The sequence below is a fragment of the Phaseolus vulgaris genome, chromosome 9, assembly GCF_000499845.2.
Source record: "Phaseolus vulgaris cultivar G19833 chromosome 9, P. vulgaris v2.0, whole genome shotgun sequence".
Taxonomy (NCBI): Eukaryota; Viridiplantae; Streptophyta; class Magnoliopsida; order Fabales; family Fabaceae; genus Phaseolus; species Phaseolus vulgaris.
Genome location: NC_023751.2, coordinates 17,861,553 through 18,005,731, shown reverse-complemented (window position 1 = coordinate 18,005,731; position 144,179 = coordinate 17,861,553). Strand labels below are relative to the sequence as shown.

The 144,179-nt window shown below is 35.0% G+C and overlaps 7 protein-coding genes and 2 pseudogenes across 12 annotated transcripts; 2 read left to right on the top strand and 7 right to left on the bottom strand.

Annotated features, from left to right (window-relative positions):
* Positions 1-34,556: 34,556 nt before the first annotated feature.
* LOC137820019 (endochitinase CH5B) lies at positions 34,557-36,046 on the bottom strand. The gene has a single exon (XM_068623787.1). The coding sequence runs from the start codon at positions 35,650-35,652 to the stop codon at positions 34,669-34,671; it is 984 nt and encodes a 327-aa protein (XP_068479888.1). The 5' UTR covers positions 35,653-36,046; the 3' UTR covers positions 34,557-34,668.
* A 12,773-nt stretch (positions 36,047-48,819) lies between these two features.
* LOC137822727 (endochitinase CH5B-like) lies at positions 48,820-50,057 on the bottom strand (annotated as a pseudogene).
* A 1,465-nt stretch (positions 50,058-51,522) lies between these two features.
* On the bottom strand, positions 51,523-92,048 carry LOC137822726 (protein HIGH CHLOROPHYLL FLUORESCENCE PHENOTYPE 244, chloroplastic). 3 transcript variants are annotated; one of them, XM_068627679.1, is made up of 8 exons: positions 91,763-91,990; positions 91,397-91,680; positions 91,218-91,316; positions 90,946-91,140; positions 90,761-90,853; positions 90,577-90,672; positions 90,346-90,486; positions 51,523-51,885 (listed from the first exon to the last, which is right to left on the bottom strand). In XM_068627679.1, exons 1-8 carry the CDS (start codon positions 91,863-91,865, stop codon positions 51,709-51,711), a joined length of 1,188 nt encoding a protein of 395 aa, XP_068483780.1. In that variant the 5' UTR covers positions 91,866-91,990; the 3' UTR covers positions 51,523-51,708. The 3 variants fall into 3 exon arrangements, with proteins under 3 accessions (XP_068483780.1, XP_068483781.1, XP_068483779.1); XM_068627680.1 differs by lacking the exon at positions 51,523-51,885 and adding an exon at positions 87,402-87,780 and having other exon boundaries at positions 91,397-91,674; positions 91,763-92,048; XM_068627678.1 differs by lacking the exon at positions 51,523-51,885 and adding an exon at positions 87,402-87,780 and having other exon boundaries at positions 91,763-91,982.
* On the bottom strand, positions 65,030-66,326 carry LOC137821546 (endochitinase). The gene has a single exon (XM_068626189.1). It carries the CDS (start codon positions 66,145-66,147, stop codon positions 65,143-65,145), a length of 1,005 nt encoding a protein of 334 aa, XP_068482290.1. The 5' UTR covers positions 66,148-66,326; the 3' UTR covers positions 65,030-65,142.
* Positions 67,469-71,327, top strand: LOC137820539 (alanine--tRNA ligase, chloroplastic/mitochondrial-like; annotated as a pseudogene).
* LOC137822728 (endochitinase-like) lies at positions 82,702-83,741 on the bottom strand. Its single transcript, XM_068627682.1, has one exon. It carries the CDS (start codon positions 83,724-83,726, stop codon positions 82,827-82,829), a length of 900 nt encoding a protein of 299 aa, XP_068483783.1. The 5' UTR covers positions 83,727-83,741; the 3' UTR covers positions 82,702-82,826.
* A 3,557-nt stretch (positions 92,049-95,605) lies between the features above and the next one.
* Positions 95,606-100,430, bottom strand: LOC137823071 (protein LAZ1). 3 transcript variants are annotated; one of them, XM_068628187.1, is made up of 7 exons: positions 100,145-100,430; positions 99,758-100,051; positions 99,586-99,674; positions 98,069-98,330; positions 97,868-97,958; positions 97,106-97,314; positions 95,606-96,284 (listed from the first exon to the last, which is right to left on the bottom strand). In XM_068628187.1, the coding sequence occupies exons 1-7, from the start codon at positions 100,343-100,345 to the stop codon at positions 95,928-95,930; spliced, it is 1,503 nt and encodes a 500-aa protein (XP_068484288.1). In that variant the 5' UTR covers positions 100,346-100,430; the 3' UTR covers positions 95,606-95,927. The 3 variants fall into 3 exon arrangements, with proteins under 3 accessions (XP_068484288.1, XP_068484289.1, XP_068484286.1); XM_068628188.1 differs by lacking the exon at positions 97,868-97,958 and having other exon boundaries at positions 97,106-97,354; XM_068628185.1 differs by lacking the exon at positions 97,868-97,958 and having other exon boundaries at positions 97,106-97,354; positions 99,758-100,430.
* Positions 100,431-100,862: 432 nt separating this feature from the next.
* LOC137823073 (uncharacterized) lies at positions 100,863-104,735 on the top strand. The gene is made up of 10 exons (XM_068628189.1): positions 100,863-101,032; positions 101,104-101,162; positions 101,248-101,288; positions 101,409-101,440; positions 101,670-101,698; positions 102,165-102,201; positions 102,616-102,672; positions 102,886-102,962; positions 103,066-103,139; positions 104,480-104,735. The coding sequence occupies exons 1-10, from the start codon at positions 100,949-100,951 to the stop codon at positions 104,497-104,499; spliced, it is 510 nt and encodes a 169-aa protein (XP_068484290.1). The 5' UTR covers positions 100,863-100,948; the 3' UTR covers positions 104,500-104,735.
* A 4,248-nt stretch (positions 104,736-108,983) lies between these two features.
* Positions 108,984-111,878, bottom strand: LOC137823070 (G2/mitotic-specific cyclin-2-like). 2 transcript variants are annotated; one of them, XM_068628183.1, is made up of 11 exons: positions 111,725-111,878; positions 111,540-111,616; positions 111,327-111,429; positions 111,192-111,240; positions 110,930-111,088; positions 110,727-110,849; positions 110,305-110,394; positions 109,991-110,212; positions 109,806-109,904; positions 109,548-109,726; positions 108,984-109,448 (listed from the first exon to the last, which is right to left on the bottom strand). In XM_068628183.1, the coding sequence occupies exons 2-11, from the start codon at positions 111,601-111,603 to the stop codon at positions 109,310-109,312; spliced, it is 1,227 nt and encodes a 408-aa protein (XP_068484284.1). In that variant the 5' UTR covers positions 111,604-111,616; positions 111,725-111,878; the 3' UTR covers positions 108,984-109,309. The 2 variants fall into 2 exon arrangements, with proteins under 2 accessions (XP_068484284.1, XP_068484285.1); XM_068628184.1 differs by having other exon boundaries at positions 111,738-111,878.
* Positions 111,879-144,179: the final 32,301 nt, after the last annotated feature.

Below are 144,179 nucleotides of genomic sequence, written 5' to 3'. Positions count from 1 at the left end.
TAAAAAGGAAGCATGAAGAAATCGTCAGGAGAGACGAGGAAGAGATCTGAAGCCTCCGAAAAGAGAATGAGGAGATGAAGAAGTTCGTTGAGGGTGAACCGTCTGCTGGACCAACCAACGTGGTGGGAAGGTCCTTCACCACCACCGCCAGATCAAAAACTATCGGGGAGCCGAAGGATAAGGTCCCATACCTTGGAGATGGGTGATGAATATCATCCCAACAAGTCGATGAACACTGCTGGGACCATGGGTACCAGTCACCGACATCCGTTCACCGACTCCATCATTGGGACTCCACTACCTGCTAGATAAGTGGAAGGGGTTCAATCGGGATTGCTACGACCGCACGACCGACCCCGATGAGCACATGGACGTGTACACCACGCACATGAGCTTGTACACCGTGAATGATGTGGTGTGGTGTCGGGTGTTCCCCACCTCTTTGAAGGGAGGAACTTTGAGATGGTTCACCATGCTCCCTCCCAACTCCATAGATTGTTTCGAAACTCTGGTGGCCAAGTTCGACACTCAGTTTGCGACCAGCCGACCGCATCATCTGACCTCTATCGCATTGGTTAGTATCCGCCAAGAGAAGGGGGAGCCAGTGAGGATGTTCATTGACAGGTTCGGGAAAGTAGCAATGAGCATCCAGAACCTTAGTCCCGATGTAGTAATGCATCACATGCTTACTGCCTTCCGACTGGGCCCCTTTGCAAATAGTTTGTGCATGCAACTTGCTGCAAGCCTGAACGAGCTTAGGTGTTGAGCTGCTAAGTTCATGCAGTTGGAAGAACTACGGGAATTCAGAAACCAAGCCCGAGGCGAAGCAAGTGGAGAGAAGAAAGAAGAGAAGGACCGTCAGGGAAAGTCTGGGTCTGAACGCAGAGATCCGAGGAAAGGCAATTGAGGACCCCAGTTCTAGGTATACACCCTTCAACGTCAATCGAGGGAAGATTTTACAAGAGGCATTAAGTGCGGAATTTATGCCACCACCAAGGAGGGGCCTCAGCCCCGTTGACGCTGCCTGCAGCAAGAAATGCCGATATCATCAGAATACCGATCACAAGACCAAAGAATGCCAAGCCTTGAAAGACAAAATAAAAGAGCTTATCCAGGCTAGACATTTATGCCTGTACCGTCCCATACCCGGGCGTTGACGAAGTCAAGGTCAAAGTCAGCGTCGAGGTCAAAGTCAACGTAAGGCGTCGCCCAGGTGGGGTGACTCCAAGCGCAGGTGTCGCCAAGAGGAAGCGTCGCCAAGAGGAAGCATCGCCAAGATAAGGCGTCACCTAGCAGGGCGTCGCCATGATAAGGCGTCGCCTAGCAGGGTGTCGCCAAGGTGGAATGACACAAAAGCAAGGTGACCACAGTGCTGCTCCCCGCCCATGGGTAGGAAAGATCATGGAGGGGGCGACGCCGTGGGAAGGCCTCAGACCCCTGATAACCAGGGAACAGTGATAAAGAGAAGAGAAAGGTGGCTTCAAGGCCACAAAAATAGCGCCAGTATAGAGCAACCTGACTCGTGAAGTGCCCCTGCCATCCAGAAACGCCCTTGGGATAGATACGACCCAGGAGAGGGGTCATGCCCGGGGGCAGCCAGGCACAGGGCACGAGAGGAAGGTAGATACGCTCTCACAGTGAGTGACTAGAGGCTTGGGGGCATGAGTTGGCACCCAAAAAGTCACCCCTTGCGCAGTTGCACTCCCAGGTAGGAGGGCTCACGTGAGGAAACACCCTCAGATAGGGTAACGGTGCTGTGAGGTCCTCCACGTGTACAGCAGCCAAGTCAGAATGGAAACGCCACGTTGTCAGGTACAAGGTAATTAAGGTTATTTAATACAGTTTTCCGTTTCGAGCGTTTAAGGTACTATAAATGCTCCTGAACGTTTCGAACGTCTTAAATGCGTTGAGCGTTTTTATAATTAAATGCGCTTTAAGGCGCTTTGAATGCGTGAAGAGCTTAAATAGCGCTTTGAATGTTGGGAACGGGGTTCGAATTTTTGGCAAATTTACCAGAAACTCTCTAGTTGCTTGCTCGAGCCTTGAGGTTACGCACAAGAGACTAGGGAAAGATCTTCGCCAGAACGAGAAAATAGACACTAGACACAGTTCGTTTAACCGCCTTCAGAGTACCCTTCACGGTGCTCCGATACGGAGGTGCATAGTTTTTGTGCTTCTTGTTGGCTGACTTGAGCGTCGGAGTGCAAACGGCCGCTAGGGCGCCCTTTTGTCCTTCTTTGCAGGATTTCACAGGTAACCAGTGGGAAGGAGTCCCTAACTGACGGGTGAGATTGTGCACAAAGATGTCCCAGGTCAACCGGACGGAACATTTGGTGCCCACCGTGGGGCCGATATAAAACATCAGTCCCATCACAAATTTGAGGAGATTTTTCGAGTTACAGTAACGTTGGAAGAGGTTTGAGAAAACAGTGAAGAATGGCCACCACAAGACGAGGTACTGCACGCGCTACGAGTGAGGAGATGTCCATGCAGCAAGTCATGGAGATAATGCGAGGGCTGCAAGACGATATGGCAGAATCGAAGTTGGAACAGGAGCGCATGCAGGCAGATCTCAAAGCCTCGCATGCGAGGAACGAAGAGCTCCATCGTGTGAATGAAGAGCTGTGCCAGGGTTTGAGGAACAACCCGGGGCAACGCGAACCAGATGAGATGGAACATCTCACCCCGCCGAGGGAGTTCTCCACTCCCTTCTCGCAGGAAATCTTAGACGCAGCGATCCCCAACACGTTCGCGGGACCTAAGGCGATTTTCACCGGAATGGAGGATCCTGAGGCGCACCTCACTGCGTTCCACACGCAGATGGTGTTAGTAGGAGGTTCAGACGCTGCAAGATGCAAGCTCTTCACGAGCACTTTAACTGGGATGCCGATGGATTGGTTTATTAGCCTTCCTAACGGCCATATCACCTCCTTCCAGCAGTTGTCACAGCTGTTCAGAGAGCAATACCTGGCGAACAGGGCCCCACCGCCAGTTTCCTATGACATATTTGACGTGAAGCAATACCAAGGAGAGAGTTTGAAAGAATACATCAACCGCTTCGGGGCCCAAGTGGTGAAAATCGGTACCTCGGAAGAGCCCATGATTGTGTATACCTTCAGGAAGGGCGTGAGTCCCGGCCCCTTTTGCGGGTCTATTATACGCAATCGCCCAAGGACTTTCGCCGAAATACGGCGTTGCGCGGTGGAGCATATCGCTTCCGAGGGAGAGGTGTGTGAAAAACGAACCAGCGTCGTGCCCTCACACCCAGGGGTACAGACGCGGAGTCAGCCCGTCAGGGTCAACGAGACCACAACGGGAAGAAAATAACCAGTTGAGAGACGCCTCTACGAGACTAGAAAATCCCAGCCCCGGCCCCGGGGTCCAGCAGGAGGCGATCGTTCTGTCAGGGAGAGGGCCAGACCGGCGAGGTACAACTTCGCGGTGGAGTTGAAGGACCTGATAGCCGTGCCTAATATAGCTGAGAGGTTGAGGCGACCGGAGAAGACTGACAAGGTATTGGGGCCACGAAAAGACTCTTGGTGTGAGTTCCATGAAGCTTTTGGTCATTGGGGTATCAGCTAGACGAGCTTGTGAGAAGCGGTTTCCTGAAGGATTATGTTGCAGAACCCGCCGAGACACCCACCCTGCCGGCGCCCACAGAAGAACAGGCGCACGAGATGCCCGTGCTCGGCGAGGTCCATACCATCGCTGGAGGTTTTTCTGGTGGCGGACTCACCGCCTCCCAGCAGAAGAAATACGCGAGGGGGGTCAACTCAATTGAAGAGAGAATCGTGGGTGAGCCATGGGAGTCGGACCTCGTGTTCACGAGAGGGGATCTCCGAGACGTTGTACCCCACGACAACGACCCCGTAGTCATCTCAGTCATCACAGCGGGTGATAAGTGTTTAATTTCAGTAATATTTCATATTAAAATATAGGCACTTATGAGGATTTATTGCTAATTTACATATAAAATAATCCCTAATTTATGAATTTATACCTTTTTACATTTTTTATGATCTTTATTTGAATAAGAGTATTTTACTCCCAAATTTGGTGTTAATTGCAGATTTCTAAGGAAGATTGGAGATTTGGATTAAAGATGAATGATTTGAGCCAAAAAGATAAAGATAGAAGGTCCCAGAATGAAAGAAAAAAAGAAAGAAAGATTGGGCCTTTTTATGTTTTATCATTTAGCCCATTAGCGCGACACAATAAACAACCTAACCCTAGAAAACTAGGATAAATAGAGGGCTAGAGGCTCAACCTTAGGGTGCCAGATTGAGAGGAAAACACCATAGAGTGAATTGTAACCCAATTGGGAGAATGGAAGGTGATAGAAGTATGCGTGACTAATTCTACCCTTTGGGATTGGGAGTAATATGCTCAAACTCTTATGTATTGAGGTGATATTTTATATATTAATATTCAGTTCTTGATTGATTATTGGTATTGTTGTTTTACTTTTAATTCTCCGTGACAAATTGAGAATCTTAAATCTGACCGGAAGGTATTTTTAGGGTTCGGACCTAAACAACAATACTTAACATATTTGAGTGCTAGGAATAAACTTGAAATGTTAATTGCTATTAAACGTCTGAGCTTCGTTCTAAGTTGTTCTTATAAGTATGCGAAGGATCGATAGTTAGGGAACATTCTTAAGGATTTTATATGCGAGGAATCGATATAAATGATTTTTATACGGGCATCAATTTCAATTAAAGAACTTAATATTAACATGCTAATCAAAATACATGAGAGTGAGAGAGATGAAACTTAATCCCAATTTTTCCAATTGAAGCAACTAATTCTTTATTTGTTTTCTTATTGATCAGTGCCAACATATTCACTTCACACTCTTTTTTATTGTTCTGTTGTTATATTTAGCGAATATTGTACTCGATGATTCACTGTTCTTTGTGGGATCGATATCCGTCCTTAGGGACAATTATTACTTCTGAGGCCCTACACAGGCTGCCTATATGGGTTCACAGACAACCAAGTGGAAGTCCGAGGCTACTTGGAGCTGAGGACGACATTCACAGATGGAGAAGCCTCGCGCACCGAAAGCATACGATACTTGGTCGTAAACGCCAATTCCGCCTACAACATCTTGTTGGGGAGACCGGCGCTGAATAGGCTCAACGCGGTATCCTCCACGCGTCATATGAAGATGAAGCTGTCAGACCTCAGCGGCAAGGTAATAGTTATCAAGTCGGATCATGATGAGAATCAAATAAAGGAGGCTTTTATTAATGGAGGAAGAGGACATCCACCCTCACATTTGAAGTTCTTCCTTCTAGTCTTCTCAAAATTAAAAGAAGACATAAAATAAAGATGAGGCCCAAGCCCAAGCCCAAGAAGGCCAAAGCCCAAAGAGCCCAAGTCCATCCCATGAGGGGCAAGGCCAAGCTTTGAAATACTCTTGTATAGTTTTAGGAGGTGTGGTTATTAAATAAAGGTGTGTGAAAATGTAAAATAAAGTCACATTGTCCATGTGACTTAGGAGAGTGGTGTAGGTGTAGTTTTTGGGAGGTGTCATAGTAGAAAAAGGTCACACCTCCCATGTGACTTGTTTTTGGTGGGAATTTCAAATGAGTTTATTTGAAATTTCCCACCTATTTTTCAGCACCTTAGGCTATAAATAGAGGTGCTTCCTTTGTAAAATTCAGATTTGAATTCATCTAAAGAAACTATACTCAAAATTGGAGTGAGCATTTGGAGAGCTTTTGAGCTTCTACTCTAGTCTTATCTTGAAGGACCATGGTTTCCTCAAGTGACGGCTTCCACACTCATCTAGGAGCATCCATACTTCTAGTGGCGTGATCATCCAACCTATCTTCCATCTTCATGAGCATTCTCTTCTCCTTCCTTTCTTCTCTTTCAATTACTCTTGTTGTCTTGTGTTCTTGAGCATTTTTTGGTTCGGCTGTCCTTAATTTTCCAGCACCTATGTTTTGGTTTTCTAAATTCTGTTTGGTACATTTGTTTGTGTTTTAATTCTGTTCGGTCTTCTCTTTTATAATTCCTTTGTTGATTCAATTTGACAATATTTGGTTCATCCAAATGAGTTTGGGAATTGGTACTTGTTTTGGTGAGTTCTTGACTTAGAACCATGATCCAACTTCTAAGAAAGTGCCTCTTTATTTTCCAGCTCAAGGTGATTCCTCAAAGTGTCAAGAATCTTGTTCTATGTGGCTATTGGAATCACATCATGTGGTATCATGAGTCTTAGGTTCATTCTTGTTTAATTGTTGAGTTGTGTGCACTTTATTTCAAGAGCTCTTTTTAATTTCTTGCAATTTAAGTTTCTGTTTTAGAATTTTAATTGAGTTTTCTTGCTGTTTTTCTTTTGCTCCAAGTGTTTGTGGAAAGGTTTATGGCACTCATCATTCTTATGAGTATGGTTGCTCTTTTGGAATGGCATTATCCTTCCTAGAGTTTACCTTAAGCTTCCTTCCACTTGTTACAATTTGTGTTGTGTCTTTTAATTTTTGAATCATGTTAAGTTTTGTCTTAGTCATGTTATTCCATATATGTCATTACTTCTAGTAGTACTTTTATTGTTTTGATTGTTTCTTGCTTTGGTGTCATATAATTTTCTGAATTGATGTGATCCTTTGAGCATTTTCTTTTTAGCATTGAGTTCATACTTGTATTCTAGACCTATACAAGTTCCAATACATCATTTTCTATTATGTCTTTGATAGTTCATCATTCTGTTTTTTTTATTCCTATTAGGATTCCTCTGTTTCTGAAAAGAGTGCTTACTGTTTTTCCTTATTGCAACTGATTTACGTACTGTAAAATTCTGAAATTCTGGATTTGAGATATTCAAAGTGTTAGAAAAGAATAGAAAAAAGAATCATTCAAAAATATGAAGTACACAAAAAATGATAAATAAAATAAAAAAAGTGTACATTCCTGCCGAAAAAAATACGGTAATCTGGCAGTGATTTTAAAAAATTTATTTCTCTCAATTGGCTTACTTTTTTTAATTGATTCCAGTGCCATTTTTGAGTTAACATCTTGAAGTTTCTGTGGTAAAAATTTCATAATCCAGTTCGCTCTACAACGTTCCAGTTAAATCAGTGAATATCAAACACAGTTTGCATAAAAAAAAAAATTTCCAGTAGCTAAATTTTTTTTGTTTTCTTCATCTACTCTAGTGCTTTTCCTTAGGTAATCTTTTGTGTGCCTACTTTTCTCATTGAGTTCTTTATTTTCTTGATTGTCTTTCATTCTTACTCTTTGAGTTTGTCTTACATATAGTATTCCTTTTGCAATTACCTTTCCTTGCTTATACCTTTTCTTGTTTGTCTTTATTGTTTCTTTGGTTTTGTGGTGGTTTGCTCTTAAGATTGGTGTGCTTGCTTTGACATATTTCATTTGAGGATTCCAAGGCCTCAAGATCAGATTGGTGCAAGAACATTATTTCTTTGAGAGTGATATCTTTTCAGCCTTAGTTCATTTCGGCAGTTTCATTGCCAAAAAGCTCACTGTTTTTGCTAATTTTGTTTCTTAACTTGTTTGCTGTTTTTGTGTGTTTGCTGTTTTTTTATTTGCAAAATGGCTGGCTATTCAAGTGGTGCATCTTACAAACAGCATTCTCCTTCCAAAGCTTCAGTCCTTGGTGAAGAAGAACATAGAAGAAGGAGGCATCACCATCATTCTCATGAAGAGAGCTATAACCGTGACCAAAGATATCACCAAGTGTTCAACATTGCTTGTAAAAAAGTCCCTAGTTTTAATGGTGATAGTGATCCTAATGTGTATTTAGAATGGGAGACTAAGGTTGACCATTATTTTCATGTGTATAAGGTCCAAGATGACCAAAAACTTAGATTAGTTTCTTTATCCTTTTTGGGCTATGCCAAAGAATGGTGGGATAAAATTGTAATGGACATTATATATCGCAAGAAACCTCCCGTGGTTTCTTGGAATGCTTTGAAAGAGTGTATGCGCGCGAGGTTTGTTCCTCCTTCTAGGAAGGAACACTTGTTGAAGTTCCAAAGGCTTCCTCAAGGACATAGGATGGTAGATGAATACTTTAAAGATTTTGAAACAACTTTGACTAAAATGAATATGCATGCTAATGAAGAGTCAAAGATTAAATGGTTTGTACGTGGTTTGAAAAGAGATATTAGAGATTTTGTAGAATTAAAAGAATATTCTTCTTTAAAGAGCGTGTTTCGCAAAGCCATCAAGGTAGAATCATATCTTTTGAACAAAACTTTCAAAAATACTCATGATGATGATTTCTACAACTCTTCTAGGAAGGATGCAAACAAAATTTCTCCTTCCAATTTTTCCAAACAAACCATGTTTCCAAACAAAGTTTCTACTACAAATCTTTCTACTCCTAAGTCACCTACCAAAACTTCAAATATCAAATGTTTTAAATGTTTAGGTTTTGGGCACATAGCTCTTCATTGTCCACAAAAGCAAATCTTAAAGATCAACAAGGTAAAACAAGACCTAACTCACCCACCTACCACAAGTAAACAAGAAAAAGACAAAGAAGGCCAAGTTGACATGGGTCTTATCCTTTCACCTCCAAGGTGTTTTCCTTCCTTATCTTTTTCATTACCCAAGGTTCCTATTTCACCACCATCTTGGTTAAAAAATGTTAGGGATGATTTTTTCATACCTCCTAATGGTTGTCACCATTTAAGAGGTCTTTTTCCAAAACATCACATCATTCCCAAACAAATTTTTCCAACTTGGTCGATTTATAGAACCTCCTTTTCTGAAATCCCATTATTTACAAATGCTAAGTCATGTTTACATTTTTCTTCAACTTTTAATTGTAAAACTAAACTGACTTTGTTATATGCAGGGATTCAGAATTCGTGGACGAATTCTCTCCAACTCGAGGAGTATGATGAGAATCAAATAAAGGAGGCTTTTATTAATGGAGGAAGAGGACATCCACCCTCACATTTGAAGTTCTTCCTTCTAGTCTTCTCAAAATTAAAAGAAGACATAAAATAAAGATGAGGCCCAAGCCCAAGCCCAAGAAGGCCAAAGCCCAAAGAGCCCAAGTCCATCCCATGAGGGGCAAGGCCAAGCTTTGAAATACTCTTGTATAGTTTTAGGAGGTGTGGTTATTAAATAAAGGTGTGTGAAAATGTAAAATAAAGTCACATTGTCCATGTGACTTAGGAGAGTGGTGTAGGTGTAGTTTTTGGGAGGTGTCATAGTAGAAAAAGGTCACACCTCCCATGTGACTTGTTTTTGGTGGGAATTTCAAATGAGTTTATTTGAAATTTCCCACCTATTTTTCAGCACCTTAGGCTATAAATAGAGGTGCTTCCTTTGTAAAATTCAGATTTGAATTCATCTAAAGAAACTATACTCAAAATTGGAGTGAGCATTTGGAGAGCTTTTGAGCTTCTACTCTAGTCTTATCTTGAAGGACCATGGTTTCCTCAAGTGGCGGCTTCCACACTCATCTAGGAGCATCCATACTTCTAGTGGCGTGATCATCCAACCTATCTTCCATCTTCATGAGCATTCTCTTCTCCTTCCTTTCTTCTCTTTCAATTACTCTTGTTGTCTTGTGTTCTTGAGCATTTTTTGGTTCGGCTGTCCTTAATTTTCCAGCACCTATGTTTTGGTTTTCTAAATTCTGTTTGGTACATTTGTTTGTGTTTTAATTCTGTTCGGTCTTCTCTTTTATAATTCCTTTGTTGATTCAATTTGACAATATTTGGTTCATCCAAATGAGTTTGGGAATTGGTACTTGTTTTGGTGAGTTCTTGACTTAGAACCATGATCCAACTTCTAAGAAAGTGCCTCTTTATTTTCCAGCTCAAGGTGATTCCTCAAAGTGTCAAGAATCTTGTTCTATGTGGCTATTGGAATCACATCATGTGGTATCATGAGTCTTAGGTTCATTCTTGTTTAATTGTTGAGTTGTGTGCACTTTATTTCAAGAGCTCTTTTTAATTTCTTGCAATTTAAGTTTCTGTTTTAGAATTTTAATTGAGTTTTCTTGCTGTTTTTCTTTTGCTCCAAGTGTTTGTGGAAAGGTTTATGGCACTCATCATTCTTATGAGTATGGTTGCTCTTTTGGAATGGCATTATCCTTCCTAGAGTTTACCTTAAGCTTCCTTCCACTTGTTACAATTTGTGTTGTGTCTTTTAATTTTTGAATCATGTTAAGTTTTGTCTTAGTCATGTTATTCCATATATGTCATTACTTCTAGTAGTACTTTTATTGTTTTGATTGTTTCTTGCTTTGGTGTCATATAATTTTCTGAATTGATGTGATCCTTTGAGCATTTTCTTTTTAGCATTGAGTTCATACTTGTATTCTAGACCTATACAAGTTCCAATACATCATTTTCTATTATGTCTTTGATAGTTCATCATTCTGTTTTTTTTATTCCTATTAGGATTCCTCTGTTTCTGAAAAGAGTGCTTACTGTTTTTCCTTATTGCAACTGATTTACGTACTGTAAAATTCTGAAATTCTGGATTTGAGATATTCAAAGTGTTAGAAAAGAATAGAAAAAAGAATCATTCAAAAATATGAAGTACACAAAAAATGATAAATAAAATAAAAAAAGTGTACATTCCTGCCGAAAAAAATACGGTAATCTGGCAGTGATTTTAAAAACTTTATTTCTCTCAATTGGCTTACTTTTTTTAATTGATTCCAGTGCCATTTTTGAGTTAACATCTTGAAGTTTCTGTGGTAAAAATTTCATAATCCAGTTCGCTCTACAACGTTCCAGTTAAATCAGTGAATATCAAACACAGTTTGCATAAAAAAAAAAATTTCCAGTAGCTAAATTTTTTTTGTTTTCTTCATCTACTCTAGTGCTTTTCCTTAGGTAATCTTTTGTGTGCCTACTTTTCTCATTGAGTTCTTTATTTTCTTGATTGTCTTTCATTCTTACTCTTTGAGTTTGTCTTACATATAGTATTCCTTTTGCAATTACCTTTCCTTGCTTATACCTTTTCTTGTTTGTCTTTATTGTTTCTTTGGTTTTGTGGTGGTTTGCTCTTAAGATTGGTGTGCTTGCTTTGACATATTTCATTTGAGGATTCCAAGGCCTCAAGATCAGATTGGTGCAAGAACATTATTTCTTTGAGAGTGATATCTTTTCAGCCTTAGTTCATTTCGGCAGTTTCATTGCCAAAAAGCTCACTGTTTTTGCTAATTTTGTTTCTTAACTTGTTTGCTGTTTTTGTGTGTTTGCTGTTTTTTTATTTGCAAAATGGCTGGCTATTCAAGTGGTGCATCTTACAAACAGCATTCTCCTTCCAAAGCTTCAGTCCTTGGTGAAGAAGAACATAGAAGAAGAAGGCATCACCATCATTCTCATGAAGAGAGCTATAACCGTGACCAAAGATATCACCAAGTGTTCAACATTGCTTGTAAAAAAGTCCCTAGTTTTAATGGTGATAGTGATCCTAATGTGTATTTAGAATGGGAGACTAAGGTTGACCATTATTTTCATGTGTATAAGGTCCAAGATGACCAAAAACTTAGATTAGTTTCTTTATCCTTTTTGGGCTATGCCAAAGAATGGTGGGATAAAATTGTAATGGACATTATATATCGCAAGAAACCTCCCGTGGTTTCTTGGAATGCTTTGAAAGAGTGTATGCGCGCGTGTGTTTTTAGTGTTATGAACTAAGGCTAAAATCGAGGAAAAACGTGTTCATGGTGTTTGAGCGTCCGCCAAGTGTCGACGTGACAATGATAGAGGCGACGCCCTCCGGGTCAACGCCTGTTGAGGCCACGCCCGTGGGGGCGACGCCCGAAGCAGACACACTCATGGGGGAGGGTCCCGACCGCACGACGCCAGCGAAAGATGCGACGCCCATTCAGGATAACAGCAGGGACCAACAAGCGACTAACGTGGTGGATAGGAACATTGGCGGAAAGACGTTTAAACTAGGGCGTCTGTTGAGCCAAGAAGAGCAGGAGGCGGTGGCAGAGGTGATCTCACGCCATTTGGATGCCTTCGCGTGGTCTGCCTCGGACATGCCCGACATCGACCCTGATTTCTTATGTCATCACCTCAGCATGGACGCCACGGTTCGCCCCGTGCGCCAAAGGAGGAGAAAATTCAATGAAGAGAGGCAGCTGATGGTATGCGAAGAAACGCAGAAGCTGCTGAGGGATGACCACATCAGGGAAATCCAATACCCCGAGTGGCTAGCCAACGTCATTCTGGTAAAGAAGGCGAATGGGAAGTGGAGGATGTGCGTGGACTTCACTGACCTAAACAAGGCGTGTCCGAAGGACTCGTACCCACTGCCGAGCATTGACGCGTTGGTAGATAGCGCCTCCGGCTGCAAGGTACTAAGTTTCCTGGATGCGTTCTCGGGGTACAACCATATTAAAATGCACCCGAGAGATGAAAGCAAAACCGCATTCATGACGGAAACTAGCAGTTACTGTTACAAGGTGATGCCTTTCGGCTTGAAGAATGCGGGTGCCACCTACCAAAGGCTGATGGACAAGGTTCTAGCACCCATGTTAGGAAGAAATGTATACGCATACGTGGATGATATGGTAGTGGCGTCGAAGGATAAGGCACAACATGTGGCAGACCTGGAGGAATTATTCGTCACTATATCCAAGTACCGCTTCAAACTAAACCCCGAGAAGTGTCTCTTTGGGGTAGAGGCCGGGAGGTTCCTAGGTTTCATGCTCACGGAGAGGGGAATAGAAGCGAATCCCGACAAGTGTGCAGCCATCATCGCCATGCGTAGCCCGACGTCAGTAAAAGAAGTACAACAGCTGACGGGGCGGATGGCGGCGCTCTTGAGGTTTGTTTCTGCCAGAGGAGAGAATGGGCACCCATATTTCTAGTTCCTTAAGAGGAATAGTCGTTTCTCATGGATGGACGAATGCGAAACGGCTTTCATCAAGCTAAAAGAATACCTGGCAGCGTCACCGGTCCTCTGCAAACCGGTTGAAGGCGTGCCCCTCCGGCTGTACTTCACGGTGACGGAACGAGCTATCAGCTCTGTGTTAGTCCAAGAGCAGGACCAGATTCAAAGACCTATCTACTTCGTAAGCAAGGCCCTACAAGGCGTGGAGACGAGGTACCAGGCGTTGGAGAAGGCAACGTTGGCGGTGGTGTTTTCCGCCAGGAGGCTTCGTCATTACTTCCACAGCTTCACGGTGGTAGTGATGACGAACCTCCCTATACAGAAGGTACTGCAGAAGCCCTATGTAGCTGGAAGGATGGTGCGCTGGGCGGTGGAACTTTCAGAATTCGACATCCAGTATGAGCCCAGAGGGTCCATCAAAGGGCAGGTATACGCAGATTTCGTGGCAGAACTCTTGCCTGGAGGCGAATAGGAGGTGGAGGTAGGCTCACAGTGGTCGCTCTCAGTGGATGGCTCTTCCAACCAGCAAGGAAGTGGTGCGGGAATAGTCTTGGAAGGACCAGACGGTGTACTGATCGAGCAGGCCCTGTGCTTCGCTTTCAAAGCCAGTAATAATCAGGCTGAGTATGAAGCCCTGATTGCAGGAATGCTTTTAGCCAAAGAAATGGGCGCACGAAACCTATTAGTGAAGAGTGACTCTCAACTGGTTACGGGGCAAATGTTGGGTGAGTTCCAGGCGAAAGACCCGCAGATGGCGGCATATTTAAGGTACGTCGAATCGATAAAGGGAGCCTTTAGTGCTCTTGAGCTGGTGCATGTCCCAAGGGAGTAGAATGCCAGAGCTGACCTGCTCGCCAAGCTGGCCAGCTCAGGCAAGGGGGATAGGCAGAGGAATGTAATCCAAGAGACGCTTAAGGCTCCGAGGAAATTCATAGAGGATAACAGGGTGGATGTCCTCCATATAAGCACCGCGAGAGGAAGGCCAAGGAGTCATCGTTCCTTGACTCAGGATACGTTGAAGGCGCCTCACATTAGCGTATACACGGACACGCCCGAAGGAGGGAGGCGAGCACAGATACATGTTTTAGCCGAAGGAGACACCTGGATGACGCCATACAGGCGGTACCTAGCGGATGGGGTTCTCCCAGTGGAGCCTGAAGAAGGTAAGAAGGTTAAGAGAAATGCTGCAAGGTACACCCTGGTAGACGGAGTGTTATTCAGGCACGGTTTCACTCACCCTATCTTAACATGCGTAAGCGGCGACGAGTGTACCAGAATAATGACGGAGCTCCACGAAGGCATTTGTGGGAGCCATGTAGGCAGAAGGTCCTTAGCTTCTAAGTTGGTGCGCGCAGGTTTTTATTGGCTAACAGTAAAGGAAGATTGCATGCGACATGCCCAGCGTTGTAAGCAATGCTAAAAACACGCAGACTGACACAAGGCGCCGCCAGAGGAGCTGCGATCCATATACAGCCCTAAGGTAAAGCCGCGACAGTTTCAGATTGGCGACCTAGTTATGAGGAAGGCTCATCCATACGAGCTGGAGAATAAGCTGTCTCCCAAGTGGACCGGACCCTTCAGAATTACCGAAGCTAAGGGCAACGGTTCGTACAACCTAGAGACATTTGAGGGGGGTCCCATCCCACGCAGCTGGAATGCAGCCAATTTAAAATTTTATTTTAGTTGACTTATGTAAGCAGCCATGTAACAATTTAGTTGAAGGGGACACTCTTTTTCCCTCTCGGGGGTTTTTTAACGAGGTCACCCAAATAAAAAAGGAAAAGAAGTTCGAGGAAAAACCTTTGTCTTGGTTTCAGTCTTTATCTTTTTCCCTTTCGAAGTGACGACAGGCATCGCCAAGCACACGCGTCGTCAAGAAAGAAAGCGTCGCCAAGAAGCGCAGAGCGCCGCTAAGAAAGGTGACAAAGGAAAAACGCGCAGTGTATGAAGCGTGTGCAAATGTAAAACAGCGTTAAAGAAATCAAGCATGGCACAGTGGAGTCAAATTTACATGTATGCTCGAAAGGAACGGGAGCAAGGTGAATAGGGCAGACATTACAGGCCCAGTGCTCATACAGAAAAAGAAAAAATACAAACGAACCACTCTTCAGTGGCCTTCAGACCTTGGCAGGGAGGAGGACGACGCTTCAGTCTCAACCCTCAACGCCTGGGTGAGCTGTGACCTCCGCTGGGGGTTTATCTTTGAACCTGCACCAAGGGAAACAAGAGCAGTGAGGGCACCATGAGTTAGACCACGTAGAGATCTAATGAAGGTAAAAAGCAGAAGTTTCTGAGATAGTCACTCGTACATATGTACTTCTCTAGGGTTCCGGCGTTGAACTCCAAACTGATCAGGGTGGCGGAGTCAAAACCCCCCGCCTTAGCCAGAATCCGACACGCAACCTGGTCGTTCGGGCTTAGTTTCTTGAAGGGTTTGGACTTGAGAGCTCGTGCCTCCCTCACCCAGTACAGCGGGAACCCATCCAGGGTGGAAGGCACGATATTAGAACAGCAGATCTTGAAAAACCTACCCTTCCACCCCGTGAAGGAGCTTTGGAAGGGAGTCAGGAGAACCTTACTAGGAACGTTGCTGAGGGTCACCCAAAGGTTGTTCCTTTGACGTTTCACCTCGAAAAAGTGAAGAAAGATATCAACCGAGGGCGCACACCCAGGGAACCCGAACAGTACGTCAAAGGCCTTAACAAAAGCCCAACTGTTGGGGGGTACAGTTGGACTGGTGCAGCGTTGATCTCCGTCAGAAGTTCCCTCTCGAACCTGGAGAAGGGCAGACGTACGCCAACGCTCTGGAACACCACCTAATAAAAGTAAAAGAAAGGAATCCCGTCGTTGGCGCGTTCGTCCCCACACACCGGCTCCCCCAGGGTGCAAGGGAGCACGGTGATGTCATCGTCATGCCTCCTCGCGTGATTATAAGAGCACGACTCTCCTTTGTGTTTCCTGATGGCCAGGGTGGAAAGAAGGCACGAGCACTCGTCCAGAAGCTCGCTTGAAGCCTAGGGATACAGATCTTTATGGTTAACCCTGGGGGAAGGAATACGAGAAGACATGACGGAACAATGTCAGAAAGAGAGTTGGAGGGTCGAAAGAGGATGGTTCGCTGGAAAGGCGGGGTAATACGTTGGTTAGAGAAGACACTAGAGTGACTCTTTGAGAGGAGGAAGATGGTGTAAGTATGTTACGAAAGCACAGAGACGATGAAGGCAGTTTCAAGATTTTGAAGAATTAAATATTACGGTTAGAGCGCCAAACGACGCGAATGGGTAAACCATGCAACTAAGCCACGTGGCAGAGAATGAGAGGATGGTCCTGGCACCACTGGTTAACACTTAGAAAACGTCGTATCGAAAGAATGCTCAGAGGTACGACACACCGTCGAGAATGGGTCAGAGACTCAGGAGGTGTCAGAACCTAGTCAAGTGGGGGAACGTCCCATCAGCCATACGAAAAGCGCCACGTGGACGGCACGGCGAGACCTAGGGTCCCTCGCCACCCTGGGCGTCGACCTGAGCCAAAGTCAGAGCCGACGTCGAAGTAAAGTCAACGGTTTAGCCGCCCCGAACGTCGCCAGTGGAAGGCGCAGATGGCGTTGCCACCATGAGACATCGAGGGCGTCGCCAATACAAGAGGGCGTCGTTGAGAGAGGTGGCGTCGCCAAAAGAGAGGGCGTCACCAAGAGAAAGCGTAGCCAAAGTAGAAGGTATTACCATTGTGAAACGTTTAAAAGCGCCGTCAATACAAGTATCAGCAACTTCACCTACCTGATACCCACAGGTAGGAAAGACTGTGGAGGGAGATGAAATCGAAGGAGTCAAAGCTAATCACTAGCGGCGTCGCCTCCCCGATATCCGCAGGTAGGAAAGACTGCGGAGGGAGGCGAGATCGCCAAATGCTGAGTGAATTGCTGGCAGGGTCGTTCCCCGATACCCTTGGGGAGGAAATACCGTGGAAGGAACAACCCCTGGAGGGCTTTGAGCTTTCCCAACGACTGGCGTTTTTAGACACCCTGAGGATGATACGACGCTGCGGTAGCAGGCCTCTCCTCAGGCGTGGGCGCCAGGCACCGAGAATCAGGGGACAGGCCGCTTAGGTGTTTGAGACACCCCACGGACGATATGGTGCCATTAGGCAAGCCTCTCCGTGGGCGTGGGCATTGATACGTGGCCTTATCCCGAACGTTTGAGGCCTGGAGTATGTCTCAACTTTTGCGTTGCAGCAACGGCAAAGCCACTGACGCCTTCACGAGGCAAAGGCCTCATAGATACGAAGGCGGAACAAGCTACGAAGGAACGCGATGGGGGGCAAAGCAATCGGAGCACGTGGAAACGAGAAAGGAAGGTAAAATCATACAGACGGAATTTGATAACGCAAAGGCACGAATTTGTCATGCAAAATCCAAAGTTCCGACAAAAGTGCAAAGAAGTTACAAGTTTATCACAGAGTGGCAAAAATAATTATAAAGCTCGAAAGGTAAAGGTGGCGGGTGAGAGACGGCGATTCAGTCATCCAAGTCGAAGGGCACGACCTTCCCGTCGACGACATGGTGTGTGGGGTCGCAGTTTGAAATGTTGATGCCAGGGTTCTCGCAGGACGCCTGAGTCAGAGCCTCTTGGAAGCCCTCTTCAAACGCGTCCGCCATCTCCCCAGTCAGTCCTTGGACCTCCCCTTCTAGTTCCGCAACCCTAGAGTCCTTGGATGTCAACTGTTTCTCCAGGAATTCCTTCTCCACGCAGAGCTTGTTAGCCTCGGCTTGGAGAAGGCTCAAGGCTTCGACCTTCGCAGCCAAGGCGTTCTCTCTCTCGCTTAACTTCTGCCTCCAAGCAGCGTCCAGTTCTTCAAATTTTTTCCGTTGTACTTCGGAGGCAAGAGCCGCCTCTTGGAGGCCAATACTTTGGATTTGGTAGGAAGTGAGCTAGGCCAGCTGATCGACATGCGCCTGTTCAAGTTCGCGCGCGTACGCCTCGGCCCCCTCCCTGCCCTCGTGGGCCAGTTTTAGCGAGGATTGGGAAGCTTCCTTCTTGAGCCCCCAATTTTGTTTCTCCTCCTTCAACGCTCCCACTTCTTGTCTCAGTTTGTGGAGAGCCTCCTTCCCCTTGATAGCGGTTCGGGCCTGGGTGCGCCACTTGAGTGCCACCGCCAGGAATGCCCCCATATAATAAGGCATGCCTCCCCCCTTGTGAGGATCAGTTGGCGACATTCCTTCAATGAAACCCTGCGTCAACTCCCTATGGATGGGGCGAGGAATTCGGGGCTTGCGAGAAGTCGAAGCTGGAACTGATGCAGGAGGGGCAGAGCCAGAGGCCTCAGCTGCGTCACGAAGCGGTAACGACGAGGGCGGGAGAACCAAATCAATCCTTTCCTCTCGTTCCTCGTGGGCTGGTGAAGGTGGAGGTGATGTGGCACTTGGAGGATCGTTCCTGAGAGAACTCCCACCACCGGGAGACGCGACTGTCGAGACAGGGACACCCGTAGCCCTCCTCTTACTGGAAACCAAGGCGACGCCCGAATCTTCACTGTCAAAATCTACCACCAGCACCCTCTTCCCTTTGTTGGGGCGTGCTGGGGCAGGAGTCGACGCCATGGCCAATGGTACCGCGGCAATGGGAGAGGAGAGGTGGACGAAGGAGGAGTCGGCAGGGAAGCGACGGTTGGCACGGCAGGGGTGACCGCGTCTCCACCCTCTTTGGCTGACCTTGCCTTCTTCAGGAATTTGGCAAGGGCGAGTCGCCTCGACGAAGTCATCACTGAACCTGCAGCAGCGAGAATAACAGAGCAAAGACCAATTCAGATATAGCAGAATGGGAGTATTTATAGCTAAACACATGCAGATAATCATAGGGTTTCAAGCGGAGCAAGCGAGTTCGTATAACCACGACAGCTCATGCAGTATAAACAAGCAGGGGCAGATACCGAAGTAAGTGGAGAGTCCGTGGGCGTTGAACTCATTGGCGATGAGCTTGGCAGTATCAAAGACTACCCCAAGCCCCGCCAAGGCTTTGCACACGTCCCGATCAGCGGGAGCAAGTTGGTCCAAAGCCAGGGCCTTCATTGTTATGGGCTTGTTCGTCCAGTATAGAGGAAAGCCTTCTAGGGCGGTAGGATCGTGCTTGGTTGCACGTACTTTGAAAAACTTCCCTTTCCACCCTTTGAACGAATTTTGGAAGAGCGTGAGGATGATGCGCCCGACGACGCCAGAGAAGCTCATCCATAGGCTCTTCCCTTGTTTCTTTACCTCGAAAAAATGAAGAAAAACGTCCACGGAAGAAGGGACACCCAGATATCCGCAAAGAATTTGAAACCCCCTTACGAAAGCCCAGCTGTTGGGGTGGAGCTGGGCGGGGGCGGTGTTGATCTCTGTGAGCAGCTCCCTCTCGAAGGAAGTGAGAGGTAGACGCAGACCCACTCTTTGGAGTACCATTTGGTAAAGGAAGAAGAAGGGGTTTCCTCCAGTGTCCCTTGAGTCCCCACAAACGGGTACCCCGAGTTTCACCCGGCATACCAAGACGTGGGAGTCGTGAGTTTTATGGAAAGCGTTGAAGTTGTAAAGCGCGGGGTCCCCCCTGTGGGCCTCCACGTCATCAACGGAGTTTAGGGTGGAGCATTCGTCGAGGAGATCGTCGGGGGCCCAGTCATACTCATCTTTATAGTAAGACCTAGGGAGCGGAGGAGGCGCGTTGGTCTTAGTTTTCGCCATTGATGCAAGAGCTGAAGAGTAAAAGAGAAAAAGAAAGGGTTCAGAGAAAAAGGGATTGGAGGAGAAAAGGGGAAAAAATGGAGGAATCCTAAGTGAACCCTACCCACACTAGAGAAAAGAGGAACGAGAGGAACGAAGAAGCACAAGAACGACATCCAAAGAAATGCAGTAACATAAACAGTCCCAGGCAGTTCATGCAGTAAAGGGAATCGTCAAGGAGAGGAAAAACCATACCTTTGGGGATCGAAGGGTGTGGAGAGCAGAAGCACGAAAGAGCAGGGGTCGCGAGAGAAGAAATTCGAAGAAGATGAACGGTGAGGAAAGGCAGAGAAAGTGGATGTAACAGTGGTTTCAAGCGCGGGGTTTGGGTAACTTAAACGTTACACTTGCAACTCAAGGGGAGCGCAAGAGGCTCTTAGGGATGACCGCGTGATGAACCACGTGGCACGCGATTAAGCGTGGCCCAAAAAGTGTTGTTTTCCCCGTTTCAGAGGATGTCCAATCAGCCATTAAGAGCACCCCAAGGGTTCAGACAATGTCATGTCAATGTTTTCAAGGTTGCCACGTCAGCAAGAATGACACATCACTGGGTGCCACGTGGATGGCGTGGGCGAGGCCTTAGTCTTTTCGCCGAAGACAAGTCATCAGCTTAAGACTGGGGGGCTTGTGTCCCATCCCATACCCGGGCGTTGACGAAGTCAAGGTCAAAGTCAGCGTCGAGGTCAAAGTCAACGTAAGGCGTCGCCCAGGTGGGGTGACGCCAAGCGCAGGCGTCGCCTAGCAGGGTGTCGCCAAGGTGGAATGACACAAAAGCAAGGTGACCACAGCGCTGCTCCCCGATACCCATGGGTGGGAAAGACCATGGAGGAGGCGACACCGTGGGAAGGCCTCAGACCCCTGATAACCAGGGAAAAGTGATAAAGAGAAGAGAAAGGTCGCTTCAAGGCCACAAAAATAGCGCCAGTATAGAGCAACCTGACTCGTGAAGTGCCCTTGCCATCCAGAAACGCCCTTGGGATAGATACGACCCAGGAGAGGGGTCATGCCCGGGGGCAGCCAGGCACAGGGCACGAGAGGAAGGTAGATACGCTCTCACAGTGAGTGACTAGAGGCTTGGGGGCATGAGTTGGCACCCAAAAAGTCACCCCTTGTGCAGTTGCACTCCCAGGTAGGAGGGCTCACGCGAGGAAACACCCTCAGATGGGGTAACGGTGCTGTGAGGTCCTCCACGTGTACAGCAGCCAAGTCAGAATGGAAACGCCACGTTGTCAGGTACAAGGTAATTAAGGTTATTTAATACAGTTTTCCGTTTCGAGCGTTTAAGGTACTATAAATGCTCCCAAACGTTTCAAACGTCTTAAATGCGCTGAGCGTTTTTATAATTAAATGCGTTTTAAGGCGCTTTGAATGCGTGAAGAGCTTAAATAGCGCTTTGAATGTTGGGAACGGGGTTCGAATTTTTGGCAAATTTACCATAAACTCTCTAGTTGCTTGCTCGAGCCTTGAGGTTACGCACAAGAGACTAGGGAAAGATCTTCGCCAGAATGAGAAAATAGACACTAGACACAGTTCGTTTAACCGCCTTCAGAGTACCCTTCACAGTGCTCTGATACGGAGGTGCATAGTTTTTGGTGTTTCTTGCTGGCTGACTTGAGCGTCGGAGTGCAAACGGCCGCTAGGGCGCCCTTTTGTCCTTCTTTGCACGATTTCACAGGTAACCAGTGGGAAGGAGTCCCTAGCTGACGGGTGAGATTGTGCACAAAGATGTCCCAGGTCAACCGGACGGAACAATGCCGATTCGTGCAGAATGGCCGAAGTACCAGACGCTCACCTCATAAGGAGGAGCACACTGGAAAGAGGGATCGCACCCCTCTGAGAGAGAGAGGATGACCGACGCCAGGAGCGTCGCACAAGGAGGGACAATCCTCCGAGGAACGACAAACATGGCAATAGGAAAGTGATAAACACAATTGTTGGAGGATTTGCTGGAGGGGGTGACACGAAAAATGCAAGGAAGAAACACCTTCGCGCAGTGCATCAAGTAAACTCTGTTGTCGTCCGACCAAGGATGCCCCCGATCACGTTCATAGATGACGACTTCAAGGGTGTTGACCCTTCTCAGGACTATCCGATGGTGATATCGGTTGACATAGATCGGTTCACCATAATGAAGACCCTTGTCGACCATGGTAGTTCGGTCGACATCCTCTATTGGAAGACTTTCAAAGCTATGAGGATTCCAATAGAAGAGATGACGCCCTATGACGACCACGTGGTCGGCTTTTCAGGAGAACGAGTAGCCACGAAGGGGTACATCGAGTAGTACACTACTTTCAATGGTTAAAAGGTGAGCAAAACTCTAAAAATCAGGTACTTGTTCATTGACGCCAATACCTCATACAATATACTTCTCGGACGGTCATCTTTGAACAAGTTGGGGGCGATTGTATCCACTCCCCACCTGGCCATGAAATTCCCATCCCCGGCAGGAGACATCTTGACGGTCCATGTGGATCAGAAAATCGCAAGGGATTGCTACGCGGAAAGCTTGAGGGTGGAACCCACCCTCAAGGATGTACAAGGCAGTCGGTCTCTTAGACGCAAGACTCCCCGACGACCCGCAGATCACGCGGTCGCCCTTGTCGATCTTGACCCTCGGGAGGTTGAACCACGCATGGAGGCCAAGGACGAGCTACACCATGTTCTGCTAGTGGACGAGGAACACTACACGAGTGTTGGAACAACAATGACGAAAGTCGATGCAGAAAGCATACACCAGGCTTTAAGGAAAAACGTCGATCTCTCCGCTTGGACAACCGTTGACTTACCAAGGGTGAACCCTGACATCATCACACACAGGCTCTCAGTCTATAAGGAGGCGCGCTCGGTCGCGCAAAATAAAAGGAATCACAGGGAAGAGAAAAGGATGGTGGCCAAAGAAGAAGCTGACAAGCTTTTGGTCGCTGGGTTTATCCGAGAGGCCCGATACACCACTTGGCCGACCAACATCGTCATGGTCACCAAGTCGAACGACAAATGGCAGATGTGTGTTGATTACAAGGATTTGAACAAAGCCTGCCCGAAGCACTCATATCCGCTACCCAACATTGACCGGCTTGTGGACGGAGCGACCGATCATAAAGTCTTGAGTTTCTTAGACGCTTATTCTGGGTACAATCAGATAAGCATGCACCCCAAAGACAAGGACAAAACGGCCTTCACAACCGACAATGCAAATTACTTCTACAAAGTAATGCCGTTCGGCTTAAAAAACGCTGGAGCTACCTATCAGCGACTAATGGAAACCATATTCAAAGGAATGATCGGCAAGAGCGTGGAAGTCTATGTGGACGACATAGTCCTCAAGTCCGACTCCTACACCCAACACATCAAAGACTTGCAAGAAGTTTTTGACACTCTGAGGAGAACCAACATGCGTCTCAATCTTGATAAGTGTGCGTTCGGGGCAGAAGGAGGCAAGTTCCACGTTAACCCATCGGGGAATCAAGGGAAACCCCGACAAGTGCAGGGTGATAACCGAGATAAGAAACCCAAAGAACCTGAAGGAGGTGCAACAACTCCTGGGCCGGCTGACAGCACTATCCAGATTCGTTCCTCGGTTGGCCGAGCGAATTAGACCGATGACACAGATGCTCCGAAAGACAGCAAAAATCAGTTGGAACGAAACCTGTGAGGACATTTTCAAACAACTGAAAGAATTTCTTTCATCACCAGCCATCATTCAAAAACCAAGACTTGATCAGCCAATCGTGGTCTACTTGGTGGTGTCGGAAGAGGTGGTCAGCGTGGCCTTGGTACAAGAGGTGGAGAAAGAAAAACGACCGGTATACTTTGTTAGTCGCACGCTACACGCGACCGATGCAAGGTATCAAATGATCGAGAAAGTAGCACTAGCGTTGATCCTGATAACGAGATGGATGCAACCCTACTTCCAAAATCACACCATAACGGTAAAAACCGACTACCCCATATATAAAATCTTGTCTAAACCTGATCTTGCAGGACATATGATAGGGTGGTCGGTCGAGCTGTCAGAATTTGACATTCGGTACGAGCTGAGGGGCGCCATCAAGTCCCAATGTCTTGTTGACTTTTCAGTAGAGTTGACACCCCAACAAGACACCTCGACCGGATGGACGTTGTACGTCGACGGATCATCCAATAAAACCGCCTGTGGAGCAGGGGTTGTCTTGGAATGACCGGGCTATCTCTTGGTCAAACAAGCACTGCAGTTCTCCTTCAGGGCAACGAACAACTAGACCGAATACAAAGCCATTTTGGCCGGCCTAAACCTAGCGCACGACTTAGGAGCCTGCAACGTAATTTGCAAAAGCGACTCCCAACTGGTAGTCAGACAAGTTAAGGGAGAATTTGAAGTGAAAGAACTGCTCCTCCAAAGGTACTACCACACGATAGTAATTCCATTGTGAGGTTCGACAAGGTCACCATCGAACACATACGCCGGCAAGACAAAAAATGGGTCGACGCACTGTCTCGAATGGCATCAACAAAGAAGAAGAGCCATCACAGGTCAGCCGTCCAGATCTGCCTGAAATAACCTAGCGTAGGCGAGACGACATGCTTGACCATAATAGAGACCGAAATCAGGACGGGTCCAATCATCCATTACCTCGAACACGGAACATGCAAACCCGACGAAAAGAAGGCAACCAAACTCCAATGTGCAAGATATACAATGATCGGGCGGGACCTCTACCGAAGAGGCTACTCAACCCCACTCCTGAAATGCATCACCACAGAGCAAGTAGAGTATGTACTTAAAGAAATTCATGATGGGGCGTGTGGCAATCACTCAAGGGCGCGAACGATGGTGACAAAAGTTCTCAGGGCCGTCTATTACTGGCCAACGGTTCAAGGAGATTGTGCCAACTACGTCAAGAAATGTATAAAGTGCCAAGAGTTTAGCCCCCTGCATCATCTAAAACCGGAGGAGCTTCACAACATAACTTCAGTCATTCGCTGTGTGGGGGATGGACATCATCAGTCCCTTCTCCCCAGGCAAAGGCCAAACCAAACACCTGTTTGTCGCAATCGACTACTTCACAAAGTGGATAGAGGTCGAACCTCTCGGATCAATATCGACCATAAACGTCCAAAGCTTTGTATGGAAGAACATCGTGTGTCAGTTTGGAGTGTCGCACACCATCATATTCGACAATGGACGACAGTTCATCGACCGAGGACTACAATCCTTCTACGACGATCTCAACATCAAATCCATAACAAGCTCGGTCCAACACCCCAGACCAACGATCAGACGGAGGCTGCGAATAAGGTTATCCTAAATGAACTAAAGAAGAGACTCGGCGCGGCGAAAGGAAGATGGACGGAGGAGCTATTGGAAGTTTTGTGGGCTTACCGATGCACCCCTCAAACGTCAACACAAGAGACACCGTACAACCTAACATACGACAGTGAAGTCAGGATCCCAGTTGAAATAGGCGAGCCTACCATCTAAAGGCAACTCTTTCACCTATCCCTAAACCAGGAGAGTCTGGCGATCAGGCTCGACCTTATTAACGAGCTCCGAGATAATGAAAAAAGTCGCGAAGCAGCATACAAACTACGAGCGATCAGGCGGTACAACACAAAAGTTCGGCCAAGAAGCTTCCATGCAGGAGACCTCATTTGGATGATGCAAAGTGAAGCCAAGAGGACGGCAAGTTCTCCTTCAACTGGAAGGCCCCTTTCGGATTCGGGACGTCGCTGTTGGGGGGCATACCACTTAGAATGGCTATCGGAAAAAACTGTACCGAGGACGTGGAATGTCACACACCTCAAATTTTATTATAGCTATGAAATAAAATCCATGTACTATTTCCTCGCCCGATCGACTACCTCGGCCAGAGAAGTTTTAACGAGGCATTTCCTACAAAAGCTTGCGCAACTTAAAATCTGCATTTTAAGACAAGGATCGACCAAAATGAAGCCTTAAACGACATACCCTCCCGATACCTCATAAACAAGGATCGATCAGGATGGAATCTTAACCGACATACCCTCTTGATACCTCAAACATCAGGAACGACTAGGATGAAGTCTTAACCGACATACCCTCCCGATTCCCTCAAACACAAGGGACGACCAGGATGAAGCTTCAACTGGCATACCCTCCTGACACCCTCAAACACGCATAGCGTTCTTAAGTTCAAATTCAATCAAACTACTTTCATAAACTAACATGAAAATTTCTTCAATCAACTAACACGATTACAACCACAAATGTTTAACACTTCCAAACTACAACAATATAATCAAAATTTCTCAATATTCTTCACAAAAGCAAAACATAATCATCCAACAATTTTACAACAATATAAATTTCCTTTATAAAATATCACTGTAACCAAGTTAGATAAATAGAGTTTAATTTTTTTATGCCGAGGGACTATCAATTTTAACTATTTTCCTTGCCTAGCAATATCCATTTATTCCAAGCCAAATTCCAACAAATTTTGTTTTTAACAAAACTTTGATGAACAAACTATAAAACCATCACTGTGATCCTAAACTAATAACAATTCAGCTTTGTACATCAAACCCCAAATGCAAATAACTTTTTTTAAGCAACTTAATGTAAATTGTCCTCAGAAAAAGAGATAAAGAGATTCTAAATAGTAGATTATTTTATCTTCTATGGTAACGTTTGTAGTACAAGTTCACATCTTCAAAATGATAGAAGTGATAAATAGATCAAATGTTTGTTAAATTGTATCAAAATTTGTATACCAAATGTCTTAAGAATATGTATTTATGAAGCTGATGAATTATGCAGCTTATTTTGGCTTCAAATTTGGTGTAATGCAGGTACGTGTTGTAGAGATTCCTGGTGTATCAATGGAACTATGTGGTGGAACTCACGTCAATAATACTTCTGAAATTCGCGGTTTTAAAATAGTATCAGAACAGGGTATTGCATCTGGAATCAGGCGTTACCTTTGAAGGGGTTGAATACATAGGCTCAGTGAAGAGTTGTAGAGTATCAATTGCAAGACCTTGGCTTTCAGGGACAGTATGGGGTGTTTTGGGTGCTTATCACTTAGCTTTGGGATTTTAATTTTCTTTATGCCTTATAAGGATTTCCTGTCTAGTTTCTTCCGCAATGAATTAAACATATCAGCGAATGAACTTTCTCAAATACATAATGAATGTCCTTTATTTGTATACTTTTTAATTAGTGTTTTCGTAAAATAAAAAATTCCAGGGCTGTTGTTGGCTTGGTCATTTTCAGCATATTGCACCATTTCTTTCAAGCACTTTTGAGCATACGTTCTTCTCGGCAATATTGATTTTGCATGTAATTACGTGTTATAATTAATATATTAATATCACTTTATGAAGGCTAAGCCAGAAGAAGTGACAACAAGGGTAGAAAACCTTTTAGAGGAGTTACGGGCAGTGAGAAATGAAAATTCTGCAGTACGTGCAAAAGCAGAAGTCTACAAAGCTTCCGTTATTGCGAGCAAAGCATTGTTGGTGGGGAATTCAAAACAGTACAGGTAATGTTTCTCCGAGTGAGGGTATATGTTGCCCTGATAATGGGGGAGAGGGATCTCTTCAGTTTTAGCTACCTGAAGATGTTTCTTTGATATAGAAGTTTTGCAACCTTTTCTCACTTGAAGTTTTTATCGTCAAAACCAAACAAATCTGACAATTAAGAAGCAGATTGCATCACATTACTGGTAGTCCATTGAATATATAGTTTTATGATTGTTACAGAAATTATTAGAAATTAAGTTGAAAGGATGTCAAGTGCCCTCGACAAGGCTCGGTCAGAACTCATGGCTACTCTATGTGAAAAAGGGAATTGAATTCTTATACGCTTAGCAAATCCTTTTATGCTAAAGCAACAGAATATATCGATTTTCGCTGTCTGGAAAATACATCACAAATCACAGGATAAAAGGGTCGGAAGCTGAAGAAAAAGTATTCTGGCAATTCCAGTGGCATGTAATGGAAGTTTCAAAATAGTATAGAGCTAGTAAAATGTTGGTTATTAGTGTGACTTTATTCTCCTGACACAAATTGGTATGGTATGCGTTCACACAATCCAACTGGTAAATTTTGGCATGCGCATCTCAGATTGGATGTAAATGCAAAACACTATATACACGAAAGATAGTTTTGATAGTGAACGACGATCAGGTGGATTCACTCCTTTCTATCTTGATTGCTCTGGATGATGTTAGACTGAAGCTTTTTGATGGCGATGGGAAAGACCAACTTGTGTTATGAACTGAGATGAAATCAACTATTGTTAAAGATAAAACTGTTTGATGAAAGTACCTGAATGATTTTACGTCTAACAACTTCACCGCTGAGAAAGTTGCCAACTGTTGTGGGTGAAACGCTACGTCAGAAAAAAAAAAATAGCTTAATGTTGTCGGACTCCAAGAGGCCTCCCGAAGCTGAACCACATTTACAACCCCGTCATGAAGATTGAATAAGAGGATCCGATTCAGAAAGAAAAGATATAAGAAAATTGTATTTACAAAGAAAGAAAATGTTTTATTCTTATGTATTTACATAACTTCATGTAGTGAAACCTAATCTCTCCAAATTACAATTTAATTAGACAGATTCACTCATCAGATTCTATCATTATTACATTAATTGTATACAATAATTGCGTATAATTTGATAATTATTATTTCCTTAATACTCATTCCAAGTTGGTAGGTGAATGTGCATTTATGTAATGTCGCTGATGCGCATATATTTATTCACACTCACTAGCCTTATTCATAGATTATTGGACTATAATTATAAATAAATCCATTTTTTTAATTAATATTCTTATAATTGGGTTTATTTGGGTTTTAACTATTATTATTGTTAATTTTGTGTTTTTAGAGTAAATTATCCGAAGGAACCTTTGTGAACGGGCCAAATATGCAAAAGTCCAAGTTGCTTCTTGAACCAAAACAAGAAACAAATTCTGAGGAGAAAAAAGAGAAACTAAAATCTACAATATCTCAGAAACAGAATTGGAAGCAAATCTTTGCAAAATACAACAATTCTGGAAAGATGGAAAATTGGAAACGGTTAACAAAATATAACTACAATATTTTCCCAAGTTTCTTGGAACAGAAAAGTCTATAAAAGGACACGAGCATCAAGTCTATAATTGGAAATTGTTTCTTACTTTCTTTTTTTCTTTGTAATTCTTTTGTCTTGCCTCGCATGGAAGGCTAAACCTTTTTGTTGATTCTTTTGTAATTTCCCATTGAGTTATGAGATTTTGTTCAATAAAAGTTTCATTTTTCAATTCTTTATAGCAGTTGTTTTTATTGTCTAATCTTCTGAAAAACTAGTTTTTGTGAAAGGTTGTACTGGAACGCATGATTGAGAGTCTTCCTTATCTTAAACTTTGGTTTCTTAGTTAGTTCGCACCGTTCTAATTAATTTCTTGGGTGCATGATTCAAAAGAAAGGAGGTAAGTATTCTCATGGAGTATACGCATGGAACAAAGTGGGTATTGATTAAACTAGTAAACGCGTAAAATGTTTTACTAGTGAGTTTCGATTGAATCAGATCAACGCATGTTCAATCTGGTTTAGCTCTGGTGGAGGATTGAGAAAGGATTAATCTTTAGAAAACCTGTGAAGAATTCGATGGTGGAAGAACTTGGGATCAACTGCTTTTTATTTTCTATTTCAATCTATTTTATATTTTCTGCATAACTATCTTAAGCCCTTTTTTTTTATTTTTGTTGTAACTAACTTTTATTGATTGCAAATAAATTCTAAACACTGATCTACTGATTTTACTATTGCATTCGTTGGGAGACGACTTAGGGTCATCTGACCACAATTATATTATCATCTCTCTAGTGTTAGATAAGTCTACAAATAGGGTGATCTTGATACGTTTTTTTTGTTTTCTTTACTTTCATGAGATCTTAGAAGAACTAAAAAAAATGCAATACCCAAATTCCAAGTTGTTTGACAACCTCCTCAGTCTGAGTCGCAATAAGCTGTCAATGTTAGATTGTTTTCGGATGGCAATAACAATCCTTGTCCCGATGATCCTTTGATGTACTTTAGGACTCGAATTACGGCATCCAATGAGTTTTATGTGGATCCTGTATATATTGACTTAGGGTCCGAACCGAAAATGCTATGTCAGGCCGAGTATGTCGTCCCACGAGTTTCCTATATTTGACTGGATCCTTTATTTTTGTAGTAAGGGTGTTGGCAAACGATTAATGATATATGTGGCGGTTAAAACGCATTCCCAAAATTCTAATGGTAAATGAGACTGAAATAGGAGGGCTAGTATGTGTCTATGTATGTTTGTGTTCTACTACTCCATTTTGTTGAGGAGTGTACACACAAGTGCGTTGACATTCAATACTTTTTTGAGAAAAAAATTACGCATAGAAATAAATTCCAATCCGTTGTCAACGCGAATGGTTTTAATAGATGCCTGAAATTGATTTTGTGCAAAAGTAATGAATGATTCTAAAAGATGTTGGGTTTCAGACTTGTGATTCATAAGAAATAACCAAGTACATCTAGTATAGAAAAAACGTTTTCCAAAATGAGTTGAGGTTTTATGAGGACCCCAAATGTCACCATGCAATAGATTAAAATGGAGAATGAGATTTTATTGTCATTAAAGGAAAGGGTAACTTATCTGTTTAGCTTTGGGACAAATACTACCATTATTATGAATGAGAATGAGATTTTTAGTGATAGGATAGGTAGTAAGGAAGATGCAAGTTGTAGACACAAAGGATGTTCGAGGCGCTTGTGCCATAAATCAGGGTCAGTCGAAATTTGAGATGCGTGGGCTTGGTTTGGAAGAGGGGACATGTAGTATAAGCCTGCGTGTTGTTTACCCAAGTCAATCATCCTCGCGTAGCCAAGTCCTACAAAATGTAACCATGTGGAGTAAAAACGACACAACAATTTAGTGAACTGGTTATCTTATTAACGGATATGAGATTTAAATTAAAAGAAGGAACGCAAAGAACATTTTTGAGGGTGATATTGTCATTGAATTTAATTGCGCTCGTGGATGAGATGGGCGCAGTTGAGTCTGTGGGCAGATTAACATTTGGAATAAATGATGATGAAGTGTTTGTGAAAAATTGTGAATCAGATGCAAAATGATTGGTTGCTCCGCTATCCAAAATCCATGGTTTTGTAAAAGCATAGACGAGTTTTGGACAAACAGACCTGCAGCACTAACAAACGTGTCACTTGTTGAGCGAGGGTTTCTGTCGGACTCGTTACTGTGCCTTCTTTGCCAAACATTTTCTTATTTAACGGATAAAAAATGGAGAGGCTTCAAAGCACACCAAGAGCACACCAAGAGCACACCAAGATCGGTGCTCGGTGCTCGGTGCTCTAATACCATATAAAGAAAATTGTATGTACGAAGAAAGAAAGATGTTTTATTCTCTTATGTGTATTTACATCACTTCATGTATAGGAAATATATACTAGTATATACTAGTGTAGAAGAGAGACTTTCTTTCTTCAAATTACAATCTAATTAGCCATATTCATTCATCAGATAGATTCTATCATTATTAAATTAATTACATATAATTGAATACAATATCATATAATATTACATATAATAATTACGTATAATTTAATCATTATTATTTTTTCAGGATGAATTGGGATATTTAAACAGCTTAACATAATAAATAAAATACAAAGCACCAGAAGGAAATCGGCTCTGAACAAGAACTGTTCAGTCTTCCAATGTCGCTTTTCATCAAACACCTTGCCGTAATCTACCAAAAAATCATTTTAGAACATTAATTTTAAATTGTAAATTGTTTTATATAGCTGTTCCATAATAATAAATTTCATTACAAGATGTTCCGGAACAAATCATAAGAAATTAGTAAACATCACCTCTAGAATATCCATTTAGAATTATTAAACATCACCTCTAGAATATCCATTTAGAAAGAAAAGATAATGCATGACCTTAAATGTTAAATCATGTTTACAAAACTTTTATTTTGAAGTGTTAAAAAAATGTTAGTACTCATTTGCATGTCGTCTATTGTAAATCAACGAGAAATTATATATTCTAAGAAAAATAACAATATTAATAATGACAATTATATACAAAAATAGTGGATAATTACAAAAATATGTGGATGGTTTATAATGTGTTGTGTTATTTAAATATGTGTGAACAATTGTTTTTAATAATTTGATAATTTATTTTAAAATATAATTAAAACATATAAATATAAAATGGGAGAATCTTTTTATACACTGTTATAATGAAAAATATATATATTGAAATTTAAGGGTAAAAATTTGTGAGGTGGACGATGCAATACCATTCTTAGTTCAAAGATTAATAATATATTATTAAAATAATTAAATATTACTTATTATGGATTGTCTAAACTTTCATCTCAAATTTTCAAACATTAAAATGTTATTGTTTTGTATCAGACCTGACGTACTATTAAATCCCTACTTTCAAACACCAATTCATATTCTGAAAGTTCTATTGTCCACTTTTGTAAAACCTGCTTAATTGGCAAATTTTTCTTCACAATAACTCAAAATTCTAAAAATAATACATCAACCTTCTCGTTGTTATCACTATAGCCAAAGCTGCCTTTTGAATTTTCTGATATTTTACTTCTGTTCCTTGGAGAATCCTATTAGAATATATGGCCTTAAACAAGAGGGGGGAGGGGTGCATTGTTTATAAAAGATTTTCGAAAACTTTGAAGGTATAATGAAAGTCAATGAAGAATCACAGAGAAAGAAACTAAGGAAAGCAAAATACAAAACTGTTTTAGTTGATGTCCAGAAAATCAACCAGTTGTTTTTGCGATTCAACCGATTGTTTTTATCAGCAGTTAATAAAAACAACTTAAAATAGATATATGTGAGATCAGGGAAAGAGAGAATCACACAAACAGATTTATACTGGTTCACTCTTACAGCAAGAGCTACATCCAGTCCCCATAAACCATTGGGTAATCCACTAAGCAATCAAAACCATATTACAAACACCACACACCAAAGTAGTGACCTTGAACCCCTCAAGAAACACACTACCTTTGAATAACCACATCTTGAACACCTCAAGAACACACAACACTCTCAGCAACACAAATACAAAAATACTGAAGATTGAGAAAGGATTACACCTGATCAAAGCACAACTGAAAAGTATACAATTGCAATCTTATTCCACTCTCACTTGAAAATCCAAAGCTTGATGTGAATCTTGAAAAGTTGAGATCAAATTTGTCAAACTGAATTCTCAAAATTGTTTCTTACCTTCCAGGAGCGTATAACAAACTATATATACTTCCAAAGGTTGGTAAAAAACATTTAAAGCATAAGCGTATTCAATTAGAAATCATTTAAGACAGATTCACCAATCAAAATTGAATTCTGTTAGGATTTTCAAAGACACAATCGGTTGAAATCACAAAACAACCGATTGAATTTGTTTGACAACAAAGTCAACCAAGTCAAACAGCTTTCAACCCTTTTCAAAAGCCTCTAAGAGTAAAACAACTGGTTGATTCGACAAAACAACAGGTTTTATTTCACTTGGTTAGAAAAACATCCATTTTCAAAAAGGTTTTAATTCACATCAGTTTTAGATTCAACAATGGAGTGGATTACACTTTAATTTACCCAAATCCCACCCACACACAACAACCACTCCATCCTTTCATCAAACACCTTAGATTTGGATTCTTCAAAGCTCTTGATCACTCTTGATAAATAATCTCTCCCTATTTGATGAAGACAAATCCCTGGTTGCTTGTGTTAGTCTTGTTTGAATTTGAAACAACACCTGTAAAACAGAAACTATGCAAACCCAAAGCATCTTTAATAGCAGGTTATGATGGCACACTAACTAGTTTTCTGCATAACCACAAGAGTAGAAAAACCAGCCACAAACAATGCCAAAACTACCAAAACTGCAGCACCAAAATCAATCCAGCATATGCAACAGAAACTAAAACACACTTCAATCAGAGTTATAGCAGTTTTAAGACAACACATAAACCATATTCTTCCCCTATTTTTCTTCACAAATAGAATTAAGAAGAGATAAAAACAAAATTAGGAAAGTGATGTCCAAAAATTAAAGCAAGATAAGCATAAAGATAACTAAAACTTTGCTTCAATCTTCCTTTCTGTACTGCAGCTCAAATAGTTGGTTTTGAACAACTTAAATTTGTTCATCAAGGTTCTGGAAACGTGTATCCATACTTTGGAATCTGTCATCAAAGTTATGAAAATTTGTAGCACAAAAATCATGGAGATTCCTTTGGTTGGGAAAGATACGGGTCTTGGAAGTCTTGCAGTTGATAGAAACATATACCAGTGCAGGTTGAATCTTCCCTCGCCTTGTCGTGCTCATTACGATATTTGATCCATGCTGTCATGTTTTCATGGACAGAGTCTCCTTCGATACCATACAATAAATTTGAATTAATACATTGTAAAACTATTAATATGATATAATTAATTTGACTTAATCTACTTAAATTTTTATAATTGAAAATGAAATGACATATTTGGAGATCTTATATATGATATTTTATTTTATATAAGTGAGTGTAAATCTCATTTCATAAGTTGATTTTATGAGTCAGATAAGTTTAGAGTCCGCTTCTTAACATATATCAAAGTCGTTTAATTCATAAGTTGATTTTATGGGTAAGTTTAAAGTCCGCTTCTTAATATATATTAAAGTCGTTTAAAAGTTGATTCTAATAAATGTTTGTTGAATCTATCGTATCACCTATTATCGGACCGTTATTAGATAAAAATATTTTTAAAAATCCCACGTAATTTTCCATAAATCTATTTTATGAAAATGAGTTAGCTCATCATTTTATTATATAATAACTAAAATATTTGTATGCAGATGAATGAAAAAATAATAAAAAATAAAAGAGTAGCATGTTGATGTGCATATGGTATATAGAAGTAGTGAATTTATTGATAGATGGTGGGAAAAGTGTTATTGGAAAGTTGTGATCAGAAAGGGAAACACAGATTTATGAGTTTATTTATTCTGATGGGATGGCAGTGTCACTGAGAGGTGACAAGGTCAGAGAGGAAGAGTGAATTTCCAAATGGAGTCTGAGAGTAGCAGTCAAGGTTGTTGCCATAACCAACTCCAAGCAGATCACAGTATCTCTTGAAGAATCCGATGCGGTCTTGAACCCTGCTGTCCTGTCCTCGCCCGCACTCCAGGCCTCCGTTGATGATGTTCGTCACAGTGCCGTAGCCGGGAAGCCGGCGGGCGGCGACGTCGGCAGAGGAGGGGGTCCATCGAGAGGTGATGACGTCGTGGGAGGAAGGTTTGGGGGACTGTGCGGTCATCCAGAACCAGAGGGCGGACTTGAAGGAGATGACAGAGTCAGTGGCGACTAGATCAGGTTTGTTGAGCAAGTCAACCCCAATGGCCCTTCCGCACTGACCATAGTTGTAGTTCCAGGATATCTGGATGGGACCCCTGCCGTAGTACTGCTGCCCAGGGGCGCAGGGGAACTGGGGAGTGGCGGAGCAGTACGCACTGGGGTTCCGCTCCCTCACGAAGCAGTATCCCCATGCGTATGGTCCGTCGGGCGCAGTGGCCCATCCCCCGGTTGTTTCGTGAGACGTTTGCCCCAAGAAGGCCGCAATCTCCCTCTTGCGAGTGGCCGTGTCTCCGGTGTTTCCGAAGCTGGGGTAAGCCTTGGCGGCGGCGATGAAGGCATCGTAGGTGTAGAAGCCTTTGGCTGGGCATGCTCCGTCGTTGCGATGTTTGAGCACCTGGTCGAAGGTGGACCTGGATATGAGGGCGCTGAGATCAGTAGGAGCAGGAGACGGTCCCCCGCACTGGCTCTGGCAATCCTTGCCGCAGTAGTCAGTGGTGGAGCCGCACCACCCGAACTGGCTGCAACAGTTGCCCCCTGGGCAGAGTGCACCTCCTGCTTGCCTTCCACACTGCTCTCCGTAGCTTCCTCCAACTAACAGCATCCACACCACTCCTACACTGCATATCATAATCATCATCCTATTCTTCTTCATTTCTCTTTCTCTTTCTCTCTTTCCGTTTCCCTTCCTTCCCTCTCTCTTTTATACTCTTACTTTACCATCATAATCAATTTCTTCAACATTAACTATTCTTAATTTTACTTTTCTCCTCCTTCCACCTCACCCTCATTATTCATTTCCCAAGTTTTGATCTAAACTGTTTTTATTTTATTAAAACACCGCTTCCGTCCCAACATTGCCAAACCTTTCTGCGGGCCCACCCCGGCGGCTTCCCAAGCGTGAAGACTGGAAGACCACGACCAAACACAGTGAACCAGAACCAAGCGATAATCATTTTGAATTTGGGAGTGGAAAATTCAAGGGTTGGGGAGCGAAATTAAGTTGTAGTTGTGTAGATTGATATAAATTAGAGAAGAAAGTTAGTTTATTAAAATATGTGGATGATGTGAAAGTTGTAAGAGTATTTTAAATTATTTTTTATAATGTAAATAGTAAAATTATAAATTTTATTTTTTTATATAAAAAAATGGATAAATAATTATTAATTTTGTTTATATTTTAGTTAATTAAAATAATTTAAAGTTTTATTTATAAATAAAAAATAATAATGTAAAATTCAAAGAAATAATTAAATTTAATTTTAATTTTAAGTATAATTTTTTTTATTTACTATTTTATTAATTTAAATTAATTTTATTACATAAGTTAATTTATTTAGATAGTTTTAAAATGAAGCCTCGAAGAATCAAATGAAGATTAGGATGATAATTTCATTTGTAAGGTTAGGATGATAACTTCATGTGTAACGTGACTTTCTCTTCATCACTTTATCCTCTATCTTTTATTTTTTAGATGATTCCTCAACCTTTTTACTTTCTCTCCATCATCCCCTCGCTCGCATGTAACACTTAAACGGGGTGGCACCCACACATCCATCGTCAAAAACAGTATGACCTCTAAAGTAAACAAAGTGTTAAAAAACAGACCACAAACAAAAATAATCATTCATTTATTTCTTTTTTTTAATTACTATTGTATTTACATATGATCAATTCACATATAAAGTAACAAAACTATTTCATATTATTTCTTTCTTCTTCAATTTAATCAAAATACATGTTAAGCACTAAAATTCATTTCCTATTAAGTTCAAGGTGTCATAGTGTAATTAGACTACAATCAAACATAGATATTTTATAATTATTTAAAATTGTTGAAGGTGTAATTACACTACAATCAAGCATAGCGTTCTTAAGTTTCAAATTCATTTCTTCCATCAACCAACGATTACAACCACAACTATTTAACACTTCCAAACTACAACAATATAATCAAAATTTCTCAATAGTCTTCACAAAAGCAAAACATAATAAGAGTTTAAAAATCGTATTATAATTTACATATTAAAGTATGACACAAAGCATTCATTATAAAGAAATAAATGTATAAATTTTATTAATCATGTTATAATTTTTTTTTTATACTTTGCATTAACAACCTAAGTCTATTTTTAAATAAATTGTTCTTTCATATAAACTATATTTCTATCTATTATTTCATAATAATATGTTTACAAAAATGTGTTATATTTTTTTTTCTTTTTACTTTCACTGTTCAACGCAAATATGATAATTTGGCAATTAATAAAGAGTATTGTCTTTTATATTTATCAAGATACGTAAATACATGTTTGAATTTTATGGTAAATCCTCAACTTTCTTAGGTACACCAACCAACCGGAAAAAAATTGAAAAAAAATATATAAATGTCAAAGAGACTTCTAAATATCTACATCTTTTAACTGGTTTTATATTACAAATAATGTTTCAGAAGTAAATATCCGTTTGCTTTGACTGGGCCTTGAGATCCTTCAATTTCTTTAATATGTTACTGAAGTAGTCTTGCAAATACTTCTCCAATGTAATTATGTCTTTTGAGTCAACCCCAAGAAGATTGTATGTATCCGCCATGGGAACAGAAAACACAGTATCGCTGCTAAGGACCTGCATATTATTTTTCCATTTAAGCATATCTTATTACCACCTCGAGGAAATGCAAAAGCTTTGTATACACTAAATTCTATTTATTCACTATATTTTGGTGATACTATGATATAACATAACCTTCCATTTGTTTCACAGACAACTTAATGAACGTTTAGTTCATAGCTATCTGATTGAATCGTGAATGTCCAGTAAAATAAATAAATAATTACTGAATAAATAAAACTGGTGAACAAAGATTAATAATAAATTATAAATTTTGAGAATATAACAAATCTATATAACTGAAAAGATACACATTTGAAGTTCAATCCAAAAAATTAAAACACAAATTCTTCCTACACCCAATTTTTTTAACTTGCACTCAACATAGTTTTAAATTTCCAAAAATGCAGTTCATTGTGAAAATGAAAATCCAGAATTGAAAATAATACATTATGAAAAAGTAGATATGGAAGAGATTATTTTGTTTCGAAAATAATAAACCAGAAAAAAAATCAAAATCTCATTCTAGATAAGAAAATCCAAAATTAAAAATAATACATTCTGAAAAAGTCCATTTTGAATAAAAAAAAGTCCACAATACAAAAAATTCATTCTGACAAAAAATATCTGGAAACATATTTTGGAAAAGGGTGATAGTAGGGGAGACCTTGAAGGAGCGTTTTTACCAATTATTGATGAGAAGGTTGTGGAATTAAGTACACACATTGAGGTTGATGTGAAGAACAAAGCGCCACGTATCTTTGAGGAGCTGAAGAGAGAAGAGCTTCGGTTTGTGCAGACACTGGAGAGAGGAGAAAAGTTGCTTGAGGAGAAATTTGTCGATGCCTGAAGTGGACTTTAAGTCTAACTCAACTCTATAAAACCGGCTCAATGAGGTGAGGTTTGCACCCACTTATATACTATGAAAGGCACTAATCACTAGTCAATATGGGATCTCCAACACACCCCCGTCACACTGAGACTGCCAACTCGTGCGTGAGACTATATATTATGAGTGGTCCGATAGCGGCCCGATAGTGGGTGACACTATAGGCCCAACACAAACAATCGCTAGGATAGGCTCGAAATGGCTCTTATACCATATTAAGAAGTGGACTTTAAGCCTAACTCAACCCCATAAAATCGTGTCTCAATGAGGTGAGGTAAATTACAATCTAATTAGGTAGGGATACTAATCATGAGATTCTATCATTATTAAATTAATTGCATATAATTATGGACAATGTCGTACACTATTGCATACAATAATTGCATATAATTTAATAATTATTATTTTCTTATTACTCCCCTCAAGTTGGTAGGTGAAGATCATGAACCCCAACTTGTGTCGTAGCGTCAAAAACCGTTCCTTGCCCAGTGTCTTCGTAAAAATATCAGCGAGTTGATACGTGTCAGTACCTATGAAGGACTGATTATCTCAACTTGTAATTTTTCTCGTACAATGTGGTAGTCTATCTCAATGTGTTTTGTGTGTTCATGAAATACTGGGTTTGCTGTTATATGGCTTGATTGTCACAGAAAAGTTGAGCTCGCAAGTTACATGGCACCTTTAAATCCTGCAACAGATATCGCAACCAAACTATCTCCAAAGAAGTATTGGTCATCAAGCGGTATTCTGCTTCCGCTGATGATCTTGATACGTTTGTCTTTTTTTTTTTTAATTCCATGAGATAATAGAAGAACCAAGAAAAATGCAATAACCATATACTGATCTCTGAGTTGTCTGACAACCTCCCCAATCTGAGTCGCAATAAGCTGTCAATGTCAGATTGTTTTCGAATGGCAATAACAATCCTTGTCCTGATGATCCTTTGATGTACTTTAGGACTCGAATTGCGGCATCCCAATGAGGTTTCCGTGGATCCTGTGTATATTGACTTAGGGTCCGAACCGAAAATGCTATGTTAGGCCGAATAACCGTGAGGTATATCGGTCGTCCCACGAGTCGCCTGTATTTGACTTTATCATTTAATAACTCTCCCTCGTCTGGTGTGAGTTTTAGGTATTGTTCCATTGGAAATTTGTCTGGACGAGCACCTGTGAGTCTCGTATCCTGCAAAATATCAAGCGCATATTTTCTTTGGGACATGTAAATACCAGCCTTGGAACGTGAAAATTCAATCCTTAGAAAATATTTTAGGTCTTCAAGATCTTTAGTGCGAAATTGTTGTAATAGACAATCTTTAACACACTGAATTTCTGTAAAATAATTTCTTGTCAAAAGAATATCATCCACATAAATCAAAAGGGCAATAAATGATGAGTTATTCTGTCTTGTGAATAGAGAGTAATGGACTGTTGAAATTCTACAGATTTAATCACATGTGTTGAAAACCATGTCTGAGATGCTTGTTTGAGACCATAAAGTGATTTGTTGAGTCGACATACAATGTTCTCCCCTGTCGATGATGCTCGGGTGACAAGTCCATGTAAATAATTTCATGCAATGTGTCATGTAAAAAGGCATTTTGCACATCTATCTGGTGAGTAAACCAATTTTTGGCTGCTGCAATAGTGAGGAGAAAGTTGTTAATTTTTTGTTGTTGGTGAGAAAGTTTCAGAATAGTCGACACCTTCAAAATGAGTGTACCCCTTTGCGACAAGGCGCGCCTTATATTTGTCGACGCTACCATCTGAGTTGTACTTTATTTTATAGACCCATTTGCATCTGATGGGTTTCTGCCCAGCGGGTAACGGTGTCAAGGTTCACATTTGATTTAGCTGCAAGGCAGAAAGCTCTTCGTCCATTGCTTTTTGACAATTTGGATCAAGGATAGCCTGAGCATAAGTGTGAGGTTCTTTGGTGGTTGTGATGTTAGAAAGATATGCACTATGTGTAGAAGAAAATCGTGAATTAGAAAGAAAATTATGCATAGATACCTGGTTCCATTCGGTCAGTCTTGGGCAGTGGTGGAATGATTGGCTAGGGATCCCGTTACGTAGTCTTGAAGCCAGGAAGGTAGGGTTGATGTGCGACTAGATCGTCGAACAGGAAGGTCGGTTGGAGAAGGGTTGGTAATGAGTTGGTAATGGGTGCTAGACTTCTTGGCATGGGAGAAGAAGGTTGGTCTACTAGAGGTTATGACGAGTAGGAGAAGAAGGTTGGTTTGATGGAAGTTCAGGTGCATTGTGACGAGTAAAAGAAGAGGGTTGGTTTGATGGAGGTTCAGGTGTATTGTGACGAGTAGGAGAAGAAAGTTGGTTTTGGTGGAGGTTCAGGTGCATTCTGATGAGTAAGAGAAGAAGATTGATCGAGTGAATGTTGGACAGAAGTGGGTAAGTCAATGTCAATAATGGGCAAAATACCTTGTGATGGAGGTGAGGATTGCATCTGGAACTGTTGGCAGAATGGGAAAACACTTTCATGGAAGATGACATCCCGACTTGTAAAAAAAGTGTCTGCATCCATATCAAATAATTTGTATGCTTCTTTATTGAGGGGATAACCAATGAAGATTTTTGCTTAGGGTGAAACAACAGTTGCATAACATAGGCAACCAAAAGAGTTTTTAACTGAGAGAGTGAAGGTGGACGATTATATATCGTCTCAAAAGGTGATTTACTTTTTAGAAATGGTGTTGGCAAGCGATTAATGATATATGTGGCGGTTAAAACGCATTCCCCCAAAATTCTAATGGTAAATGGGATTGAAATATGAGAGCTCGTGTTGTGTTTAAAATGTGTCTATGTTTACGTTCTACAACTCCTTTATTTGTATACTTTTTAATTAGTATTTTCGTAAAATAAAAAATTCCAGGGCTGTTGTTGGCTTGGTCATTTTCAGCATATTGCACCATTTCTTTCAAGCACTTTTGAGCATACGTTCTTCTCGGCAATATTGATTTTGCATGTAATTACGTGTTATAATTAATATATTAATATCACTTTATGAAGGCTAAGCCAGAAGAAGTGACAACAAGGGTAGAAAACCTTTTAGAGGAGTTACGGGCAGTGAGAAATGAAAATTCTGCAGTACGTGCAAAAGCAGAAGTCTACAAAGCTTCCGTTATTGCGAGCAAAGCATTGTTGGTGGGGAATTCAAAACAGTACAGGTAATGTTTCTCCGAGTGAGGGTATATGTTGCCCTGATAATGGGGGAGAGGGATCTCTTCAGTTTTAGCTACCTGAAGATGTTTCTTTGATATAGAAGTTTTGCAACCTTTTCTCACTTGAAGTTTTTATCGTCAAAACCAAACAAATCTGACAATTAAGAAGCAGATTGCATCACATTACTGGTAGTCCATTGAATATATAGTTTTATGATTGTTACAGAAATTATTAGAAATTAAGTTGAAAGGATGTCAAGTGCCCTCGACAAGGCTCGGTCAGAACTCATGGCTACTCTATGTGAAAAAGGGAATTGAATTCTTATACGCTTAGCAAATCCTTTTATGCTAAAGCAACAGAATATATCGATTTTCGCTGTCTGGAAAATACATCACAAATCACAGGATAAAAGGGTCGGAAGCTGAAGAAAAAGTATTCTGGCAATTCCAGTGGCATGTAATGGAAGTTTCAAAATAGTATAGAGCTAGTAAAATGTTGGTTATTAGTGTGACTTTATTCTCCTGACACAAATTGGTATGGTATGCGTTCACACAATCCAACTGGTAAATTTTGGCATGCGCATCTCAGATTGGATGTAAATGCAAAACACTATATACACGAAAGATAGTTTTGATAGTGAACGACGATCAGGTGGATTCACTCCTTTCTATCTTGATTGCTCTGGATGATGTTAGACTGAAGCTTTTTGATGGCGATGGGAAAGACCAACTTGTGTTATGAACTGAGATGAAATCAACTATTGTTAAAGATAAAACTGTTTGATGAAAGTACCTGAATGATTTTACGTCTAACAACTTCACCGCTGAGAAAGTTGCCAACTGTTGTGGGTGAAACGCTACGTCAGAAAAAAAAAAATAGCTTAATGTTGTCGGACTCCAAGAGGCCTCCCGAAGCTGAACCACATTTACAACCCCGTCATGAAGATTGAATAAGAGGATCCGATTCAGAAAGAAAAGATATAAGAAAATTGTATTTACAAAGAAAGAAAATGTTTTATTCTTATGTATTTACATAACTTCATGTAGTGAAACCTAATCTCTCCAAATTACAATTTAATTAGACAGATTCACTCATCAGATTCTATCATTATTACATTAATTGTATACAATAATTGCGTATAATTTGATAATTATTATTTCCTTAATACTCATTCCAAGTTGGTAGGTGAATGTGCATTTATGTAATGTCGCTGATGCGCATATATTTATTCACACTCACTAGCCTTATTCATAGATTATTGGACTATAATAATAAATAACTCCATTGTTTTAATTAATATTCTTATAATTGGGTTTATTTAGGCCTTAACTATTATTGTTGTTAATTTTGTGTTTTTAGAGTAAATTATCTGGAGGAAGCATCTACCTTTGTGAACGGGCCAAATATGCAAAAGTCCAAGTTACTTCTTGAACCAAAACAAGAAACAAATTCTGAGGAAAAAAAAAGAGAAAATAAAATCTACAATATATCAGAAACAGAATTGGAAGCAAATCTTCTGCAAAATACAAGAATTTTGGAAAGATGGAAAATTGGAAACGGTTAACAAAATATAAACTACAATATTTTCCCAAGATCCTTGGAGCAGAAAAGTCTATAAAAGGACACAAGTATCAAGTCTATAATTGGAAATTGTTTCTTAGTTTCTTTTCTTCTTTGTAATTCTTTTGTTTTGCCTCCCCATGGAAGGCTAAACCTTTTTTGTTGATTCTTTTGTAATTTCTCATTGAGTTTTGAGGTTTTATTCAATAAAAGTTTCATTTTTCAATTCTTTATAACAGTTGTTTTTATTGTCTAATCTTCTGAAAAACTAGTTTTTGTGAGAGCTTGTACTTGAACGCATGATTGAGAGTTTAATATGGAACAAAGTGGGTATTGATTAAACTAGTAAACGCATGTTTTACTAGTGAGTTTCACTTGAATCAGATCAACGCATGTTCAATCTGGTTTAGCTCTGGTGGAGGATTGAGAAAGGATTAATCTTTAGAGAACCTGTGAAGAATTCAATGGTGGAAAAACTTGGGATCAACCGCTTTTTATTTTCTATTTCAATCTCTTTTATATTTTCTGCATAACTATCTTAAGCCCCTTTTTTTTATTATTGTTGTTACTAACTTTTATTGCTTGTAGATAAATTCTAAACACTGATATACTAATTTTACTATTGGATTCGTTGGGAGACGACTTAGGGTCATCTAACCACAATTATATACTATCATTTCTCTAGTGTTAGACAATACAAATCTACGCTAGAATCATATTAATTTGACAGCAAAACGACAATGTGGCAGTCTATCTCAATGTGTTTTGTGCGTTCATGAAATACTATATGTAATGTCGCGCAATCAAACTATCTCCAAACAAGTATTGGCCATCGCGTGGTATTTTGCTTCCGTTTATGATCTTGTTTGTTTTTTTGACTTTCATGATATAATAGAAGAACTAAAAATGAAATACCCAGATACTTATCTCCAAGTTGTCTGACAACCTCCCCAGTCTGAGTTGCAATAAGCTGTCAATGTTAGATTGTTTTCGGATGGCAATAGCAATCCTTGTCCCGATGATATACTTTAGAACTCGAATTGCGGCATCCAATGAGGTTTCCGTAGATCCTGTATACATTGACTTAGGGTCCGAACCGAAAATGCTATGTATTTGACTCGATCCTTTATTTTTTAGTAAGGGTGTTGGCAAGCGATTAATGATATATGTGGCAGTTAAAACGCATTCTCCCAAAATTCTAATGGTAAATGAGACTGAAATAGGAGGGCTCGTATGTGTCTATGTTTGTGTTCTACTACATTTTGTTGAGGAGTGTACATACACGTGCGTTGACATTCAATACTTTTTTGAGAAAAAAATTACGCATAGAAATAAATTCCAATCCATTGTCAACGCGAATGGTTTTAATAGATGCCTGAAATTGATTTTGTGCAAAAGTAATGAATGATTCTAAGAGATGTTTGGGTTTCAGACTTGTGATTCATAAGAAATAACCAAGTACGGTAACTTGTCTGTTTAGCTTTGGAACAAATACTACAATTATTATGAATGAGAATGAGATTTTTAGTGATAGAATAGGTAGTAAGGAAGATGCAAGTTGTAGACACGAAGGATGTTCGAGGTGCTTGTGTCATAAATCAGGGTCAGGTTTGAGATGTGTGGACTGGTTTGGAAGAGGGGCCAATCATCCTCCCGTAGCCAAGTCCTACAAAACACAACCATGTGGAGTAAAAACGACACAACAATGTAGTGAATTGGTTATCTTACTAACGGATATGAGATTTAAATTAAAAGAAAAAACGCAAAGAACATCTTTGTGAGTGATATTGTCATTGAATTTAATTGTGCTCGATGAGATGGGCGCAGTTAAGCCTGTGGGCAGATTACATTTGGAATAAATGATGATGAAGTGTGTGTGAAAAATTGTGAATCAGATGCAAAATGATTGGTTGCTCCACTATCCAAAATCCATGGTTTTCTAAAAGCAGAATTAATAGACGAGTTTTGGGCAAGCAGACCTGCAGCGCTAACAAACGTGTCACTTTTATCGTTAGCCAATTGTTGAATTTGCTCGGCGGTGAAGCCTAGGTTTTGTCGGACTCGTTACTGTGTCTTCTTTGCCAGACATTTCTTATTTAAACGGATAAAAAATGGAGAGGCTACACCAAGAGCACACCAAGATCGGTGCTCGGTACTCTAATAAAGATGTTTTATTCTTTTATATGTATATATAATTACAATCTAATTAGCAGTATCAATTCATCATATGAGATAGATTCTATCATTATTAAATTAATTGCATATAATTAGATACAATATCGTATAATATTGCATACAATAATTACGTATAATTTAATCATTATTATTTTCTTAACAAAAGAGGATGAGTTGGGATATTTAAACACCACAAAGCACGTAGAAGGAAAACGGCTCTGAACAAGAACCTGTTCAGTCTTCCAATGTCGCTTTCCATCAAACACCTTGCCGTAATCTACCAAAAAATCATTTTAGAACATTCATTTTAAATTGTAAATTGTTTTATATAGCTGTTCCATAATAATAAATTTCATTGCGAGAAGTTCCGGAACAAATCATAAGAAATTATTAAACATCACCTCTATAATATCCATTTAGAAAGGAAGATAATGCATGACCTTAAATGTTAAATCATGTTTACAAAACTTTTATTTTGAAGTGTTAAAAAAATGTTAGTACTCATTTGCATGTCGTCTATTGTAAATCAATGAGAAATTATATATTCTAAGAAAAATAACAATATTAATAATGACAATTATATAGAAAAATAGTGGATAATTACAAAAATATGTGGATGGTTTATAATGTGTTGTTTATTTAAATATGTTTGAACAGTTGTTTTTAATAATTTGATAATTTATTTTAAAATATAATTAAAACATATAAATATAAAATGGGAGAATTTTTTATACACGGTTATAAATGAAAAATATATATTGAAATTTAAGGGTAAAAATTTGTGAGGTGGACGATGCAATACCATTCTTAGTTCAAAGATTAATAATATATTATTAAAATAATTAAATATTACTTATTATGGATTATCTAAACTTTCATCTCAAATTTTCAAACATTAAAATGTTATTGTTTTGTATCAGAACTTCAGGTCGTATTAAATCCCTACTTTCAAACACCAATTCATATTCTGAAAGCTCTATTGTCCATTCATCATTCTACTTTAGTAAAACCTGCTTAATTGGCAAAAAATTCACAATAACTCCAAAATTCTAAAAATAATACATCAACCTTCTCGTTGTGATCACTACAACCAAAGCTGCCTTTTGAATTTTCTGATATTTATTTTGCTCCTTGGAGAATCCTTTTAGAATATATGGCCTTAAACAAGAGGGGAGGTGAATTGTTTATAAAAGATTTTCGAAAACTTTGAAGGTATAATGAAAGTCAATGAAGAATCACAGAGAAAGAAACTAAGGAAAGCAAAGTACAAAACTGTTTTAGTTGATGTCCAGAAAATCAACCAGTTGTTTTTGCGATTCAATCGATTGTTTTTATCAGCAGTTAATAAAAAACAACTTAAAACAGATATATGTGAGATCAGGGAAAAGAGAGAATCACACAAACATATTTATATTGGTTCACTCTTACACCAAGAGCTACAATCCCACTAAGCAATCAAAACCATATTACAAACACCACACACCAAAGTAGTGACATTGAACCCCTCAAGAAACACACTACCTTTGGCAAACCACATCTTGAACACCTCAAGAACACACAACACTCTCAGCAACACAAATACAGAAATACTGAAGATTGAGAAAGGATTACACCTGATCAAAGCACAACTGAAAAGTATACAATTGCAATCTTATTCCACTCTCACTTGAAAATCCAAAGCTTGATGTGAATCTTGAAAAGTTGAGATCAAATTTGTCAAACTGAATTCTCAAAATTGTTTCTTACCTTCCAGGAGCGTATAACAAACTATATATACTTCCAAAGGTTGGTAAAAACATTTAAAGCATAAGCGTATTCAATTAGAAATCATTTAAGACAGATTCACCAATCAAAATTGAATTCTGTTAGGATTTTCAAAGACACAATCGGTTGAAATCACAAAACAACCGATTGAATTTGTTTGACAACAAAGTCAACCAAGTCAAACAGCTTTCAACCCTTTTCAAAAGCCTCTAAGAGTAAAACAACTGGTTGATTCGACAAAACAACAGGTTTTATTTCACTTGGTTAGAAAAACATCCATTTTCAAAAAGGTTTTAATTCACATCAGTTTTAGATTCAACAATGGAGTGGATTACACTTTAATTTACCCAAATCCCACCACACACAACAACCACTCCATCCTTTCATCAAACACCTTAGATTTGGATTCTTCAAAGCTCTTGATCACTCTTGATAAATAATCTCTCCCTATTTGATGAAGACAAATCCCTGGTTGCTTGTGTTAGTCTTGTTTGAATTTGAAACAACACCTGTAAAACAGAAACTATGCAAACCCAAAGCATCTTTAATAGCAGGTTATGATGGCACACTAACTAGTTTTCTGCATAACCACAAGAGTAGAAAAAACCAGCCACAAACAATGCCAAAACTACCAAACTGCAGCACCAAAATCAATCCAGCATATGCAACAGAAACTAAAACACACTTCAATCAGAGTTATAGCAGTTTTAAGACAACACATAAACCATATTCTTCCCCTATTTTTCTTCACAAATAGAATTAAGAAGAGATAAAAACAAAATTAGGAAAGTGATGTCCAAAATTAAAGCAAGATAAGCATAAAGATAACTAAAACTTTGCTTCAATCTTCCTTTCTGTACTGCAGCTCAAATAGTTGGTTTTGAACAACTTAAATTTGTTCATCAAGGTTCTGGAAACGTGTATCCATACTTTGGAATCTGTCATCAAAGTTATGAAAATTTGTAGCACAAAAATCATGGAGATTCCTTTGGTTGGGAAAGATACGGGTCTTGGAAGTCTTGCAGTTGATAGAAACATATACCAGTGCAGGTTGAATCTTCCCTCGCCTTGTCGTGCTCATTACGATATTTGATCCATGCTGTCATGTTTTCATGGACAGAGTCTCCTTCGATACCATACAATAAATTTGAATTAATACATTGTAAAACTATTAATATGATATAATTAATTTGACTTAATCTACTTAAATTTTTATAATTGAAAATGAAATGACATATTTGGAGATCTTATATATGATATTTTATTTTATATAAGTGAGTGTAAATCTCATTTCATAAGTTGATTTTATGAGTCAGATAAGTTTAGAGTCCGCTTCTTAACATATATCAAAGTCGTTTAATTCATAAGTTGATTTTATGGGTAAGTTTAAAGTCCGCTTCTTAATATATATTAAAGTCGTTTAAAAGTTGATTCTAATAAATGTTTGTTGAATCTATCGTATCACCTATTATCGGACCGTTATTAGATAAAAATATTTTTAAAAATCCCACGTAATTTTCCATAAATCTATTTTATGAAAATGAGTTAGCTCATCATTTTATTATATAATAACTAAAATATTTGTATGCAGATGAATGAAAAATAATAAAAAATAAAAGAGTAGCATGTTGATGTGCATATGGTATATAGAAGTAGTGAATTTATTGATAGATGGTGGGAAAAGTGTTATTGGAAAGTTGTGATCAGAAAGGGAAACACAGATTTATGAGTTTATTTATTCTGATGGGATGGCAGTGTCACTGAGAGGTGACAAGGTCAGAGAGGAAGAGTGAATTTCCAAATGGAGTCTGAGAGTAGCAGTCAAGGTTGTTGCCATAACCAACTCCAAGCAGATCACAGTATCTCTTGAAGAATCCGATGCGGTCTTGAACCCTGCTGTCCTGTCCTCGCCCGCACTCCAGGCCTCCGTTGATGATGTTCGTCACAGTGCCGTAGCCGGGAAGCCGGCGGGCGGCGACGTCGGCAGAGGAGGGGGTCCATCGAGAGGTGATGACGTCGTGGGAGGAAGGTTGGGGGACTGTGCGGTCATCCAGAACCAGAGGGCGGACTTGAAGGAGATGACAGAGTCAGTGGCGACTAGATCAGGTTTGTTGAGCAAGTCAACCCCAATGGCCCTTCCGCACTGACCATAGTTGTAGTTCCAGGATATCTGGATGGGACCCCTGCCGTAGTACTGCTGCCCAGGGGCGCAGGGGAACTGGGGAGTGGCGGAGCAGTACGCACTGGGGTTCCGCTCCCTCACGAAGCAGTATCCCCATGCGTATGGTCCGTCGGGCGCAGTGGCCCATCCCCCGGTTGTTTCGTGAGACGTTTGCCCCAAGAAGGCCGCAATCTCCCTCTTGCGAGTGGCCGTGTCTCCGGTGTTTCCGAAGCTGGGGTAAGCCTTGGCGGCGGCGATGAAGGCATCGTAGGTGTAGAAGCCTTTGGCTGGGCATGCTCCGTCGTTGCGATGTTTGAGCACCTGGTCGAAGGTGGACCTGGATATGAGGGCGCTGAGATCAGTAGGAGCAGGAGACGGTCCCCCGCACTGGCTCTGGCAATCCTTGCCGCAGTAGTCAGTGGTGGAGCCGCACCACCCGAACTGGCTGCAACAGTTGCCCCCTGGGCAGAGTGCACCTCCTGCTTGCCTTCCACACTGCTCTCCGTAGCTTCCTCCAACTAACAGCATCCACACCACTCCTACACTGCATATCATAATCATCATCCTATTCTTCTTCATTTCTCTTTCTCTTTCTCTCTTTCCGTTTCCCTTCCTTCCCTCTCTCTTTTATACTCTTACTTTACCATCATAATCAATTTCTTCAACATTAACTATTCTTAATTTTACTTTTCTCCTCCTTCCACCTCACCCTCATTATTCATTTCCCAAGTTTTGATCTAAACTGTTTTTATTTTATTAAAACACCGCTTCCGTCCCAACATTGCCAAACCTTTCTGCGGGCCCACCCCGGCGGCTTCCCAAGCGTGAAGACTGGAAGACCACGACCAAACACAGTGAACCAGAACCAAGCGATAATCATTTTGAATTTGGGAGTGGAAAATTCAAGGGTTGGGGAGCGAAATTAAGTTGTAGTTGTGTAGATTGATATAAATTAGAGAAGAAAGTTAGTTTATTAAAATATGTGGATGATGTGAAAGTTGTAAGAGTATTTTAAATTATTTTTTATAATGTAAATAGTAAAATTATAAATTTTATTTTTTTTATATAAAAAAATGGATAAATAATTATTAATTTTGTTTATATTTTAGTTAATTAAAATAATTTAAAGTTTTATTTATAAATAAAAAATAATAATGTAAAATTCAAAGAAATAATTAAATTTAATTTTAATTTTAAGTATAATTTTTTTTATTTACTATTTTATTAATTTAAATTAATTTTATTACATAAGTTAATTTATTTAGATAGTTTTAAAATGAAGCCTCGAAGAATCAAATGAAGATTAGGATGATAATTTCATTTGTAAGGTTAGGATGATAACTTCATGTGTAACGTGACTTTCTCTTCATCACTTTATCCTCTATCTTTTATTTTTTAGATGATTCCTCAACCTTTTTACTTTCTCTCCATCATCCCCTCGCTCGCATGTAACACTTAAACGGGGTGGCACCCACACATCCATCGTCAAAAACAGTATGACCTCTAAAGTAAACAAAGTGTTAAAAAACAGACCACAAACAAAAATAATCATTCATTTATTTCTTTTTTTTAATTACTATTGTATTTACATATGATCAATTCACATATAAAGTAACAAAACTATTTCATATTATTTCTTTCTTCTTCAATTTAATCAAAATACATGTTAAGCACTAAAATTCATTTCCTATTAAGTTCAAGGTGTCATAGTGTAATTAGACTACAATCAAACATAGATATTTTATAATTATTTAAAATTGTTGAAGGTGTAATTACACTACAATCAAGCATAGCGTTCTTAAGTTTCAAATTCATTTCTTCCATCAACCAACGATTACAACCACAACTATTTAACACTTCCAAACTACAACAATATAATCAAAATTTCTCAATAGTCTTCACAAAAGCAAAACATAATAAGAGTTTAAAAATCGTATTATAATTTACATATTAAAGTATGACACAAAGCATTCATTATAAAGAAATAAATGTATAAATTTTATTAATCATGTTATAATTTTTTTTTTATACTTTGCATTAACAACCTAAGTCTATTTTTAAATAAATTGTTCTTTCATATAAACTATATTTCTATCTATTATTTCATAATAATATGTTTACAAAAATGTGTTATATTTTTTTTTCTTTTTACTTTCACTGTTCAACGCAAATATGATAATTTGGCAATTAATAAAGAGTATTGTCTTTTATATTTATCAAGATACGTAAATACATGTTTGAATTTTATGGTAAATCCTCAACTTTCTTAGGTACACCAACCAACCGGAAAAAAATTGAAAAAAAATATATAAATGTCAAAGAGACTTCTAAATATCTACATCTTTTAACTGGTTTTATATTACAAATAATGTTTCAGAAGTAAATATCCGTTTGCTTTGACTGGGCCTTGAGATCCTTCAATTTCTTTAATATGTTACTGAAGTAGTCTTGCAAATACTTCTCCAATGTAATTATGTCTTTTGAGTCAACCCCAAGAAGATTGTATGTATCCGCCATGGGAACAGAAAACACAGTATCGCTGCTAAGGACCTGCATATTATTTTTCCATTTAAGCATATCTTATTACCACCTCGAGGAAATGCAAAAGCTTTGTATACACTAAATTCTATTTATTCACTATATTTTGGTGATACTATGATATAACATAACCTTCCATTTGTTTCACAGACAACTTAATGAACGTTTAGTTCATAGCTATCTGATTGAATCGTGAATGTCCAGTAAAATAAATAAATAATTACTGAATAAATAAAACTGGTGAACAAAGATTAATAATAAATTATAAATTTTGAGAATATAACAAATCTATATAACTGAAAAGATACACATTTGAAGTTCAATCCAAAAAATTAAAACACAAATTCTTCCTACACCCAATTTTTTTAACTTGCACTCAACATAGTTTTAAATTTCCAAAAATGCAGTTCATTGTGAAAATGAAAATCCAGAATTGAAAATAATACATTATGAAAAAGTAGATATGGAAGAGATTATTTTGTTTCGAAAATAATAAACCAGAAAAAAAATCAAAATCTCATTCTAGATAAGAAAATCCAAAATTAAAAATAATACATTCTGAAAAAGTCCATTTTGAATAAAAAAAAGTCCACAATACAAAAAATTCATTCTGACAAAAAATATCTGGAAACATATTTTGGAAAAGGGTGATAGTAGGGGAGACCTTGAAGGAGCGTTTTTACCAATTATTGATGAGAAGGTTGTGGAATTAAGTACACACATTGAGGTTGATGTGAAGAACAAAGCGCCACGTATCTTTGAGGAGCTGAAGAGAGAAGAGCTTCGGTTTGTGCAGACACTGGAGAGAGGAGAAAAGTTGCTTGAGGAGAAATTTGTCGATGCCTGAAGTGGACTTTAAGTCTAACTCAACTCTATAAAACCGGCTCAATGAGGTGAGGTTTGCACCCACTTATATACTATGAAAGGCACTAATCACTAGTCAATATGGGATCTCCAACACACCCCCGTCACACTGAGACTGCCAACTCGTGCGTGAGACTATATATTATGAGTGGTCCGATAGCGGCCCGATAGTGGGTGACACTATAGGCCCAACACAAACAATCGCTAGGATAGGCTCGAAATGGCTCTTATACCATATTAAGAAGTGGACTTTAAGCCTAACTCAACCCCATAAAATCGTGTCTCAATGAGGTGAGGTAAATTACAATCTAATTAGGTAGGGATACTAATCATGAGATTCTATCATTATTAAATTAATTGCATATAATTATGGACAATGTCGTACACTATTGCATACAATAATTGCATATAATTTAATAATTATTATTTTCTTATTACTCCCCTCAAGTTGGTAGGTGAAGATCATGAACCCCAACTTGTGTCGTAGCGTCAAAAACCGTTCCTTGCCCAGTGTCTTCGTAAAAATATCAGCGAGTTGATACGTGTCAGTACCTATGAAGGACTGATTATCTCAACTTGTAATTTTTCTCGTACAATGTGGTAGTCTATCTCAATGTGTTTTGTGTGTTCATGAAATACTGGGTTTGCTGTTATATGGCTTGATTGTCACAGAAAAGTTGAGCTCGCAAGTTACATGGCACCTTTAAATCCTGCAACAGATATCGCAACCAAACTATCTCCAAAGAAGTATTGGTCATCAAGCGGTATTCTGCTTCCGCTGATGATCTTGATACGTTTGTCTTTTTTTTTTTTAATTCCATGAGATAATAGAAGAACCAAGAAAAATGCAATAACCATATACTGATCTCTGAGTTGTCTGACAACCTCCCCAATCTGAGTCGCAATAAGCTGTCAATGTCAGATTGTTTTCGAATGGCAATAACAATCCTTGTCCTGATGATCCTTTGATGTACTTTAGGACTCGAATTGCGGCATCCCAATGAGGTTTCCGTGGATCCTGTGTATATTGACTTAGGGTCCGAACCGAAAATGCTATGTTAGGCCGAATAACCGTGAGGTATATCGGTCGTCCCACGAGTCGCCTGTATTTGACTTTATCATTTAATAACTCTCCCTCGTCTGGTGTGAGTTTTAGGTATTGTTCCATTGGAAATTTGTCTGGACGAGCACCTGTGAGTCTCGTATCCTGCAAAATATCAAGCGCATATTTTCTTTGGGACATGTAAATACCAGCCTTGGAACGTGAAAATTCAATCCTTAGAAAATATTTTAGGTCTTCAAGATCTTTAGTGCGAAATTGTTGTAATAGACAATCTTTAACACACTGAATTTCTGTAAAATAATTTCTTGTCAAAAGAATATCATCCACATAAATCAAAAGGGCAATAAATGATGAGTTATTCTGTCTTGTGAATAGAGAGTAATGGACTGTTGAAATTCTACAGATTTAATCACATGTGTTGAAAACCATGTCTGAGATGCTTGTTTGAGACCATAAAGTGATTTGTTGAGTCGACATACAATGTTCTCCCCTGTCGATGATGCTCGGGTGACAAGTCCATGTAAATAATTTCATGCAATGTGTCATGTAAAAAGGCATTTTGCACATCTATCTGGTGAGTAAACCAATTTTTGGCTGCTGCAATAGTGAGGAGAAAGTTGTTAATTTTTTGTTGTTGGTGAGAAAGTTTCAGAATAGTCGACACCTTCAAAATGAGTGTACCCCTTTGCGACAAGGCGCGCCTTATATTTGTCGACGCTACCATCTGAGTTGTACTTTATTTTATAGACCCATTTGCATCTGATGGGTTTCTGCCCAGCGGGTAACGGTGTCAAGGTTCACATTTGATTTAGCTGCAAGGCAGAAAGCTCTTCGTCCATTGCTTTTTGACAATTTGGATCAAGGATAGCCTGAGCATAAGTGTGAGGTTCTTTGGTGGTTGTGATGTTAGAAAGATATGCACTATGTGTAGAAGAAAATCGTGAATTAGAAAGAAAATTATGCATAGATACCTGGTTCCATTCGGTCAGTCTTGGGCAGTGGTGGAATGATTGGCTAGGGATCCCGTTACGTAGTCTTGAAGCCAGGAAGGTAGGGTTGATGTGCGACTAGATCGTCGAACAGGAAGGTCGGTTGGAGAAGGGTTGGTAATGAGTTGGTAATGGGTGCTAGACTTCTTGGCATGGGAGAAGAAGGTTGGTCTACTAGAGGTTATGACGAGTAGGAGAAGAAGGTTGGTTTGATGGAAGTTCAGGTGCATTGTGACGAGTAAAAGAAGAGGGTTGGTTTGATGGAGGTTCAGGTGTATTGTGACGAGTAGGAGAAGAAAGTTGGTTTTGGTGGAGGTTCAGGTGCATTCTGATGAGTAAGAGAAGAAGATTGATCGAGTGAATGTTGGACAGAAGTGGGTAAGTCAATGTCAATAATGGGCAAAATACCTTGTGATGGAGGTGAGGATTGCATCTGGAACTGTTGGCAGAATGGGAAAACACTTTCATGGAAGATGACATCCCGACTTGTAAAAAAAGTGTCTGCATCCATATCAAATAATTTGTATGCTTCTTTATTGAGGGGATAACCAATGAAGATTTTTGCTTAGGGTGAAACAACAGTTGCATAACATAGGCAACCAAAAGAGTTTTTAACTGAGAGAGTGAAGGTGGACGATTATATATCGTCTCAAAAGGTGATTTACTTTTTAGAAATGGTGTTGGCAAGCGATTAATGATATATGTGGCGGTTAAAACGCATTCCCCCAAAATTCTAATGGTAAATGGGATTGAAATATGAGAGCTCGTGTTGTGTTTAAAATGTGTCTATGTTTACGTTCTACAACTCCTTTATTTGTATACTTTTTAATTAGTATTTTCGTAAAATAAAAAATTCCAGGGCTGTTGTTGGCTTGGTCATTTTCAGCATATTGCACCATTTCTTTCAAGCACTTTTGAGCATACGTTCTTCTCGGCAATATTGATTTTGCATGTAATTACGTGTTATAATTAATATATTAATATCACTTTATGAAGGCTAAGCCAGAAGAAGTGACAACAAGGGTAGAAAACCTTTTAGAGGAGTTACGGGCAGTGAGAAATGAAAATTCTGCAGTACGTGCAAAAGCAGAAGTCTACAAAGCTTCCGTTATTGCGAGCAAAGCATTGTTGGTGGGGAATTCAAAACAGTACAGGTAATGTTTCTCCGAGTGAGGGTATATGTTGCCCTGATAATGGGGGAGAGGGATCTCTTCAGTTTTAGCTACCTGAAGATGTTTCTTTGATATAGAAGTTTTGCAACCTTTTCTCACTTGAAGTTTTTATCGTCAAAACCAAACAAATCTGACAATTAAGAAGCAGATTGCATCACATTACTGGTAGTCCATTGAATATATAGTTTTATGATTGTTACAGAAATTATTAGAAATTAAGTTGAAAGGATGTCAAGTGCCCTCGACAAGGCTCGGTCAGAACTCATGGCTACTCTATGTGAAAAAGGGAATTGAATTCTTATACGCTTAGCAAATCCTTTTATGCTAAAGCAACAGAATATATCGATTTTCGCTGTCTGGAAAATACATCACAAATCACAGGATAAAAGGGTCGGAAGCTGAAGAAAAAGTATTCTGGCAATTCCAGTGGCATGTAATGGAAGTTTCAAAATAGTATAGAGCTAGTAAAATGTTGGTTATTAGTGTGACTTTATTCTCCTGACACAAATTGGTATGGTATGCGTTCACACAATCCAACTGGTAAATTTTGGCATGCGCATCTCAGATTGGATGTAAATGCAAAACACTATATACACGAAAGATAGTTTTGATAGTGAACGACGATCAGGTGGATTCACTCCTTTCTATCTTGATTGCTCTGGATGATGTTAGACTGAAGCTTTTTGATGGCGATGGGAAAGACCAACTTGTGTTATGAACTGAGATGAAATCAACTATTGTTAAAGATAAAACTGTTTGATGAAAGTACCTGAATGATTTTACGTCTAACAACTTCACCGCTGAGAAAGTTGCCAACTGTTGTGGGTGAAACGCTACGTCAGAAAAAAAAAAATAGCTTAATGTTGTCGGACTCCAAGAGGCCTCCCGAAGCTGAACCACATTTACAACCCCGTCATGAAGATTGAATAAGAGGATCCGATTCAGAAAGAAAAGATATAAGAAAATTGTATTTACAAAGAAAGAAAATGTTTTATTCTTATGTATTTACATAACTTCATGTAGTGAAACCTAATCTCTCCAAATTACAATTTAATTAGACAGATTCACTCATCAGATTCTATCATTATTACATTAATTGTATACAATAATTGCGTATAATTTGATAATTATTATTTCCTTAATACTCATTCCAAGTTGGTAGGTGAATGTGCATTTATGTAATGTCGCTGATGCGCATATATTTATTCACACTCACTAGCCTTATTCATAGATTATTGGACTATAATAATAAATAACTCCATTGTTTTAATTAATATTCTTATAATTGGGTTTATTTAGGCCTTAACTATTATTGTTGTTAATTTTGTGTTTTTAGAGTAAATTATCTGGAGGAAGCATCTACCTTTGTGAACGGGCCAAATATGCAAAAGTCCAAGTTACTTCTTGAACCAAAACAAGAAACAAATTCTGAGGAAAAAAAAAGAGAAAATAAAATCTACAATATATCAGAAACAGAATTGGAAGCAAATCTTCTGCAAAATACAAGAATTTTGGAAAGATGGAAAATTGGAAACGGTTAACAAAATATAAACTACAATATTTTCCCAAGATCCTTGGAGCAGAAAAGTCTATAAAAGGACACAAGTATCAAGTCTATAATTGGAAATTGTTTCTTAGTTTCTTTTCTTCTTTGTAATTCTTTTGTTTTGCCTCCCCATGGAAGGCTAAACCTTTTTTGTTGATTCTTTTGTAATTTCTCATTGAGTTTTGAGGTTTTATTCAATAAAAGTTTCATTTTTCAATTCTTTATAACAGTTGTTTTTATTGTCTAATCTTCTGAAAAACTAGTTTTTGTGAGAGCTTGTACTTGAACGCATGATTGAGAGTTTAATATGGAACAAAGTGGGTATTGATTAAACTAGTAAACGCATGTTTTACTAGTGAGTTTCACTTGAATCAGATCAACGCATGTTCAATCTGGTTTAGCTCTGGTGGAGGATTGAGAAAGGATTAATCTTTAGAGAACCTGTGAAGAATTCAATGGTGGAAAAACTTGGGATCAACCGCTTTTTATTTTCTATTTCAATCTCTTTTATATTTTCTGCATAACTATCTTAAGCCCCTTTTTTTTATTATTGTTGTTACTAACTTTTATTGCTTGTAGATAAATTCTAAACACTGATATACTAATTTTACTATTGGATTCGTTGGGAGACGACTTAGGGTCATCTAACCACAATTATATACTATCATTTCTCTAGTGTTAGACAATACAAATCTACGCTAGAATCATATTAATTTGACAGCAAAACGACAATGTGGCAGTCTATCTCAATGTGTTTTGTGCGTTCATGAAATACTATATGTAATGTCGCGCAATCAAACTATCTCCAAACAAGTATTGGCCATCGCGTGGTATTTTGCTTCCGTTTATGATCTTGTTTGTTTTTTTGACTTTCATGATATAATAGAAGAACTAAAAATGAAATACCCAGATACTTATCTCCAAGTTGTCTGACAACCTCCCCAGTCTGAGTTGCAATAAGCTGTCAATGTTAGATTGTTTTCGGATGGCAATAGCAATCCTTGTCCCGATGATATACTTTAGAACTCGAATTGCGGCATCCAATGAGGTTTCCGTAGATCCTGTATACATTGACTTAGGGTCCGAACCGAAAATGCTATGTATTTGACTCGATCCTTTATTTTTTAGTAAGGGTGTTGGCAAGCGATTAATGATATATGTGGCAGTTAAAACGCATTCTCCCAAAATTCTAATGGTAAATGAGACTGAAATAGGAGGGCTCGTATGTGTCTATGTTTGTGTTCTACTACATTTTGTTGAGGAGTGTACATACACGTGCGTTGACATTCAATACTTTTTTGAGAAAAAAATTACGCATAGAAATAAATTCCAATCCATTGTCAACGCGAATGGTTTTAATAGATGCCTGAAATTGATTTTGTGCAAAAGTAATGAATGATTCTAAGAGATGTTTGGGTTTCAGACTTGTGATTCATAAGAAATAACCAAGTACGGTAACTTGTCTGTTTAGCTTTGGAACAAATACTACAATTATTATGAATGAGAATGAGATTTTTAGTGATAGAATAGGTAGTAAGGAAGATGCAAGTTGTAGACACGAAGGATGTTCGAGGTGCTTGTGTCATAAATCAGGGTCAGGTTTGAGATGTGTGGACTTGGTTTGGAAGAGGGGCCAATCATCCTCCCGTAGCCAAGTCCTACAAAACACAACCATGTGGAGTAAAAACGACACAACAATGTAGTGAATTGGTTATCTTACTAACGGATATGAGATTTAAATTAAAAGAAAAAACGCAAAGAACATCTTTGTGAGTGATATTGTCATTGAATTTAATTGTGCTCGATGAGATGGGCGCAGTTAAGCCTGTGGGCAGATTAACATTTGGAATAAATGATGATGAAGTGTGTGTGAAAAATTGTGAATCAGATGCAAAATGATTGGTTGCTCCACTATCCAAAATCCATGGTTTTCTAAAAGCAGAATTAATAGACGAGTTTTGGGCAAGCAGACCTGCAGCGCTAACAAACGTGTCACTTTTATCGTTAGCCAATTGTTGAATTTGCTCGGCGGTGAAGCCTAGGTTTTTGTCGGACTCGTTACTGTGTCTTCTTTGCCAGACATTTCTTATTTAAACGGATAAAAAATGGAGAGGCTACACCAAGAGCACACCAAGATCGGTGCTCGGTACTCTAATAAAGATGTTTTATTCTTTTATATGTATATATAATTACAATCTAATTAGCAGTATCAATTCATCATATGAGATAGATTCTATCATTATTAAATTAATTGCATATAATTAGATACAATATCGTATAATATTGCATACAATAATTACGTATAATTTAATCATTATTATTTTCTTAACAAAAGAGGATGAGTTGGGATATTTAAACACCACAAAGCACGTAGAAGGAAAACGGCTCTGAACAAGAACCTGTTCAGTCTTCCAATGTCGCTTTCCATCAAACACCTTGCCGTAATCTACCAAAAAATCATTTTAGAACATTCATTTTAAATTGTAAATTGTTTTATATAGCTGTTCCATAATAATAAATTTCATTGCGAGAAGTTCCGGAACAAATCATAAGAAATTATTAAACATCACCTCTATAATATCCATTTAGAAAGGGAAGATAATGCATGACCTTAAATGTTAAATCATGTTTACAAAACTTTTATTTTGAAGTGTTAAAAAAATGTTAGTACTCATTTGCATGTCGTCTATTGTAAATCAATGAGAAATTATATATTCTAAGAAAAATAACAATATTAATAATGACAATTATATAGAAAAATAGTGGATAATTACAAAAATATGTGGATGGTTTATAATGTGTTGTGTTATTTAAATATGTTTGAACAGTTGTTTTTAATAATTTGATAATTTATTTTAAAATATAATTAAAACATATAAATATAAAATGGGAGAATTTTTTATACACGGTTATAAATGAAAAATATATATTGAAATTTAAGGGTAAAAATTTGTGAGGTGGACGATGCAATACCATTCTTAGTTCAAAGATTAATAATATATTATTAAAATAATTAAATATTACTTATTATGGATTATCTAAACTTTCATCTCAAATTTTCAAACATTAAAATGTTATTGTTTTGTATCAGAACTTCAGGTCGTATTAAATCCCTACTTTCAAACACCAATTCATATTCTGAAAGCTCTATTGTCCATTTCATCATTCTACCTTTAGTAAAACCTGCTTAATTGGCAAAAAAAAATTCACAATAACTCAAAATTCTAAAAATAATACATCAACCTTCTCGTTGTGATCACTACAACCAAAGCTGCCTTTTGAATTTTCTGATATCTTATTTTGCTCCTTGGAGAATCCTTTTAGAATATATGGCCTTAAACAAGAGGGGAGGTGAATTGTTTATAAAAGATTTTCGAAAACTTTGAAGGTATAATGAAAGTCAATGAAGAATCACAGAGAAAGAAACTAAGGAAAGCAAAGTACAAAACTGTTTTAGTTGATGTCCAGAAAATCAACCAGTTGTTTTTGCGATTCAATCGATTGTTTTTATCAGCAGTTAATAAAAAACAACTTAAAACAGATATATGTGAGATCAGGAAAAGAGAGAATCACACAAACATATTTATATTGGTTCACTCTTACACCAAGAGCTACAATCCACTAAGCAATCAAAACCATATTACAAACACCACACACCAAAGTAGTGACATTGAACCCCTCAAGAAACACACTACCTTTGGCAAACCACATCTTGAACACCTCAAGAACACACAACACTCTCAGCAACACAAATACAGAAATACTGAAGATTGAGAAAGGATTACACCTGATCAAAGCACAACTGAAAAGTATACAATTGCAATCTTATTCCACTCTCACTTGAAAATCCAAAGCTTGATGTGAATCTTGAAAAGTTGAGATCAAATTTGTCAAACTGAATTCTCAAAATTGTTTCTTACCTTCCAGGAGCGTATAACAAACTATATATACTTCCAAAGGTTGGTCAAAAACATTTAAAGCATAAGCGTATTCAATTAGAAATCATTTAAGACAGATTCACCAATCAAAATTGAATTCTGTTAGGATTTTCAAAGACACAATCGGTTGAAATCACAAAACAACCGATTGAATTTGTTTGACAACAAAGTCAACCAAGTCAAACAGCTTTCAACCCTTTTCAAAAGCCTCTAAGAGTAAAACAACTGGTTGATTCGACAAAACAACAGGTTTTATTTCACTTGGTTAGAAAAACATCCATTTTCAAAAAGGTTTTAATTCACATCAGTTTTAGATTCAACAATGGAGTGGATTACACTTTAATTTACCCAAATCCCACCCACACACAACAACCACTCCATCCTTTCATCAAACACCTTAGATTTGGATTCTTCAAAGCTCTTGATCACTCTTGATAAATAATCTCTCCCTATTTGATGAAGACAAATCCCTGGTTGCTTGTGTTAGTCTTGTTTGAATTTGAAACAACACCTGTAAAACAGAAACTATGCAAACCCAAAGCATCTTTAATAGCAGGTTATGATGGCACACTAACTAGTTTTCTGCATAACCACAAGAGTAGAAAAACCAGCCACAAACAATGCCAAAACTACCAAAACTGCAGCACCAAAACCAATCCAGCATATGCAACAGAAACTAAAACACACTTCAATCAGAGTTATAGCAGTTTTAAGACAACACATAAACCATATTCTTCCCCTATTTTTCTTCACAAATAGAATTAAGAAGAGATAAAAACAAAATTAGGAAAGTGATGTCCAAAAATTAAAGCAAGATAAGCATAAAGATAACTAAAACTTTGCTTCAATCTTCCTTTCTGTACTGCAGCTCAAATAGTTGGTTTTGAACAACTTAAATTTGTTCATCAAGGTTCTGGAAACGTGTATCCATACTTTGGAATCTGTCATCAAAGTTATGAAAATTTGTAGCACAAAAATCATGGAGATTCCTTTGGTTTTCAGCAAAGTTGTCCATCCTATTAACCATAAACCTCTCAAAATGAGACATTGAGATAATCTTTTCTCCTTGATTTCCAGCACTTGTTCCATCACCTATATCAGCAGCAGCATGTTCTTCTTGAGCATCAACTCCAGCACCTTCAACATCAAAATCTTCCTCTTCTTGTTGAGCTTGCACACCACTTGAGGAACCACCTTGATCACCATCTTTGCTTACCCATTTTCCACTAATCTTGGTGAAACCCATCTTGCTAAGTGAACCATTGTTCACTTCAAGAGATGATTTCACAACTTCAGTTTGTTCTTCCTCAAGGTCCACTTCAAAATAATTCAAGAATTTAGAAATCAAAACAGCATATGGATAGTGATAATCACTTAACCTCATTGATTTCTGCATGCGTTCCTTGATGATGTGGATCCAATTAATCTTGACTTTGCTCATAATACAATACATGTAGACAAGATCCTCCTCAGTAAGCACAGAATGATTGCTCCCCCTAGGTGTGAGCATCCATGTCACAATTAGCCTTTCATTCAACTTAAGACCTCCCACTGAAAAAATACTCACTTTAGCTTGAGGATTCTTCAAGCAATTCTTGTAAAATTGTATTTTGTTAAATTCCTCCACCACACCAATGTTCCCTTTGTTAATCCAATGATGGCAGTCCATACTTCATGTGTAATCTCCATATCAACCCCTTTTACATGAGAAACAAGGTTATTTCCAACAAAGTGAAGGTTGGTATAGAATACCCTTATAAGATCAGGATATGTGTTTCCTGACATCTCCAAGAACCTCTTCAGCATCTGTTCTTTGAGAAGAATTCTCAGCTCACCTAGCTTCTGCTCCTTTAACCAAGTCAAAGAGATAAGCTTTGGATTGTTTATTGTCTTCCTACTTGTTTCATGAAGATATTTCTCGATCTTTTCATCTTCATCCGAGAACCATGCCTCAATGCGTCCTCCCCTTCTTACAATCCTTGTTTTGATCCTCTTTGATGAGGGGGGTGTGGGTCCCACGAAGACAAAGAGAAAAATAGAAAAGCAAAATGAGATTCTTGGGCAGATTTTCAAACCAACAAGAGATGTGGCAATGGGTTGTTTTTGTGAAGAGAAACAACTGCATATGAGTTTATATATTCACATAAAACAGTTCCAATCCTTGACATTTAGTGGGTTTCAGTCTTCAAGAAAGAGAACATGGTCCAAGGTTACAAAGTGGAACGTCACTCAGTGGCAGATTTCACATGGTGGCACATGAATACTTTGACTAGTCATAAAGATTCTTAATTTTTCAAGAAATTATGGAATATATTCCATTTATGACAAAAGTAACACCCTTCTCAACGAAATCAGACCCATGATAATTTCACTTTGACCCATAACTGCTTGGGGAAAGAATCTGCAACAGTCAGAATGTAAAACAGATTAATTCAATTTTAATGCAGTGTTCTAGATTTTCAAAATCAGTTTTTTAATTCTCCAACTCTTCTTCTAGTGCCTTGACTCTGTTTTCAAGTTAGTTATTCAACCCTTTCAATTGATTGTTTAAGAGAGTCAAACGATTAGCTTGCTCATGTGTTTTTTTTAAAAGCTTGAAGAAGTTGACTATAACTTTCAACATTTAAAAAAGTAGAATAACTTACATAAAAACATATATTAAAATTTAAGGATAAAAATTTGTGAGGTGGACGATGCAATACCATTCTTAGTTCAAAGATTAATAATATAATTATTAAAATAATTAAATATTACTTATTATTGATTATCTAAACTTTCATCTCAAATTTTCAAACATTAAAATGTTACTCTGTTGTACAGATTTATGTGTTTTACATTTTCCAATGCATAGATTTCTAAACTTTCTCTTCTCCTTATATCTTTAATTACAAAGAGTAAATCATTAAATTCAAACACACTGTTAAAATTGTGTGTAAAGTAGTTAATATATATATTGAGTTTAAAGATAAAGTAAAAAAAGAATAGTTAGATTGAATATTTTGGGTGGGAAAGTTACGGGTCTTGGAAGTCTTGCAGTTGATAGAAACATATACCAGTGCAGGTTGAATCTTCCCTCGCCTTGTCGTGCTCATTACGATATTTGATCCATGCTGTCATGTTTTCATGGACAGAGTCTCCTTCCATACCATACAATAAATTTGAATTAATACATTGTAAAACTATTAATATGATATAATTAATTTGACTTAATCTACTTAAATTTTTATAATTGAAAATGAAATGAAATATTTGGAGATCTTATATATGATATTTTATTTTATATAAATGAGTATAAATCTTATTTTATAAGTTGATTTTAAAGTCCGTTTTATCAAAATCGTTTAATTCATAAGTTGATTTTATGACTCAACTTTTTAATATGTATCAAAGTCGTTTAAAAGTTTATCCTAACAAATGTTTGTTGAGTCTATCGTATCATCTATTATCGGAACATTTTTATAAATCTATTTTATAGAGATGAGTTAACTCATCATTTTATTATATAATAACTAAAATATTTGTAAGTAGATGAATGGAAAAAAATAATAATAATAAAAGAGTAGCGTGTTGATGTGCATATGGTATATAGAAGTAGTGAATTTATTGATAGATGGTGGGAAAAGTGTTATTGGAAAAGTTGTGATCAGAAAGTGAAACACAGATCTATGAGTTTATTTATTCTGATGGGATGACAGTGTCACTGAGAGGTGACAAGGTCAGAGAGTAAGAGTGAATTTCCAAATGGAGTCTGAGAGTAGCAGTCAAGGTTGTTGCCATAACCGACTCCAAGCAGATCACAGTATCTCTTGAAGAATCCGATGCGGTCTTGAACCCTGCTGTCCTGTCCTCGCCCGCACTCCAGGCCTCCGTTGATGATGTTCGTCACAGTGCCGTAGCCGGGAAGCCGGCGGGCGGCGACGTCGGCAGAGGAGGGGGTCCATCGAGAGGTGATGACGTCGTGGGAGGAAGGCTTGGGGGACTGTGCGGTCATCCAGAACCAGAGGGCGGACTTGAAGGAGATGACAGAGTCAGTGGCGACTAGATCAGGTTTGTTGAGCAAGTCAACCCCAATGGCCCTTCCGCACTGACCGTAGTTGTAGTTCCAGGATATCTGGATGGGACCCCTGCCGTAGTACTGCTGCCCAGGGGCGCAGGGGAACTGGGGAGTGGCGGAGCAGTACGTGCTGGGGTTCCGCTCCCTCACGAAGCAGTATCCCCATGCGTATGGTCCGTCGGGCGCAGTGGCCCATCCCCCGGTTGTTTCGTGAGACGTTTGCCCCAAGAAGGCCGCAATCTCCCTCTTGCGAGTGGCCGTGTCTCCGGTGTTTCCGAAGCTGGGGTAAGCCTTGGCGGCGGCGATGAAGGCATCGTAGGTGTAGAAGCCTTTGGCTGGGCAGGCTCCGTCGTTGCGATGTTTGAGCATCTGGTCGAAGGTGGACCTGGATATGAGGGCGCTGAGATCAGTAGGAGCAGGAGACGGTCCCCCGCACTGGCTCTGGCAACCCGGGCCGCAGTAGTCGGTGGTGGAGCCGCACCACCCGAACTGGCTGCAACAGTTGCCCCCTGGGCAGAGTGCACCTCCTGCTTGCCTTCCACACTGCTCTCCGTAGCTTCCTCCAACCAACAACAGCATCCACACCACTCCTACGCTCCATATCATCATCATCATCCTATTCTTCTTCATTTCTCTCTCTCTTTCCATTTCCCTTCCTCACCTCTCTCTTTTATACTCATACTTTACCATAACTTATCTTAGTTTTACTTTTCTTCTCCTTCCACCTTACCTTCATTATTGATTGGATAATAATACATTAAGAAACCAAATTTTTATACAACTCTTATACTATTATTTTAATATATTTTAATATTATTTAATTATAAAAAAAATAATTATATATATTTATTTTTAAATTTATTACATTAATAATTATATACAACTTCAAAAAAATTCAAACTATCATTTTTCTTATTCATTTCACAAATTTTCATCTAAACTTTTTTTTTATTTTATTAAAGAAAAATATTACATTAACAACGAGTATACAATTAAAATCTTCTTTCATTATCTAAAATTTCTACTTTTATATTATATAATAAAAATATTTTTTATCATTCCTTAAAACACGGGGCCCACCATTACCAAACCTTTCTGCGGGCCCACCCCGGCGGCTTCCCAAGCGTGATGACCAGGAAGAGCGAACCAGAACCAAATGATAATCTTGCATATAAAGAGCAGGCCACAAACAAGGATAATCATCCATTTATATCTTTTTTTTTAATTACTATTCTATTTACATATGACCAATTCACATATCAAGTAATAAAACTATTTCATATTATTTCTTCCTTTTCAATTTAATCAAAATTCATGTTCAGCATTAAAGATTCATTTCCTATTAAGTTCAAGGTGTCACAGACTACAATCAAACATAGATTTTTATAATTATTTAAAATTGTTGAAGGTGTAATTACACTACAATCAAGCATAGCGTTCTTAAGTTTCAAACTACTTTCGTAAACTAACATGAACATTTCTTCCATCAACCAACGATTACAACCACAACTATTTAACACTTCCAAACTACAACAATATAATCAAAATTTCTCAATAGTCTTCACAAAAGCAAAACATAATAAGAGTTTAAAAATCGTATTATAATTTACATATTAAAGTATGACACAAAACATTCATTATAAAGAAATAAATGTATAAATTTTATTAATCATGTTATAATTATTATTATTTTATACTTTGCATTAACAACCTAAGTCTATTTTTAAATAAATTGTTCTTTCATATAAAATATATTTCTATCTAATATTTCATAATTTTTAAAATTAATATGTTTACAAAAATGTGTTATATTTTTTACTGTTCAACGCAAATATGATAATTTGGAAATTAATAAAGAGTATTGTCTTTTATATTTATCAAGATACGTAAATACATGTTTGAATTTTATGGTACATCCTCAACTTTCTTAGGTACACCAACCGGAAAAAAATTGAAAAAAAAAATATAAATGTCAAAGAGAGTTCTAGATATCTACATCCCTGAACTGGTTTTATATTACAAATAATGTTTCAGAAGTAAATATCCGTTTGCTTTGACTGGGCCTTGAGATCCTTCAATTTCTTTAATATGTTACTGAAGTAGTCTTGCAAATATTTCTCCAATGTAATTATGTCTTTTGAATCAACCCCAAGAAGAAGATTGTATGTATCCGCCATGGACAAGTAATAAATAAATAATTACTGAATAAATAAAACTGGTGAACAAAGATTAATAATAAATTATAAATTTTGAGAATATAACAAATCTATATAACTGAAAAGATACACATTTGAAGTTGAATCCCAAAAATTAAAAGACAAATTCTTCCTACTTCCAATCTTTTTTAACCTCCACTCAACCCCGTTTTAAATTTCCAAAAATGATGAAAATCTAGAATTAAAAATAATACATTTAGATATGAAAGAGATTATTGTGTTTCCAAAATAAAAATATAGAATGATAAAAAAATCCAGAATTAAAAATAATATATTCAAAATTCCATTCTTAATAAAAAAAATCCACAACAAAAAAAATTCATTCTCAACAAAAAAATCTAAAAACGTATTCTGGAAAAGGGTGATTCTAGGGGAGACCTTGAAGGAGCGTTTTTACCAATTATTGCTGAGAAGGTTGTGGAATTAAATACACACATTGAGGCTGATGTGAAGAACAAAGCGCCACGTATCTTTTGAGGAGCTGAAGAGAGAAGAGCTTCTGTTTGTGCAGACACTGGAGAGAAGAGAAAAGTTGCTTGAGGAGAAACTTGCTGATGCCTTATCAAGTGCAGAAAGAAATGGAACTGTTCCTTGCATGGCTGGCGAAGATGTGTTTCTGTTGTATGATACTTATGGATATCCAATGGAAATAACAAAAGAAGTGGCTGAAGAACGTGGTGTGAGTATTGATATGGATGGTTTTGATATTGAGATGGAAAAGCAAAGGCGTCAATCTCAAGCTGCACACAATACTATTAAACTTGCCATTGAAAATGGGGAAAATATTGCAGAGAATGTACCTGACACTGAATTTATTGGATATGACAGACTTCATTGTAAAGCAATGATAGAAAGCCTCATGGTGAATGGAAATCCAGCTGTACAGGTCAGTGAAGGGAGTAATGTGAAAGTTTTACTGAATAAGACCATTTTATGTTGAATCGGGGTCAAATTTGGCGATCATGGTTTTCTATATATTTCAGAGGGTGATAATCAACTAAAAGCTGTTGTGGAGATAATAGATGTTCAGAAATCATTTGGCAACATATTTGTGCACAAGGGTACAGTCCAAAAGGGTGTTGTAGAGGTTGGCAAAGAAGTGGAAGCAGCAGTTGATATGAAGCTGAGGCAGCGAGCTAAGGTGCAAGAACTGTTGATTTGCTTGTTTATAGTCATATATTTTCAGATTTTCAAACTTACAAGTTGTTCAAATTATAATAAGTATAGTTGGGTTTTGTAGGTCCATCATACTGCTACTCACTCATCTACTACAAACTGCCCTTAAAAAAGTTATTGGTCAGGAGACTTCACAAGCTGGTTCACTGGTGGCATTTGATCGTCTCAGGTTTGATTTCAACTTCCACCGACCACTTCATGATACTGAACTTGCTGAAATTGAAGTGCTAATCATTGGATGGATTGAAGATGCAACACTACTTCAAACCAAAGTGATGCCTCTGGCTGATGCAAAAAGTGCTGCTGGGGCTATTGCAATGTTTGGAGAAAAATATGGAGAAGAGGTAGGATTTACTTCAAACACTTGTAGTATTGACCTTCAAAGTTCGATTGTATTACTTTTGTTTTAGTAGTTCTAAGCTTGTAGACTACGTTTATCATGACATGTGTATTCAAAGTAGGTGAACCCGGTTGAAGTGAAGTTTGAACTGGGTGTCGCTGGATGCTAGTTTTATGTAGTGTAGAGAACCCGGTTGAAGACAGTTTGGGGGCTTGTATGCATTGAAATACCAACAAGATGGGCCAAGGGATGGGTAGGAGGTATCTGGGGCTGCAGCAGAGGGAAAGAAGTCAGGGAATTACATGTTTGATGTAGATCCAGGGGTACAGGATGTTGGGACTAGCTGCCATGTTCTTACTGCATAATTTAGAGGCACTTTGGTAGCTGTTTGTTGTATTTTTTTTATGGTTTGGTTGCCTTAATTTAGATATGATTATAGCTACAAATGGTGAATGATTTTGTGTAAGGGTTGGAACATCGATGTTCTTTTTAATTTAATTCTATTATTTGCTGATAAAAAAAAAAGAAAAAAAAGTAGGTGAACTTCAGGTAAGGTTTAAAATACAACTAACGCTCAAAACAATACTTCTTATGACTTAAATTCCCTTTTTACTATTGTTAGATTGCTACTCATGCCAAAAAAAGTGCAAATTTGAAATACGTCCAATTACAATTGTCATTTCTGATGTACTAGTAATTATCCCTGTATTTCTGACATGCGCTTGCACATGGACCAGAGTAGTAAATCATGTACAGCACAGTAAGAAACTTGTTCTGTAAATCCTATTAGGAGAATATCCTGTTAATGAAACTGAAAATAATGTTTAATCCTATTTGCCCATCACTTCAATGATAGATTACAGTTATTTGTTCCAGATCTTCTCATCAATCAAGGAAAAGATTAAGAATTTGTATTTATGAAGCTGATGTATTATGCAGCTTATTTTGGCTTCAAATTTGGTGTACTGCAGGTACGTGTCGTAGAGATTTCCGGTGTATCAATGGAACTATGTGGTGGGACTCACGTCAATAATACTTCTGAAATTCTCGGTTAATATCAATAAGGACTTAGATATTAGGGAATACCTAAATTTCATATCGAGTAGTATAGGATGTTTGGTGAAGTACTTAAGTGGTTTGATTCGCCCCCTTAGCAACTAGCTTCTAAGGAAGGATTCCTCAAATACTTGGGTATGAATAAATTAGTATTAGAGTTGGTGGTTGGTGTCTTAAAAAGAGTTACCTTTGAAGGGGTTGAATACATAGGCTCAGTGAAGAGTTGTAGAGTATCAATTGCAAGACCTTGGCTTTCAGGGTACGCTCGATGAAGTACTTAACTAGCTTGATCCTTCCCCTTTCACAAATCCCTTTTAAGCTTCCGTTATTGCGAGCAAAGCATCGTTGGTGGGGAATTCAAAACAGTACAGGTAATGTTTCTCCGTGTGATGGTATATGTTGCCCTGATAATGGGGGAGAGAGATCTCTTCAGTTTTAGCTACCTGAAGATGTTTCTTTGATATAGAAGTTTTGCAACCTTTTCTCACTTGAAGTTTTTATCGTCAAAACCAAACAAATCTGACAATTAAGAAGCAGATTGCATCACATTACTGGTAGTCCATTGAATATATAGTTTTATGATTGTTACAGAAATTATTAGAAATTAAGTTGAAAGGATGTCCCTTGTATTTATATTTCCTTATCTTGTTTTTTTTACTGAGTATTCCATTATGTTGTTAAACTAATTAGTAGGACTTGACAAAAAATTATCTTTAAAAATTTGTTAAACATTAAGCAGATGTATCGTTTTTATTTATTTCTTGTTGAAAATTTGCAGGGTACTAGTTGAGTGTTTCGATGATGTTGATGCTGATTCACTTAAAAGTGCCGCAGAATATTTACTGGAAACACTAACAGATCCAGCAGCCGTGGTACTGGGCTCATGTCCTGGTGAAGGGAAGGTTAGCCTAGTTGCTGCTTTTTCACCAGGGGTGGTTGATCAGGGATTCAGGCAGGTAAGTTTATTGAACAAATAGTAAAATCACTATAAGAAAAAATGTTTTTAGAAACTATTTTTCTTTTCTAAACGCTAATTTTAGAAATTAATTTTGATTCTAATTTAGAAACCAATTTAGTTACCATTAAATAAAAACCAATTTAGTAACTAAATATATAGAAACTAATTTAGTAACCAATTATATAGAAACTAAATTAACAACCAATTTCATTAAAACTAATTTAGTGACCAAAATATATAGAAGTTCATTTAATGACCAAATATATAAATACCCAAAAACTGGTCATTATATTGGTTTCAAAATAATATAATTTATTATAAAATATTATTTTATTTACCTACTTACTTTTTCATATTTTATATTTATTTGTAGATTTAAGTTTATTAATTTTAAAATAAATTTATAGAGTTTGTCAACTCAAAACAATTATGTTCATAATCGAGATATGGTTAAAAGTGAGTAATTTTTTTCAATTTTTATAATTTTTTTTTATAAATTATGAATGTGAACTAAGATTGTGATAGAAACAAAAGATAATCCAATAAACCCAAGTTGAAATTATTTTATTTTCGTAGCTCATGATATATTCCTTTTGTCCGTGTAAAAATAAAACTATTTCTCAAATTTGTTAGATGCATTTTATTTCAAGAGGAATTTTCATTGTTCTATATTTGTACTTTATCTTTCTATTTTAGTAAATATAAATATTAATTTTATGTTTCTCATGCAAATTTTATAAACAGACAACTAACTTTGGAACCGCTTATTAGGTTTAAGAAAAAAAATAAAAACTAGAAAAATTAGTCAGTAAAAGTTTTCGAAGCTGTTTGTCACAACAAATGTGATAATTTTACTTAAAAGTATCTCAAACATTTTATTTACACTCATTCAAGAAGATGAATTCAGATTCCAATATGTTTTAGCTCCTTTTTATAGACAAATCATTAGAAATAAATTAAGCTATGGTAAACAAATATATATGATACCTTGAAACATATACAAAGGATGAATTATTACTAAAAAAATGATTTCTTATATTATATCAAATAAAATAGTTTTTAGGTAATATTAAGAATATAATAATACAAACATTAGGCTTCTAGATTGAATCATTTACTCTCTTCAGGATTAGAGAACTCGCTAAGATTTTGAGCACAAGCAACACACATCCTAGCAGCCCTGGCTTCAAATGCTTCCAACACAACATTAGGCTTCAACCAATCCTCAGGTGCAGGGAATAAAACAAGCATAATATTACAACTCATAGTTAGTACTAGAAATATTAAATAAAGCCATATTTGATTTGGATATCATGAAAATGATCTGGTTAGACTAGGCATAATCTCCAATTTCACTATACCCATTTTTAACATCAGAGTGGTATTACATCAGTTGTTCCATTCGAGCCATATAAGTTGTAGTACCAACAGGCTTATTTCCAGTGCCCAGCTGAGAAACCGTCTTCATGAGATGCTTTGACACCTACATCAGATTTTCTAGAAGTTGTCAAAACAACATAATTATTCCTATAGAAAACCTCCAAAAGCAGAATGCATGGAGATGTAATATGAAGCACACATAAAAAACAATAGTATTTAAAACCATACAAAACCCACAAACATGAAGGCTTTGCCCAAAAGGAGGAAGACCTGTCAATGTCACACATGGACTATCAATTAGGACAACAAAGCATATAAAGATAGGAAAAATTCCCCAGATAAAACCATATTTTAAGTGTTATATAAAACGGCTTAATAATTACATGTCTTGAAGCAGCCAGTAGACAGTCAGACTCAAATTAAACCTTTAAAATGAAAATATAAGTGATCATTCTTATAAAATTCTATCGGTACGGTAGTATAATTTACATTCTTCGAATTTGGAAGCTATACTTGTCCAAATCCCTTAAGCTGATTGGAACCCACAATAAACTATCGTGAGTACTAAATTCTAAGTTATCTATCTAGAAAAGCAAGTAAAAGGGAAAATGTGAGTAAAAAAATGAATTAAACAAACTCTTCTAGCACCCCTGGGCTTGTTTGTACAACAAAATTAAATACTCCACAGTTTAAATTAAATAATTGAGGCACGAAATCCATTCACATCTCTTTAAACCCAAAGGCAGCTTCAAGACTCAACTCATACCTACCCTTCAACAGCTATACTGGGTTCAGAGGTAGACTCTCCCAAGTGTGATTCAACTGGAATCTGGCTTCACTCTAAAGAAGTTGATGCTCACCCTTCTTGTTAGGTAGTATCTGTTTGTAGGTGGTCTGAAAAGGAAAAAGGCAGCCCTTTGGGTGAAACCCCAAAAACAGCAACACATAGCAGTGTTAAGTATCACTGACCCCTCAAACAAAAATAAAAACCAACTTGATACTCTTTCTTACAACTTTTCTATTTAAAACAAAATATATTTTCATAATCATACAAACATTTCATAGTAGAAAATATTTCTTGACTTCAATAGTTTCAAACATTTCTTTTATTGCTTAAACAAAGTTTACTATATATGACAGTGGCTAAGTTGAATTTGAACACAAGTTCCTTGAACACACTTTTGGAATCAAACTTTTTAACAACCATGTTCTTTAACAGAGGTTTAATCATCAATAAGTAAAAAATATTAGTATGTAGACTAAAAAGAAATCCATAGTGTGAGTTTATCTTTCCACTGTGTGTGTTTCCCTCTTCCTTTCTCTTTTCTTTCTTTGCGTAATATTTATGGCTATGCAAATGCAAAATGCAAAGTGTTGAACAATATAATCTGTGATTGTCCCTGTCTGCATGTGTGTCTATCATCTACATTCAGTCACTGGATACTCTGGACTATATTATCATAATTCTAAGTACCAACTATAGCACCGAAACTCATATTTTAGCACAGTTTGTTTGAACTCACTTTGAAGTGACGACCAGTGGTAGTAGAAGAATAATGACATATGAGGATTATACTTTGTGTGGTGCTATTTAATTAAATTCAATATATCAGATTGATTAAAAGAGAAGCCAAACAACACACAACTAGCAATTAAATGAAGGAATACAAATAACAGAATCTAGGGTTTTAAGATGGGAAAGATACAGAGTGAGCAAAGGCAAGAATGGATCACGAATCAAAACTTACGATGATAAAACTTGAAAAGGTTGGCCTCCTTCGAAGCAGAGAAGCACATTGTTGTAGAATGTGTTGTCGTCGCCATTGCAGAGGACGTTGTCGTTGCAGAGTGTGTTGTCGTCGTTGTCGTTGTCGCTGCAGGGTGCATTGCCATTGTCGTTGTCGTTGTCGTTGTCATTTCTGCAGGTGCGTTGTCGTCGTCGTTTCTGCAGGTGTGTTGTCGTTGTCGTCGTTGTTGCTGCAGGTGAGTTGTCGTTTCCGTCGTCGTTGTTGCAGGGTGAGTTTTCGTTTCCGTCGCCGTTGCAGAGTTCAGATGAGAGCATAGAAGTTTACACTTATGAATTGTATTCAAAAGCTGAAAATGAAGGTGCATGTCTCTTACCTTAACTTTTGTATTCAAATTAAATGCATTAATGTAAAGGTAATATATAACCTTATTTATCATTTCAATATAGATATTGTTTCATTTGGACAACCTAATATTCAATGTGAATATTGTTTGGCCGAGGTGTGGTATGAAGAAAGATCCCTGAAAGCAAAGACTTGCCTAAAGGTTGATTTTTCTATATGTTTCCAAAAAGGAAAAGTACAACTACCTTTCCTACAACAACCTCCTAAATTGATGCTAGAGTTATTAAATGGTCAAGATCCACAAAGCCAACACTATTTACAACATATAAGAAGTTACAATGGTATGTTTTCATTTACTTCAATTGAAGGAAAAGTTCACTCTTCTGTAAATGATGGGTTTGGGCCTCCTCAATTTATTCTGCATGGAAAAAACTATCATAGCATTGGAAACTTACTCCCTGACAGTGGAGAAACGCCCAAGTTCGCACAACTTTACATATATGATACTCAAAATGAAGTCTCAAACAGAGTATCTCACTTTAGGTATGTGTTACATTAGGTTAGATTATTTTCAGCAAATTCATTTATAAAATCATTTTGAATTAATTATTTATTTAAATTTTATGTAGGTCCAATTTGAAAGAGTTGAAGTTTGATACATCATTGATTCAAGATCTTGAACATTCAAATTTTGCATTGAGGTTATTTAGACATCGATTCAATACCCCTACAACTGATGAGATAGCAACGTTAATTGTGGGTGATATGAGCAACATGGATGTAGGACGAGATATCATAGTGAAAAAAGTTTCTGGACAATTGTTTAGGTTGCATGGGACACATACAGCCTTCATCACATTACAATATCCTTTAATATTCCCCTTTGGAGAAGATGGGTATCAAGAAGATATTCCCATACGTAATTCTGGAAGTAATAGCAAAGAACGCAAAAGAAATCGTATATCGTTAAGAGAATTCATTGCATTTAGAATTCAAGAAAGAAGTGTTGAGTTTGGAAATATAGTCCATTCACGTCGATTGTTTCAACAATTCTTGGTTGATGCATATACTATGGTTGAAGCTCAAAGATTGTCGTTCATAAGAGGAAACCAAACAACAATACGTTGTGATATTCTCCACGGTGTACAAGAGGCAATGAATAGAGGAGAAACAAATTCTTCTGCAGTTGGGAAGCGTATAGTTTTACCTGCATCATTTACAGGAGGAATGAGGTACATGTTCAACAATTGCCAAGATGCAATGGCAATTTGTAAAAGGTTTGGATATCGTGATTTATTCATCACTATTACTTGCAATGTAAACTAGTCTGAAATACGTGAGTTTGTTACATCAAGAGGATTAACTGCTGCTGATAGGCCAGACATAGTTTGCAGAGTATTCAAGATGAAATTAGATCAAATGATGGTTGACTTAAAAAAAGATGAATATTTTGGCAAAGTTAATGCAGGTAATGACAGTAATCCATATTTTAAAATTTCGTTCAACTTTTATGCATTATAATTCAATCAATTTATATCTTATTATAGGTATGTACATTGTGGAATTTCAAAAAAGGGGTTTGCCTCATGCCCACATATTATTGTGGTTGGATGGAGAGAAAAAGTTAAGAACTCCAACAGACATTGATGATGTAATTTCAGCAGAATTACCGCACGCAAATTTATATCCTAAATTGTCAAAGGCAGTTGCAACATACATGATACATGGTCCATGCGGAGCCGCTTGGTTTTCCTCACCTTGCATGACTAACGGTACATGTTCAAAATTTTACCCAAAGAAATTTAAATTGTTGACTACTTTTGATGAGGATGGATATCCATGCTACAGACGTCGAGATGAAGGAGTATTCATTCTTAAAATGGAATTAAGTTAAACAATAGAAATGTTGTCCCATATAGCCCATTACTACTACTGAGGTACCAGGCTCATGTTAACACAGAATATTGCAACAAATCTAATTCAATCAAGTATTTGTTTAAATATGTCAACAAAGGTTCAGATAGAGCAAATTTGAAAATTACTAATTCTCAGAAAGACTCTACTGAGACACCAGTTATAGATGAAATTAAACAATATTATGATTGTAGATATATATCTCCCTGTGAAGCTGTGTGGAGAATATTTGCCTTTGACATTCATCATAGATGGCCTCCAGTTCAAAGGTTGACTTTTCATCTGTTATACGAGCAACCCATTCTATTTAAAGACAATGAATATATTGATGAAATACTGCATACAAATGAACATAAAAGAAAAATGCTTTTAGCTTGGTTTGAAGCTAATAAAATCTATCCATAGGGGAAAAATTTGACTTATTCTGAATACCCTAACCATTTTGTGTGGATGGCAGAACAAAGAGAATGGAAACCAAGGAAGAGGGGAGTTAGTATTGGAAGGCTTACATATATTCCTCCTGGCTTAGGGGAATTATATTATCTCAGGTTATTGTTGAATTTTAAAAAGTGTTGTTGTAATTATGATAACATCAGGACTATTAATGGTGTAATTTACAAAACGTATAAAGAGGATTGCTATGCCATGGGGCTATTGGCAGAGGATATAGAATTTATTGATGCCATTATAGAGGCCAGCAACCTTGCTTCAGGAACTCAGTTGAGAAGATTGTTTGTTACACTGCTACTCATGAATACTATGTCTAGACCTGAGGAAGTTTGGAACAAAACTTGGAAATTGTTATCTGATGACATTGTATACCAAAATAGAAAAGAGTTTAACCTACCAGGTATAACTTTTTGTTTTCCTCAAACTTTATAACATATTATTTTGTTCAAGATATGAAATGTTGTTGTTTTGCTAGGTCTTACAATTGAAGATGATCAAATACAAAACCTTTGTCTTCTACAACTAGAAGACTTATTGATTTGTAATGGTAAATCTTTAAAAGACTTTAACAGTCTTCCACAACCTATTCATTCAGATTCTTTTATTTATGAGAATAGATTCATTATTGATGAATTAAATTATGACAAGATACAAATGTCTGAAATTCATTCTTCTCTTTTTCAATCTCTAACTGCGGAGCAACTGGTTGTGTATGAGAATATAATGACAACAGTACTGTCACAAGTTGGCAATTTTATTTTTCCTATACGGGTATGGTGGCACAGGAAAAACCTTTATGTGGAAAACTTTGTCTGTTGCAATTAGATCAAAAGGGTTGATTGTGATAAATGTAGCTTCTAGCGGTATAGCTTCTTTGTTACTACCTGGAGGAAAAACAGCTCATTCTACATTTTGCATTCCTTTGTTAATAAATGAACATTCAACCTGCAACATACCTCAAGGAATTTTTCGTGCCAAATTGTTGATTGAAACTAAATTAATTATATGGGATGAAGCTCCAATGATCAATAGGTTCTGTTTTGAAGCTCTCGATAGAACTATAAGGGATGTCATGAAGGTTGTAAGTGAAGAAAATGCTCTTAAACCTTTTGGTGGCAAAGTCATTGTCTTGGGAGGTAATTTTAGGCAGATATTGTCTGTTGTAAAAAAGGGATCAAGATATGACATTGTGAAGGCAATAGTGAACTACTCAGAATTTTGGAAACATTGCAAAGTCTTCAAACTTACAGAAAATATGAGATTAAACAGTGAAAGATCAAAGCAAACTGCATCAGAAGTAAAAGATTTTGCAGATTGGATACTTCACATTGGAGATGGAGATATGGACTTAAATGAGTTGGGACAAGAAACTATTGAAATACCACAAGACATTCTAATTCTAAATGTTGAACAACCTTTATTGCACTTGGTTGAATTTGTTTATCCAGGGTACATGCAAAATCTGAACTCTGATGGATTTTTTGATGATGGTGCAATATTGTGTCCTACTACAGAATGTGTGGACCAAGTGAATGACTTCATTCTAACATTAATCCCCGGAGAAGAAATTACTTATTTAAGTTCAGACTCCCTTTGCCAATCTGATCAACAAGAAAATGCTCAAGTTGAGTGGTTTACAACTGAATTTTTGAATAATATCAAATGTTCCGGAATTCCTAATCACAGTCTTAAATTAAAAGTTGGAGTTCCAATAATGCTTCTAAGGAACATTGATAAAGCCAATGGACTTTGCAATGGAACCAGATTACAAGTAATTCACTTGGGGAAAAATGTTATTGCTGCCAAAGTTATTACCGGAAAAAATATTGGCGATAACATATTAATTCCTAGAATGAATTTGACTCCTTCTGAATCAGGCTTGCCTTTTACGTTCCAGAGAAGACAATTCCCAATATCTTTGTGCTTTGCTATGACAATAAACAAAAGCCAAGGACAAACACTTAATAAAGTTGGTCTATATTTACCACATCCAGTGTTTACACATGGACAATTATATGTTGTTGTTTCCAGAGTAAAATCCAAGAAAGGGTTGAAAATATTGATTTTGGATGATGATGGAAATACCACTAATTCGACTACTAATGTGGTTTACAGAGAAATATTTGAAAATGTTTGAAAAATATTGTTACATCCATACTTATCAGGTATGAAAATTCTTTAATCCCAAACTATTTATATTTCTCATATCTTTCTTCTAATATATCTTCTAATATAGCAAAAAGAAACCAATATTTTTTTTTTTTGTATTTACAGGTTTCCTCTTAATTTCCATAGTAAATTTTTCAACATGACTATAATGCATTACAAAGAAAGGTATTCATCTATAACTTCTTAATAAATTTCATAATTTAAATTGTGAATAATTCTGTTTTGATGAATTTGTTTCTTTGGGAGGGTTTTAATACAAGAACTCCATTGTACTTAGTGAGAAAGAAGGGGATATTCAGTACAAAAAATAGGAAGCTATTATACTTTACACAGGTTCTATATTATAATATTTTACATATGTGATGTTACATAATGCTTCCTAAATAAAGTGATCAAACTTCAGCTGTATTCAGATAGTTATATGGTTCTTTGTTTACAAAAACAAGCAACATAGTCACCAAAAACCAATAGAACTTTTGCTAATTAAATTTATTGTATCATATTATTCTATCTTATTTGTTTCGTAACTATTAACTTCAGCAGTACATTCCTTTAAACTACCAAGACAAAACCTATGACAGGTACTCAATCATTGTTAACAATTTTCAATATTTCCATGATTGTATTAATTGTCCATTCTTATATTGACATTTCTCTTTTATTTATTATTTTTTGCAATGATGCAATTAACATAAGATGCAAATTGAGATCTGTTGACATTAAATACAATATTGATCAACGCTCATATTATAGCACCTAAAGAAAAGCAACTATGTAGTCCATTTTGTATTGTTTTTAGTATGTTTAGTTCTTTTACTGAGTATATTTTCTGTTATAAAGCTTTGAACTTAACAATACATCTTACTTCTTTTGTTATGGAATTTATTTTGCATTTCCCATGAAATTGTTGAAAAATTGTTGTATGATTGAGCCTTAAATAGACTTGGTCTAAAATGATGAAGTTGATATTTATTCTATAATAGTATTTCCTATAATTCATGAGATATATCGTTAGGTGACAATTTACTATGTCAATAGTCTTTATTTAATAATATGAAACAGAATACAGTGATTTTACAATATTATTCATACATGTAGGCGTATACATTTAAGTTATGGCTTGCTGTTTTTGGAACCATGTGTTTACCATTTTCTATGTGGTTAACATGTATAAGGCAGCTACATGAATATATGATTTAAAAAATTATTTTATTTATTATTACCTCATGGATATTGTATCTAAAAGATTCTGTATGCTTTATTTTTTACAGGTACAAAACATTCCTTGCCAATTTGATGAACAAGAAAATGCTCAAACTCAATGTTTCACAACAAAAATGTACTATTTATGGATCAAACATGTCTTGCTTTTTAAATTTGAGAAAAGATGAATCTCAATATATTTGTACTTTGTTATGACAATAAATATAATACAAGATGTTATTTGTAATTTGGGTCATAATTTTTTTTTATGTATTCTTAATTGTTTACTAATAATTAAATAATTGATCTATTTGATGTATTCTTAATTATTTACTAATAATTGAATAAGTGAGGTAATTTTGATTTATAATTTTAATTGACCCTACAATCATTCTTAATTTTGATGTATAGATTTATTATTTTAAATATTAAATATTTAAAATATTCCACGGGTCAACATTCTAGTACATCAGAAATCACAGGATAAAAGGGTCGGAATTTGAAGAAAACGTATTCTGGCAATTCCAGTGGAATGTAATGAAAGTTTCAAAATAGTATAGATCTAGTAAAATGTTGGTTATTAGTGTGACTTTATTCTCCTTACACAAACTGGTATGGTATGCATTCACACAATCCAACTGGTAAATTTTGGCATGCGCATCTCAGATTGGATGCAGGATGTAAATGCAAACACTATATACATGAAAGATAGTTTTGATAGTGAACGACGATCAAGTGGATTCACTCCTTTCTATCTTGATTGCTCTGGATGATGGCGATGGGAAAGACCAACTTGTGTTATGAACTGAGATGAAATCAACTATTGTTAAAGATAAAACTGTTTGATGAAAGTACCTGAATGATTTTACGTCTAACAACTTGACCGCTAAGAAAGTTGCCAACTGTTGTGGGTGAAACGCTACTTAAGAAAAAAAAAATAGCTTAATGTTGTTGGACTCCAAGAGGTCTCCTGAAGCTGAACCACATTTACAACACCGTCATGAAGATTGAATAAGGGAATCCGATTCAGAAAGAAAAGAGGATGAGTTGGGATATTTAAACAGTTCAACATAATAAATAAAACACAGAGCACCCAGAAGGAAATCTGCCTTGAACAAGAGCCTGTTCAGTCTTGTCGCTCTTCATCAAACACCTTGCCGTAATCTACCAAAAAATAATTTTAGAACATTCATTTTAAATTGTTTTATATAGCTGTTCCATAATCATAAATTTCATTACGAGATGTTCCGGAACAAATCATAAGAAATTATTAAGCATCACCTCTAGAATATCCATTTAGGAAGGGAAGAGAATGCATGTCGTTAAATGTTAAATCATGTTTACAAAACCTTTATTTTGAAGTGTTAAAAAAATGTTAGTATTGCATGTCATAGTGTTTACTCATTTGCATGTCGTCTAAATCAATGAGAAATTATATATTCTAAGAAAAATAGCAATATTAATAATGACAATTATATAGAAGAATAGTGGATAATTACAAAAATATGTGAATGGTTTATAATGTGTTGTGCTATTTAAATATGTGTGAACAGTTGTTCTTAATAATTTGATAATTTATTTTAAAATATAATTAAAAATATATAAATATAAAATGGGAGAATTTTTTATATACTATTATATATGAAAAATATATATTGAAATTTAAGGATAAAAATTTGTGTACTCAATTCTTTATATAATACTATTTACATTTTTATTTTTTTAACACTATTTTATTTTTATTTTCTTATCTAACACTATCAAGGCAAACACTCATCAATGTTTTTCTTTGAATTTTGGTAGAAGAAAGATAAAATCAGATTTATGTGTTTTTACATTTTCCAATGCATAGATTTCTAAACTTTCTCTTCTCCTTATCCTTTAATTACAAAGAGTAAATCATTAAATTCAAACACTGTTAAAATTGTGTGTAAAGTGGTTAAATATATATTAAGTTTAAAGATAAAATAAAAAAAAGAATAGTTAGATTAAATATTTTGGGTGGGAAAGTTAGGGGTCTGGGAAGTCTTGCCGTTGATAGAAACATACTCCAATGCAGGTTGAATCCTCCCTCGCCTTGCCGTGCTCATTACAATATTTGATCCATGCAGTCATGTTTTCTTATCATTTATTATGCATTCATCACATTCTTCCACAACATAGTTTTATTATATAATAACTATAATATTTGTACGTAGATGAATGGGAAAAAAATAATAATAAAAGAGTAGCATGTTGGTGTGCATATGGTATATAGAAGTGATGAATTTATTGATAGATGGTGGGAAACTAGGAGTGTTATTGATAGATGGTGGGAAAGTTGTGGAAACACAGATTTATTGAGTTTATTTATTTATTCTGATGGGATGGGAGTCTCACTGGTCAGAGAGTGAGAGTGAATTTCCAAATGGAGTCTGTGAGTTGCAGTCAAGGTTGTTGCCATAACCAATTCCAAGCATATCACAGTATCTCTTGAAGAATCCGATGCGGTTTTCAACCCTGCTGTCCTGTCCTCGTCCGCACTCCAGGCCTCCGTTGATGATGTTCGTCACAGTGCCGTAGCCGGGAAGCCTGCGGGCGGCGACGTCGGCAAGGGAGGGGATCCATCGAGAGGTGATGACGTTGTGGCAGGAAGGCTTGGGGGACTGTGGGGTCATCCAGAACCAGAGGGCGGCCTTGAAGGAGATGAGACGGTCAGTGGCGACTAGATCAGGGTTGTTGATCAAGTCAAGCCCAATGGCACTTCCGCACTGAGCGTAGTTGTAGTTCCAGGATAACTGGATGGGACCCCTGCCGTAGTACTGCTGCCCAGGGGCGCAGGGGAACTGGGGAGTGGCGGAGCAGTACGTACCCTGGTTCACCTCCCTCAGGAAGCAGTATCCCCATGCGTATGGTCCGTCTGGCGCAGTGGGCCATCCCCCGGTTGTTTCGTGAGACGTTTGCGCTAAGAAGGCCGCAATCTCTCTCTTGCGAGTGGCCGTGTCTCCGATGTTGCCGAACCTGGGGTAAGACTTGGCGGCGGCGATGAAGGCCTCGTAGGTGTAGAAGCCTCTGCCTGGGCAGGCTGGGTTGTTGCGATGTTTGAGCATTTCTTCGAAGGTGTCCTTGGGTATGAGGGCGCTGAGACCAGTAGGAGGAGGAGTAGGGGTAGGAGGAGGAGGAGGAGTAGGAAACGGCTGTACCCCGCACTGGCTCATCCCTTGGAGATGAGTGACGAATCTCATCCCAGCAAGTCGATGAACACTGCCGGGACCATGGGTACCAGTCACCGACATTCGTTCACCGACTCCGTTATTGGGACTCAACTACCAGCCATATAAGTGTAAGGGGTTAAATTGGGATTGCTACGACGACACGACCGACCCCGATGAGCACATAGACGCGTACACCACGCAAATGAGCTTGTACACCGCGGATGATGCGGTCCTGTGTCGAGTGTTCCCCACCTCTTTGAAGGGAGGAACTTTGAGTTGGTTCACCATGCTCCCTCCCAACTCCATAGATTGTTTCGAAACGCTGGTGGCCAAGTTTGGCACTTAGTTTGCGACTAGCCGACCGCATCATCTGACCTCTATCGCATTGGTTAGTATCCGCTAGGAGAAGGGGGAGCCATGAGGAAGTTCATTGAAAGGTTCGGGAAAGTAGCGATGAGCATCCAGGACCTTAGTCCCGATGTAGTAATGCATCACTTGCTTACTGCCTTCCCAACGAATCCCTTTGCGGACAGTTTGTGCATGCAACCTGCTGCAAGCTAGGATGAGCTTAGGCGCCGAGTTGCTAAGTTCATGCAGTTGGAAGAACTGCGGGAATTCAGAAACCAAACCCGACCCGAAGCAAGTGGAGAGAAGAAAGAAGAGAAGGATCGCGAGGGAAAGTCTAGGTCTGGACGCGGAGATCCGAGGAAAGACAACTGAGGACCCTAGTTCTAGGTATACACCCTTCAACGTCAATCGAGGGAAGATTTTACAAGAGGCATTAAGTGTGGAATTTATGCCACCACCAAGGAGGGCCCTCAACCCCGTCGACGCTGCCTACAACAAGAAATGCCGGTATCATCAGAATACCGGTCACACGATCGAAGAATGCCAAGCCTTGAAAGACAAAATAGAAGAGCTTATCCAGGCCGGACATTTATGCCGATTCGTGCGTAATGGCCGAAGTACCAGACGCTCACCTCATAAGGAGGAGCACACTGGAAAGAGGGATCGCACCCCTCCGAGAGAGGGAGGATGACCGACGCCAGGAGCGTTGCATAAGGAGGGACGATCCTCCGAGGAACAACAGACATGGTAATAGGAAAGTGATAAACACAATTGCTGGAGGGGATGACACGAAAAGCGCAAGGAAGAAACACCTTCACGCAGTGCATCAGGTAAACTCTGTTGTCGTCTGACCAAGGATGCCCCCAATCACGTTCATAGATGACAACTTCAAAGGTGTTGACCCTTCTCAGGACTATCCGGTGGTGATATCGGTTGACATAGATCGGTTCACCATCATGAAGACCCTTGTCGACCAGGGTAGTTCGGTCGACATCCTCTATTGGAAGACTTTCAAATCTATGAGGATTCCAATAGAAGAGATGACGCCCTATGACGACCACGTGGTCGGCTTTTCAGGAGAACGAGTAGGCACGAATGGGTATATCGAGTTGTACACTACTTTCTATGGTGAAAAGGCGAGCAAAACTCTAAAAATGAGGTACTTGGTCATTGACGCCAATACCTCATACAATATACTTCTCGGACGGTCATCTTTGAACAAGTTGGGGGCGATTGTCTCCACCCCCCACCTGGCCATGAAATTTCCATCCCCGCCAGGAGACATCTTGACAGTCCATGTGGATCAGAGAATCGAAAGGGCTTGCTACGCGGAAAGCTTGAGGGTGGAACCCACCCGCAAGGATGTACATGCAGTCAGTTTCTTAGACGCAAGACTCCCCGACGACCCGCAGATCACGCAGTCACCCTTGTCGATCTTGACCCTCGGGAGGTTGAACCACGCATGGAGGCCAAGGACGAGTTATGCCACGTTCTGCTAGTGGACGAAGAACACTACACGAGTGTTGGCACGACAATGATGAAAGCCGATGCAGAAAGCATACACCAGGCTTTAAGGAAAAACGTTGGTCTCTTCGCTTGGACAGCCGCCGACCTACCAGGGAACCTTAACATCATCACACACAGGCTCTCAATCTATAAGGAGGCACGCTCGGTCACGAAAAAGAAAAGGAATCATAGGGAAGAGAAGAGGGTGGTGGCCAGAGAATGAGGAGATGAAGAAGTTCATTGAGGGTGGACCGTCTGCTGGACCGACCAACGTGGTGGGAATGTCCTTCACCACCACCGCCAGACCAAAAGCTACCGGGGTGCCAAAGGACAAAACTGGACACAATGAGAATACTGGAAAATGCCTTAGTTTTTGCTTGCATTACCTTCTATAGGTGCTTTGTGATTCCTATGCAAAATCCTCTGCAAAAATGATATAGTATACTGGAAAACAAAACAAACAGAGAAGCAACCATATTAATAACAGTGGAGCAAAGGAACCGTAAAAGAGGTGAAGAGAATAAACATCAAAAGCAAGCAACTTTGGTAAGAGAACCCAAAATAAATCATTTTTTTGTTGCGAAAAAATTAAAAGTTAAGACATTTCCTGAGAAACACAAAGAACAGAGAAGAAGATGATTAAGATGATAACAAAAGATGATAACAAACAGAAAACCAAGAACATCAAAATACCTGCAAAAAAACACAAAATATATCAAAAAAATTGATTAAATAATTACCTGTTCTTTGAAAAAATTAAAAGTTGAGACCTTTCTTGAGAAATATGAAGAACAAAGAAGAATCTAACAAACAGAAAACCAAGAACATCAAAATAACTGCAAAAATGAAAAGGAATGATAAAAGACTAACCTTTTATTCGGAAGAATGGAAGACGAAATGAGAAATGAAGGTTTTCCAGTTTATGAGAACTTATATAACCTCAGAAAGCGATTTTCAAATTCAAAAATCGCCATAAGAAACAACCTTAAAAAAAGATATCTGAGTTGCTGGTAAGACAATGACCAGAACGTGGGCAGTGGCCAAATCAGTGAAAGTTGATGAGAAAAAGCTGAGATTTTTGGAGGGAATGGAGAAGAGAAGGGTTCAGCCATCACGAAAAAGGGAAATACGTTGGTTCATATTAAAGATGCATTTTGATAAAGCATGTAGGCAGTTGCTGAATTGGTGAATATCAGTAAAGAGAACAGGATAAAAGGAATGAGAGAATGGATTTGAGAGAGATTAGGGTTTCAGAGAGGATGACTTTGAGAGAGATTAGGGTTTCAGATAGGATGGCTTTGAGAGAGATTAGGGTTTCAGAGAGAATGGGAAATCAGAATGAGAGAGAAAAAAAAAAGTGAGTTTTAAGAATTGGTGCGTGGCAAGCTCTGGTTGGTTCAGGTGTCATGTAGTAATTGGTGAAGCTTTGGTCAAATTTTCTCTTTGGGTAAATTTCTTTTTCAATTTTTTTTTCCAAAAAATTTAGGTTGTGACACGTGTTAAAATAGACCTGTTTGTGCTCCCTCAATTGTTATATATATATTATATATATAGATATTTGATATATAAAAAAACGTGTCAACTCTTCAGGATTGGAATGAAAATTACTTATTTTTTTTATAAGAGTTTAAAAATCGTATTATAATTTTCATATTAAAGCATGACATAAAGCATTCATTATAAAGAAATAAAAGTATAAATTTTATTAATAATGTTATCATTATTATTATTATACTTTGCATTAACAACCTTAAGTCTATTTATAAATAAATTGTCCTTTCATTGAAAATATATTTCTATCGAATATTTCATAATTTTTAAAAATAATATGTTTACAAAAATGTGTTATATTTTTATTTTTACTTTTCCTATTACTTTCACTGTTCAACGCAAATATGATAATTTGGCAATTAATAGAGAGTATTGTCTTTTATATTTATCAAGATATTTTAACTTACGTAAATACATGTTTGAATTTTATGGTACATCCTCAACTTTCTTAGGTACACCAACCGGAAAAAAAAATTGAAAAAAAAAATATAAATATCAAGGAGACTTCTAGATATCTACATCCCTTAACTGGTTTTATATTACAAATAATGTTTCAGAAGTAAATATCCGTTTGCTTTGACTGGGCCTTGAGATCCTTCAATTTCTTTAATATGTTACTGAAGTAGTCTTGCAAATACTTCTCTAATGTAATTATGTCTTTTGAATCAACCCCAAGAAGATTGTATGTATCCGCCATTGGAACAGAAAACACAGTATCGCTGCTAAGGACCTGCATATTATTTTCCCATTTAAGCATATCTTATTACCACCTTGAGGAAATGCAAATGCTTTGTTTACACTAAATTCTATTTATTCACAGCTAAAATATAATGTTAATATATTTTGGTGATACTATGATATAACATAACCTTCCATTTGTTTCACAGACAACTTAGTGAACGTTTAGTTCATAGCTATCTGATTGAATCGTCAATGTCCAGTAAAATAAATAAATAATTACTGAATAAATAAAACTGGTGAACAAATAAATTATAAATTTTGAGAATATAACAAATCTATATAACTGAAAGATACTCATTTAAAGTTGAAACCCAAAAATTAAAAGGCAAATTCTCCTTTGAATCTGCACCCAACACAGTTCTAAATTTCTGAAAATGTCCTTCATTATGGAAATGAAAATCCATTAAAAATAATACATTCTGGAAAAGTAGATCCAGAAATCCATAAGAGATTATTGTGTTTCGAAAATAAAAATCAAAAAACAAAAATCAAAATCACATTATGATAAGAAAATTCGGAATTGAAAATAATATTATGGAAAAATAGATTATTGTGTAATAAAAATCAAAAGCCCATTTCGAATAAAAAAAATTCACAATACAAAAAATCCGTATTCGTTCTGAAAAAAAAATTCTGGAAACATTCCAGAAAAGGGGTCCAGAATGTATTTTCGTCTTTTCCACTGAAATTGGGTGCAGGGAGCCAAATTAAAATTCAAAACTTAATACATATGGTGCAGGGAGCAATTTTTCAAATTAAAATTCAAAACTTAATCTAAAAGATCAAATTAAAGGCCCATATTTTGGATTTTACGTTTCTTTTTCTTTTTCAAATTAAAGAGTTGACTGTTTATTCCTGCATTTTCATATGTTGTTCTTTCATCTCCATAAATTTTTATATTTTTTTAAATATTCTTTTGTAATATTTTGGATTACGTAATTCAAAAGTATATTTTCAAATTCATAATTAGCTTCTGGATTACATAATCTGAAAACATTTGTTCAGATGCATAATCAGTTTTAAGATTACATAATCCGAAAGTTTTTTTAGCTTTCGAATTATGTAATCTGGAAGTCTTTTTCAAATGCGTGTCCGGATTACATAATCTGAAAGCTACTCTATGGAAGTATTTTCACATTTTGTATGGGTGACAGAAAAACATATGGAGGTACATGAAGAAAGAGTCTAAAAAGTGACCACATGGACTAATGAAGAATGGGACAACTAACAAAAAGATATGTTCAGACCATTTTCTTCTCAAACACTTCTAAAATAAAAAGGTCAAATAAATTTCTTTATAAACAAAAATTAACTTATATATAAACTAATTAATAAAAATTCTATCTTACAACTTCTTTAGATTCTTCTTTTCAATTTATACATAAAGTTAAATTTCTCTTATAAAAATTTTATTTCATATTTTCTGTTTCTTGTTTTCTCTCACAAAAATATTTTGAAAAAATGTGTCCATTCTATATCAAGAAATCGATATTTTTAAATTAAACCACTGCAAGAGTTTAAACTTTTGGACTTTATTAATGAATTTTTCCTATATTAATACAGTTATGTATATTCACATTTTTATTATATTAAAATACATAATATTTTATTATTTTTATAAAAATTAATTAAAAAGAAAAATAATATAATTTAAAATACACACACACATATATATATACTTTTGTAAGAATAATATTAAAAAATGTTTATTATTTTTAAAAGAGAAATTATTTAGTAATTTTGAAATTAAAAAAAAATATTCAATTATTTATTTTATCAAATAAATAAATAAAATATTTCTTATTTATTAAAGGATGATAAATTTATAACAGTATATTAAAAAATCAACAATTAAATTGTAATCTAATAAACTATAAAACTGCAAGAAATCACATCATTATTTTTTTGAAACAATAGATATAATTTCATATTTTATTTTCTAAAATACAACCCTTTATTTTAGTTTGCACGAGACACTAACGAAAGATTGATCAGATTATATTTCCTTTCCACCCTATTTAACCCAAGTGTTCATCTTAAAACTTCTCTTAAAAGTTAAAATCATCTCATACATTTTTGTTGAAGATAATGAGGATGTTCTATAAAAGTCAAATTATGAACTAAACAGAATTTCTGTCGAGTTTGTGAGTATACCGAACCTGCAACACCCATTTATCTTTTTTGTGAATCTTCCCCACTATTATATACCATAGAGGCAGCCACTTAAAAGACAACGAATATGTAGAGTGGAAGGATGTGAAAAATTAGTTATGAGATGCTAGTAATAAAACAACGAGAACATTAGTATACGAAGTCATCACATATCAGTGAAGTCCCTGTGGGAATTGCTCAATGGGTATGGCTCACTGATGGGTATTAAGTTGATTTGGTTTCATAATAATTTTAAAAAATGCAGTTAAATATAAGCAACCAACAGTGGATGAATACTTGATCAGTGTTTGATCTAAAAGGGAAAAGTTGGGTAAAGGAGCAATTTCCTGCAACAGTTAATCAATTTACTAAAGAAGGTGTAGTGGATAAAGAAATAAAGTACCTCTGAAAATGCGAGTCTGTCAGCAACATCATTTGTCCACTCAAAAACGCGAGTCAACTGACGAGTGAATCTTAAAATGGAGACTGGAACTGTGGTGACATTAGCATCTTGGCCAGCCAGCCTCTCGCACAAGGTTATTACCTAACAGTAATATGAGATGTGAGGAGGAGGTATATGAGCAAAGCATTGAGGAAAAAAAAGAGAAATAGCAGAAGAAGTTAGGTTAATCACCTCTTGGGTTGTCCAAGCACGGGGACCAGCGAATGTAAGAAGTTTACCATTTAATTTCTCATTTCGAATGGCTATAAATGTCAAGCGAGCAATATCCTAAAGGTGGAGGCAGAGCGATTAGAAAGGAAATTGAAGAGGAAAAGAGAGGGTGGAGGGAGGAGATGAATTGTGGTACGTTGATTACCTGAGTATCCATGTAAGCTATTCTGGTGGGGGCATCAGTTCCCCAAACAGATTTTTCTTCGAGGATGGGAACTGCGTACTGACCAATAAGACCCTGCAATGAAAGATAATGAAATGCAAGTGGGTAGAAATTAAAGGTGGAAGTTCTGAAAGCATGGGTTGAGGGGAGAGTAAGGTGGCGGTGACCTGCATGAAACCGCATAAGCGGATAACGATGTGATTGAGGGCAGAGTCCCGGAGGAACTTCTCAGTGCAATACTTGATTTCCATGAGGGGAACCTCGGGATGTTTGTCACAATTGTGGATGGAGTAGAAGACATATTTCTGAATGCCCATTGCCTTGGCACATTGTATGAGAGCCACTTTTCCTTCCCAGTCTACCTATGTTTGTATGTATGAATTGGATAAATGTGTGTAAAGGAAATGAAATGAAAAGGTGAGTGGAGGAGGTTGGTTACGGTTTTGATGGGCTCCTCGGGACGGCCGGTGGCGCAGTCAATGATGGTATGTATGCCGACCAAGGTGGCAGGAATGGTCTCTGGTTTACTGAGGTCAGCCTGGGAAACAGGAAGAGAGTGAAGAGAGTGAAGAAAGTGAAGAGAGAATTGGAAGTGGTGATGAATGGCAGGACATTTACATTGACAACGGTTGCTCCCCAATCGCGAAGGAAGTCGGCGGGAGCCGGCCTGGGCCTCACCAGACACCTGACGTCGTAGCCTTCGTCGAGTGCCCGGCGCACAATCTGCCTTCCAAGGGTTCCCGTGGCCCCCACCACCAGAATGTTGGTTGCCCTCACTGGGCTCCCCGGCGAAAAATTTGCAGCCCCTTTCTCGATCTCCGCACTGCCACCGCCACTGGTGGTGGCACTGGTGGTGCATTTGACCCTCCAACTCCACTCTCTTCCTTTTCCCCTCCCTGTCTCTTCCATACACATTAATGTTATAACCGAACCTGATTTAATTGCAATTAATTTGTGATTATTTGGGAGAAGGCAGTGACTCACCCGCAGAAATGGAATGAGAATTGGGAAACGCCAGCGTGGTGGGTGCTACAGAGCAGCGCCATTGCAGTTGGGGTGTGGGTGCCTTCAGCAGCGCCATCTTCATTTCTGTTAACAGTGAAGAAGAGAAGAGAAGAGAAGAGAAGAGAAGAGATCCTTATTCTCTCTCTCTCCCCACGTCTGATCAGAATTCCTCCACGTTGGATGCTTCAAGGATCACTACTACTCTCCACTTCTCTCTTTCTTCTCTTCTATTATCTACCCTTTTTTTTTTCTTTCTAAATTAATTTAACCACTCTCAACTCAACTTTCCCATTTAAATAATTCTCTCATTTTCTTTATTTTATGGTTTTTTTCTTTATAAATATTTTAATAATTTTGTTTCCTGTACTGAATTTTTTAATGATTTTTCGTTTTTAGTATGTTAAGTATAATTCTAATAGTTCAAATGAAATTTCATTAGTTAGGTTGAAACAAAGATATTTGTTTGAAATAAAATTTCCAAGACTTGCACATTTATTTAGACTCAAAGGGAAGTTGTATGCTAAGGTAAAGTACTTGCAAACAATGTAATTAATAATGAAAGTTTTTATTATATTTAATATTGGAAAACATTAACAACATAACAAGTGAAAATATTTTGTAAGTTACAAAAGTCTTTTTGATGCTTATTACTATTTTATCTATACATTACATTTTTTTTTTACTTAGCCATTAATATTTATCATGGCACTCATGCTATTATTGCCTATTGATTTCACAACATTAGTATTGCTTACTAAACCTAAAAAGATGTGTATAGAAGAATTAAAGAAAAACCCTAAACCTTAGATAGCAAGACGGATAAAAAAATGGAATGTTACCCCTATCTAAAGGATGGAAAATTTTCAATAGTATGTCTAAAAAAGGAAATATTATATGTTTTGAAAAATGTAAAATGGTGGGAAAACCATTCATGTGAGATAATTAATTAGAATTATATTTTTCATGTGTTAAATTTAAGTTTAAGATTAATGCAATTTAGTTGATTTCTTAGTGTTTAAAGTTATTTTCGTGGGAGAAAAGAGAAGAAGGAGGAGGGCCATGGGAGTGGGAGAAGACTCACAGATGAAATGACATTGACATATTTAGTTCATATATAAAAGGGTAATGATTCTTGATATTTTTTTCACAATTAAATATATTAGTATTTTTAAAATAAAATTGTTTATATTTATTTTTATTAGTTAAATATAATATCTTATTATTAAATGAATTTGTAAAATGGAAATGAAAGAAAAATAGACCGTTAAAAAGGTAATTTCTCTATATAAAATTACAACTACTTCCGTCCAATCCTGCATGACACTTGTTCACGTTCAGTATTAGGTTTTTTGTTATTAAATTTAAATTTTAAAGCATAACTACAAACATATTTTTAAAGTAGGTTGGAGTTATAGTTAAATTTGGATCAATAAATTGATGGGTAGTTATTATTTAGTAATTTTGTGTTTTCTTTTATGCAAACTTAGCATGTTATTAATAACATTAAAGAAAAGAAGTTTTCTTGGTTTCTTTGGAATTTATTTTAAGGAGTTATAGTTTTGTTTAAAAAATTTGATGTGGCCTTTAATTTAATTAAAAAAATTATAATGAACTTTTATTATTTTTAAAGTGTTACCATTTATAATAGACATTAATATTTAAAATACACCAAATAAATACAATAATAAGAGCAAAATTCATTATCTTGTAATCTTGTCATCCCAAGTTGGATAAGAAAGAAGAAAATCTAATATATCTTGGAATTATCAACTTTCCTCTCCTTTCCCATATGTTATTTGCTACCCACCCACCATCAAACAGCAGCAGGATATATATATATATATTCTCGGGTTCATCTCCTATGCTTAAACCATATAATGTCAATAAGAAAGAAGAAAATCTAATATATCTTGGAATTATCAACTTTCCTCTCCTTTCCCATATGTTATTTGCTACCCACCCACCATCAAACAGCAGCAGGATATATATATATATATATATATATATTCTCGGGTTCATCTCCTATGCTTAAACCATATAATGTCAACATCATCCGTCAATTCTCCTTAGATAAGGACTGAAAAAAATAGTCGTATATTAATATTTTATTATTAAAGTGAAAATGCTATATAAATAGAAATTTAGTTCTTCAGGTTTTATTTTTAAAAGAATCATCATCTCTCTAAAAACTCATTTTCCTTTCCTATGTCTTCTCTCTAAAATTTTGACTTTCTCGCTCATCATATCAACGATCGGAGTCCGTCATTGGACTCTTGTCAATTAACTCTACAAGATTGACTGACAAAATCTTAGATAGTTAGAGTATCTTTAAGCTTTTGGTGAGTTTGGAGCTCTTAGTGAGCATCTGCTAAAGTCCAAGTAAGAGAAGCTAGTTTAAAATTTTCAATAGAATCCTAGGTTAGAAAATTTAAATGTGAGTGTGACGTGGTCACCAATTCCAAATTTTGTTGCAAGATTTCTTGTTTTGAGTAGATTGTAGTTTGATTGAAATTGAAAGTGTTGTGATTGAGAATTGGTTGTTTGATTTTAAATGGTTTTGGAATTAGAAATCATATATATGCATAGATGGACATAATAGCTCAATGATTCAATGAGAGTGATTGTATCATGCTTATCAGGAACTGTCAATTTAATGTGTAGATTTATAAATTTATGAATTGAATGAGATGTTGATTTATAATCTAATATGTATATTAAGTTATGCAAAAAATTTCTGCATATTTCGCTTAAGCTAGATAATTCTAGCTCAAGCTAAAATTATGGGTGCTCACGGGTTGAGTTTAGCTCAAGCTAGCAAATTCTAGCTCAAGTTAAAATTTTGGGTGCTCTCGGGTTTGATTTTAGCTCAAGCTAGACTCTCTAAAAAACAAATAAATCTGAAATTTGTTTTCTATATATATTTGTTTTTAAAAGGTTGGTTTATTTCTTTTTGTATAGTTATAAGTTATATAGACTTTTATTTCATGTATATTTAATTGAAAATCTCTTTAATTAGACATTTATATGATTAGTAGATGAATTGTGGTATGTTTTGGAAATTCTAAAATTTTGTATGATTTGATTCTTTGATGTTAGATTTTTGTGAGGTTCAGGGTATGAATTTTAATCAAGACATAGTATTTTCAGGAAAGAAAATACCATGTTAAGATTGTTTAAGATATACATTGACTAGGAATTCATTTAGAATAAGATATCTTGACTCTACTGAGATAATGGAATCATATAGATGAAGTTATTTAGGTGGTGAGGGTCGAAGGAGGTTCATATGAATGACTAAGTTATATGAGTTAACCCTGTCATACTAGGAGAAAGATGATATTAAGATTATTTATGCACATAAGAAAAATGAATATTGAATTTGTTTATAGACACTTGATGGTTATGTGAAATGCATGAGAAATGATGGATTTATGTGGATGTTTAAAGTTATATTTATGTTATAAGTTTTAAAAATACCTAGTTTACCCTTTGTTTTGTAGTTGTTTTTCTTTGATCTGCAATGATCGTGTATTTTACACGGAAGCAGATGATGTTACAGGTTATAAAGTTTCTCGATGAGAAGATGGATGATGAAAAATGTTTATTTTCTTTTGAAATTTTGTTTTTAATTTTATGTAAATGTTTCAAGTCTTATGAAGAGACATATTTTAAAACATTATATGAAAGAATTGTAGATATATTTGTATTATGTTTATATATTTCTTTTAATATTTCATAGAGATTATAGATTATAGATAGGGGAAAATATAGGATGTTACACCTTAAATCAGGCAATTATACACATTTCTCTAATCTCTGAACTGCATAAAACTAACATTATCATTCAAGTATAAATTCTAAAAGTCCCAGCCACTATTAAATAATATGGTCCCGACAAACAATGGCTTATTCTGGCAACTGCTGGAAATTTCTAGTTTGGTACAAAACATAAGAAGCTGCCAGAAGTAACCTCTATACAAATACAGAAAGACCCCTTATAGTAATGGCACAAGAATATCAAGATTTCGACTGAGGGCCAAGAAAAATTCAACCAGAACTCTCATGCGCCAAACATGTTTGAAAAGCCAGCCTGAGCATGTAAAAAATTATTCCTCCCACTCAAAAGCTGTTCCCTAATCATTGGCTACTCTTTAGTAACCCACCTACTGCCTCTAATCTGGTAGCCTCCAAAACTTTGATCACTACTGCTCTCACCTCCACTCTCTCCACTTGCATTACCAGATTTCTTGCGGTGCTTCTTCCCCCTCAATATGCCGCTATCGCTGACACTCCCATTCAAGAGGGGGTCATCAATTCCTCGAATCACTCTCCTTGCAGGTGATGATGAGGCAATGCAACTATCATCCTTGGTTCTTCTTCCATCTTTGTCATGTTTCTTAATATTTTCGGAGATTCTGTGTAGTTTTTCATTGAATCTAGTAATCCCCTTTTCCACAGGCTCCACAGCTTGATGGACAGTGAACTTCACATCTTTAACAATCTGAATGTCAAAAAGAAAGGGTGAAGCAGATACAATATTAAGAAAGGCATTTATGATTAATAAGCCGATTATTTGTCTACTACTAATAAAACATAGTTTTGGAAGTTGTCCTGAAATTTCCTAATAAGTCATATTTGTTGGTATATTTTAGAAAATAAATTAATAAGAATGGGGTTAAAAATTGAAGTAAACAAATAAAAAAATTGATGCAGCTCACTTATTCCATCTTACTCTTATCCAAGATCTTATTACCTATATAGTGTTCATCTGTTCTTTTTTTTATAAATGTATGCACATTTGGTATCCCAATCAAGTTTTCAATTAAGAGGACATCTGTATCTGTATATATATTTACCCACAAAATTTGCTGTTTAAAAACTGCAAATTGGCAGACAAATTAGGAAATGACAGTCCAAACAGGTTCAAATAAATAAAAATAGCATGCAAAGTAGTTGGACATTTTAACCCATTTTTTATTTTCTTTTCCCTTTGCAAAATATGCACAGTACTGAAATTTTGAAAACATTAAAAGCAATTTCTTCTACTTGGTGCTGGAACCTGGCCAGCTAAAGGAAATATTTGACCCAATTCCCCTCAGAATAATTTTACAAATAGTTTGTTTCATTTTTTTATTAACTACCAATTAGTCCCTTTATGATAAGTTCATAAATACTTTAGGATTTAATTTTTCAGAGAATGAGGGAATAATATAATTTCCTCACCCTTACTAGGAAAGGGGATTTTACGCAGTGTTAACTAGCACCACATGCCCAGAGACGAAGAAGAAATGTTGTAATATTAGCAAACTTTTGAAAACTTACATATCCACCACCACCAATAACAACATCACGAACACTCTCTCTAATTGTCATCCCACTCTTGGTATCATCATCTGGTGTAGGAAGACGCAGCTTTGTGGGTCTTTCACTGTCCCTAATCTCATCAGGGTCCAGAGGACAGTCAGCAGAGTAGTCTCCCAGAACTGAAATGCTTCCAGGAAGGCGGTCTCCCATTAGCTCATAAGGCTTGGCTGGAAACACATACAGGTGAACTATGGAAGCAATTCCCATCTGTGCTTGATGAATACAAAGTGTTGACAAATTACATGCAAAATGTAACAGAACACTGAAAATATAAATTATGAACTAACACAGTGTGGCATATTGTCATCCCATGACATTATGCCGGGTCATTATCAAAATTAATTAAACAATCAATATACTGATAAACCAATCTACATTAGACAGATGATAGTTGAAATTTGGAGTGTCAGTCTAGCTAAGATATCAGATTTCATTGTAATGCCTAGCATGATAATTTTTATAAAGAAAAAAAAATCTACATCAGTTTAAAAGTTGGATTTACAAAAAAATACCCAGTTCCATGAAAAACAATCATATTATATTTAAGCACACCGTTTAATAATCCAACAAAGATAATTGTGTCTTGAATCTACATGCTTTTAGACAGATCAATTAGCAGCAAACTAAAATAAACCATCTAGAGAAAATTTCCACACTCAAATTGCACAATTTACTTCCCACCAAGACTATGATTAAAAAGAGAGCATTCATTTCCCAGACCATGTTCACCAGGCATTCTGGACCATGGAGGACCAGGAACTGAGTTAGTCATGGTTAATGGTTGCACAAAATGCTTCCTTACAACAGTCAGCTGTAAGATAATATAGATACAAAAGAAATTCAATTAAAATGCTGTCACAGTTCCTAATGCAATTGCCAAACAAAAATGAAGCAAGGCAAACATAAAAGGACGAAATCTACCTCAATGCAAATGATGAAATCTTGGACACTTGACTTGAACTGCAAGCCTTGAGCAATGGGACTTTTGAACAAACCAAAGGTGCACAGAAGAGCAATTGCCACACCTTGCCACCAAGTGAGGAACACAATTGATTTAAATGTCAAAAACTTGGCCAATGGTTTTATATGAGCAAGTTCGTCCTTTGTAACAGTATAAAATTGAACAAGGCAGTACAAAGCCCACGACTGACTAAAATTCAGAACCACTGCCGTATAAGGATACCTACAAATGTAGCAGATAGCTCATGCAGTTATATATAACTTGAAAACCTTAACCTGCCACCAGAATTGCTTAACAGAAAATTTAAAATGAAGATAGCAAATTTAACAGCCAAATATAGAAATAAACACACCTTTGCATGAAAGTAACTCACAAGAGATTCAGCAATAATTACTTGAAGAATCTAGTAAAAAACATATAGTCCAAAGAGAAAAGCTAGATCCTCTAAACAAATAATCACAACAACAAAAATCTTATCGCACTAGATGAGGTCAGCTTACATAGATCACATGATGCCATTGGCTTGGTTAAAAACCAAATTAAAAGATTTTATCACAAGATTATCTGAGGATTTCGAATACATCATAATAATAATCCTTCTAATTACATCAAGAGTAAAGAGAGACAAAAAAATGCACGTGCATTTAATATTTAGAGAGTCTTAAAACTTCCCTTTCCTCGTCTCTTTCCTCCTCAGATAATTAGGATGTAGTAGGATTACCGAGCTAATATTTAAAGACGATTTAGCATTTCTCTAGTTAAAAATATTTCAAGACAGAAAAAACAATTTTGAATGGCTGTTACTGACTACAATTTAAGCTACCATTCTCAGGTACACCAGGTTATGTTAAAGCCGTTTAGGTGTCATAGGACAAATTTATACGGTGTATCTAAATGGAAATGTAATCTAATAATCTATAATCTATTTCCCATGATTGGATACTTTCTTTCCTTTTCCCCCCTCTTTTTCTTGCCTGATACTCTTGTTTCCCTCCAGGATGAGATTTTCATGTTTATTTTCAAACATTCTGTTTCCCTTCTCGGTTATCTCTGTTCATGTGAAATTGGAGTAGTTTAATAATTAGCTCCTTAGAAATTGAAGAAAGTGGGTTCTGAATAGACCAGGAGAATATTCTTATTATGTTATGTTAGCAAAGACTAGTAGTTATTAGTTAAGGGCAAAAGTGATACAAAACGCTAAATATAACAGATGTAGCAGTCAACGACCGATAAAGAGAAGGTGACTGGTGAACATAGTTTCACAAATCTCTACATAATATAAATGTATAGCTGCGTATATAAAGATTTTGAATGTTCTATAGAACAATAACAATCATTTAAAAGGATAACAAAGAATAGCAATAATAAGGAAAAAATAGTTATTTTAAGAGACAGTAAAAAAAGCAAGAGGTAAAAAGGAAATCGAACGTGTTTATGTGATATGGGTGGTGAACAATGCAATTTGAGAGTATCTTACCCACATCCTACTTTAAACTCTCCTTCACAGTAGACTCCAAAGGCTTCAAGGATTACAGCAAGAATAGCAGTGAAAGCTTTGATTAGCATCTGAAAGGTTTAGAGAGAGTTAGTATAGAGGAAAAAGAAAGGAGGAAAGAGAGGGGGAGATGGAGAAGAGAAGCATGGCATACATATTGAACAATTCCAAATTTAACAATCAGATAGAAGCGATGACCGAGTTTCCAGGGTTTAAAGAAGTAGTTGAGAGGAAAGGGATGGTTGATAGTGGCCTTGTCAGAAGAATGTTGTAGAAGAGGAGTTTTAACAGAGAGACGAGTCTGTCTTTCCATAAACTGAATGGTCCTTTCCTCGCCGCCAAGGCAGGCAACAAGGTATCTTCCAAAGCAATACATGGCGAAGGATTCATAGCAGTCCCTGAGAATCTCGCAATCGACCCCGATTGATGGATTGACCAATGATACAAACTGGTTGGGGTTGGAGGGAAGAGGAAAGTGAGCAGAGATATAATATAACATGTAATATGTAATAATATGTAGTGTAAAGAAGTGTGGGCTCACAGATTCAATAGAATAGCAGGGAACCATTAGGATAACCCCAATCAAGAACTTCTGCTCCTCGGGATTCTTGTAAGCGGAAAGATGCTCGAACAAAAGATACATGGAGAAAGCGAGGGTGGGGAGGAGAAATGCAGCTGCGATTACAATTGCCCATGTGGGAGGCGAGGAAACCAATTGGATGAGAATGCTGGTGTCGTTCATTGACCAATCACTCCCACACACACACGCGCACCACTATATATACCTCAATTCAACTCACACATCACCAGATTTATTGGATCAGTGGACGTGAATAACGCCCATGGATAACAACACAATAACACTGTAAATTGATTGAATTGATGAATGATGGATTGGCAGATTGATTGAATTGATGAATGATGAATTCGACAGCATCACCTCACCTGGATCGTCTCCTCATGCCAACCAACTAAGCAATTCAATTCAATTCACCAAAGGAAACCCTTTTTTTCCCCCAAAATCCTCCCGAACAACGTCTCTCTCCCTCCCTCCCTCCTAAAATATATATAAATAAATAAAATAGGTTACATTAGTAATATAATATCGCAATCAATTTAATTACTACACGTCTCTCTTCTCTCCACTGCCTTGCCTTCGCTCTGCTTTCGTTCTTTTTATTACTCTTCTTTTTATAAATTATAAATTATAAAATAAAAAAGGAAATTAAATTGTTTTCATTTATTAATTGATAAACATGAAACGACGGTGTTTTGACGAGGTTGAACAAAGGTATTTTTGCTAGTTGGGTACAGGAAGGAAGAAGTTTGTGCGAAACGAAAGAGGATGGAGAACAGGGTAACATTACAGGAATGGTTTGACCGCGTTGACTCGGAGAAAAGTGGAAACATTACGGCGGTGCAGCTGAAGGTAAAAGAGTGTTTGTTGGTTCCGGCGATGCAATCTTAATCTTTCTTTTTTCTTATTCTTCTCTTTCTCAGGAAGCTCTGGCTGTGGGCAACCTGCAATTCCCACTCTCGGTGGTTCACCAGATGATCAGGTTTCTTCTTCTTCTCCGTTTTAATTCCTCTCATTATCTTTTAACTCTCAATTTCTGCTTTCATCCATTCTATGCCGTTCCATAGGATGTACGATTTCGACAGAAATGGTACCATGAACTTTCAAGGTACACATTCTCACTACCCTATTATCCACTTTCCACTTTTTTTCTTACTCTGTTCCTGCCTTTTTTTTTATTTTATCTAATTCCAACATTCCACTTTCTCTAACCCTCAAACAATTTCAGAATTTGTTGCACTCAACAACTTCCTTCTTAAGGTTACTACTTACTCTTACTTGTGCTGAATTACTCTACATTCTACACCTCATAACACTGATTCACATCGCATCACATGTCTGTAAGACTACCTCAATTATCATATTTTTTTCATCCTAAGTCATGCCCTCCCTTATCTGCAGGTACATCACGTTTCGATAGAGAAATTCGAGTTATCCTATGATATTTACCCAGTGTATTCTTATACGACTTAAATAAATGGCTTTGCAGGTTCAACATGCATTTTCGGATCTAGAGAGGTCATCATCATTTTATTTGTTTTCACCACCGTTATAAGTTTATGCAATGTCGTCTCGTGTCTCTTTTTATAAATTATTTTCCTTTATAGTTACACCTACTTAGATTTAAGAAGTGATGGACGACCTTTCCGAAAGAAACTGTTAATGTGAAGGTTCGTAAACCATGCGACTGTGGGTGGTTCGAATCTTAATACTATTGTGGCCCATTGCTTCTATAAAGTCTAAAAGTCTAAATACCTTTTATGTGATAGAGTGCCAATCAGTAGATTGGTGGATAGTACTATTGAATCACCCAAAATACAGAAGTAGTCGCTTTGGCTTCCCTAAAGTGAGGGATTCACTTTAGAGAGTAAAGTCAGGGGCTTTGTGATTCAAATTTAAATAATTACATAATTTTTTATTTGTGTGCTTTTCATGAGGATTGAATGGATGAGTCCTAACATTTGATAGGCTCTCGTTGATGCAGGGGTCGTGGTTTTCTTGTACCTGATGACGTATTTGAGGTATATTTTTTAAATTATTCTGAGTTATACCGTGTACTTACTGTAACTATTTTATTCCACCCAATTGTGCTTATAGTTCTTAAAACTAATCTCCCACCTGTAGAAACAAAATATCAAGGTCCTTTGTTGGTGTAATCTTGCATGTTCTCATCTTACAGTGGTGTCCGTGCATGATCTGTTTTTTCCTTGAGTGCTAGGAACACACCCTTTTATTGCTTATTGAAAACTACAAAATCAAGAGAGTCATTAATAAGATGTGAGACCTAACAGTTTTATGACTTCCTATCTGTGAGAAAGTGTGTTGTGCGTTGCTAGCATTTATCTTTTTCCAGTAATGAGAGACTACAAAACTCTGCTTATTTCACATAACATTCTCTCTTGCAACTCATCTTGATGAATTCTAAATGCTTCCAGGCTTTGGTAAAAATTGGTTTCAAGCTGGATTCTCCTGCTTTTTACTCTGTCTGTGAGGTAAAACATCTTTATATACTCATTTCTTTTTGTTCCTTTCTTGGAATGATAGCTTGAATGTATATTAGTAGTGAGATGGAGAATCCTATGATGCATTATGTTTGACTTATAGCTACTTTTCCTTGTTTTGACACCTAAAGTAAACTTTAGTTGGAATTCGCGTTACACATTAATGCAAAGACCATGCTAAATTATTTTTTTAATCCTTCTTAGAGCTTCGATCAAAGTAAAAATGGAAGGCTTCGGCTGGACGACTTCATATCAATATGTATATTTTTACAATCAGCACGGTATGTTCTCATTTTATACAAAATCCGGGAAAGGAAAGCCACAGATTTCTAACAGGGCGCCATTTTTTCCTACCTCGTTGAACTTTTATATTTTTATTTGCAGGAATCTGTTTAACTCTTTTGATACAGCAAAACAAGGCAGAGTTACTCTCGATCTGAATCAGTTTGTGTATTGCAGTAAGTACACACTAAGCTGTCTTATATAATTAGTCCACGGTTAAGTCAGAGTTAGCTACCAAATAATTTTTGTTTTAGAAAATATTTATCTCAATGGAGTTGTATTCTAAATAGTCCTTAAAGTAATGAAGTTATATAAGTAACTTCTAATGCATTAAATATCCAAAAATTTAGTACTTATTTATTTTACTAATATCCATGGACTAATTTGAAAGATTTTTCAATACTTAGAGAATTATTTAGTATGATTTCTAATACTTGAGGGATTACTTATATTTGTTTATTTTAGGAAATTTAGGAGAGAGAGAGAGAGAGAGAGAGAGAGAGAGCATACTTTAGAGATTAAATTGATGGTTTAATTTTCCTGTGTTAGCAAAAATAATTTTCTAAGTAGTCCTTAAAGTAATGAAATTATCCAAGTAACTTCTATAAAGTATTGAATATCCATCAGTTTGTCCCTATGTTTATACATTTTACTAATTTCCAGGAGTTATTCGAAAGATTTTCAATGCTTGGGGAACTATTTAGTATGATTTCCTATACGTGAAGGATTACTTAAATAATTTGTTTACTTTAGGAGAGGGTAATATTTTAGAGATAGATTGATGGTTTATTTTATTCTGCTGCGATGGCAAACACAATCAATTTAATTAATTTTTTTAAATCTTCAAACAATTAATTATAATGTGCTTTTTAGGCAATTAAAAAGAAATTGCAACTCGCATAATATAATGTCAAAATAGTTATTATGTTTTATATGAAATATTCTGTCATGCATAATCCAACTGGACTAGATGCTGAGCAGTTCTGCGAGACTGCGACTGACACTTAGTTTCTAGGAGTTGGGTTCCAATCAATCGATGCATTTGATTTCGTTTTATTTCTTGTTAAAACAAAGTGACCTGCCATTTGAAATGTAATTAATAAGGAATAAAGATCCATTCTTAGAATATGACAAAGTGTTTGCTCTGCTGCAATTCTGCTTAAATTTGGCATGAAGCACTTTGTTTGTTGACATGGACTAGCTCCAATGCCCATGTGAACTGGAAAGAAAAATTGCAAAACAATCTCACTGGGGCGAATAACTTATGATTGACTCGCATTTACCCACTTATTCACTACCATTTTATTACTACAACATCATGCAGGCTAGTTTAGGATTTTGAGGGGTAGAAGTAGAAAGTAATGAAATTTATTCTTGCTCTAGATGTACTCCTTCTGGCCATGCTATTTGGGCTGCTTCTAATGTATTACATTTGCCTTTGACTTGGCACATTGCTGCTGTATTAACTCCACATAATTTCTGATTCTTTCTCTCTTCTCTTTTACAATCTTTTCAGCTGCCAATTGCAGAATATGATTGAACATATGATGGCTTGGGAAGATGATTCACGAATACTTCACTTTGTCAACTACCATTAAGATGAATGAATTTGTGATGATGAATAAGATGAAAACATTTTGGGTTTGGACACTACTACTCATAAATGTACTTTCAAAGGAAAACAAACTGATTTCCACACAGGGTTTTTAAGTACTTGAGGAGTTGTACAATGATTCAGAAGAGGAATTCGTTTGATCTCTTTACTAGGAAAAGTCTGATTATTGTTGTTCATCCCTACACCCGGCCGTGGTAAGCTACTCTTTCGTTAGAAGTAGTCTCTAACCGGTTTGGTATTGAATCGTACTTAGCACACGTTTCCATATGTTACAATGAAATAAAGATGACAATCAATGTCGATCAAGTAACAGTGGGCAACTCATTTTTTCTCCATAGTGAACTCAATTAAAAAATATTCTCTAAATATCCTCTCACACTTTATTTCAAACTAGTTTTTGTTTATTATGCAACTTCAGAATTTAAACCCTGACAGAACGAGTTCTCAATTATGCATAATGGTTCTAGGTGCTAAAAAAAATTAGGTCAGAATTTAGCTCTCTTGAATTTTGACTTGTTTTTTTTCCTTTTGCAATTCATTTAAAAAGGGAGGAAAAAAATGTATAATAGAGAAACATGATTTAAAATAATTAATTAAAAATATTGAGATTAATTTTAATTTGGCTTGGGAGAAACAACAAAATAGAAAAATGTTTAAGTGTAGAAATTTTTTAGAAAAAAGTTTAGTAAAATCCCAATTTTGATTTTATAATATAATTAAAATAAAAAAATTTACTATCTTTATAATGATTTGTTTAAAAAATTCAATGAAAAAGAAGAAAAATATAAAATTGTATAACATTTTTACATGCAGATAAGTCATGTCAAATTTTAATATAATTCACACATAATTGAAGTTGTGTCAATTCAACACAACTTTAGTACAATCCATACATAATTGAAGTAGTGTCAATTATACACGAATTCGATTTTCAATACCATGTAACTAAAGTCATGATAACCTAACACAACTTTATTAACCATTACGGGGAAAAATACATGCTAAACAAATCATAGTTGAATTACACGACTTCATTATTAACACTAAAATAATGTTTGACCAACACGATTTTAGTATAATCCTAAACAAAGTCGTATTATGCAATCACTGCAATCACGACTCATAACGGTTTAAATTTATATTCTATGGTTTACATATATTGACAGTTGCTTTTATAATTGGAATGAACAAAGTTTTTGAATAAAAAAACAATATTGATTGGTTATGTAACAATTTGTATTTTCACGTTGACACGTCTTGTTCATTTACATAATTTAAAATTCTCCTATCCATTTCAATAATATTTGGTAAAAATTGAACTAGTGTAATAAAAATTCAATAGTTATGAGTAGTTAGTTTATCTACCTAGTTTTATTGGTATTTTTAGGATAAACATGTAAGTTTCAATAGATTCCCTTTGTTTATTTTATGAGCTCTTGATAATGAAGGTTTGCTCTTACTACTACTATAAACTAGATTCTTCATAGTTCTTAATATTTCTAATGATGTATTTTGAATGTGTATTTTGAATGTGGATTTTGACTTAGCTGTTGTTAGCAAAAGAAAATAAATAACGTAGCCCATGATTGAATATCCATAGTTTCTACATTGCAATGAAGGCAATTTCTAGCAGCACCATATCATTTTTTATATGCATCTGACGTAACTTTTTAAATTCAATTTTTCTTTGTCACATATTTGCTTACGAATGCTAATATCCAGAAGTCACAAATTTGTCTATGGATATCGGTATCCAGAAGTGTCAGTTTTGCCTACAGATACTAATATCCGGAACTAACCAAAGAAAAGGTTCATCAGGACATAAGCATCCAAAACTCAACCGGATATACACATCCGAAACTCATAACACAATTACAAATGAAAAATGTCTGGAACCCACATGAAAGTGAAAACTTGTTGTTCTGTGACGCATCTCCTTCTTTGGTGCCTTCGCTCTCTGTCGCCATCGAAGTGTCTCAAAAATGTTGCCTGAACGACGCCTGAACGTTGTCTGCGTGTGTGTAAGACTTCCGGAAGAGAATGTCCAAAAGAAAGAATGAAGAACATTGTGCTTGGCTGCCAGGTGTTGGGTGTACTTAAGTGTAACCTACTTTCCATTTCATTAAGAATGTTATGGTCATTTCACACGGATATGTTAGGTGTCAGTTAAAACTGATATGGTGTAGGGAGAATTTGCCTACAATGAAAGGAGGATGCAACTTATAGGTTGGGCACTCACTTGTAAGCATTCTTTGTTGAAGTAAAGAGAGAATTTAATTTTAATTTTACAAAATGTTGGAGATCCCACATCAACTAGAGATGAGGATATTTCATTGTATATAAGTGGGTGCAAACCTCACCTTATGAGTCGGTTTTATGGGGTTGAGTTAGGCTTAAAGTCCCCGTAATATGGTATCAGAGTCATTTCGAGCCTATCCTAACAAGTATTTGTTGGTCTTATCAGACCACCCGCTATCATATTGTTATCGGAGCATCCATCATATGTTATCCCAGAAAATAAGAGAGTCTTTATTTTGATAAGTTAATAATGTAACATTTATATAATATCATTAAAAGGAATCACACATACATATGTTTAAGATGTTTTAATACATCCTAATTTTATCATAATTTTATTCTTTATAATGATGTCTATATTAACAAACTTGTAATATATTAATAGTAATCGTTCTACTTGTTAAAAACAACTCTAATTATTATTTGATTGCAACACTTAATTATTATTAAGTGAAAAATCAATATTTGCATAATGTTACAATCAATATAGAAATTATGACTATGAAATATTTTCTTGTGCCTTTGATTGTTTTTCATCTTGTACTTAATATTATATTATTCTCAAAAGCAGTTAAACTATGAGTTGTGTGACCTACAAACATTATTATAATCAATATTATTGTAACGGGATTTAATCCTAAAAAGTTTTAAATTGTCTCAACTAAATAATTAAGTAATAATATTGCTACACACGAAAAGGATATCTAACTTTGTCCTAATTCTAACTGTAATCATACTCCTTAAAGAACTAATTTAAGTATCCATAATCTGAGTTCAATATTTTACCTATATACTTTGTTTCGTTTAGATTAAAGAGAGAGTGAAAAAGAAAGAAAGAAAAAAATAAAAAATTTAGTGGAAAGTTTAGAATAGATATTATTTATCTAATGAAATAAATTTTTAATATATATTTAAAAAATATTTTTTAATAATTTAATATAAAACTAAATTTTAAAATATAAGTTAGAATTAAAATAAATTTTAAATAAATAATGTTCACTTTACAACCCATTTTAATAATATAATATTCTTTTTAATTAAAAAACAAATAACTATAATTAAAATATTATGTTATTAGGTTATTAAGAGGCGTAAACATTTGGGTTACTTGTGCTTCATTGGAGTGGTTGTTTGTGGTTGGTTGTAGTGACTGTTGAAGTGAGTTTTCTTTCAGTTTTTACCGTATCACCTTCTATTTGAAATATGCAAATTGGAATCAACAATTTAAAAGTTAAAATTCGATTCGAGATTGTACAATTTGAATTTGTAAATCCTAATAATATACTGGATTCCCATATTTTTTTGATAATATATTGTACAATCCGATATGTGGATCCCACTGTATATAACGAATTTTTTAATATGATAGATTAAAAAAAAATGAATTCTTAAGAAATGATAAAAAGGGAATTTCACATTTATTAAGAATGTGTTGGAAGAACTATGGAGGTGGAGAGAAAATTTTGCCCCTCAATTTGGTTGCTTTTGGTGTTCATTATTTTCAATTTTGATTTTCGTGCATTCTCTTTCTTTCACTGTAAAAAGGGTATATCCGTCTTCAAATCCAAAGAGGCTGTAAGTGAAAATTCCTTCCTACCTTCAACAATTCTTTAAGACCATTTTTACCCATGACAATAATTTTTGTACTTGCTCCCATAAAACCACTCATTTTCATCCCTTGGTGCATGCCCCCACATGATGATCATTTTGAAGAATCACACATAAAATTTCTATCATTTAAGAATTATGAAGGTTTATCTTTTAGGGACAAATTGTGCTTATTCACAAGTGCAATTGTGCATTTTTTTTCCTTTCGGAAATGTAATTTGAAAAACTGTGACCATATTGAGGGATCGTAAATGAAATTGGATGACGTATTTTATATAAACCCTAAATCCTAAACTTAACCCTAATTTTAATCTCATCGCAATCATTACATAACTTCTAGAACTGTGACCATATAATACGTAAATGAAATTGCACTAGAAGTTAGAACTATTTTGTCTAAACTTTAAATCCCAAACTACTAACCTACTAATTTTATGTTATCGCAACCATTACATAACTTTTAGAAGTAATAGTAGTAGTTTAAGAGTAAAAACACCACTTAAAAGACAACAACACTTAAGTTTCTGTTGATAGGCCTGTGGAGTTCCTCAAAGCAAACTACAAGCAAACTCTCAAAACAACCAAAACTACAAGTTTACTTGCATTCCCTTAATTATCTAGTAGAAACGGGTGTTTCTATACCACTTAGTAATATAGCCATTTTATACAATCTTCTATGAAAGGTCCCCTTAGAGTTTACATCCACCACAACTTATGTATGCAGCTGGGTCTTGTGAAGTTCTCAAAACAAACTTCTAAAAAACTCTCCAAACAACCAAAGCCATCTTATGGAAATTGCTAACCAGAAGTTCATGCGCGTTCCCATTAATTATCCAGTAAAAACAGAGCTGGTTCTATTTTTGTGGCACAGCCATACTTCAATGTACTGTACTTTCTATATACACCAGTGAGTTTCCCTGATCCAGCTTTCCCATGGAAAGTAACCATCAGCCTTGAGCATTCTCTGACATCACAAAGAAGGAATAAACGTTACACTTGAGAAATTCAGCAAAATCAACTCACAAAAACTGACCACTATAAAGACATTGCAAAAACAACTCACAAAAGCTGCTCTTCTGAGTAATCAGTATACCACTCGCTAGTCTTAGTCCATTGCTTAAACTGGTACATGCTACACTGAGCTGTGTATATGGCTGCAGCAGCTAGCAAAGATGGTGAAAACTTCAGCATTTTGCATTCCACCAAGCAAAGCTCAACCAAGAAGAAGGACAAGAGCTCCAGCTGATACAGTTTCATAGATCCCATACTGGTTAAGTTACTTTGGTATTATATTCATAGTAAACAGTGCTGCATTACTCACCTTTTTATCAGAATGAGCTGCCTTAAGAAATCTTCTCATGAACATGTATGGAGTAGGCACAGACAAGTTGAATTGCAAGATGTTCATCATCAATTTCTCCTATTGGCACATGTTTCATTAGATGCTTTTCTAAAAAAAAAGGGAAATAAAAAAAGAAAAAGAACAATGAAGCATAAACTGCTTACCATATCTAAAAGTTCATCTCTTGTATATGCCTTGTCCGTTATCAGAATGAAATCCTCAACGGTAGGGACTGAAACCTCCTCGTACTTACAAGCTATTAGCATAGCTGTTACACCAACTAACTGAAGTTTCTTTCTGATCATTGACTGACGCTCCAGGAACCTGTCTATGAGATTGACAGTAAGGAACAATGTCTCCTCCAAAAGCTCAAATTTGTAGTGCACCTGTTAGATGCAATAAAGCTTGATTAAGTTTTGAGAAACTCAACCTCAACACTTAAAAGACTTGTCACATACACATGAAAATGAAAATGTACCTCAATAAGCCAGTCAATAAGAATAGCTCTCATCCTCTCATTAATGTCAAATTGACTAGTCATGTAATTTGGAGAGACACAGCTTGAATTCTGCAAAAGAACTAATGGGTTAACATTTTCCCATCTGATCAATCAGTTTGTATGAAGGCAATTGACAAAATCAAAGCCACAAAAGCGCTCTGTCCTGTTTGATGTTGCTCTGATCTATGAAGGAGTTTTTTTTTTTTTAACTATTTGGAGGAACAATGCCATGAATGTCCAAAACCAACAAAAAAATGTCTACTTAATTTTGTAATTTTAAAGAACAGCTGTTCATTACAAGAACCAACCAGCCAGATCTTAAATATTGGCAGTGTACTATGTGTTGATGATGCGGCTCACTAGCGTACATGTCTAGGCAGTTAGCAGAAATTAAATGTTACCTCAATTTTCTTGTAGAGAATGTAGATATCATCAATGTACTCAACAACTGCAAGTGGATCTTTCCTATCGCAGGCGTCGATGTCTAAAACAGGTTCCTGCACATCTTCCATTTCAATTTCCTCCTGAGAAACAGAGGAGCACATGACATTATGATGCTGTGCCAAAAAACGCAGAAAATGAGATGAAAAGTTGAAATACTTACTATCCTGTCTATTTCGTCGAGCATGGCTTCAGTATGCTTGACGAACACAGGAACTGCATTGTCACTAGCATCCTCGTCATCATCATCGTCAATATCTATGATTTCAGAGTCTAGGTGGTAACTTGTGTTTGGGGCCAACGGGTTCTGTTTCTTAGTTGCCTGACATAACAGGATAGATAGGAGAGATGAGAGAGTAAACAAAATTAAAAAAAGGAAAATAAAATTATCCACATCTGGTTTATGGAAAGAGAAGAGTACATACATGAGGCTGAGGAGCTTGGTGGTGCCCAACTGTGTGTCCTTTGCTATTGCTGTATCATCAAAGAAATTAGAAAAAGAAGAATGTATTTTGAAGTGTTGTCAAACATTAGAGAGAGAGATTGGAGTCAAATTGTACCAGGCATGAACAGGACTTTTGTTATGCATAAGATTCTGATTGATGCTGCGGAGAGGCAGCCGGTGATGGAGGGGCTTCAGAGTCTCCTCCATTCTTGGATGCCCTTTGTGATTCAAGGAAAGGGAGAAACATTAAAAACAACGAAACCTCAAAACTCGTCCTCGTATACCAATTATTCTTATTAAAACAAGAATGAATAAGGAAGGAACCAACCTTGAAGATCTGAAGAGGGCAGAAGCGGAAACGATGGCAGGCGATTTTCCTTTGAGGCGTCCATTGGCTCTGCTATACTGAGTGGAAGCATAAACATGAATCAGAAAAATTGGAAGAAGAAGAAGAAAAGCAAGATCCGTTAAAAGAACATAAACAAAATTCAAGATAACTGGGAAGATCCTTACGCCGCTCACTCACGCTTATACGAATCCGAAGAAGAAGAAAAAGAAAATGAAATCTGAAAATGGAGGCGACAGCAGAAGCCAACACTCAAAATAAAAAGAAGAAATATAATGAAAAGCAAATTTCAGACGGTGATGTTGCCGTGTCACTTCTCATAGCCGTTGCCCCAGCTTAATAACGGCTACTTTATTGTTGAAATTTGAAAAATGTTTAACATTAAGGTTAAGTTTCACCCTTTTTCTTGAAATCTACTACTACTTCAAAATTAAAGGTTTAAAAATAAAATACAAGCTATTTCATATTCTTTTTAAAAAAAAAATTAAATCTCTTTTCCAATTAATTGTTTTTTGTTAAAAGTTTATAAAATTATCTGTCTCATTTCATACAAAAATGAGGAAAATAAAAATATTCCGACAAATTAATTTCATTAACAACAATTTCATTAACACCTTTATTTTAACGATAACCAAATATGTATAAAAATATTAAAAAATGCACTTTTTTAAAAAATAATTTTCTCCACTAACTTATCATTTTCTGGAGTAATCTTTGCTGTCAGCTTTTTTTTTAATTAAGGATAAAAATAACAGTTAAAAAGACATATTTTAGGTCAACTTTTTTTAGTAGTTTTTTTAAATATTACCATAATTAAGAATTAACTACTTAACCACAAAATATTTTTTTAAATATATTGAATTTATATTAACTTTAAAGAATAAGAATGTAAATATGTTGAATACCATATTTTCATTTAAAATTATTATTTACTCATTTTAGAAAAATGTATTCACTTCATCGCATTAATACGTTTAAAAATTAATGTTGAAATTGTCAAAAATATTTCAATTAATTAAAATGAATTTTAAATATAATTATTGTAATTAATATTAATTAAATAAGTCTAATTATTATTCACAGAAGATAAATCTTCAGTAACTTCTATATTTTTTATTAAAAAATATTTAAAAAATATTATTATAATTAAAAATAAAAAAATTCATCACAAACTAAAACAATTAAAATAAATCTTTATAGGTTAGGGTTTAGGATTTTGAGTTTGAATTTTAGAGTTTATTGTTTAGGGTTTGGTTTAGGGTTTAGGGATGTTAAACTTCTAGATTTTCTTTAATATAGTGTTTTTTTATTTATTTTAGTTTTGAGATGAAAAAAAATATTTCTAGATGTTTTTGTTTTTATTTTTATTTATCTCTTATAAATATGTAGATTTAGCTTTTGGTCCTAAATACAATTTTTTTTTCTTCTTTTTGCCCCTTCTACTATTTTTTTAGATTTTATTGTTTAATAACCCTTATAAGTAATAAGTTCTTAACTAAACATGACCATGTGCAAACATGTGCAATTTAAAAAAAAAATTACAGAAAAAAATAATTGTATATATATAACCAAGCACTAATCATTAGCATAATATTAATTAGATAAATGAGTATTTAAATAATATTCATATTACACTTTAAACAATTTTAAAATAAACTTTCTTTCTCCTCATAAATTATAATATAAACATATTTAAAATAAATACAATAATAACATAAACATATAATCCTTTCCTACTTTAGTTGAGATTTTCTTTTTATAATTAGTAAACAATGCACATAATCATAATAGGTGATTGGAGTTTTAAAAACAAACTTATATACATGCATTTATTTAAAAAATACAATTAAAGGAATAAATTCTTCATAAATTCTCAAATATAATTTCAAAAATTCATTAAGCATATATCAAAATCATTTGTCTAATGTTCAAAATTCAACCAGTTATCTCTCATGTAATAAATAATATATCCCAATTGTCCATATCAAGATCGTCAATGAATACGAACAAAAAAACTTTAAAAAACAATAAGAGAGTCACTACCATGATTTATTAGGAAAAACTAATCAAACAAAATACTAATATACGGAATTGAATTTAAGATTTGAGAGTCTGTTACATGTAAGGAATGTGTCAGCACCTTACAACATCCGTCATAAGACGATATATTTAATTAAATATGCAAAATGAAGTTTGGCTTTCAAGAATGTTTAGTTTTCTCCAAAACAAAACAAATGCATGAAAATTAAAAAAAAAATATTTTGAAATTTTTTATTTGGGTCCAACAAAAATTTAACATGGTATTACGCATTTTTATTAGTGTAATACTCATTTCTAAAGGTAAAAAATGTTTGAGTGTTGATATTTTTGTTTTTATAATTTACGTTGTTTTACATATGATAATTGAAATGACTATGCTAAAACTTCTTACAAATCATGTAGTATGGAGAGATAATATAAAATATACACTAAAATAATGTTGATTTATTTGTAAATATGGGTCTAATTGGGCTTTTATTTATTTTTGTAATTCCAATCAAGGAGATGACTATAGAGTAAAGGAATGTACAAACATATCCAATAAGACTTCCAACTTATCAAAACATAAACTAGAGCCTTGGTCAAAAGAACACAAGAAGACTGAGTGTTAGTTGACTAGTCAACATTATTTTTGGGTCAGACTTTAGCTTAAATAAATTATATAAAGTTGTTTAGAATTTAATGGGCCATGTATCGGACCTAGTAGCATAAAATAATTGGCAATTACTTTCTGCACCCGACGAAGTTTTTAAAATCCAACTATGTCCATGTCTTTGGTGCCTATGGATGGATTTATCCAGAACCTAATATTGGTGCTTGAGGATGGATTTATCCGGAACCCAATATTGGTGCTTATGGATAAAAACATCCGAAAGTCATAAAGCTGCTTATGGATGAAAATTTTTGGAAGTCATACTCGTGTTTATGGATGAAAAAATCCAAAAGTCAAACAGGTGCCTATGGATGGCAATTTCGGGAACATATAATTGTTATAGATAAAAGCAGTACATGATTTTTTTTTAAATGCTCATAACTTAATATCCCAAACCACTGTAAATAACAATACTAAAATCCACATTCAATAATATAGATAAGGTTCAAATACATCGTCATGGATAAAAATATTACATAAAACAGAATCCTAATACATTATTCCTAATACATGCCCTATCATTCCTACGTGAATGTCTTCTAACATATACAGCTCTATCATCAGTCACTCCTCGTGCTAACATATTGGGTGCTTGTATGCCTTCCCAAGTAGGGTTGCCCTCCACAACATCACCATGATTAGGTAATGGTTGCAATGTCTGTGTAATTCTACGACAAATACCCTACAAACATAAATGTCACATTATTAGAAAAAGATAAAGTTACAAGCATACTAGAGCAGGATGTTCAGGATGTGACTCCTTAGGATGTGCTTCGTGGCCATGTGCATCTGAGGGTACCAGCAGAGGACGCTCATCATCCTCCGCATGAATCACATATGGATGTGATACAGATCTAAACCAAGACATGTACTCTTCAATGCAAGCGCCAGGATAAGTGCTCTAGCCATATCATTTATGACATAATCAACATAAAGAGAATTCATCAAAATTTCATGGGGGATTTATGTTTTTGTTGGGATTCGATCAATAAGATAATTATTTTACAACATAATGCAATCAAAGCTTCATTACATTTGTGATTCATTTATGCGCGTTGAAGCATGTATCCTATACACACAATGGTCCCTACGAATGACAATATCCGGAACACATTGTTGTGTTTATGGATGGATTTATCCGGAACCCATATTGGTGCCTATGAATGGATTTATTCGAAACCCAATATTGGTGCTTATGGATAAAACAATCTGGAAGTCATAGATCCACTAGTACAAAATTCTTCAATAACGACACCTTTCAAAGACAGTTTGGAGACAACCATCGTTAAAAACTAAGCGGTGGCAATACTGTAATATTTTCAAAAAAAATTTGGACTTTTAACGACGGTTCACCCCAAAACCGTCGTTAAAAGTAGCGCTGGTGAGATATAACGACGGTTCACCCCAGAACCGTCGTTAAAAGTCTGTTTCAAATTTTTGGGAAAATTGAAAATTGCCACGCTCCCACTCTCAGAAAATTACTTCCTTCTTTCTCACTTTCGTTCAAGCAGCTCCCGCGCCAACTGCGACCCAACCGTCGACCGTGACCCCACTGTCGAGCGCCCCCACCGCGTCGTGCCCCTGCCGTGCCCCCACCGTTGACCGCGCCCCCACCGCGCCGTGCCCTCTACCGCGTCAGATATCCACGCGCGAACCCTAAACCGCGCCGCCCCCATGCCGACTACGAACTCTGCACCGCGAACCCCGCACCGCCCCGCAACCGCGAACCCCGTACCGCGCCGTGCCGCGAAACCTTAACCGCACCGCGCCGACCGCGAACCCCTAAACCCTAAACCCTACTTGGGAACCCCGCGCCTCGAACCCCGCGCCCGCGCCGACCGCGAACCCGCGCCTCTGCCGCCGCGCCCCTGCCGTTGCGCCTGTGACCGCCGTCCACGCCTATGTGACTGTCCATCCATTTGAGGTTAGTGTATTCTTATTTATTATCACCTATATTTTGAAAGTATTCGTTTTGAGTTTGATATTAATTGTTTATATTGAACGCATTGGTTCTGAGTCCGGAGGTGTTCGACCTTCGGCAATTTTCAGTCATTATATATTTTTTGACATATTGAACGCACTGGTTCTGAGTCCGGAGGTGTCCGACCTTCGGCAATTTTTAGTCATTATATATTGTTTTGACATATTGAACGCACTGGTTCTGAGTCCGGAGGTGTCCGACCTTCGGCACTTTTGTTTTATTTTTTCATGATTACATATTGAAAGTATTGGTTCTTAGTTTAGCAGTTCTATGGATCGGAGTTGGATTAATACATCACGAATAAGTGATACTTACGAAAAAGGGGTGGAATAGTTCATACAATTCGCAGAACATAATGCCGTTAGTTATAAGAATGGAGTAAGGATAAGGTGCCCTTGTATCAATTGTTTAAATGGAAGGATATTGAGTGTTTCTGAAATTAGAGAACATCTTTTGTGTGATGGATTTTTGAAAAGTTATACAACATGGACGTGGCATGGTGAATCTTTAGACTTGCCAAGTGTGCACGGAGGTTCGGAGGAAGTTCATTTCTCAATGGATGATAAATTAGAAGACATGATTCGTGACGTGGGAGCAGAATCATTTGCTAATGTAGTTTTTGAAAATATGTCTAATGATGCAGAGACTCCTTTGTATCCTGGTTCAACTAACTTCACACGATTATCAGCAGTGTTAAGGTTGATGAATTTGAAGGCAATGAATGGATGGATCGGCAAAAGTTTTACAGAATTGCTTCAATTGCTTAAGGACATGCTTCCAGAAGGAAATACCTTGCCCAATCGAAATTATGAGGCGAAAAAATACTTTGTCCAATGGGTATGGAGTATAGAAAAATACATTCATGTCCTAACGATTGTATTTTATACAGAAATGAGTATGAAGATTTAAGAAGATGTCCCAGGTGTGGTTTGTCACGCTATAAGGTTAAGGTTGGTCAGAATGATGAAATTGATGAATTGACAAAGGAAGGTCCTTCTTCTAAGGTTGTTTGGTATCTTCCGATAATTCCAAGGCTTAAGTGTTTGTTTGCAAATGCAGATGACGCTAAAAACCTTAGGTGGCATGCAGATAATAGAAAATGTGATGGATTACTTCGTCATCCTGCTGATTCTTTGCAGTGGAAGAATATTGATAAAGAATTTCCTGAATTTGGAAAAGAATCAAGAAACTTAAGACTTGGATTGGCAACTGATGGAATGAATCCCTTTGGAAATTTAAGTAGTAATCATAGTTCATGGCCCGTTTTGTTAGTGATTTACAACTTACCTCCTGTGTTGTGTATGAAGCGCAAATACATGATGTTATCTATGATGATCTCTGGTCCAAAACAACCTGGAAATGGCATAGATGTTTATCTTAATCCATTGATTGAAGATTTGAAATTATTGTGGAATGAAGGGGTTGATGTGTTTGACGCGTTTAAAAATGAATCTTTCCGATTGCATGCGATGTTGTTTTGTACTATCAATGACTTCCCTGCATATGGGAACTTGTCAGGTTATAGTGTGAAAGGCCATAGAGCATGTCCAATATGTCAAGACAAGACATCTTATGAGCAGTTGAAACATGGAAGAAAAACCGTGTATCTTGGGCATCGTAGATTTCTAAAGAAATATCATCTGTATCGTCGATTGAAAAAAGCTTTTAACGGATACCAAGAACATGACATTTGTCCCACTCCATTAAGTGGTGTTGAAATTTATGAACAAATAAAAAATGTTAATGTGACTTTTGGAAAAATGAAGAAGAAGCAAACGGTGAGTGAAATATGGAAGAAGAGATCAATCTTTTTTTATCTTCCGTATTGGTGTAAGTTGGATGTTAGACACTGTCTAGATGTAATGCACGTAGAGAAGAATGTGTGTGACAGTCTAATAGGAACACTTCTGAACATTAAAGGCAAAACAAAGGATGGTGTGAATGCACGTCTGGATTTGATTGAAATGAATATACGAGAGGAATTGGCACTGAGAGAAGTTGGTAAACGTACATACTTGCCTGCAGCGTGTTACACTTTGTCAAAGAAAGAGAAAACAAGTTTTTGTGAATGCCTTAAAGGTGTTAAAGTACCACAAGGCTACTCTTCAAATGTGAAGAGTCTTGTATCTATGAATGATTTGAAACTAATTAGCTTAAAGTCACATGATTGTCACGTTCTAATGCAACAATTATTACCAGTGGCTATTCGTGGAATCTTGCCCAAAAATGTTAGGCATACAATCAATCGACTATGTTCATTTTTCAATTCCATATGTAGTAAAGAGATTGACTCTCAGAAGTTGGATGAACTTGAAGAAGAAATAATTGTTATCTTGTGTCAACTCGAGATGTTTTTTCCTCCATCTTTTTTTGATATTATGGTACACTTGGTTGTTCATCTTGTAAGAGAAATCAGATTGTGTGGGCCAGTTTATATGCGATGGATGTATCCAGTTGAACGACACATTAAGATTTTGAAGGGATATGTGAAGAATCAATGTCGTCCAGAAGCTTCCATTATTGAAAGATACATTTCAGAAGAATCTATTGAGTTTTGTTCCGAGTACATGTCAAAAGCCAAATGTATAGGAGTTCCTGAAAAAGGTAGGCACTCTCGTAGATTCATAAGTAAATCTTCAAGAGGTGTACATGTCATAAGCAAATCTAGAGAAGAGGTTCTGCAAGCACACTTGTATATCTTGAATAACACTGATGAGGTGTTACCATACTTAGATACACACAAAGACATTTTCAAATATAAAAATCCAAGACAATCAAAAAAATGGGTGTTAATTGAGCATAACAAAACTTTCATGTCATGGTTTAAGCAACAAATAATGAATGATCCATCAGCATCTGAAACATTAACATGGCTTGCAAACGGTCTCAAATTTGATGTTTTATGTTGTTCTGGCTATGAAGTAAATGGTTGTTTGTTTTACACAAAATCTCGAGATGATAGGAGTACAGTGCAAAATAGCGGAGTCATCTTGGAGGCAGAGTCTATGCAGTTTTCAACTGCAAAGGATCAAAATCCTGTTGTGGGATCAATGCCTTATTATGGTGTCATAGTAGAGATTTGGGAAGTTAATTATACCAAGTTTACTGTACCTGTTTTCAAATGCAAGTGGGTTGACAATAAGACTGGTGTCAAAGTTGATGAATCAGGAATGACTTTGGTTGACTTTCGAAAGATAGGTTATCATGACGAACCATTTATAATGGCACATCAAGCTTCCCAAGTTTTCTATATCCAAGATCCTACGTCTGACCACTGGTCTGTTGTGCTACATGGAAAAAAAACAACATAATGACCCAGAAGATACAAACAATGACATTTGTGAGATTGAATCACTTACAAGAACGACCACCAATAAAGAGTACGAGGATGTTGTTGATGTTGTACATGCAACTCGAAATGATCATGATGAAGGAATATATATTTGTATGTACATGTGATTCATGTTTAGTTTTACAATATATTTCATTTTCATTATATTTCATATTCTTGATGCTTATTATATTTTTTTGATAACAGGAACATGGCAGATGATAAAGTTTCCCATTCAAAAACTGGTAGAGGACCTACAAGATTGAAGAATATGTTTAAGAAGATAACTAAAGATGACAAAATACCTTTGTCTATTGATATCCACACTGGTGTGCCCACTGGTCAACATGCAAAGAAATATAGGAGTTATCTCGAAGTACTATCTCGTGAAAGGATCTCTATCTTAACTCAGTCATGGGATCACGTGACTGACCACGAGAAAAACATGATTTGGCAAGATATTCTGGTATGTAACTGTTTTTACTTTGCTCAATCTAAAGTTCTTTTATACTTTGTTTTTGTTTATGAACTAATTCTTTCAAACAATGTAGACGCATTACAACATCCCGAATGTGGAAACCTTGAAAGCGAAGGTTCTTTCAGATGTGGGTGTCAAGTTTCGTCAGTTCAAATCAAAATTGACAACATATTATATATATGGGAAAAGGAAAGAAGAAAATCCTTGTGCAAAATATGCATCCATTGATGAAGAAACTTGGCAGCAGTTTGTCAATATTCGACAAACTGAAAAATGGCAGGTTAGTGTCACTTTTATATTTGAATATAGTTTATATATATTAACGTATTACTAAATTTTGAGTGTTATGATAGGAGGTTCGGAACAAAGCAAAAGCCAATCAGGCACATAATGATACCCCACACTTATTGTCTCGTGGTGGTTATAAGTTGCCAGAGCAGAAGATGCTTGAAGAAAAGATTAAAGCACGTTCTACTTCCATTGAGGAAATGAATAGTTTAGATTCTTTAAGACCTCCATCCCCACCACTCCGACATGAGATGTGGAAGGGTGCCCGTATAAACACATTATGGACATGGAGTTCTAAGTCTACAGAACAAACAGTTGAACGCATTGTAAGTTTGACAATTTCTTTTCAATGTGTTATTTTAAATTCAATGTGTTAAAGTTTGTCAATTTCTTTTCATTTGTTTTAGGATTCTCTTAATGAGCAATCAACACAGGGGACTTTTAAACCATGTGGTCGCAATGATATTCTTAATGTTGCTCTCGGACGACCTGAACACCCTGGACGTGTTCGTGTAGCTGGATATGGGGTTGGGATTCGGTCATACTTTGGACCTCCATCACACAGCAAGGAACAATTGTCCAATGAACCTAGCCAAGAGTATTTACTACAACTACGTGAGCAGTTAAAGGCTGAGGTAACTCAAGAGCTTAAAGAAAGCTTCATGGAGGAGTTTAGTGCGCGAATGGAAATGGAGTTCAAAAAGCAGTGGGAGGGTTTAGGACACTCACAGCAACCACCTACTATGGTAGAAGATGAACCACCTCCGCCTCCTATTAAGAAAGTCAGCACTAAAGGGAGTTGTTCGGCAGTTGATCTATCAGGGGATGACTTTGGCTCAACTAGCCAATGCGAATTATATGTTGAGTGTAATTCTTTGACCCGATTTGTTGCCTTGGGTAAGTGTTATGAAGGGGTCACAATGTTACACAATGTGCCTCTTCCTTCTAATTTCATGAAGGTCACGGTGGAGAATGTCCTTTATGGTGATCTTGCAGTTCCTGTGCCGACATCAGAGGTGACAATTGTGGTAGAGGCATTATATACTTTCGTTATCTGGCCTAGACATCTCGTCAGACCTATAGACTCTATGGTATATATTTGCACTAATACTAATACAATTATATATCAAATATATTACATTCTAACTAATTTAAGTATTTTTTTTGTTTTGATGAGTAGCAGGAACCTAAGACAAATTTGCCTCTGGGAAAGAAGAAATAGTCTCCATTGATGATCCTCTGGCGGCATTGGTGGAAGTTGCTACAGCTTTAGATACAACCGTCTTAGAGGTTCCATGGGATGGCAATGTTTTTGGAAGGCATAGTAATCTACCGTTGTATGTTCACATGTCTGATTTGTTGGACCTTGCATCCGGAGATCAAGAGATTAACATAATAGTTCTGCAATTATGGATGATGTAAGTTCAAATTTTAAAATCTTTATACTTTTGATTTATTAAATATATTAGTACTAACTTATTGAAATTTAGGTATCTTTCTGGATTATGCTTTGATGAGGGGAAACACAATATATATGGGTTTTTAGACCCTCAAATCACTCAATCAATTGGAAACAAGAAGTCGGAAACACAAACATACATCACCACTGCCTTAAAGAATGGTGGAAAACACATTTATTTTGCTTCGTACATCCATGAGTAAGTTCTTATTTATTAAATAAGTTTTAATAAATTATTGAAATAAGATAAACTAATTAACTGATTTGTTATACAGGCGTCATTGGCAACTATTGATCATATCTGTTCAAGATCATATCGCTGCATGGTTTTGCTCCTTGCATAAAAAAGCTCTTGCCTATTTTAAAAACATTATAGATAGGTACGACAATTTCATTTAACATTTATTATTACTTATATATTATATAATGTTATGTATTCTAACATGAAATCTTATTATTTTAGTGCTTACTCTGGATATAATATGTTGTGTGGGAGGAGAACTTCAAACGCACAAAAACTCACTTGGATGTACCTTAAGGTATTTAAAGTATATTTGTTCACTTAATTTAATGTGTTTCACTCATTCATTTAATACATTTATTTTCATATGCAGTCCAACAGGCAACCTCAAAATTATGAGTGTGGTTATTATGTTATGCAGTGGATGTTGACTATTTTGCAAGCTGAAATTAAGAAAGGTTGGGATAAGGTAATACCTCAATACAATAAACACTTTAAAATTTGAGATTTATTATTCATGCACTAATTCAAAATATTTCAAATGTCACAGTTGTTCAACGACCAACACGCGCTAGATTTAGAAGCATTGGAGTATGTGAGAACAACATGGTCAAAGTATTTTGTAACCATGTATAACACTCTAGTATAGATAAATCATTACAATGACAAATTTTTTCATATATTACCAAACTTTTTTGTATTATGTTATAATTTGTTGTATGTAATTTTTATATTTAAATTATGATTTGAAATGTTTTTATTTTCTGGAATTGAAAGCTTTATGCAGGTTGTTTGAGATTTTTTTTAAAATAAAATTTTTATTTTTTTTAATCAATACATATAACGACGGTGGAACCGTCTTTAAAAATGCTTATTTACAACGACGGTCCGTCTTTAAAAGCCTCGTAATTTTTTAAAAAAAAAAAACAATCCACCTTTAACGACGGTTCCCAGAATTGTCGTGAAAAATCCACACCTTTTAACGACGCCTGTAATAACGACGGTTCTGGAACCGTCTTTAAATGATGATTTTAACCGTCGTTAATCTACCTTTTTGTACTAGTGAGCTGCTTATGGATGGAAAAATTCGGAAGTCATACACGTGTCTATGGATGGAAAAATCCAGAAGTCAAGTAGGTGCCTGTGGACGGCAATATCCGGAACATATAACTGTTGGGTGCACATATCTCACTTAACCTAATGTCAAATTCATTAAGGATAGTTTAGTCTTTTCCTATCTACAATCGGATGCCAGTTTGAAATGATCGGGTGCAGGGAGAATCAACCAAAATAATTTGACCAAATATTTGGATCAAGTAGTATACGTTTTTGGGCTTGTATTTGGATCAATAGTAAAATATGTCTAGTGACTGTTTCTTCCTGCACTTCCATAGGTTCTTCTGGCACCCCCATACACAACATGAAAATACCTTTTTAACCTTCTTGTGCCACCCCCATAAAGTAGCTTCCGGAATATGTAAATCATACATGCATTTAAAAAAGACTTCTGAATTACATAATCTGAAAACTAATCATGCATCTGACAAAAGGATTCCGGATTATGTAATCCGGAAGCTAATTATGAATTTGAAAAAAGACTTCCAAATTACGTAATCCAGAATATTACAAAGGGGTATTTTTGGAAATATGAAAATGTATGAAGGTGGGAGAAGAATATATGGAAGTGCATGAAGAAACAACCATGTCTAGTTAGTGTTAAAAGTGACTAGTTAAAGTAACAATTGGGCTTTTTTGAGCCCAATGTAACCCTAAAACATCTAGGGTATATTAGAGGACAAAAATTACCTTTGCATGGAGCATATGAACGTCCACATGACAGCCTATGAGTGAAGATGATTTAGCATGGAAGGTGTGAGCTAAACATGGAAAACATTACTCCACATGACACCTTCTCATTTGAGAGTTTTATTTTGAATTTTCAAATTTTAACTCCAAAATGTTCACCATTTCTCTTATAAATTAAGGTGTTTGGCTCATAAATTAATAAGATCAATTTTATGAGAGTTATGTTGCCAAGTTGTTAGCTCTTGCACTCTCTTGTCTAAACTTATCTAGGTTAGACACCTTTGGTCTTCTCTTTCATCTCTCCAAGTGATATGATTCAATCAATCACTCTCGCTACTCTTTATACACCTTTGATTAAAAGTTTATAAATAAAGTTATTTAAAATTAATTGACTTGTTTCATAAAAATAAATAAAAAAATAAAATATTCCGACAAATTAATTTCATTAACAACTCGATAACAAAACATATATGAAAATATTAAAAAATCACCTTTAAGGATAAAAATAACAGTTAAAAAGACATATTTTCGGTAAAAAAATTTTAGTAGTTTTTTCATAAACTTTTCAAAAATATTATCATAATTAATAATTAACTACTTCGTGACAAAATGTTTGTTTAAATATATTAACTTTAAAGAATAAGAATGTAAATTTGTTAAATACCAAATTTTCATTTAACATTATTATTTACTCATTATAGAAAAATAATGTATTCACTTCATCTCACTAATACGTTTAAAAATTAATTTTGAAAATGTAAAAAATATTTTAATTAATTAAAATAAATTTTAAATATAATTTTTGTAATTAATATTAATTAAATAAGTCTAATTATTATCCACAAAGATAAATCTTGAGTAACTTTTATATTTGTTATTAAAAAATATTTAAAATATATTATTAGAATTGAAAATGAAAAATTCATCGCAAAATAAAACAATTAAAAGAAATACTTAAACTTCTGAATTTTTTTTTCTTATTTTAGTTTTGAGATAAAAAAAATTATTTCTAGATGTTTTTGTTTTTTATTTTTATCTCTTATAAATATGTAGATTTAGCTTTTGGTCCTAAATATATTTTTTTTTTCTTTTTGTCCCTTATAGTATTTTTTTAGTTTTTATTATTTATTAACCCCTATAAGTAATAAGTTCTTAACTAAATATGTCCTGTGCAAACATGTTCAATTTTATAAAAAAAAATTATGGAAAAAAAACAAGGAATATGTTTTAGTATTGTATTCTATAGTCAAATCAAAGGACATAATTTTTCTTCTGCTATATAATAAACGAAAAACAAATTTACAAATTTATTTTCACCGCATTCGCTATTTTTAAAATAAAATAATTATATATATATATATATATATAACCAAGCACTAATCATTACCATAATATTAATTAGATAGATAAATATTTAAATAATATTCATATTACACTTTAAATTTTTTTAAAATAAACTTTCTTTCTCGCCATAAATTATAATGTAAATATATTTAAAATAAATATAATAATAACATAAATATATAATCATTTTCTAGGTTAAGATTTTTTTTATAATTAATAAACAATATACATAATCATAATACATGATTATAATTTAAAAAACAAACTTATATACATGCATTTATTGATATAATTAAAGGAACAACTTCACAAATTTTATCTACATTTCTATCATACATTCTCAAATATATAATTTCAACAATTCATTAATCATATATCAAAAACAGTCGTGTAATGTTCAGAATCCAAATAGTTATCTCTGATTTATTAAATAATATATCCTAATTGTTCAAATCAAGTTTGAGTGAATTGAAAAAAAAAAACTTTAAAAAATAATAGAAATAGTCGTACAACAATTTATTAGAATAAGTTAATCAAACAAAATATTAATTTACAGAATTGAATTTAAGATTTGGGACTCGATTACATATAAGGAAGATGTTAGCACCCTACAACGTCCGTTTTAAGACGGTATATTTAATTTAATATGCAAAATGAAAGTTAGTTTTCAAGCAAAATGAAAGTTAGTTTTCAAGAATATTTAGTTTTCCCAAAACAAAGCAAAATGTATAAAAATAAATAAAGAAATTGATTTTGAAAATTTTTATTTGGATCCACTCTGTCCCTACACATTTTTATTCATAATGAAAATCAGGTCTACTCATTTCTAAAGGTGAAAGATATCTATATGTTGATATTTTTATAATCTACATTGTTTAACATATGAGACATTGCAAATGACTATAAAGAATGTTCATTATATGCATAAATTTTATTTAAGAGAAAATATATTTTTTTCAAGAAAATTCATATTTAATTATTTTTTAAATTATCAAATACCAGATGAGATGATGCATGCAAGCACACAAGTGTCTTATGTTTGTATTTATTATTATTTATTTTTACATTGATTGTTGTGTAAGTAAAAATGGGTTTCAAATAACAGAAATACAGGCCCACATTTTAGAGAAAGTTAGTGCAGATATAAGAAAAGAAGTGGTACATAATAAAAGCCCCAGGTATTTTTAAAAATATGTGGTGCAAATATAAGAAAACTTGGGGTACTAAACGAAAGTGCTGTCTGAATGAATGGACCCAGCATTTTTCCAAAATGGATGCTGTAAGTTAAAAAAAAAATCACCATATATTGAATGAGGGTCGTTGCATTTTTTTTTATGCAAAAACATGAAAAAATAAATAAAATTATATATGTAACATTACCTACTAATATTCTCTTCACTTCTACTTATCTCCAAAGTGAGTCAAAGTTACGTATTCCTTAACTAGAAAATTATTTTACTTCAAGAAGATGTGTTACTAGATACTGATAATTATCTAACTTAGATCCATACATAAATTCCATCTTATATATAATTTTTTCATACAAATAAAACAGATCTGTTTGTATGTAATAATGAAGTAATCTGGGGAAAAAAATTGTACTTGATTTTGATGCTTTGAGTGGAATTTATTTTTAAGAGTATCCATAAGTAATAATAGTTAGATCACCAGATAAATAAAATTATACACTGATTGACGTACTCATTCGAATTAATATTACATATTGATTTTACTTACAAACAGTATATAATAATATTAATACTAATACTAATAATAATATTAATATTATTATTAATAATAATTAATTATCTGAGATGAAAACTTTTATAAATAAAAAAAATAATTATAATAATATTAGTATTAATAATATTCATATTTTTAGAAGTAATATTAATAATAATATTAACAGTAATGATGTCATTAATAATGATAAATATTAATATAAACAATATTAATAATATTAATATTTTTATTATTATTATGATTACTAATATTATTGATATTAATATTAATATTATTAAATAATATTATTATTCATGTTACTATTAACGATAATAATATTATTAATATTATTAGTATTATTATTGTTATTTTTATTTTTATTATTGATATTATTAGTATTATTATTATTTTTATTTTTATTTTTAATATTACTTAGCAATATTAATATTATCAATATTGTTATTGTTCTTATTAATATTATTATTATTATTAATATTCTAATTAATATTTTTAATAATATTATTATTAATGTAATTAATATTATTATTATAATTACTAGCGAGAACACATCTCGCGCTTGTATATCCGTATTTTTTATTTTTTTATTTATGTATATTTATTTTTAATATTAAAATTCGAATAAAAAATGTCATTATTCGCACACTTATATTAACAATATAAATTTATAGTACACTATGAATAAAAAATGTCATTATTATCATCATTATGTAAAATCATTGTACCTTGGTGTGAATTGGCTTAAAAAATGCGAGTGATTGATAATCCTTCGAAGTGTTTCGTTCTTTACAACTTAAAAATTACTTGTTTGTGTAGATAAATGTGTGAATGTTTTGTTTTAATATCTTTATTTAACTATAAGAGTTCCTTGTATATTATGTTACCTTTAATATATAATAACAAATAGTGTAAGTAGAATATTCACATATAGTTATTTTTATGTGTCACACATAAATAAAATGAACAATACCTGATTTTAAGATACCAAAATATCTTTATAAACAACATTTTTTGTAAAATTTCCATCTTATCCTTCAAGATGTATTTCTTTAACAAGAATTTTTGTTGAAACTTGAGAAACAACTTTTGATAATGCAACATATAATTGACCATGACTAAAAGCGTGTCGTGGAAGGTAAATTATAACATTAGGTATAGTTTGCCCTTGTGATTGAACCAAATGTCGAATAGATGTCAATCTCCTTCATGAAACAATATATGTCATATGAATAGTATTGTTTCTCCTTTCTCTATAAATTTTTCTTCGTATAAATATTCCATTTGTCTTTTAAAATATTTGTTGGAAATTGACATCTTATGCATAAAAGTGTACTAACCAGATTCAATAACATGTGTGTTACTTGGTCCTGTTTTGTTATTGTTAAATCCTTCAAATGTCAAGTTAAATGAATGAATGAATAAAACTATATGATTTTTTTAAAATAATATTTTATGTGTTATATAACATTTTTGTTATCTGCATTATTGATTGATCGAGTCAAATGTTGAATAGATTTCAATCTCCTTTCTCTATAAGTTATGCTTCGTGTAGATAGTTCATTTGTCTTTTGTTCAATAGTCATTCTTCATCTTTTGTTTGCAATATTTAATTTCAAGTTTATCTTTATCGTTCTAGTGTTATCTTTTGCACTTATGTTTTCCATTTTGTTATTTTATTATGTAATATATTAAAATGTAGAAAAATAATAAACATTAAAAAAATTATTTTAAAAATTCTAAAATATAAATATTTATAAATATAGTTATTAATGAAATAGATAAGCAGAACTATTGATAATATTTAAAGTACACATGTTATGAGACGATTTTTTTTTAATACATGATAAATGGACTTCTAAAAAGTTAATTTCCTTAACAGATAAATATATTTCTATAAGCTAAATTTTGGAAGTATAATTTTGACAGTTATAAATTTGAATTATAGAAGAAAACTAAGTACATATAAAGTACATCTCTTATTTAAAGAAGAAAGAGTGATTGTTGTGTCTGGGGATAGAGTCCTAGAGGAGAGTCCAAGTCAAAATGACGGAGAAAAACATTTTGATAACTTTAATTAATTAAAAAAGGCTTGGATACAATTTGAACAAATAATAATTTATAATAAATAGATGTTGTTGCCAAGGCAAATGCTCCACCATATCAATTCCAACATGCACCCAATCTGGTAGTAAAAATGACAAAAATATCCTTTCAAAAATGACAAAAATAATCTTAGAAAAAGAAGGGTGTAAATATAAATTGCTTTCAGAACCTTTTATCTGAAAATATTATGGATTTAGATATTCATAACACATTTTTAAATTCTATTTTTTTTATCCAGAATGCATTTTTAATTTTGTGTTCCATATTTTTTTATCCAAAATGAATTTTTTTATTTTTGAATTATATTTACTATTTCGGATTTTTAATCTCTAGAATAAGGGTAATTTTGGAAATTTTGAAAAATGATAGGGTGTAGGTTAGAATTGACATGGTGCAGGAAGAAATTACCTGTTACTAATAGAGATGCAATTTTATAATTAGTTTGATATTAGTAAGCCCCATCATGGTATCTGCATAGCAAGGTCCATAAGTATTTCTATGATGTATTATAGTTAATTTTAGTATTTCTAGGTTATTTTGTTTATTTTTTTACTGTTAAAAGTACAATTTAACAAAAAAATGGAAATCTATACACTAAATTTTATTTCAAATATTTCCTCTTTAAATCCTACCGTACACCACCTACATAGTAGCAATCATAATTATCATGACGTGGTACATATTTTCAAAGTTTTTGTTTATTTAAGTAGTAAAATGGTACATAATTACATAATAAGGAGGATGAAGACCTAAATGTTGTTTATGAATTTATTTATAAATATGGATCTAATTAGACTTTTATTTATTTTTTTAGGTCAGGATAACTCTAGGGTGAAGGAGTGTACAAACATATTCAAAAAAACCTCAAACTCATCAAAACATAAACTAGAGTTTTGGTTAGAAGAACACAAAAGACTAGGCTGACTAGTCAACATTATTTTTTGTCCAAACTTTAACTTAAATAAATTGTATAAAGTTTTTTAGGATTTCACGGGTCATGTATTGGGCCTAGTAGCATAAAATAATTGACCAAATATTTGGACTAAGTAAAATAGGTTTTTGGGTTTGTATTTGGACCAATAGTAAAATAGGTCTAGTTAGAGTTAAAAGTGACTAGTTAAGGTAATAATTGAGCTTCTTTGAGCCCAATGTAACACTAAAACGTCTAGGATATATTAGAGAACGAAAATGACCTTATCACGGAAAGCATGACTCCACATGTCACATTCTCATTAGAGAGTTTTATTTTGAATTTTCAAATTTTAGCTCCAAAATGTTCAGTCATTTCTCTTATAAATCGAGGTGTTTGGCTCATGAATTAATAAGATCAATTTTATGAGTGTTATGCTACCAAGTTGCTAGCTCTTGCACTCTCTTGTCTTAACCTAAATAGGTTAGATACCTTTGGTCTTCTCCTTCACCTCTCTAAATGATATGGCACAATCAATCACTCTCTCTACTCTTCATGCACCTACAAGGAATCCATAGCTCTATTGGAGTCATCCTTTTTCCATTTCTTCCATCAAGCTTCCGCCAACAACATAAAAATCCAAGAAAACAATTCAGAATAATGAAGGCACACACCATCATACATTCTAAAGATTCCTTTTGACCACTAACACACATTTCTAGTTCAAACCCACATAAAACCAACATCACCAATATCAAAATTAAAAAAAATCATCAATCACCGCACATCTCCAAAACTCTCTTAAAACATCATCACCACTTCACTGTAAAAAATATGTAATGAACATTAGTAATCGCTCATTCTAAAAATCAGAAATAAAAGCAAAATAAATTATGAAAACACTCTCATAAACAATTAAAAAAACACCAAATAGTAGTATTATATTACACATCGAATTTAATCGAAATGTCGATAAAGTGAGGATAACAAAACTTAGTGAACTTTTTTGAAATCATTCAATTTAGAAAGAAGCTATTGCAGTCATTGCAAGAGACCTTGACAGATGCATTTGCAAATCATTACTATCTTTTGCATTTAATTTTAAATCGAGTCAATGATCTACATGGGCAAAAGCACTAACATGAAAATGTCTTGGTAATGATTGAAATTCAAGTAGAGGCGTATGAAGGGAGAAACAATTAATATTCTATCTGAAAGCAACACTTTAGCAGCACCACTTAAAGACCAAGACACAATTTTTTTTTTTTTTATGATTTCGAAATAGGTCTCACATTTAAGAAAACAAAGGCAAGGGATTTGAAAAATCGAAACACAGAAATGGGCTAATTCCTCTTAAGAGCAAATCCGTGATGGTGGCATAAAACTTACACATACGAAAAAGGATAGCTTGATAAGAGGTTTGTAAGTCTTCTGAAAATCATGAATATCCACAAAGAGCCATTGTTTCTGACTTATTGTGCCTTTTCTTTCTTTACCAAGTTTCGAGTGCTCTCCTACTCCTTCTTATTCTTTTTAAACTTTCAATAAATGATGATAAAACATAACACAGAGTAAATCAGCACAATAATTACAATAGTATATCATACAATGTAGACATACATAAATGAATAAATAAGAAAAATAAATTCACACATTTCATTTCCATCTTCTACTTTGGAATGGAAAAACAACACTTACTAGTTGGTTTCGTACGACTTATGATATTTTGAATATGAATATAGAAAACGAAAAAGATGTAATTATACAATGCTTCTGAACAACCTTCAATTTTGCAGTGTTTAGTTTTAAGTTTAAAAATAACTTTATATGTTAAGTTAGTATCCTTGACATATAAAATTAAATTTGCTCACCACACTTAGAAACTTCTCCACTTAAAAATCTGCTCCACCTGTCGTGGTAATCACAAAATGACAAATATCTCCTCTTATATAGTTTAAAATAATAAAATAAAATATAAGGATAAGGATAAAATTGAAATAAAATAAAATGAGAGTTAAGAGGACAATTTCTTTTATATATAGGTATAGATTAATATTAATATTATTTATTTGAAAATAATTAAATAAATTTTATTTTTAAAAATAACTTATATATAATAATTTTTACTTTTTAATATATATAATTTATCTTAAAGTAAGAATATACTCCATTTTTGTTATAATTTAATAAAAAAATTATTAAACAAAATTTTTACTTCTTAATAACACTAATATTTTTTTGCTTAATCTCCTAATTAAGGAAAACACTTTTATTACAAGATTATAAAATTATTATACTATAAATTAGTGTTTTTATGTATATAACAAAATTTGTAATCACATTCGCAAATTTACATCATATTCGTATTTTTATGACAATTGTTATTTCACCAATCATAATAAACAATATAGTGATATATTTGTAATTATAAATAAAATTATTATATGGGTTCTAAACTACAGTGACACAATATATACTTGTTATGACATTTTGTTTCTCACAGTTTGCAGTATTTCTTAACAAAAACAGTGGTGATTAATATTAAAGGGTGTTATTAATCTGTATTCATTGTAATGTACTTGTCTGCTAAACACAACTTTATAATACAGTATATTAATTTTACTATAGTTAAGTCGTAGAATAAAATAAATATAAAAGATCAACTAAGCTATTCTTTTATTAATACATATTTTAAAATTAATAAGATTACTGCAAATATAACATTATGTTACACAAATTTTGTTTATTGATATAAAAAAATAAAAAAAATAAATCTTTAAAAGAAAGTTATAAAGACATAACCGAGTTGTATTGTAAAGATCCAAAACATAATCTATACCTTTAATAAAAGAATATATGAACTCCATTTTCAAATTTTAATATGTCTAAATGAATTTTTAAATAGAAGGAAAATTATTATATAATATACATTATCTGACTTAAAAATATTATGGCTAAGAATTTGAATTTTTAGAACATATACGAAAGAGCTATGAAAATAAAAAAAAAAAGCATATGAGAAGATGAATTACTTCTTAATCCTCACTCTAATTTTTTACAAGATTAGTTTGGTACTGTTTCATGAATAGAAAAACTACAAATAATAGTTAATGGGATCTCCAACACACCCTCACGATAAGAGTGACAACTCGGTGTGTGGAATAACATATTATGAATGATCCGATAACAGCCCAATAGCGGGTGACCTGATAAGGCCAACAAACACTCGTTAAGATAAACTTAAAATGACTCTGATACCATATTATGAAGTGGACTTTAAGTTTAACTCATCCCTTAAAACCAACTCATGGAGTGAGATTTCCACTTACTTATATATGATGAAATATTCTCTCGATGTGAGATCTCCAACGTTAAAAAACTTGTCGGAGAATGAAATTCTAAGATTTAGTATCGTACTTATACATTATTCATTGATTCGTTAAAAAGGAAAAAAAAGAGTTTAGGAAAATAATATTCAAAAAAATTATCCAAATGTTAACAAAAAGAGAAATATATCTTAAAATAAATTAATCAAATAGTTGGTATAAAAAAAGTTTATTTCGATTGGTTGAATATGATATATAGATATATGAATTATTGTAAAGATATTTAATTAAAATATTAGTGAGGTTCATTATTAGGGAGTTTAATTTGACTGAAACAAAAAGAGAGGAGAACAATATCTAGACCCACTTTTCTTCATACTCGATATAAAATAAAATACAATTATTAAATTAATGTCCATTTGATGTAATTCAGATTATGAGTATCAACTGTGGACCCTTTCTTTTTTGCATTTATGATCCACAAAATGGGATAACGATCCATTCATGTACCACTTCCTTCTTATAATAATTTTCCCTAGGTTAGGTTTCTTCAACCAATACATATATATTATTTAATAAAGTATACTTTTAAAACTATTTAAACTTTTAATTTGATAAATATAGTGGTTAGGTTTTTTCACCCATAAGAACACATATTTAACAACAAAAGTCAAAATATAATAAAATAATATTTTGAAGAGGTGGAAATCGAACTTTCTTAAATTTAAATTTTATTGAAAGAATCTCATATTACTTTTATTAAATTGTTTAATATAATAACAAGTTAAATTTTCCAGTATAAAAAAAATATTATTCTTTTATATAAATAATCCCAACAATGTTTTTTCAATCACACAAAGTTTATTCATTTATAAAAATAATACTTTACAGATTTCACTATTTTATGACTTGAGTATGAAAATTTCTCATACCAAGCGTGACATGTGTAAAATACCATAGAAAAAAAAGACACATACAGATACCACAATTATACATGTGATATTTATTGTTTTAAGTAATTTAAAATTTATTTATTTTATTATAATTTAATGGTAACTTTCACCCTCTTTATTTTACAATTCGTACTTTTTTTTTTACTTTTAGTCTCTAGATCTTGAAATTTTATAAATTTGATGTAATTTTTAATTTGATATAATTTTATTTATTTCATTTTTATATTGCAATAATTAAATTTGTTTAAGGTAGGTGTGTTGGATATAAGAATCATTTGTATCAAATTAAAATAAATAAAAATGTGCTAAACTAAAAATTTAACTAAAATTATAGTTTTTTTAGATGTATAGACTAAAATAATAAAAGAAAAATCTCACAATACAACTTATAAAAAAGAACCAAATCTACAATGAACCCTCTTTTTATTCTTGTGCGTTTAGTACCCGAAAATCGTGATTTATTTTAGAATCATGAATACTGAAAATTGTTATTCTTACTCTTGACTAAGATTTGTGAAAATATAATCTTTTTTCATTAAAACTTTTTCAATTCGATAACATTTGATCTTAACATAAACAAAGATATATGTGAATGCTTTTGCGAAAAATTGATCAAAAGCTACTTATTATTTCAAAAGGTAAATTAAATATTGAGACTTCAATATTAGAATTTCAAAATTTTAAAAATTTCCTCGCTATTAAATATCTTCCTTATTTATTTTTATGTTTTAGTGAGAAATAAGGGCAAATAAATTTGATTTTTTTTTATATGATATTAAAAGTTAAATAAAAGTAGAACAAAAATATTTTTCAAACAAGTGGTCCACTTGAGTCATTTACCTGTCTTGTGTTCCTAAATTTATCTATACTTATATATAAAAGGATTATCCACTTTAATTATTTTCCTATTTTATCCTTGTTTAATATTTTGTTTTATTAATTTATTTTGGTTATTTGGTCATTTTATAATTTTAGAAGTTAATAAAGAAGTTTTTTTAAGTTTAAAAATTATTTTATTTGTTCTTACTTAACAGACACACAGGAGAGGGAAAACATTGATTACTTTTCTGTTTTAAACTGATATTCTTCTTTATTAAATAAACAGTTTTTTTATTTTAAAACTTTATTTTATTTGTTCTCAGATTAACTAACAGAAAAATGGAGAGATTATTAATTTGATTTTATTTGTGATCACTTAATTGGCAGGATAGTGAAGAGATTGATTCTTCTCTTTAAAACAAAAGCAGTTTTGAATGTAGAGCAGTTTTTTAATTTTTTTTCTCTCCTTCATCAAATCTCTTAAAACCTATTAACATATCTGTAAGACATATAAATACACACGAAATTATATTTAAATTAATATATAATAATAGTAAAAATAAAAATAAAAAATACGGATGTGTTCCGCTAGCATTAATAAAGATCTTTACTTTCCTCTTTGGAACTTCTTCCATATTTAATTTCTATATAAGAAAGAATTAGAAAGCATCTTATTCCATTAACATTGAATTTAAGGTCATCCACAACAATAAAATAGTGTACGAAATTGCAAGGAAACATCCCTATTAAATGATACGGAAAATCCAATGTATGTGAAGGCCTGATGAAATAGGATGTGAGTATCTAAACAATGCTTTAATTATTACATTACTTAAATAGATCACATCAGATCCTGCCCACCCGGCATACTCCAACTTTTTTTTTACTTTGGTTTCCTTCTACTCAGACATATATATTGCTTTTTTCTTTAATACATCTATTTTAATGTTCACTAAATATTCAAATCTACCAAACTTTATCTATTTCCTTTTTACCATTTAATTTATAATATTTATGGAAGTATAAAATATCAAACACAACTAATGCCATTTATTTATAACTCATAGATGATGATATTAGGAGTGACAAAACGATCAATGTTACTTATTATAATAAATGCAGATAACTATTTTGTAAGTGAATCAATTTTAATTTTGAGTTACATGATAATTTTTAATAAATATCTTCAGTACATGTCTTCAAAAATATGTCTTCTGATAATATTTTTGGTTATATGTCTAATTATAATTCATTCATTTCAATTTATGATAACCTTAACTAAAGATAAGAATGTAATTAATAAAAAAAATTGTGACTTTGAGAGGGATGAGATATGAAATGACTATATGTTTGAGAAGTAATGTGATATAAAATTATATATATATATATATACTTTGTAAGTTAATTAAATTATTCTAATCTAATCTTTAGTTATTGTATTATTATAATTGTGATAATCATATTAGAATGTGAATATATCATATTAAAAATTCAAATAATCGATCCAAATTAGTATAAAAATATATATTGACGAGAAAATTTGAATATATATATATATATATATATTTATGTAAAAATTCATTTAATTAAATGTTTTGTAAACCTATGCCTAATGTATATGGTTAATTGCAAAACATCCAAACAAATAGGTTTTTGAAAAAATCAAGTTATATAGTTATTAATATTTTGAGATATTGTAAGTGATTAAGCTTTATGATGAGCGGGGTCACGAAAAGTGTAAATCGGGTATGGGGTGTGTGGATAGCTGTGGTAGGAGAGTTGTGTGGAGACACATAAGCATGAAGGTTTTTAGAAGTGGCAGGATTGATCCCATGGAAATTTTTGTTATGGCACAATTAAAGGCCTGGTCATGGATAGTGTCCAAAGTCTGAAGTGTTTGTTTTTCTTTCTCTTATTGGTGTCTAGAGCCAATGGTTTGTATGAGGACTATTATTTTTCTTAGAATCTCTTTTTCTTGAGAGTAGACGTCTGTCATTTGAATGCAAGATAGGTCTTATGTATACGGATTGATATATCCCTGAAATATCTCATATTTATTCATGGTAAAAAAAAACTATTAGCAATTTAAGAATTTAAAAACATATTTTTTGATTTATATATTTAATTTTGGTGATTTATTTCCTTGTTATCCTATTGCATTAATAGTATTGAGCTGTGATTGATTTATTATTTGTTATCTCTGAGGGACGAACGAAATGAAAGTGAAGGGGGAAAGGAGAGGAGCAGAAGACATAGTGAAAATCCGAATAGCAGAAGATAAAGCAAAGAGAGTGAATGATCCACCAGATCTGACTTGGTTCTAACGTCAGTGAACATAAAATGATTGGGTGAGTTGAAAGACGCAAGTTGAGGGGTCAACATCAAAAAGGATATCATCATTAAAACTATACAGTAACAAACTATGATTAGTGCTTTCAATACAAAAACTTTGTGCGAAAACACGTAGCTATAACTCTTCATATACCATCATCCTATTGATCCTGGGGAATCCATATTCTCTGTTTTTTTATTTGAACGCTGTTTGTAAGCAATTCGCCGCTTACAATTTCTACATCAAATCGCACACACATATAAAAACGTCGCTCTCCAAACACTGTTCTCTTCTCTCTTTTTTCTACGATTCCGAATCTATCTTTTAATGTTGCTTCTGCCTTCTTAATTCTTAATATTTCATTTCCTTTTCAATGACTAACCCCAAATACAATATCATTAAATCGCTTTCTACTCTACTAACATTAACATGCTTTACTTTTTCTTTTAAAATGCTTTCTTCTTTACAAATTCGTCCTAAATCATAGACTGCGACACAACTCATACTCATTTACGACTTCTTTTAATCACCACACTAAATAATTCAACTCTCCAATTTTATGACCTTTTTATACAATAAAATTAGAGCAAAAACTTAATTAAAACATACTATTTTAAATTATAGTTTTGACTTTTACTCTAAATCTTATAATAATCTTATTCAAATTAACTATGTATATCTAGTTATCATTTAGGTGTGCATTATTTGGTTGAAGTTATTTTGATATTAAAGTTAATCTTAAGATTTGATATGAATTGTTATTGGTATTGTTGCAAAAAAGACGTAATAATATCCTGATTCCATGATTTACTTAAGCTGCCGGCCAAGGAAAGATATATTAACTAATCAGATAAATAGTTTTTAAATGGGGTCGAGTAAGAAAATATTATGATATTTTTTTAGAATTTGATAAAAAAAAAATATTATGGATAATTGATGGAAAATATATATATAACACAATCCTAAAGTATTTATAATTATTATATTCAGGAGAGATAGAGATCGTTAAGTTAAAAATATTTACTATTCGTGTTCTAATCCTCCTGTTAGCTTTGAAATTTTTTATTTATTATTTTTTAAGGTTATATATATTTAGGTTTTTAGATTAAATTTTATAATTTATAATTTTTCCAATTAATATTTAATAAGTAATAAGAGTTTGGTTGATTGTAGGAAAGATTACTGGAGGAGGGAAATCGGATTCCACATATTTAATCCCTTGTAATAATACCTTATAATAGATTGTATCAAGGAGAAAAGATAACTAATCAGATTGACAATATTTAATACAATAAAAGTCATAAAAAAAATAATCACATCAATATTTACTTAAATATTACATCATTTTACTCCAACTCTATTTATTATTTTTACTATTTAATATAATTTACATGGTATTACTCCAATTCAATTCCTTATTTTTATTACTTAATATAATAATAATAATTATGAATAGTAAATTTATATGAATTGCACATCTTGACTTTTTCTTAACCGACAAATAGGTTTAACAAAAGTAACTAATCCCTGCCTAATTTTGCAAACTAAACTTTGAATCTTTGTTAAGAAAAAAAGGGAGTTACATGTTTATTACCTCATAATATGGTACAAGATGTAAAATATCATTTTTTTTTCAAATAATATAACTCATATAAGCTATAATAAATAAAATAATAAATTATTTTACACATTTCTTTAAAAATAAAAGAAAGAAATCTTTTTTGCTATTCAAAAGAAATATAATAGAATAGTTAGTACTGTTAGCATTTTTTGTTATGTCTGGTAAAACGTGGCCCAATTTTTTTTTTACATTAAATATTTTGTCTCACTTAATTTAATTTGATGTCTTCATTATTAAAAAAATTTAATTTAATTATTTGATTTTTAAAATTTACTCAATACTGTCTATTTCCAATGAACATTATCGCTGTCCGTAATGAAATTCATGAGATTTTTTACGTCCTGAACCAACTAAATAAATAGTGTCTCTCTAATAATTTGAAAAAGAAAATTCTTGGATTTTTATTTTCAAAATCATCAATAATTTTTTATGAATAAAATTCTTCAAAAAAAAATAAAATCCTAAATCCTAAACCCTAAACCTTAAATCAATAATTTTTTTAGTCTATAAAATAATACCAAATTTAATTAATAATAAAATATATTTTTATTTATAAAATTAGTTTTTATTTAATAATTTTATTATAATTTAAGTTTTAATATTTTTACAAGTTAATTTAAAGTTTTTATTAAAGAATGATTAAGTCTTTCCATACTACATACAAAATCCTTAAATTTCCTCGTGTATTATATTACTCAAATCCTCTTTTAAGATAATAAATTGCTTAATATACAATATATAAAAAAATAATGGATCTTAAAAGACTTTTCGTCAGACTTAAGACTTGAGCTTTGATTGTGTGCATTTAAAAATAGTTTCACCATAGCATTTTTTTTTCTATGAATTTTGACGTCTTGGAATAAACTCACTTTTTTTTTATAAAAGCTTTCATGTTAAGTATTATTATACAACGTGACATCTCAGCTAGTCTTCTTTTATAAAAGCTTTCATGTTAAGTATTATTATGCAACGTGACATCTCAGCTAGTCTGACATTTCAAATAACAACAATCATCTACCATCATATAAAAAAAATATTATTAAAAAAAAATACAAAAATGTGGAGGGATTATACCAAAACTCATAGGTTAACAAAAACAATATATGGGTAGACTATACCTATTCATAAAAAATTATAAGAATAAATTATATGGAAACCTATTATACCAATGAAATGATTATATATGAATAATTCCTAAAATAACCAACTTATTAGCACACACATTTTCTTCACAAAAAATGAGTAACCCTAAACCTGATTTTCCCACATCAATTAAGACAAGTATTCCATCAATTACGAAACATCCACAAAACATTAGTCCTAGCGTAAACGCAACACAAACCAAGACAGAATTACATTTAAGCCAAATTAGTAAGCCCCATTTTTTGAACTTCCTTCATAGCATGTATAACCCCATAAAACCCAGCAACCATAGCAGTCTGAACTTCAAGAAATGCAGAGAAAGCACCAATAAACTTCTTCACACTCCCACGAAAAATACCTCCACAAGTAGCAAGACCAGGATACCCCTAACAACCCCATCAGTATTAATTTTAACCTAGCCTGGTGAAGGAAACTCCCATCTAACAGGAAGAGGACGACAAATTTTACCACTACGAGTATTAATACCAAAAAACTTAATCACGTTGAAATCCAACATATCATTCTTCATTGAAATTTTAGACGAATTTCCCACTAGACAAGTTAAATTTTTAATTACCGAAATAGTCTTAAAAGCCTCAATCTTATCCTGAAATCTAGCATAATTCCTATACGTCATATCATCCAAATAGAAAAAGTTATTACAACAAGCTTAATCAATTTAACCAAAAAGCTACCATCATTCTTAATAAAAGAAAGAAGATCATCCTATTAGAGAAATGAGAAGTAAGAAAAATCTACTGAACCCAACTCCAAATATGCAAAGCATTAGAACATTCAAAAAATAAATGTTGAATAGATCCCTCACGCTTTTCACAAAGTGTACACATAGAACATATATGCAAACCTTTATTTTGAATATCTTGATTTGTAGGAAGCCGCCCATGAAAAACTTTCTAGAGTACTAGAGCTTTGGAAGGCGAAATAGATGAAGACCAAATGAATTTACTCTAACCACAAGGAACTCTTGGTTCCAAGAAAAAAGTCCTAGCCGATTTAAGAAACAACCAGACTCATCTAGAATCCAATTAGGAATATCTCAATCACAACCTGTCCAAAACTGAGAGACTGTATTCGGAATGTTAGCGTCATCAGATAACCTTGCAATATTTGCTAAAGAAGTAGTAGAACACCATTTATCATTCCAAAAATTAATAAAAGAACCTGTACCAACAATCCAAGAAGTAGAATAAAATTGCTTAATTTCAGGATAAAGAGATGAGGATCTATAAACCATTCTAAACTCGTATTTTGATTTTAAAACCCTGACTTTCAAGAGAAAAGACCAAGGCTTGTTGCTATAAGCAAAGCTCTAAGCAAGCTTAAGAAGATATGTATTATTTTCATGACAAAGAATAATAATCTTCAAACCTCCATTCTTAAGAGGAGAACAAATCATATCCCAATTCACGGTGACTATGCCTTTTTTCATAATATCACCAGTCCAAATAAAATTTTGACATCACTGCTTAACTGGGTTAAAAAGTGAAATGGGTCATTTATACATATTAAAGCTATAAGCTAGAAATCCAGTAATCACCGTATTGACCAATTGAATCTGACCCCATCATGCTAAGAGATTTACCTTTCAAAGATGTTAGTTTCAATTTGACTTTATCAGCCAAAGGTTGAAGAAATCGACACTTTAGAGCACCAACAAAGATAGACACTCCTAAATAATTGAAAGACAAACAACCATGACTAAAAGAAAGAATACGTTGAATTTTGGTGATAAATCTTGCAGAATTATCCATGGTGAAAAAACTACTTTTAGAGTTATTAACATATTGACCAGAAAAATCACCATATGTTTTAAGAAAAATACTTAAATTTCTAAGAGACTTAATATCCCCTACAAAAAATAAATATGTCATCAGCATATAAAATATGAAAGAGAGTGAGATAACCTTGCGGACTAGCCATATGTAAAACGTTCTTATCATTCACAAGATTAGAGATACCTCTACTAAGAACTTCCTCTACAAGACAGAAAAGTAAAGGAGACAAATGATCACCTTCTCTGACACCTCTACTATAAGGAAAAAAATCCACTAAACTGCCATTTATTTTGATAGAAAGCATAACTGAACGGAAAATTATACTAATCCAACCGACAAACAAGGGGTGAAAACCAAAACGCGTCAAAACTAATAATAAGAACTTCCAACTCAGAGTGTCAAAGGCTTTATGAATATCAACTTTGTAAGACACATTACCTCCTCTAACATTTTTAGAAAGCATGTTAATAGCTTTAGAATCAATACCAATGCAATCCTGAATTTGTCTACCCTGCACAAAGTCATATTGATTAGGAGAAATGATTCTAGCAGCCACAACTGCTAGCATATCCGCAAATATTTTAGAAATAATCTTAAATTAATATTAGCAACAACAATTGACCATTTTTATTGATGATTTCACATCGAGAATGTAATTAAGAATCACATAAATTTTTTTTGGGACTATTTCACTTTTCATTAGTGCTAAGAAGAATTGTTATGTCAGCTGATTTACGTTAGACAAAAGCATACAACGAAAAAAATATGTGGTAACATTATGTAAATTTCAAAACTTAAGTTTGACCACGTAAGTGTTTGAAATAGATTTTGAATTTTATGTCTAACCTTATATGATCTGATGTAAAATCCTTTAAATCCCTACGAGTTATACTTCTCTCTCATTTTCTCCATTGTGAAACGACGATTTCTTTTAGGTTTTTCGTTTTCTTTCCAACAACGGTTGTGTCGACTTGGTGGAGGTTCCATTGTTGACCAAAATATCGATTTTATTGTTTCCTGTTATTAGTTTTACATATTGGTCGTTTATGTCCAATTGCATTGAGTTTCTGTGTTTTATTGAGATTAATGGTTTAAGCCTCTAGTTTGTTTTTGAAATTAATATCATTGTTGTTTTTAAGGATCTCAATCATAAGAATGCATAAATATTTTTCTTGAATTATTGTTGTTTACTCTTGATATTAAAATCGTGTTATGTTATTTAAATATATATAAATTTTAAAAATAAAATATTTAAATTAATGGTTAAACTTAAAATATTAGAATAGATGATGTTTATTAAATGTTTAAAATAGAAATTTAAAACTTAGAAATAGAAAAAAAAATGTCGGTACTAATTAATTATTTTTTTTTCTATAGAATTAACTTGATTATTGAGTCCCTAGTTATTTTATTATTTTATAAATTAAATTATAAGTAATTTATATGATATATTTTAAGGAATATATGAAAAAATTAGATTGATTGGTGAAATAAAATGTATTATAATAGGTTTGATTGATATCATATGTTTTTTTATACTAATTTTATTTATATTAAGTATTATTCATGTACATTTGAGTGGTTTAAGATTTGAGACAAATAATTAAAAATATTAATCATTTATATTAAATTTTAAACTTTATTCAGTTGGTTTAAGAATGGGGCTCTTTTAAAGACAAAGGTGTGGTGTGGAATCTAAAGTGAGCAACTCATGATTCACAAGGATTTGATATGTGGGGCACTTTACCCTAAGAAATTAAGAAAGATAGGAAAGAGTAATTAAGGAGGGAATTAGAATAATATAATAGTTATTCCGTAGGCAAAACTTTCCGCATTTTGGCTTCCCGCACTGCTGAAAGCCACATACATACATCCATAACATAACACTAAACTTGAAAGGTGACATTAATTCTTCACCGCAATCACGAAAGTGACCCTTCATTAATTTTATTTTAAGTACGTGTCACCAAGATATTAGCCATTACAACCAAACGGATTTTATATTTCAAAGTCCACTTCTCCACTTTTCTCTCATAAACTACCTTTCTCTCTCACTTTTGCATATTTTTTTTAAAAAAATTTCTTCCATCATCTTTATAATTATTATTTTTTACATTATATTCCCTTTCAAATCTCCACTAATAGGCATTATATATTAGATGCGGATTATTAGCAAACTCATAAACCCCATATCTTAAAATTTTCAACCAATAACAAACTAATTATTATTTCATGTACCACTAGATTAAGTTTTTCAAG

Coding starts and splice junctions, on each gene's coding strand:
- LOC137823073 (XM_068628189.1), top strand. CDS start 100,949: ATGGAGAACAGGGTAACATTACAGGAATGGTTTGACCGCGTTGACTCG. Junction 102,202..102,615: donor TACCTGATGACGTATTTGAG/GTATATTTTTTA, acceptor AAATGCTTCCAG/GCTTTGGTAAAAATTGGTTT. Junction 102,963..103,065: donor ATATTTTTACAATCAGCACG/GTATGTTCTCAT, acceptor TTTTATTTGCAG/GAATCTGTTTAACTCTTTTG.
- LOC137823071 (XM_068628185.1), bottom strand. CDS start 100,345: ATGAACGACACCAGCATTCTCATCCAATTGGTTTCCTCGCCTCCCACA. Junction 97,355..98,068: donor ATTTCATCATTTGCATTGAG/GTAGATTTCGTC, acceptor CATCAAGCACAG/ATGGGAATTGCTTCCATAGT. Junction 96,285..97,105: donor TTATTGGTGGTGGTGGATAT/GTAAGTTTTCAA, acceptor TTTGACATTCAG/ATTGTTAAAGATGTGAAGTT.
- LOC137823070 (XM_068628183.1), bottom strand. CDS start 111,603: ATGGACGCCTCAAAGGAAAATCGCCTGCCATCGTTTCCGCTTCTGCCC. Junction 111,089..111,191: donor ACCAAGCTCCTCAGCCTCAT/GTATGTACTCTT, acceptor CTGTTATGTCAG/GCAACTAAGAAACAGAACCC. Junction 110,395..110,726: donor TTCTCTACAAGAAAATTGAG/GTAACATTTAAT, acceptor GTTCTTTTGCAG/AATTCAAGCTGTGTCTCTCC.
- LOC137822728 (XM_068627682.1), bottom strand. CDS start 83,726: ATGTCGGTGACTGGTACCCATGGTCCCGGCAGTGTTCATCGACTTGCT.
- LOC137820019 (XM_068623787.1), bottom strand. CDS start 35,652: ATGAAGAAGAATAGGATGATGATTATGATATGCAGTGTAGGAGTGGTG.
- LOC137822726 (XM_068627679.1), bottom strand. CDS start 91,865: ATGAAGATGGCGCTGCTGAAGGCACCCACACCCCAACTGCAATGGCGC. Junction 90,673..90,760: donor TAGCTTACATGGATACTCAG/GTAATCAACGTA, acceptor CTCCACCTTTAG/GATATTGCTCGCTTGACATT. Junction 90,487..90,576: donor GTGCTTGGACAACCCAAGAG/GTGATTAACCTA, acceptor TATTACTGTTAG/GTAATAACCTTGTGCGAGAG.
- LOC137821546 (XM_068626189.1), bottom strand. CDS start 66,147: ATGGAAAGAGAGAGAGAAATGAAGAAGAATAGGATGATGATGATGATA.